The 144,179-nt window shown below is 39.0% G+C and overlaps 6 protein-coding genes across 23 annotated transcripts in view; 1 reads left to right on the top strand and 5 right to left on the bottom strand.

Annotated features, from left to right (window-relative positions):
• LOC121951506 (glutamate decarboxylase 1-like) overlaps nucleotides 1-10,722 on the bottom strand; it is a 27,244-nt gene extending 16,522 nt beyond the window's left edge. Inside the window, exons 1-6 of one of the 2 annotated variants that reach the window (XM_042497852.2) lie at nucleotides 10,450-10,722; nucleotides 9,472-9,588; nucleotides 7,530-7,586; nucleotides 5,154-5,291; nucleotides 4,194-4,436; nucleotides 1,640-1,730 (exon numbers count right to left, since the gene is read on the bottom strand). In XM_042497852.2, the coding sequence (XP_042353786.1) occupies nucleotides 1,640-1,730; nucleotides 4,194-4,436; nucleotides 5,154-5,291; nucleotides 7,530-7,586; nucleotides 9,472-9,547 (605 nt within the window). In that variant the 5' untranslated portion in view covers nucleotides 9,548-9,588; nucleotides 10,450-10,722. The remainder of the gene's footprint in view (nucleotides 1-1,639; nucleotides 1,731-4,193; nucleotides 4,437-5,153; nucleotides 5,292-7,529; nucleotides 7,587-9,471; nucleotides 9,589-10,449) is intronic. The other variant, XM_042497853.2, reaches the window with a different exon arrangement.
• A 1,566-nt stretch (nucleotides 10,723-12,288) lies between these two features.
• Nucleotides 12,289-54,244, bottom strand: LOC121951187 (uncharacterized). 16 transcript variants are annotated; one of them, XM_088085869.1, is made up of 12 exons: nucleotides 19,065-19,186; nucleotides 18,136-18,181; nucleotides 17,963-18,011; nucleotides 17,806-17,842; nucleotides 17,676-17,715; nucleotides 17,529-17,580; nucleotides 16,276-16,312; nucleotides 16,115-16,203; nucleotides 15,917-16,038; nucleotides 15,707-15,764; nucleotides 15,543-15,614; nucleotides 12,289-14,638 (listed from the first exon to the last, which is right to left on the bottom strand). In XM_088085869.1, exons 1-12 carry the CDS (start codon nucleotides 19,070-19,072, stop codon nucleotides 14,412-14,414), a joined length of 837 nt encoding a protein of 278 aa, XP_087941995.1. In that variant the 5' UTR covers nucleotides 19,073-19,186; the 3' UTR covers nucleotides 12,289-14,411. The 16 variants fall into 16 exon arrangements, 12 of the variants coding, with proteins under 12 accessions (XP_087941995.1, XP_087941997.1, XP_087941999.1 ...); XM_088085871.1 differs by having other exon boundaries at nucleotides 17,676-17,712; XM_088085873.1 differs by lacking the exon at nucleotides 19,065-19,186 and adding an exon at nucleotides 46,941-47,078 and having other exon boundaries at nucleotides 16,115-16,312; nucleotides 17,806-17,865.
• LOC121951968 (Golgi reassembly-stacking protein 2-like) lies at nucleotides 42,663-52,616 on the top strand. The gene is given in 11 exon segments (XM_042498466.2): nucleotides 42,663-42,801; nucleotides 44,409-44,489; nucleotides 44,581-44,784; nucleotides 45,735-45,821; nucleotides 45,940-46,070; nucleotides 46,962-47,094; nucleotides 47,528-47,651; nucleotides 49,047-49,154; nucleotides 49,741-49,747; nucleotides 49,749-49,858; nucleotides 50,364-52,616. Coding segments are annotated over 11 exon segments (1,326 nt in total). The 5' UTR covers nucleotides 42,663-42,738; the 3' UTR covers nucleotides 50,642-52,616.
• An 835-nt stretch (nucleotides 54,245-55,079) lies between the features above and the next one.
• LOC121951047 (serine/threonine-protein kinase tousled-like 1-B) lies at nucleotides 55,080-79,608 on the bottom strand. 2 transcript variants are annotated; one of them, XM_088085864.1, is made up of 22 exons: nucleotides 78,967-79,608; nucleotides 75,771-75,892; nucleotides 73,824-73,892; nucleotides 71,282-71,320; nucleotides 71,067-71,142; nucleotides 70,941-70,984; nucleotides 70,763-70,855; nucleotides 69,636-69,716; nucleotides 69,448-69,540; nucleotides 69,235-69,345; nucleotides 66,731-66,867; nucleotides 66,299-66,490; nucleotides 65,951-66,017; nucleotides 65,363-65,460; nucleotides 65,121-65,202; nucleotides 64,930-65,021; nucleotides 63,428-63,517; nucleotides 61,773-61,942; nucleotides 60,827-60,962; nucleotides 58,577-58,688; nucleotides 58,319-58,426; nucleotides 55,080-57,702 (listed from the first exon to the last, which is right to left on the bottom strand). In XM_088085864.1, exons 1-22 carry the CDS (start codon nucleotides 79,091-79,093, stop codon nucleotides 57,553-57,555), a joined length of 2,289 nt encoding a protein of 762 aa, XP_087941990.1. In that variant the 5' UTR covers nucleotides 79,094-79,608; the 3' UTR covers nucleotides 55,080-57,552. The 2 variants fall into 2 exon arrangements, with proteins under 2 accessions (XP_087941990.1, XP_087941991.1); XM_088085865.1 differs by lacking the exon at nucleotides 71,282-71,320 and having other exon boundaries at nucleotides 78,967-79,607.
• Nucleotides 79,609-83,499: 3,891 nt separating this feature from the next.
• Nucleotides 83,500-116,068, bottom strand: LOC121939480 (unconventional myosin-VIIa-like). The gene is made up of 50 exons (XM_088085863.1): nucleotides 115,856-116,068; nucleotides 115,103-115,137; nucleotides 114,295-114,396; nucleotides 114,050-114,202; nucleotides 112,980-113,048; nucleotides 112,730-112,845; nucleotides 111,850-111,977; nucleotides 111,130-111,272; nucleotides 110,704-110,817; nucleotides 110,449-110,602; nucleotides 109,594-109,670; nucleotides 109,341-109,460; nucleotides 108,645-108,787; nucleotides 108,289-108,499; nucleotides 108,023-108,158; nucleotides 107,083-107,249; nucleotides 106,751-106,891; nucleotides 105,456-105,614; nucleotides 105,156-105,248; nucleotides 104,149-104,243; nucleotides 103,832-103,916; nucleotides 103,599-103,700; nucleotides 102,817-102,933; nucleotides 102,510-102,713; nucleotides 102,147-102,410; nucleotides 100,897-101,052; nucleotides 100,717-100,785; nucleotides 100,493-100,617; nucleotides 99,091-99,217; nucleotides 98,262-98,381; nucleotides 97,938-98,111; nucleotides 96,916-97,143; nucleotides 96,637-96,804; nucleotides 96,371-96,488; nucleotides 94,900-95,026; nucleotides 94,646-94,812; nucleotides 94,368-94,549; nucleotides 93,129-93,238; nucleotides 91,744-91,886; nucleotides 90,701-90,854; nucleotides 90,444-90,599; nucleotides 89,419-89,524; nucleotides 88,330-88,443; nucleotides 87,344-87,434; nucleotides 87,160-87,266; nucleotides 86,863-87,048; nucleotides 85,861-85,977; nucleotides 85,685-85,768; nucleotides 84,405-84,524; nucleotides 83,500-83,743 (listed from the first exon to the last, which is right to left on the bottom strand). The coding sequence occupies exons 2-50, from the start codon at nucleotides 115,112-115,114 to the stop codon at nucleotides 83,648-83,650; spliced, it is 6,450 nt and encodes a 2,149-aa protein (XP_087941989.1). The 5' UTR covers nucleotides 115,115-115,137; nucleotides 115,856-116,068; the 3' UTR covers nucleotides 83,500-83,647.
• A 2,992-nt stretch (nucleotides 116,069-119,060) lies between these two features.
• On the bottom strand, nucleotides 119,061-143,902 carry dis3l2 (DIS3 like 3'-5' exoribonuclease 2). Its single transcript, XM_042498235.2, has 22 exons — nucleotides 143,886-143,902; nucleotides 137,721-137,839; nucleotides 134,948-135,705; nucleotides 133,824-133,951; nucleotides 133,629-133,682; nucleotides 132,203-132,304; nucleotides 131,904-132,087; nucleotides 131,182-131,234; nucleotides 130,521-130,750; nucleotides 130,260-130,433; nucleotides 129,189-129,268; nucleotides 128,965-129,077; nucleotides 128,653-128,760; nucleotides 128,306-128,539; nucleotides 127,798-127,877; nucleotides 127,450-127,633; nucleotides 127,090-127,176; nucleotides 126,393-126,540; nucleotides 125,981-126,111; nucleotides 124,949-125,053; nucleotides 124,059-124,163; nucleotides 119,061-123,270 (listed from the first exon to the last, which is right to left on the bottom strand). The coding sequence occupies exons 3-22, from the start codon at nucleotides 135,678-135,680 to the stop codon at nucleotides 123,172-123,174; spliced, it is 3,132 nt and encodes a 1,043-aa protein (XP_042354169.2). The 5' UTR covers nucleotides 135,681-135,705; nucleotides 137,721-137,839; nucleotides 143,886-143,902; the 3' UTR covers nucleotides 119,061-123,171.
• Between the last annotated feature and the right edge of the window lie 277 nt (nucleotides 143,903-144,179).

Below are 144,179 nucleotides of genomic sequence, written 5' to 3'. Positions count from 1 at the left end.
GTGTGTGTGTGTGTGTGAGAGTGATGCGGATGTGGTTCATGCCCTCTATCAGACTGGGCCACCATGTAACTGTGACCTGAGATCAATATGCAATCTAACCACCCCTGCGGCCGGGCAGCCTCCGATGTACAGTACGGCTCGGTGTCGGCCGGCCGTCTGTCGATACACACAGTCTCAACAGGACAAACACTTTATATAACCGCCCTCACAGGCCGCTGTGACCTACGCTTGGGACTAATTGTGGAGTGAGCTGAGGGGAACAAAATAAGCACTGTGACTTTCTATATCTGTAAGGACTGCGGGCTGTTTCCAGTGGCCTACAAACTGGAAGTTGTCCTGTCGCGATATATCGAGGTGTTTCCCCTGTGCAGATAATAAAAGTGTCACGTCGAAGGTCAAAGAGGACAGCTGATGGTGTGTATCAGGTTGTTACTTTAGATAATAGGGTGGTTGAATGAGTTACAAACACCTATTTTCCTACTAAAACGTCACATTGAGTATCTTATAAAAAACTCAGGGTGAAGTTTAGTTTGTGTTATAGAAATAAAAACGGTTTCACCATCCTTGCAGGGAAAATTGGTTCAAGTGACGCTTTTATCATCAATTTATTACAGTGATATTTTATATATGTATGCAAAAATATCTTCCTTAAAAATTTAGTTTAATGGAAAAAGACTGCATCTCTGATTTTGTTTTTTTGGACACATCACTACAATTTATATATGAGAAAAGTTTTCCTTCACTTTTTCTCTTGAAAACTGAGCTTTTGTTTAGGATGCTTCTTTTATTTCTGGCTATTTGGGATAAGAAGGACCTGATAAATATATAAAAATAAGTACTGTCTTTGAACTGTGAGTAATTTTTTGAGAAGAAATTATGCTTATGGGGGACAGAGAGTTTATTTTAATGTTTGAACATTGTTGTGCAAAAACAAAATCACAAGCAATGCAACATTTGTTGAACTGCTTTGTAACGTCACTGTTCAAGTCTGTCAAAAATTTCACGTATTTCAATACCTAAATATAAAATGTGCAAACATATAAACTGGCCGTTTAGGGGCCCCTAGACAGAAAAAATGTTTTATTTTATATCACAATATCCAAAATCTGAGATGATATTTCTATTTTCACATCACGATATCAATATAATATCGATATATTGCCTAACCCTTAAAGAGACACAAAATAAAAAACAGCAAAACCCCAAAGAGACGCAAAACGATCACAAAGAGACACAAAAACATGCATAATAACTACAAATAGACGCAAAAGAACTACAACAAAGAGGCCAAACAAGTCTGTGAGTCGTACTCCTTTGCAGGAGAGGTGGTGGGGCCTTCTGCATATCTGCACCCAGGGGCCCGTTTTCTTATAACCCGCCATCGAGACAAATGCTCAGTTCAGGTGTTTGCTCTAACTGGGTTTTTGCTTTAAGTCTGTTGTTTGTTTTTTTGTTTGTAAATTTGTTTGTATTTTCATGCTGTTTGTTTTTGCTGTTATGTTTTCAGTCTGTTTGTTCTTTCAGGTGAAACTTTTTGGACCAGGACTCGCTTTCTAAAAGAGATTTTGAATCTCAGTGAGAATCTAGCTTGTAAAAAAAATAAATAAATAAATAAATAAATAAAATCGATAAGACTTACATGTTGGTGTTGGCGGTGGAAGTGAGCCACTCGCCGGCCAGACCGATGATGTCCAGACCAGAAGACAGCTGGTTGAAGAATCGTGGGTGACCTGAACAGATAAAAATATACACAATCTTAATAAGAAAATACATTACGGAGGGGTTGTGGGAAGGCTTAATGGTTCACCTTTGAGGGAGATAATCTGAACCATGGGTGCAGAAATGCAAAAGGTTTGGGTAGGTTTAGAATTGATTTGTTTGTTTGCAATTATATTTTTGTTTCTATGAGTTGTTTGTTGTTTCCACCAAGGATCACTTTGGAAATACGCGTTTTTTATTTTAATGCTTTCAGATTTTTATATCATGATACTCCTTTGAGTCGTTGTGCTTTTAAATTCCTAAGAAACATTGAATAAAACACAAATTATCATAAGTACACGCCAGTTATGCTTAGACAGAAACACATCTTTGAGGAGTACAAAATCCTGATATATGATATATAATATGCTTTTTTTTGCAATGCATTTCAATTTTTCTCTATATGCATCATCATAATTTATTTAAAAGTGAAAGGAATAAGACACAAAACCGCTGATATATCTGCCTTGTCCTGAGTAGCTTCATGAATACATATAATAACTACAGTGTTCTGCAGGCTAAATCTGACCGCCTGCAACTGAAAAAATAAAAAAAATAAAGAAACAGTTTAATTCTGTATTCCCCTGGTCAGCCATGAAACCTCGGGGATCTGACAAAGCACTGCTCAGTGTACATAATTACACTGGTAACAAGGTTATATGACAGCCAGTTAGACTCTAAGGTGCCTGCACACACAGTCGCCGTCAATAGGCCCGAAGCCTCAACGCACTCATGAGTATAAGCACCGTGTGGAGGCGGCGCTCACATAATAAATATCTGGTTAACATTACGTCTGAATAAATATATAAAAAGTGGAAAGTGAATCTAATTTTAAACGACAGTGTTGCAAAGAAAAGGGGTGTTTTCTATTTCAGCACCGTGGACAGCTCCTCCAACCTGACTTCATAAAAAAGGGAAAAAAACGGCGGCGTGTCCGGATGAAAAGTGGTGTTGAGTTGTAGACACAGTGGACCCTGCGTGATATATAAAACCCAGGGGACAGTTTGAGCGCTGTCGGTTTTAACAGCTTGAAACAGACCGTGTTAGGATCCCCTCAGGCGACACTTGCTTTAATAGGCTGAGTGGAGGGGGGAAGAAAAGGAGGATGTCAACTGAATTACTGCAGGGACAATAAATAATAGGCGGTACATTATCTGGAAACAGCTTCTTCTCTAATATATATGTGTTTAATTCACCTCTGCATGGTTAAACTGTCAATGAACATTAAAGTATTTTTTAGAATATATCCATATGTCATCATATAGTACTGTTATTTATTATGTGTATTTTTCCTCTTCCTACAGTCTCCAGGTCATTAGCTAGTTTAGTTTAGTTTAAAGCTCCCTCTGAGCGGAATAATCTATGTGGAAATATTCGATCCACGTCACATTTCGACTTGTTCAGCCCTGGGGTTAATGACCTGAAAATGAGCTTAAAAAAGAGAGATGTATTAGAAAATTCTGAAATATCAAGGGAAAACATATTTTTTAAAAAAACCATATTAATATATATTTTAAGAAGCTACAGAAGATATATATATGTGTATATATATATATATATATATATATATATATATATATATATATATATATATATATATATATATATATATATATATATATATATATGTGTATATATATATATATATATTCTTTTCTTTTTTATTTTTTCCATTATCAATTTTATTTTCATATATTTTCATTTTCTGTTTTTTTTCTTCTAATTTCCAGTAGTTTTCTTGTAACTTTTTAATAATTTTGCTAGTTTTTGGGACATTTCTTGGTCAGCTGCTATTTGCTTTCTTTCCATGTTTTATAACATAATCAAACCACTTTGCTCAGCTTTTAAAGGGTTAAAAATGTTCTGTCTTCTTGTGATATGATCAGTTGTGAATGTCCATAATAAAACCACTATTATTTTGTCGGTTAATGTTTTATTATTATCAAATCTACTTCTGAAAGATCCTTTTAAATCTGTTTTATTTTTTTGTTGTTAGCGGCTTTTTATTGCCACGACTGTTTATTTGTTTGTTTGTTTTTGTCATATTTTGTACTGTTATCCTGTTACTTTTATTTTCGGTTATTTGTTATGTCTAATGGTGCTTACACTGTACCATTTTGTTGAAAACGAGATGGTACATCTCAGGGGTTTATTCCCAGCAAAGAATTTCCTAAGAAATGATTGGAAACCATCTGAAACCAACTAACTGTCAGAAAACTACTGTAAATGCCAAGCTCTAATGTTGTATTGTGCTTTATTTTAACTTGGTCTGCAAATATAAATATCCTATTTTGACCTGATATATTCATAGGTTTTTATTTTGCGCCCCCACACAGTGTCCTTCTGCTTCTTAAAATAACACACGCTACTATATGAATTATTCAAATACAGCCATTTTTCTGTCTCAGCTCAACCCTGAAGGTGTCCCGGCCTACCTGTCCGGACGCCATATTTGAGCGTGTCCCTGCAGTCCACCAGGATCTGCTCCAGGGACTCGGGCTGGTCGGACAGCTCCAGGTTGAAGCCCTCCATGCCCTCCAGCAGCTGGTGGGGGTGGTGGAAGTCCAGCACCTTGGTGGAGCGGTCGAAGGTCTTCTTTACGTAGTTGGTGAGGATGTCGACGATCTCCAGCAGAAACTGTATGGTGGGCTCCTCTCCATTTTTGGCCGGCAGCAGGTCTGAGAGACGAGGGGAAAGATATTTAGCCCTGGTGATTAATTTAGATCCCCATTAGTTAAGACAAGAGCGTGTTAATCACCCACCATTTAATGGAGAACTTTAATTAGAGATCTAATTTTTAAGTCTACTCAAAATTCAACTGTATTTACTTATTTTTGCAAAGTAAACACAACATGTTCTGTTGAGTCAGACCAACTTGGTTTGATTAAGTTGGTTTAACTTAAAAAGAACAAGTTAATTCCACTTGACATTTCTGAGTTGACTTGATGAAATGAAGTAAATACACAAAACTGAAGCATAGATCTCAGCCTAAAGTAAACATAAGAATATTTAGTAAAACAAGAATATTTATATTTACTTACTTTTTGCAAGGATATAACTAAATTTTAAGTAAATACTTTGATATTAAGTAAACATAAATCGTGATATTTGCTTACCTTTTTTTCAAGCAATTGGATTTTCTAAGCACATTTTTACAGTGCAGAGACTTTTTATGCATATGCATATGCATATATATATATATATATATATATATATATATAGCTAACAACTAAGAAAACTCAACACTCTTAGCCTATTATGTCAGACCTTTAACAGCTTTATCTCAACCATTCACTTTAATTTGAAGTAATGAGCCGATGACTAATGTGACCATAAAGCTCTAATAAAAGCACAAATGAGCTTATTTTTAATGCTCCAGCAGGTGCAGCTCTCACCTCTGGCGAACAGGTTGGAGAAGTCGGTCTCGGTTTGGCGGAAGCGCGCGTCCCTGTCGCTGTTGTCGCACGAGAGCAAGTTCTTCTGCCCCGCGAGCCTCCCCTTCTCGTCCAGGCTGTTGTTCTTCTGCAGGAACCCTAAGGTGTTACACGGCGGAGGGCAGGAGTTATCACCAAACACCTCCATCCCGCACACAAGATGGAAAAATCACACCAGAAACTGAGAAAAAATACCAAAACTAGAGGAATAATGAATGTCCAAATATTCAGCTGTGCTCGTGATCAGCTTTTGCAAAAGATATATCTGTAAATTCAGCTCCTTGTGTCCTGAATTTTGTCAGGAGAAATGCTTTCCTGGTGGAGGCCAACCCTATATAGGCCACAAATGCTCGCCGACCACAGTGGGTGCACGCCCCACCCTGTGACGTCACAACCACACCCCGGTGAGTCCTGATCAGTTTGCAGCCCGCGGTGATGATGACCCCTATAGCCAATAAATGCACACCCTATAAAGGGGGTTAATGAAGGGATGCACAGACCCCTGAAGCTCCTGCAAGGCCAATAAACTCCATAACTGATCCGTTTTTTGCATGCACGCGCTTTACAGCTGCAGGATAACGTGCACGTGCACCCTGCTATCTGTTAGCCTATAAAATATTCACTGGTACTTTTATTTTGTGCAATGGAAACTCCATAATCTTGCTCATTAAATCCCAAATGACACATTGAAAATCAATATCTGAGACCATCGAGCCACCATATACTCCATAAAGAAATAATCCAATTCAATTTCCATTAAAAAAAAGTCAAAGTCCATTAAAATGTCATTTAGACCAATCAAAATCTAGTGGTCATTTCTCATTCAGAGAATATCAAACTTATTCGATCCAGTGGGCTTAACTGATTTCTGCCATAATAAACAGTCGGATAATATCCTGTTTGGCATTGATTTTCCACTGAATAGCTGCAAGACAAACATATATCCATACATTTTTATCTTCCTGTCGCTAAAAGAAACCTTCAAGTGATGAAGCCTTTTTCTTGCAACATCACGTCTGCTATTTTCCAATCTAATGAAGGCCACCAGTGATGCTAAGAAAAAAAATGTATTCTGTTAGCAAAGAAATATCTGCGAATGTTGCTTTTTAAAAATCTAGGAAACTGTACTTGTGTCTGCAAAAAACTGAATAAAAAAATTTGAAAAATAAATATAGGAAACCAATTGGCTTAAAAAATTTAAGTAGCCTAAATTTAACATTTATTTAAGTTTATTGTTGAGTTCACCAAAAATTTAGTTATATTAACTTGATTTTGTTAAGTCGTTGCAACTTAAAAATAACAACTTGAACCAAATTTAATCTTTTTAAGTTTTAGCAACTTTGGTAAACCAAGTTCGCTGTGCTATATACAGTATCTGTATTTCTCTGGTTGCAAAAAGTCATATTTGTATTTTTTTCAACATTTCTGATTTATAACAGAGCTTCCAGTTCTCTTAACTTCACCAATGGCAAAAACCTCTTTGTCATGATCAAGTTAAGTCACAATAATTTGGTTTACTGAAGTTGCTAATGCTAAAACAGAACAAGTTAATTCCACTTGTCATTTTATAAATTGTAACAACTTGACAAAATTAAGTAAATATAAGTCAATTTTATATACACTCAACAATTAGGTATAAAGTAAACATACATTTAGATTATGGTTACTTTCCTTTTTCAAGGTAATTGGTTGCAAAGATTACTTGTCAGGTTTTTGCACTGCTGCAAGAAAAACATAAAACCATACATGTTTATTTTTTTGTCACTGGCAAAAACCTTCAACGTCACATCTGCTATTTTCCACTTTAAAATAGGCCACCAGTTAGGCTCTTAGAGAAAGAAATGTGTGCTCTGTTTTGCAAAGAAATACCTGAAAGGGGAATAAAAAATGGTCCTCTCTAAGAGAAGCTTTGGGTTTAATGGCATGTATTTCCAGGCTTGTCTAGAGGATTTGTTTTCTCCTGGTGGTAAAATGAAAAAAGACATGGGGGGTGCAGGGCCGGTCGGGGGGGAGATCATCATCAGACCTAAAGGCTAATGTCCACTGACCTTTAGAAGATGGAAACACAGAGTGACAGTCGTGGATGGCCCTGCTATGTAACAGCCTTTATCACTGTCTATTTCAGGCCTCACGCCTAATAAAAAATAATAAAATAAATAAATAACAACAAACCTATGATGAAACGTTTAAATAAATAGAGGCAAAATGCGCATCAAATTTCCAGTGGAATATTATTGGAGGCAAAAGAATCTGGTTCTTCCAAAAAAAGCATTAATGCCAAACATGTGACCAGAAAAAATATGACACGTTTTGTGCGCCGGCAAATAATTAACTTACCACAAATCTTCATCCCCAGTTTCCGTGTGCATCCGTGCATCCACGCATATTCGTAGGCTAAAACAGAATGAACGTTTGAGTTTCTGGGCGTGCAGGCCGCGGAGCAGCGTGGATACATGAGCGGATGATGGATATAAAGCTGGTGGAGCACAGTGAGCACAGTGCAGGGCTCCTGGCCGGGTGTGTGACTCTCGGAGAGTTTTTAGGTATCAAAAAAAGGCAACAAATTATATGTTTTTGGATCAATTTGATGATTGGGTTATAATTTATCCACGTTTTTTATTTACGGCAGCACTCGCTGATCATAAAGGGATGAGTCTGATAACATTTCCGATTTAAGTTCAATCAATAGGCACCGGCAATGGCCCGCACGGCACATCCACGCCGGCTCACACACCCAGCCGAGGGGCGGAGTGGAGTTAACACCCGTGAAATGAGCTCACGGAGGAGGGCAGGGATTAATTGAGTGAAACACAGTATGTGACTGGAGCGAGCTGGAAATGTCCGTGGACGGAGAGTCTATCTATAGATGCAGAAACTTATAGGAGGGAGTGCGTGCCATGCATACACACTCCCGGCGACACGCGCGCGTGGGCATGCGTGAGCAGAGATGGAGCAAGAAGGCAGAGGGAATAAAATGCAAAGCGCGCGGCGGCGGCGGCGGCGGCGGCGGCTAGAGACCTGATGGATAACTTTCAGAACAAAAACAAGTATTTAAATTTACTGAAGCAATTCCACTCTGAGAGAGAGACAACAGCTCTGAGGCCAACACACACACACACATATACGCGCGCACACACACACAGAGGCACGCGCGCACACACGCAGACAGGCGCGCACACAGAGACACTAGAAGCCGCAAGGCGTGAGATGGAGCGTGGAGGAGAGATAATGGCAACATCCAGCAGCAGTATACGAGCAAGTCAGACAAAACAAACATCTTCTTTTTAATGGGCTTTTCTAGGGACAAATTCACCCCTGAAATAAGTCTGAGTTTTTTTCTGTTTTTTTATTTATTTATTTTGGTTTATTGGAACCCAGGGGCCACAAATTAAAGATGCAAAAAAAAATTATTCGATAAGGAGAGAAATTGAATCTGGGAGCTCAGGAGCTTATTTCCTTTTACACGGAGTGATTTCTCCTCCTGCAGATGGCTGCTCAAGTGCACTATTATGGAGTCGATTTCGTGCGCGCCACAACGGCTTAAAATGATTAATTAATCTATAGGTTAATGTATAAATAGGTTCAGCCACTTAAAAAAAAAACTTTAAAAAAAAACAGAAAATTAACAGCAAAATATTTCTACAAGAGCAAATATTCTTTGCGGCCGCCAGGGCCTAAAACATACTGAGGAGCGAGATAAGATTAATTATGATTTAAATAAATAATCATTAAAAATGTTTTTTTGTTAAATTTGTCAAAAACATTTTAAAAAGGGCGATTAAAACATAGAAAATGAGGGTGAGACTACGAGAAAAAGGGGGAATATATTAAAAACAGGAATATTTTTGAACGAAAAAACGCATTTTTGTTGAAAATATTATTAGGAAATGCTCTTGGATCATTATAAACATGAATGCCTTGATGGCGCATTAGGTCGGTCGCTCTGCGCGCACCGCTGATCCGCCAGACAGCGACAGGCAGCTGTGATGGCTCTGTTTTTAACCGGAATGATTAACGACGGAGCTCACACAGCAAATGGCCCGGGCGAGACTCGCTTTTATCAGACAGGGAAGGAGGGGAGAGGCAGACTGAGAGATGTGCGAGTGGAGGTGGGGGGAGCAACTGCCTTCATATTGCTGTAGAAGTGTCTTTGAGCAAGGCACCGAGCTCCTGTCAGCTGTCTCTGTGAGCACAGCTCCAGAGAGGGACAACCTTAAAGAGAATTCATCCCTGCGGGGATCGATTATGTGTTATTAAAAGAGAGAGTGTGAGGACATACTTGAGGACGGAGGTCTTAAATTGGCGGAGTTGGGGTCCTGTTCCCCGCCGGTGGCTCTGGGTTCAGACGTGGCCATCAGTCCTCCGTTATCTGATCTCCAGCTGGGAAATAATTCAACTGCAAACAGAAGTATCAAACGTTAAGGAGAGACCAGGTCCGATTAAACAACACAATATTTATTGTGAATAATCTGGATTTAATCAGAAAATTGTCTGTGCGTCGCCAGGAACGATTTATTCCGGAGGGGAGAGGTTGCTTGAGCGAAGACGCGCGGTTTGGAGAGAATTGCGCACGACGCACAAGCAATACGCACATCAGGATGAATAGCCTTGGCGATAACATAAAGCCTATTCATTTTGGAGATAGCCCTCGATATTTCTTGAATTCAATTGCCCATTAAGCACTCCCCCCTGTTATATCTGACATTCATATTAAAGATAAAATCCGAAAGTTATCATAAAATAAATAGATTTCTTCGCTATTGTGTGTTCTAATGGAACAAAATGATCATTTTTTCTTGTATTGAGCACACCGTTTACAACGATCTGTATCTTTTTCACTGCACTGATATGTCTAAGGAATAAAAGCAATAAGATAAAAACAAAGATGCATTAAAATTTAGATGAATTTACGACACGGAAAATGACAAAATCGCTGATTTATTCAGCAAATATTGATAAGATGCAACCACAAATACCATACATCATTTACCTATTGACTCTGCAATCGACATTTCAATTAAGTTGCGCTTTGAACGAGCGCATCCCATAAAATCATCACTCAATGTCATCGTGGTGCGAGAGACAGACTGAATAATGCACCTGTCACTCATTTACTTCAAACGGCACCACATTTTTTTTGTTTTCATATAATTTTCTTCCAAAATAACTCCGCCGTTAAAATCACCTGTTTGTCTATGAAAAAATATGAACCAAAATATGAAGGGCGCAGCTGAAACGAAAGGAGGAGGCTTCTTACCGGCTCACAGGTTGTCGAGTCCAGACAAACTATAACTAGATGTCACAATTGCCACCCAAAGGCGCGACAAGGAGCAGTCCAGTGATGGCGGAACAGAGCGCACTAATAAAATCCCATCCAGCGGTGCGCATGTGACCCTTTCTCCCTCAAGAATATATATTTTTTTTATTATTCGTTATTTATATCTCAGGGCTCCGGCTGCCCATTGGTTTCTTCACGCAAGCATGAGTCACAGCCTTGCCTCCCTCTGACGACTAATGAAGCTTCCCTGAGTGCTACTGACAGCCACAATCCACTTTAAGGAGCCTAAAAAGCAAAAGGAAAAGCACCGGTGACGTATGCCCACCCCCCTGTGCGTGCGTGTGCGTGCGTGTGTGTGTGTCCAGGTGTGGGTGGGTGTCACAGGATGGAGATGTGAATGTGAAATCTGTTCTGAGTGGGTTACAAAGCAATTGACCTTGGGAAGACAAACACAGTTGGTTTATGGGTTTTTTAGAAACAACAGATTTACATTCAGAATTTAAATGTCTCGGTTTCAGAGGACCTCTGAGGGCTTCCCATAAAAACCCCAAGTGATGGAGATTCATCCACCCGTACAAAAACTGACTGTAATATTCACCTTCGTGAGATGACATACTGAATGCATCATAATTTCTGCACGCCCTTTTTTATGACCTTGACATGGACAATAACACTGAGACATCAGAGTGAATCCAGCCTGCAGGGCGTTGACTTGCAACCCAATTGCCAGAAAAAGGTTGGCATTAACAAAAGATACATCATTATGTGGATGATATATCTAAACTTTGCTTTGAAACATGCTTTTAGTTTTAGGCATGACAAACACTAGGTTATGGGAGAAGATCTCTTTTTGTCTTTAAATATTCAGTTTTGGAAGCACAATCCCTGCTGGAAAAGCAGCAATGGGTTGCTAAAAAACACCCATGCCTGGTGCTAAAAAGACGCAGGAAAAACAGTCTCAAGTCCTTGAAACACTTAACATTTGGGGACTTAAATGCAGCTGAAAAAACAGTGATGAGCTCCTAAACAACATCTGTGTTTTGGGGATGAAATGTTGCTGGAAGAAGAGCCATTATTCCTAAAAAACAACAAAAAACTGCTGGAAACACAGTGAAAGATTCCCAAAAAACACCCAGTTTAGGAAGCTATAAAGCTGTTTAAAAACCGTGATGGGTTTCTGAAGAAAAAAATGTGACATGTTAACCGACTGAAATGTTGCTGGAAGAAGAGCCATGGGTCGCTAAAAAACATCCATATTTTGGGACTGAAAAGCCACTGGAAAATCAGAAACAGGCCCTGAAAAAAACCAAAGTTAGCTGACTGAAAAGCTGCTGGAAACACAGTGAAAGGTTCCCTAAAAACACGCATGTTTAGAGGCTATAAAGTCACTGGAAAAACAGTTAGCTATGGGTTACTTGGTTTTACAAAAAACGCTGGAAAAATAGCAATGGGTCCCTAAAAAACATCCAGGTTAGTGAGCTCACAAACCTTTGTAAACACTGCAAGAGATTCCCAAAAAACACTGACGTTTGGTTGCTAAAAGTCCACGGGCAAAACATCAACAGGTCCCTAAAAAACATCCGTTTGGGGGCTGAAATGTCATTGGAAGAGGAGCCATGGCTTGCTAAAAAACACTCACATTTTGAGACTAAAAAGCCACCAGAAAAACAGCAGCTTTTCACTAAAAACATCAACGTCAGTCTGCTGAAAAGCTGCTGGAAACACAGTGACAGGTTTGCAAAAGAACAACCTAATGTGGCGACTTGAAAGCAGCAGGGAAAACAACAATGGATCAATAAAAACATGCACATTTGGGGGCTAAAATGCTGCTGAAAAAAGTCATGGGTTAAAAAACATGTTTAGGGGCTGAAATGTCGCTGGAAGAAGAGCCGAAGGTCACTAAAAAACACCCATATTTTGAGACAAAAAAGCCGTTGGAAAATCAGCGATGGGTCCCTAAAAACCACCCAAGTTAACTGACAGGCTCCCAAAACACACCCACATTTGGGGGCTAAGAGACAGCAAATGTCTCTGGAAGGAGAGTCATGGGCCCCAAAAACACATCCACATTAAGTGGCTGAAAAAATGGCAGTGTATCCCTTTAAAAACATCAAAGTTAACAGGCTGAAAAGCTGCTGGAAACATCGTGACAGGTTCCCCAAAACACCGTGGTTTGTTGGTTAAAATGCTGCTGGAAACACAGCAATGCTTTGCTAAGTCACGACCGGTTTAGTTTGTTGGTCTCGAAAAGTTGTCCGCGGCTTGGCAGACGTCTCGCCTGGGTGACGCTCCATCGCCCATCCCCTCCACCTCCAGATGACAGTCAGCTCGTACAGAAATATTAATATGATATGTGAGAAACAGGCACATGTGACATATTCTTGGTTTTCAGAAATGTACAGTGCCATCATTTCTCGCGGCGACCGGGCTGTGACTTACTGTCGCCCTAATGGCACCGAATGAGCAGCCACCGTCATTCAGTCTCTGCAAATCACACAGCCTTTATCAGATGGCGCTTGTACCGTCTCTTTTCACTAGTCGTGCGTTGAGACGAGTCATAAAGATAAGCTCTGCCATGTGAACTCCGAATGTACCGGCTGATAGCGCTCCACGTTAGGATGGATTAGCTGTGTGAGAGAGGAGCGGAGTAAAGTGACGATACAGTGTGCACAGAGAGCGGAGCATCACAGAGAAAGGTGCTTTATTGTCAGCTCAAAAAAATGCATCGTCACGGATAAAAAACACTTTACTGGTACTGCTTAACCCTTTGAAACCTGAGCAAACTGGCTAAATTTCCCTCAAAAACATGGGGAAAGGGTGATGAGCTACTTAACAATTAACAGCCCAAAAACAAGCAAGAAATTAGTCAAAAGTTACCAAAAAACCCAAGAAAATGACCTTAAGAAAGAAAAAATTAAATATTTTTTTCTCTAACATTATTTGAAATCTATTTTTTTTTTCATCTAAGTTCTTGGTTGATATCCAACACTTCCTCCCTGCGCATATTCAGATAATTTCTTTGTCGAAATTTATTTAATTATTTTGTCACTTTGCGGGACATTTCTTGTCAAGTTGCTTATTGTGTTTATTCTCATGTTTTTGAAAGAAATAAAGCTAAATTTACCAGGTTTTAGAGGTTTAAATGCTTGTGAAAGGCGTCTGAATGCAGCACAAGAAAACTGATGTCAAAGGGTTAACTATATCTGAAATGTATACTTTATATATATTAATAAAGTGCATGAAAACAGGATGAATGGAAACACACAGAATCCTCAGTGCAAACAGTAGGAGCTAAACACACTTTTTTTCTTTGCATCTTTAAAGGTATTTTCACGATTTCTGAGTATTTAAGTGCCTCTCTTTGCAGGAGGCCAAACTAATGTTTGAATACAGTATTTCCACAGACACGATGCTCTCATATTCTTTGACATCATTCAGATGAATTAACTATTTGTTAATCAGTTACCAAAGTAGTTTCAGACTGATTTTCTGTTAATAAACAGCCCAAATGCCAGAAGAAAATGTCGGTATTTTACGTTTCTGCAGACCATGACTACGTTACGTTGTCAACCAAATCATTGTCATAACATAAACTCATAAAGTGAAACTAAAACATAAAGTTTCAACATTTCTGCTATGTGAAATTAAAAAATTTAACATAGTTTGCAGCAACGTACAAACATACATGGATAAGGGCTCAATTGGGGAAAAAATATTTAGCTGTAATGTTTTTTGTATTTCCAAGTTTGAACGTTTATTTTTCAGGAAAGCATGACCTCATCTTGGTCCACAATGAATATTTTATTAGCAGGTTTTTCGTGCATCTACAAACTGCACAAAAACTGTGCAAAGAAGCTTTGTGAATGAAAACAAACAAGATTTTCCCACAGTAACACGGCGCTGTAAGCAGAGATATCTGGTGAACTTACACTGGCTCTTTTTTAGGGTGCAATGTGAGAAGGAGGACACGGCTTGTGTCTGGTTACTTGCTTTTCGTTTTCATCGTCATCTGATGTTGAGGAGGAGGAGGAGCAAGATGAAGAGGAGGAGTCTGAGCTCTGAGATGACTCCCCGTCACTCCCAGAGTCAGCGTCATCATCGTCATCATCATCATCATCATCATCATCATCTTTGTCTTCCTCCTCGGTGCTCTGCTCCGTCTCTTGCTCTATTGGAAAAAAGGCACAAATTCACGTTGTACTCTGGAAAATTCAGGATTATTGTGTGACTACGTCTGATCCTCCACACAAGCATCCCATCGAGTGTGCTAAAAGAGTATGTGTGAGTTTCTGAAATGTTCTTTTAGATTATCAATGATATATATATCTTTGAATTTATTTTATTCTATTTTAGCATATTTTTAGCTTATTTATTGGGTGACATTATAAGCGTATTGCAGCTCACATTTTTTAACAGGTGAAGAACTCCTACAGATGTAAAAAAAACCCTAAAAACGCAAGTTAACATCCCAGTCACCAGAAAACTTTCCAAATTTTACATTAAAATGTTATTATGTGGCAAATATGTTGAAACTTTATGTGCTAACGTTGCTGCTTAACGCCTGATTATGCTCGGGGATAAAAACCACATGGCAATGGGAAGGAGAACAGCATGTTTTGGCTTGTCTATCCGAGCAGGAAAAGCACAAACAACTCCTTCTTGTGGCACTGATCAAGTAAATCCACTGTGGCGCTGTTTTGACAGGAATCAATTCTCAGTTTAGAAAAACCCACTATTGTAGTACTATCCTACAAGAAAAGCAACGATTCTCTGTAAAAAAAAAAAAACAAAAAACAAAAAAAAACACTTCTTGTGACACCATACCAGCAGGAAATGCAACAGGTTGCTACAAAACTTTCAAATATAACTTACTCATGGTTTGTAGAAACACAGCAAGAATTTCTTCTGGCGACTGGGCCGGACGTTCATCGTGAGAGGAGGCTCTCAGGAAGTGATGCAGTAATTACAGCTCCGATACTGTTCATTCACACTAAAGTATGTCGAACTCTTGTGGACATATTGGCCGTGTAATGCGTCGTGTGTGATTTGCGTCTGTATCGATGGGATCTCACCCTCTAACAGCTTCTTCTGGATCAGCGGGAGAAACTCGGAGGCCTCAGGATTGTCTGGTTCATAGATGAGAACTGGAAAAGAGGAGAGAAGAGGCGACACTGACTTCACCGGTGGCTGATTTATTGACTGACAGACGGACAGTTGATGGCTGCAGGATACACACTCATCTGACACAGCTTGCTGGCCGGCTGAAAGTCTCTGTCCATCACAGCTCTGAGGAACTGAAACCACACATTTTCTGTTTTTTACTTGAGAAAATCCAAGCTGAGTAAAAATATATCTTTAAGTTTGAAATGATTTTTGGCGTCTGAAATAAAACAAAAACTGCTACAGTTTATCCCGCGCTCTCAGCAGAGCATGAAGTGTGAAATACCTCCATTATCAGCTCCACTGGTGCCTTAATGACTTCATCCTCTCCCTCCTCTTCCTCCGTCTGTTCTTCCTCCCCATGTGCAGACACAGTCTCGGCTGGTGGAGGAGAAAGTGTCGCTCCGCCTGGCGACCATTAACACAATCATCACTTTCTTTTCTTGCTGCATTTCTGACTCTGCATTTTGTTACAATAACCTGCCTGTCAGAGCGGAGCCCGGAGTTTTCCTCGAGTTTTTCATTTTCAGCTCTTCATCGAGCGCTGCGGTCAACGGTGTGTGTTCTTTCACGCTGAAATCACATGTAAGACTTTGTGTTGGTGCCGTTACATCAGTCGGATCGCAGACTGAATTCAGAGCAGACCTCTGTTTTGTGTTGATGGTTTCCTTTGGTGAGCGCTCTGCAGGAGAACCACAAACAAACAAAACAATTTGTTTTTGGGCAGTTAACAGTTAATACTCTATGAAGAGATCATTTGAGTCTTTTTAAGTGTGGTTGTGTGAGGTTCTTATCCAGAGTCGGTGTATTTCTTACACTAGATTGGCAAACCCCGAGTTTGGAGAAGCAGCCGGAGCACCGACACTGAAGCTAAACAATGTAGTGCTGTGAAAATGTATTTTAGCCACTTTAAAAAAAAATCCACATCAGTCCGAGAGCCTGTTTAGACCAGGTATAAGCATGCAGCTGTTTTTAGGTGGCTACAACAGGATTTGCAGCCCCCCCGTCCACTGAAACTTTTAAGAGCCTCCGAAAAACGTACTTTTAAAAGAAAGCCCTCTCCTCAAATTACTATTTGATGGTTTTATATTTTAAAGTTATTATGATTGCATTTTATAGTGGTCCTGTTTTAGTTTTTCTACCGGCGAACTTACGCACTTCATATTTCCACTTTTCACCTGTTTTAAATTCAAGACTTTGTTCTTTTATTGGCTGTCAACCAGTTTTATGTGACATTATTTCTTATTATTCATTAGTGTTTTATTCGCCTATACATGCGGTTCTTCTTTTAGTCTTAGTTTTACCTTTAAATTAGGTTAGTCCTCTTCTCTTTGCTTTCATTATGTCCTCACTTGTTCTGTCATGTGCAGCATCACTAAAAACAATTATATTAAAAAAAATTAATAAAAATAATTTGTATTATTTATTATATACTTATTAGAAAATTGCATTCTTAATTTTGCACCCTCACATGTTTTTGTACACATTGTTATTTTATTTTTTGTGTTTTAATGTCGGGGCAGCATGGGTGTCAGACATTTATTTTATTCTGTAAAGCTTTTTATTTGGGAAGCACTTTGTGCTGAAGATTGAAAAGTGCAAAATAAATAAAGCTTGTTATTATTATTATTATTATTAGTAGTAGTAGTAGTATCTTCAGTGTCAGTACTCCTGCTGCTTCTCCAAAGCATGACTCCGACCACCATCTACGGCGGGTACAAACACTGACTGAAATATCCTTTTAATATTAATCATATATGAAGAGAAAAAGCGTAAAACTGCTGGTTAATATAACGTGAATGAAACAGACATTGTTATCTCTAAATTTAAAAACAGATTTCATAATTGTCAAACACAATGTGAAATGTACTGATGAGATGAGTTTTCCCATCACACACCATCTGTATCATGCATTGGAAGCCCGGACTTTCGAGTGTCCTGGCAAGAAACCTTGGAGAAAGACCAAAACAAAAAGATTACAGCCAATAATGCAAAATGTGTTTCTGTCAGTCCAGTCGTGGTTTAGTCTTGTTTAGAGAACCCACCTGTACAGAGCGAGGCGGCGCCCGGGCAGGAACACTCCTGCTGGATGCAAAATGAAGAAATGAAAACACTGGATGAGGATGGTGTGTATGACTTATAAACTTATAATTGCTAATATGGGACTTTTCTCACCGAGCTTTATCGGTGACGGTCTTTTTCTCCACTTTCTCTAGAACATAATCCCAATATAAGCTTGTCATGAAACACAAGGTGAAACTCAGGTCACATCTTATGTCTCATGTCTGTCTTAAAATAAGGAAATAAGTCGGGATGTGAGGTTTTGATTTACCTTTGGGTTTGCGCCTCTCAGCGTCAGCGGAGGGAACTCGTCCTGCCACCTACGTCCAGGTACAGATCAGAATAATGTCATTATTTATACATGAACAGCTGCACTATAATATCATGCAGACAGAAAACTAGTGTTATAATAAAACAGAGTTGACTCTTTTCTTTGGTGTTTACCTGTTTGGAGGTTGAACTGGTGGAAGATTTCCCCAAACACTCTAACCTGAACATCAGATTACAGCAGTTAAATCATGTAAAGCTTGGTTTATGAATTAATCAGCATGGATTATGATATATGATGCAATATTTACCTCTGACAAGTACTGGAGAAGAAGCAGAAAGTGGCATAACATGGAAATACCCATATATAATGGTACAAGTACTAGGAATTAAAATTTAAGTTTAATACTTGAGTAAATATTGGTGACTTATTCCACCACTTTGTACACTAGTTAAGGTTAAAATACTATTTCTTACCACAAATTTTTAGGTCCACCTTTTTGTGTTTTATCATTTTATTTTATTCTATTCTGCTGCTGACGCAACATTCACGGTACTGAGATAAATAACGTCAATGGAGTTTATTTTTAAATTTTTTGTGGGAAATATTACATTCATGAATGTAAACAGACTAAAAAGAAATACAAAATACAAAAAATCAAAATAGAAATAAAACATTACATCCCAAAAAGAAATAGCAAAGCTGAGAAAACACTAGACATTTGTTATTATAAGTTTTACATTTTTATTTGATACTTTGGATAACCTTTATATGTGTATATGTAAATAGTTATATATAGTTTGTCCTGCATGGTTTTTGTTCTCTTTTTTAAAATGTTATGTTTGCAGTGTCCCATTTCCTGTTTGTTACATAGCTGAATTTGGAAATATATTTTAGTAATGTATGGAGAAACCGGAAAAAACGAATTCAAAAAAATGAAAACAAACAAACAAACATACAAACAAAAAACAGGCCTGCTAACTCATGGGAGCTAATTAAGTGCTACTTCAAATTAGCAGGTAGGCTAGCTACCATTGCAAAACAAAGTGTAATATTTTGTGAATAAAGTTGGCGTAGTAAATGTTAGTGGACACCAGCTGCTCACCTGCTCATTGAGGAAGAAAAAAGGGACTGAAACTGGAGGAAATAATCCGTAAAATTCTTAAACTTTCCTGTGGTTAACCTAGCTAACCGGCTAAGTTACAGTCAGTGGAGGACAGACGGCGGTTACGACGCAACAGAATGTAAACAGTCGTTACCATGGTAACAGAGCTACTGAGTCAGTGCTGCCTTCAAGTGCTGCCGGGAAATTATATAAACATGCGGGTCAGAGAAATATTTGGACAAATACTGTGAATTTGTACGTTTGAACATCTGTTTATTCCTGTTATATATATATATATCTTGTTTAGTTTGGTTTCTGCCTTTTTTATTTATTTATTTATCTATTTATTTTATCATCTCATCATTTTTATCATTTGTACACTGAATTTTTACATGAATCTTTCAATATAGTTTTTTTTTTTTACCTTTTACCTGATGTTTTGTATATGTTTAGTTTGTCATTTAAAAATAAATAATTAAAGACCTATTTGGCGACACTTTGTTTGTATAAACCTACTGACAGATTATAGAGTATTTGTAACATTTCAACAGTTTATTAGTTGATAATTAACAACTGCTTTGTTTTTGATTATGGTGTATATGTGACAACTCTGATCATACTCGAAAAATTTAGGGAGTGTTTAAACTTTAAGACAAAATCCTGGACTGGCTTTGGTTTTTCACTCTTGCGGTGCATGTCGGTTAGCTATTGCAAACACATTACTTTTTGTCAACATTTTAAATGAGACAGGCCGTGGGGTGATTTTGAAATTGCAGTATTTTAAGATCAGATTTGATTATTTATTTATTTTTAATTTTTTTTCCTGACAGTGTTTGTCCCACCTACTGTGTCGGAGGACCATCAGACATTTGAAAATCCAATGACAATTTCTGTTTGTACAGTTTCTGGCTATGAGAAATTGTGTAATTTCAGTTAAATAAACAAAATGCTAAAATACAGCCATCAAAAGTTGTATTCTCCTTCCCGAAGCCAAAAAAAAAAGTGCTTAAGAAATTATCTGACATGCCTCTCCCAGTAACAACTCCTCCCCCTCACAAAAACAGATATTATACGTTTTTCTTCTTCTTTCTCCTGAAATGAGCAGAAATATTATAAGGAAAATTTGTATTTTTTTTTAGAGGGAAGAAGGAAGACAGATTTATCTGTCATTTTTTAAAGAAAGTTTAAAAAAATAAATTAAAATGTGATCCTGCTACATCTTTGGAGTTGAAGTATGAGTATTTTTTGTTATCGTGTCGGAAACTACACACTGAAATGAGCAAATAAATCAAATATGGATAAATGAATGAAGAATGATTGAAGGATAAATGAGCGATTGTCTCTCCCTGCTCTCTCTCTTACACATAGCCGAGCTGATTCCATCCAGCCTCCATGTCAGCCATATTTCATCCAATAAGTAGCTGTAACTGCTACATTAGCTGCGCATACATCGAAAGAGCTGCCCTCAGTCTTAAATGTGTGTGTGTGAGAATGTGAGGACGGAGGTATCGTGTGTGTGTGTGTGTGTGTGTGTGTGTGTGTGTGTGTGTGTGTGTGTGTGTGTGTGTGTGTGTGTGTGTGTGGTTAATAGGTTCAGGTCTCCACAGCGCTTGGCTGTATTGTTTCACGGTTGTCTTGTAATCTCAGGACGATATAAACTGTCAGACTGACAGGCCGAAGACTTCTCACAGAGACCAAATGAGCTCATGACTGACAGGCTGCTCACTTTCTGCCAGAGCTGGAAACACTGTTTAAAGAGAGGTCAGGTTAGTCTGCGCCTCCGACTGCCTCTCACACACACACAAACACACTCATCAATTAGGCAGCGCAGTGAAGTTGCTCGGACTGAGCTCTCTCCTGGGATCGCCCTCATGCACAGCGACATGCCATTGAACCGTGTGCATGTGTGTTTAAGCGAGTGTGTGCATGTGCATGCTTCTGTGTGTGTTTTCATGAGTGTAAAAAGTGGACAGGAGGCAATTAGTCTTCTGTTGTCAAAATAATCCAGCAAAGAAATGGACGAGAGCGCATCCAGTTTCTCAGGGAATGTCAATGAATTCTCATTTAATGACCAAAAACATGTTTTGTGAGGTCACAGTGACCTTTGACCACCAAAATCTAATCATTTCAGACTTTGGTCCGAGTGGATGTTTGTGCCAAATTTGAAGAACTTCCCTCTCTGTGTTCTTGAGATGTCATGTTCACAAGAACAACAAAGACGAGGTCACCGTGACCTTTGACCACCAAAATGTAATCAGTTCATTCTTCAGTCCGAGACGACGTTTGTGCCAAAGTCAAAGAAATTTCCTCAAGGAGTTCTTGAGGTACCGTGTTTGTGTGAATAGGACAGACAGACGGATGAAGACGCCTGAAAACATAATGCCTCACAGAGACACAAAAACGGTATTAAAATAACAAGTAAACGCAAACATAACGTGGGGAGAAAGTCTCCGGAGTGCACACGCTTCCAGCTGGAGGTTATTGACCCCAGCAGTCTGCCAGTTTGTTGTCAACATGTTGCACTCATTAAATGCTGCTAATGTAAATCTGTCCTATGGCTCCTGCCAAAATAAACGCCCATTAATTTCTTGCAGTGTCACAGATGCACAATTCATGGAGGCCAGACAAATATGTTCTTATTTCTGCTTTCATGCATGAAAGCAGAAATAACAGAACTAACTTCCTAACTCCGAAACTACGACCTTCAGACATAAATGCACCGTAAAAGTCAGTCTAGGGTTCATTAATATCCGAAAAAAAGTGGGTGTAGGTCCATTGAGTAAATAAGATAATGTTTGCCTTCATCAAAAAAACATTTCCAGATCCGACCAGTCGTGTAAGATCTGATTTTACAGCAAATGAGTCTCCTGATGTCAAATGCTAAACAACAGTAAACTGCTCTGACACTGTCACCTTGTTTTTATGGAGAATCCAACACCACCACCTCCTCCTGCTCCTTCCCAACAACAGACAGAGGGAGAGAGCCACAAAACACAAACACACACACACACACACACACACACACACACACACACACACACACACACACACACACACACACACACACACACACACAGCACCAGCATCCCATCAGGCACACCTGCCATAGACGGTTGATGGGAAAATATATTCTGCACAGACGACATGATAACAGAATCATTTCACACTCCAGTGATCCTCTGCACAGACTCTCTGTGTGTGTGTGTGTGTGTGTGTGTGTGTGTGTGTGTGTGTGTGTGTGTGTGTGTGTGACAGCCGCAGCAGCAGCGGGCTGTATGTACTGTATGTGCCTTGAGAGACTCTGCTTTTCACAAATTTCCATATGATGAGCCCCGAGGCCGTATCAACTGCAAAACAGAGCAGGAACGACTCGTCTCAGTCCTTCAGGACGTCACAATGTGCAGAATGTGAAGCATGTTCTCCTGTGATGGAACGCCACTGAACATACTGTTCCCATCATTAACGGGGACCGGCATTAACAAAACGAAGCAACATCATGCTGTCATAACGACTTCATCTGCAGTGCATGAGTGTGTGTGCGTGTGTGTGTGTGTGTGATGCTCATGTTGCTGTGTCCTCGGGCACACGTGTTTATGAAGCATCTGTGCAGGTCTATCAGTGTGATGTGGTGTATGACGATCCATCCTCACGCCTCACGGCCTCTGGCAGGCTGAAGGCTAATAATAAATGCAAATTACAATCAGAGGAGCAGATCGGAGCCGGAGAGGATAATTGCTCCATTATGGCCGTGTGTGTGTGTGTGCGTGTGTGTGTGTGTGTGTGTGTCTTGTATAACAGAGAGAGAGAGGAGCCAGGTGCTGACGTCACAAACAGACGATATAATGGGACAAGTGAGGTATTGATTTATTTGTTGGACAAAATTCTACTTTTCCAGTTCGAGGGGCCAAGTGAGGCTAATTAAAGTGTGTGATGCAACTGTGAGTCACAAATCAGAAGGAACAAAGACAGATCTAGTTTACAAGCTGCTCCTGAACACCACTGTTGGAGATCAGTGTTTGAAACACAAAACTGCGCAGGCTCCATGTCAGATGAAGCCTGTAATGTGTCTTTTTCAGTGACTTTCCCTCATTTTCCATTTCATTTCATTTATTAGGATCCTCATTAGCTTCATCAACACGCGCGCACACACACGCACGTGCACGCATACACACACATTAACAGCCACCATTTCATAATGTTCAAAATTACAAAAAAATGTCCCAAATGATATTGAGACAATCTGTGATTCCGGATTAATGTGCATCCTCCTCTTTCTGTCCGTGTGTGTCACCACTCCTGAACTGTTGTGGTTTAAAAGTTGATTTGAGTTACTTTATCCATTTCCAACTAAACTCCTAATCTCCAGTGACAAATCCAAAATATTCAACTCAAGTAAAACAATATGTAATAGACACAGCGTTCGTCATCAGAAACCTGCACGTGCATTTTGGCAACAGAAGCGGCGTTGTTCGCCAGCCATCCAGACTGATACAGGTGAGGAAGCAGGCTTTAAACCAGCATGTTACCAGCACAAATGTCTTCTTGTTGTGTGTACGTTGACAGAATCGATGTTCCACCAGCGGACTCAAGTTCTAAAGGATTCCCACAGGATCCCAACTGTGTCAGAACAACCATGTCTGTGGCTGCAAGCTATTAAACGTGTTGACTGGACTGAGGACACAATCAAACATTGCGTCTGCATAACTCTGCGTTTGCATAACAAGTCAAGTCAATATTATTCATAAACCCATTATTACAAACACAGTTTGCCTCAGAGGGCTTTACAACGTACGACATCCCTCTGTCCTTAGACTCTCACATCGTCTAAGGAAAAACTCCCCAAAAAAACCCTGTAACGCCGGCAAACAAATGGTAAAAAATTCAGGAAGAGCGACTGAGGAGGGATCCCTCCTCCAGGACAGACAGACGTGCAAGAGAAAATCGTAAATAACAATTAAATTACAGTAATGACATAAAGGAAAGACAAATAGAGAGAGAGAAAAAGAGGGAGAGCACAGAGAGGGAGAGAGATGCACAGCAGTAATGGTAACAATAACATATAACAGAAGTGATAGACATAAAATTAATAAATGCACTCTATGATAACGTGATGTTACATGCAAATGTCATAGGTGTTGATAAGAGTCCCATGTGTGCAGTAATAATGGAGGCCTGACTCATAATAATGTCAGTGGAAGGTCGCGTCGAGCAGGATCACAGCATCGGCACAATCAAGGCCCACGACACAGGCACAGCCTCAGACAGGACCACAGCAACAGCACAACCAAGACCACGATCCAGGCGAGCTGGACGTACAGACAGCCAAAGGCGGGAACACAGCATCAACACAGCGCAACTAACGCTACATCACAAAGCTGTGAACTATGATCGCTACAACTCACAATAACAGGCTCCTTATCCCGCCATGCAGGTGCAAGTCGATGTAGTTTTCTGTTTTTTTTCATACATTGTAATCTTGTGTCCTTGTCTTTGGGTGGGTAGGATTTCTGATTTCAGGACACAAAAGTCTATGTCAGGGTTTTTGACACTCTGTACGTGACCACAGATAACATAGTCTGGTGACTTGTAGGTTCCTAATTTCCCTCTGGTGTACCTGCTCGGTTTCTCCTCCAAATACGTATCTGGTCACTGAATATACTGAACGTCTTCAACCTCACTAACACAGATCTGGAGGTCGGTCACCATTTATCAAACTCAACTTGTTGAGGTCGCAATCGTGATCAGTTGCATTGTGGGTAAGAGTAAAATGGCTGCAGATGACGAACACGTGGTGCACATATTTTAATGGTGCTTGAGGTGTCTGAAGTCTGAAGAAATGGAAAGAGCGAGAGAGAGAGCGCAATAAATCTTAGAAAACATCAGTATGAAACATGGTTATTAATTATTTGGACTAGTGTATTTACAGTTAGATTTAGGCAAAAGATGCGCGTGGTAAAGAGCAGAAGTAAAAAGATCACATTCAGGCGAGAAGCAAACAACTGACTCCCACATGAAAGTCCGGGGTTTGTTTGTTTTGGGGTTTTTTTTGGATCCATCCACCACCCCTCCTGCCTGCCCCAAAGGGACCTTTGTGCTCCATATTTTACATCTTTTCCAGCAGTGTTTTAACCTGTTGTTGCCCGTCTGACTATCATCATATAATAACATCACAAACGCTTCTCATCAGCTGTTTTCATCTGACAGCTTTTCATTTAGCTACAAAAGATTGCTTTTTGCATCAGGATCTTACTCTGAAATCACTGCAAAAGCAGCAGTATTTGACGACTTCAGAAGGAGAACAAGCTGCACACACACACACACACACACACACACACACACACACACTGAAGTGACACAATACTTTATTTGCTCTATTAAATCACTCAGTTGTTTGCGTCCTCGTAGCATGAGCCAAAGGCTTTAACTGCTAATATTTCTATCATTACCCTTGCTTTACTTTTAATGTGAAATCTATTTGAGGGGATGACTGCAGCCTCTGGGCTCTTTATTATGTGTCTGTGTCATCATCATCATCATCATCATCATCATCATCATCTTTGACTTGGTAAGCACTCCTTCACTTACAGTTTCCATTTCTCTGCCACTCGGCTCTCTGATGGAGCCGCGGCCCATCTGTCTCTCTTTTAGCCCATTCATCATTTCCTCACTCATCAGCTCTGTATTTCTTCATTTTCTTCCCTCGCTCCGTCTCTGTCTCTCCCTCACTCATCACCCATTTCAGGGGGTTTTGCGTCCCCGCCCCTTCCTTCCGCTCCATCCATCTGTCTCCCACTTTTCTCCATATCCTCCTTTTCCACGCTTCATTTTCTTCCTCTGTCATTTCCACTGGCCGTCGATCCATGAAAGAGCCGACACTGGCTGTCTTTACGAGGGGACTGGTCACCAGAATTTTACAAAATATATATATAGAAGAAGTTCTGTTATGTGAACAGATGATGAATTCATCTCTAGGTATGACTGTGCAGAAAAAGTAGGGAAAAAAGATGTCCCAGATGCTCTGTACTGGGAAATTTAGCAGTAGAGCAGCATTAAAAATGATCACAGTTAAAAGCTGTTAACCATTAAAAGACACACACATTTTCACGCCATCGAGGGAGCCTTTGAAAGTGTCTAAATTTGGTTTGAGGATATAAAGATGCAGTGAAAGGGTAGAGATGGACTGATGCGTCATAACCCAGATTTAACAGAGATTCACGAGGCTGGTTTTTACCGTTAAAGGGAAACTTTGCTTATTTTCAACCAGTTTTGTATCAAAACAATATAGATATTATGTGTAAACTTGCCTCAAAAACTCAGAGTTTTGCTGTATTTAGTGTCTCTCAAACTAAAAAATGTACTCCTGCATTTTTGTAGTGCCGTCACCCACACAGAAGATCCACATATCTCTCTGTTAACCCTTTGAAACCTGAGCACCTGGCTTAATTTCTTTCAAAACGTGGAAATAAGGCAACGAGCAGCTTCATCAGAAATAAATAACCTGAAAAACAAGTAAAAATGAAATAATTCTATGTATATATATATATATATATATATATATATATATATATATATATATATATATATATTTATTCATTATTATTTTTATCAACTATATTCATTTTCGTCATGTTTTTCCCTATTTTTTAAAAATAATTTGCAAATCTCTCAAATTCAATTTGTCACTTGTTGCCAAAGCCAAATAACAGCTTATTGAATTATTACATATATTACAGAAATATTTTTTAGACACATATTTTATACATACTGTTTTAGTTATATAGAAACATTTGGTGTAGAGCTTGTTTCTCTTCATTTATGACAATTTTCCATCCTCTTAACACAGAGATCACAGCAACTACAATCCCCCGTCTTAAAGCCTCCTTTGCATTTGTACACAGAACAAACGACAGCAGCATCATTATACTGCATCTCGGTATCCCGAAATCAAAGAGGCGTGACACGTAACGCAACAGCGTTGGCCAAACGGCACTTGTCAAACATTTGGGCAATGTTATTTTATTTCTCAATCTAAACATATATAAATATATTTAGATATAGTGACACAAAATTGAATGTAATATAATAATAATGTTTTCTTTAGTGTATAGTTGTTTCTGTTGTCTTAGAATGAGCCGTTTATATCTACACAGGGGGCGGGTCCTCAGAGATGTGCACCGCCATGTTTCTACAGTAGCCCAGAATGGACAAACCAAACACTTTAGGCTTTAGGGACATTTGCATTTATTTGAGTGTTTGTGCATTTCTCTAGACTTGATCCAGACTCAGTCTCTTCAAAAAAGGCTTTGGAGGAACAAAGTGTTTTGCTAACTCACGTCACTGTGAATAACTGCAGCTCCTCAATAAACCGTCCAGCTGAGAGATGCAGCCACGTGTGCGATGTGTTGGTCTACATCCTGTTTATTGATTAGCTGCCATTTCCTTAAACCAGCCTGTGAAGTATAGAGACACCCTGACACAGCCGGGATCACACACACACACACACACACACACACACACACACACACACACACACACACAGATACAGTCACAGGTTTGAAGCTAAACAACATGTCTGACCCAGTGTTACTGTAAGCGACGACGAGGGCGCTTCAGCCACCAACCTTCGCCCACCCCCGCCCCCTCCCCCGTGTGCCGACCTCTCACTCCACATCTCCTTTCGTTGTGTTTTCCTTTTGCTTGATTCCCTGAGGGGAGGAAAATTCCTCTTATCAGCCGCAACCAGACGCAGCACTGCGTGTGTGTGTGTGTGTGTGTGTGTGTGTGTGTGTGTGTGTGTGTGTGTGTGTGTGTGTGAAGATAATCCCCCGCCGTGCTTTCATTGGCTCAGCACTAACCCTTTTTTTTGAGTAGGTGATGACTTGGGGTTTATTTTAGAAAGAGCAGTATTTCATGTCACATCTGAAAGGTTGTCTTTTAAATGGCACAACAGTAATTACAACGTCAAACATCTGAGAGCGGCATTTCGGAAAAATTCATTATAAATCGTTAACTCTTGGTAACATTGCTTTATATTTGCATCTGCTGACTGCAGACGAGCATCTCTCTCTCCCTCTGTGTGTGTGTGTGTGTGTGTGTGTGCAGTGATTCGTTGAGCTTGTCTAAGAGTGTTAGTGTCACTTCTGCTTATTCTGTTGCTGCCCGCCTGCTCATCGAGAGAATCTGCTTTCCTCATCCATACTTGTGATGCCCTCCATGCCGTGAGTGTATGTTTTGTGTGTGTGTGTGTGTGTGTGTGTTTGTTTCCATCCAGCACAAATCACAACAGTCCACCTGCATGCTAAAATGAACACCCTTCACTTCATCATGGGTTGATTTCACGTGACCAATCATCACTGTTGTCAGCATCCATTGGCTGCAGATGCAGAGCTGCTTTCTGATTCATTCCTCCATTCAGCGGCTCAGCCATGATCACATGATGCCTGTGTGTGTGTGTGTGTGTGTGTGTGTCTGTGTGTGTGTGTGTGCAGCCCTATTGCCAAAATCCAGAAAAACGAAAAACTCTCCCCACTGTAGTTGCCATAGTAACCAGCGATTCGCTGCATCTGGCAAATTATAGGGTTGTATTGAAGGGCGAGAGGGTGTGGGTGTGTGTGTGCACATGAGTGTTAAGTGTGTGTGTGTGTGTGAACTTCTCCTGCATACAAAAGCTGATATTCGGGTGAAAGTGAAAAGCAGAAATGGATAATCAATTACCATTTTTGCAGCCAATCAATGTTAGATAGGATGGCCCTCACACACTCATATATACACAAAGATACACACACACACACACACACACAAACACACGCGTGCGCGCATGCACGCACACACAACCTGGATCATTTATCGCAGTTATTAGACTCTATAAGTCGGAGTGCTCTGAGGTGCTGTCCTCCCAGAGGGCAGCTCCCTGTGCTGATGTGTTACGATGACTTTATGTGACTTTGTTGAGGACGACTGAATAGAGACAGACGAGAAACAGAGAAAGAGATGTTGTCTCCAGTGACCTTCCAATATTCTACAAATTTCCTAAAATGTGAAAAATGCACTAAAGTCATAGAAATGTTCTAAGATTCTGAAAAACACACTAAATTCTTAGAAATGTCCCCAAAACTAAGAAATGTCCTCAGATCTGTCTTGAAATCCTACAGATGTCCTGAAATATTAGAAATATCCTAAAATCCTAGAAATTTTCTGAAGTCCTTGAGATGTCCTGAAATCCTAGAAATGTCTTAAAATCCAAGAACTGCTTTAAAATCAGAGAAATGTCCTGAAATCCTAGAAATGTCCTAACATTTCTAAAAATGTCCTAACTAAAAGCCTATAAATGTCTTATAATCTCAGAGACATGTCCGGGGCTGCTGTGACTGGCCCCTGGCCTCCTGTCATTTTGCTAAACTGGCACCCGAGCAAACCAAGCTGCGTTTCTCTGCCCTAAATCGTACACACTGGACATCCATTTAATCTGATCGATGGAATCGCCTCCAAAATATCTTAAAGCGAAGTGTCGGCTCTTTTGCTCACTTGTGGAGTCTGTCCTGACTGAACTATATTTAAAACACAGTTAAAAAAGACATTGCATCTTAAACACATTTGTCTCTATGCTGCAACACAGTTGCTGGTGACGTTGGTGGCGTACCTGCACGCCTGAGACAGGACGTGTGTGCACGATATGAGCATCACATCAGGCGGTTAAACAGCGGATAAACAGGAGATCAGTCCTGCCAAGCGGCTGCGAGCTCTGCTCTATAAATCACCCGGGTAAATGGTCTGTGTTTAAGGTTTAACCACTCCCTATTAGAGAGTCATGTTTGGCTGTCAGCAGCGAGTTTATTGGGAACATTAAGCTATTTATAAAAACAAGTCGGTTACAGTGTGTTTCCTCTTCACCTGACAGCGTCTATTAGCTCCTCTTCACCCTCAGGATGACGCTGAGCTCAACCAGACTTTGACGTCTTTATTTTTACAATTAACTGAGCGACAAAAGGAGAAATTGGGAGGAGGAGGAAGAAGAAAAGGGAAAACGGAGGAGAGAAATGAGAAGTAAGGGGAGATGGACAGCAGATAGAGGAGAGAAAAACAGAGGAAGGCTAATGATGGATGGATGTGTGTTTGTGTGTCGGTGTGAGCGAGCAGACAGGTACACAGAGAGGGAGAGGTGTGTGAGGGCGCCATTAAAGCCTTGTACTATAAATCTCTGCCAGTGCGTGTGTGTGTGGAGATAACGGAGGGACGTCTCTCTCCATTCTGGCTCTGTCAGATTGATGTATGCATCCTTTTCTTCCTCCCTGTGAAATATTACAGGGAGGCCCCGCGTGTGTGATCTCAGCCAGCATGTGGCCGACGTGTTTGGTAATTCTTCACCCCTTATCGGCGCTCACATGAGGTATTGTGTATGCGAGACGTGTGGCCGCCCGGGAAAAGAGGCGAAATGACCCAGAAACACACTCACACACATACAGGTGAGCAGGAAACAAAATGGAAGAAAGACAGAGACTTAAATCCTAGAAACATCCTAAAATCAGAGAAACATCCTAAAATCTGACAAACATCCTAAAATCAGAGAAACATCCTAAAATCCTAGAAATGTGCTAAAATCCTAGAAATGTCATAAAATCGTAGAAACATCATAAAATCCTAGAAATGTCAAAAAATCCTATAAATGTGCTAAAATCCTAGAAATATCATAAAAACATAGAAACATCCTAGGAACGTCATAAACTGCCAGAAATGTCCTAAAATCCAAGAAATTTCCCCAAATCCTACGAACAACTGAAAATCCTAGAAATGTCCTGAAACCCTAGAAACATAAAAAAAACATCATATTTTTCCTAAAATCCTAGGACCATCTTAAAATCCTATGTCAATAAATCCTAGAAATGTCCAAAAAATCCTATAAATATCATAAAATCCTAGAAACATCTTAACATCCTAGGAATGTCATAAACTGCCAGAAATGTCCGTAAATCCTAGAAATTTCCCAAAATCTTAGGAATAACTGAAAATCCTAGAAATGTCCTGAAATCCTAGAAACAATATAAAATCCTAGAAATTTCCCAAAACCCTAGGACCATCTTAAAATCCTAGAAATGTCATAAAATCCTGGAAATGTCCTAAAATCCTCCCTGTGCAACATCACAGGGAGGCCCTGCGTGTGTGAGCTCAGCCAGCATGAGGCTGGTGTGTATTTTGGTCATTTTTCCCGTGTCAGCGCTCACATGAGGTACTGTGGATGCAACATGTGTGGCCGCCCGGCGAAATGACCCAGAAACACACACACACACACACACACACACACACACACACAGGTGAGAGGCAAACAGAAAATGGAAGAAAGTCGAGGACGAGGGAGGAACAGGCGACAGCTTTGAGGGCCGCGAGCGTGACAGGTGTGATTGATCACGTAACGGCGAGCACATTTCAGCGCTCTGCTCTTCATTTAGCTGACAGCATTTTCTTTATGGCACCTTGTGTTATGGTATCATAATCAAGTCAGAGTCACAGGAGCGCCCGAGGAATAAATCTTTATAATCTCCCCCCAACACGTGACGCACCACGAGGTGAGCTGCCGCCGCTCAGGACGTTTCAAACGGCCGCCTCGGTTGTCACTCAAAATACATCATCATTCAACTGCGTCACGGATGGAGAGATGCAGGGAAAGACACGCAGGAGGAGGGAGAGAGATCAGGTGACACCTCGCCACCTCAGCTGTCAGCTGCAGGAGCTGATGACTGATGGTTTCACATGTGAAGTGTTTCTCTGAACAGCTTTACTCAATATTCGTATGTAAACAACGGATGAAATAACGACGTATGATCCGACAGGGGCTGTGCTCAGTGTGAAGCACCTTTAAACTTTGACACCTGGATCAACATCAGGTTTCCTGTGCTGCAATCAGGCACCTCTCACAAACACTTTAACCTCTGAAACCTGAGAAAAATGGTTTTTGAACGCATTGGGAAAACCAGCAACCAGGCAAGAAAGGTCCCACAAACTGCAAAAAAATTATTATTGAATATTATCAAAAAACTTGGGACAGATGTCCTGAAAACTACGTTTATAAATTTTATTATTATATATTTTTAAAATAAAAATGTTAAAATTGTATTATTATTTTGTATCTATTTATTTATTTACTTTTACTTTTTTGTGCTTATTTTAAGGTAATTTCCTTGTAATTTTTTTTGACAATTTCTTTCATGCCATTTTTTGGGGACATTTCTTGTTAGGTTGCTTGTGACCTTCCTCCTATGTTGTTTTTTTTTTTTGAATAAATCAAGACGTGCTGAAATCTTAGAAACTTCCTGAAATCCCAGAAATGTCTTTAAAATTCTTGAAATGTCCTAAAATCTTAGAAAGGTCCTAAATTCCTAAAAACGACTTATATTTGGAGAAACATCCTAAAATCCTCGAAATGTCCAAAATCCAAGAGATTTTCTAAAGTCATCCTCAAATCTCAGAAATGTCCTGTTATCCTAGAATTGTCCTAAAATCTTGGAATTGTCCTCATATCCTAGTAACATGTATGGTGCTGCAACTGGCCCCTGGTCTCCTGTCATTTTGCAAAAGTGGCCCTCAGTAAAGCAATTCGAGTGTCCCTGGAGTGATAAGATGTCAATCATGCATGTTGTACTGCATGTGTGATTTATGTAGCCAGTAGCAGTACTTTAAATCCGCTGCACATTTATAAAGTGTACTGTACAGCTGTACTTTCTTATGACTATGAGATTCCCCAATTTGACCCCCAAATGTTGACTGCGTGGCTTAGGCCCCGCTTAACGAAGAATTTAACATTTCAGACATTTATTCTGAAAATTTCAGGAAGCTTGGGGGTTGTCCTTGATTTGCCCTTCAGAGTCGATGGTGGGGACTCCGAGCTCGTGCTGCCCGTACATGTTTATGTCTGAATCACACGTGGGCGTCTTACGTATGTCTGACGACCACCAACCCGGCGGCGGCAGCTGACAAAACCCCCTTCCTCTCTGCCTCCCCTCTCACTGCTTGTCAGAGGATGCAAATTCTGGATTTAAACTCTGAGTCTGCTCTGCGGGGGCGTAAAGCTCCGGCCAATCAGAGGCAAAACTCTGCAGCAGGAATTTACATAAATCTACATGCCTAATGTACTGTGCAAATTGAAGGAGTGACACTGTGACTTCACCTTTTCTCAGCAGCGATAATATAATACAACAACTGACCTTAAACCAAAAAATGTAATTGCCCGCTAAATCAGTTCACTCGCTTTCGAGTCGGACTGAGAGGAAAACAAACTGCATTTGTTTGTGTAATTGCCCATGAGCAGAGAGAGAGACGGAGGGAGAAGGAAAAGTAGTGAATAAACAGAGGAGATGGATGAGTCTATTAAAGCAGCGGCTCATCCAGCTATTAGGAAGCAGAGAGCAGGAGTGTGGGAGAGAGGAAACATGTGACGGGTTAATGGCACTAAATACAGACCTAAACGGAGAAAGACGAGTGTTTGAGATTATTATAAATGTACCCAGGGGTGTCGCTAGGGATTATGGGCTTTCTGCACCAGAGATGACTCTGAACTGTCCCCGTATTCCCCGTCATCCTTCAAATATGGCAAACTTTTACATCTGACAGTTACAACATAATTGCCAGAATTAATGTTGCCATTGTATGTTTTTGCAAACCACTGTTGCCTCACAACAAAAGCGTCCAAACGTCTTTGAATGGGGGCCAGATCAGATTATGTGAAAACACACGGGGGCCATCTGCTTCTTGAATCATTTAGGTTATTAAAAAAATCACATACAAATGATACAAACGTAACTGTTTGACCTTTAAGTGAAAAGTATTCAACTTTCCACCATTGCTGAAAGTGGCGGCCCTCAGTCTTGTCTTCTTTCTGTCTGCTACCTCGCAGGAAATGTCTGGTGTTTAGTAACTGTTTTCTTGTTAACTGCATGCGTAGTTCCTACTTGGTGCATGTCTGCACACTGTGTGATAGTCCTGTTATCATGAGGCAAATTAAAATAACTGCAAAATGCTTGATTCTGGAAGACATTTGGTTAAGGAAAGGAAAAGATCCTGCTTTGGCTCAAAATACCCAGTTTTGGGGACACTATGGCAGCTGGAAACGCAGCAAATCCTCTGTAAAACAGTTTTTGTGGTGCTATTTCGGCAGGAAATGCAGCGTGTCTCTGAAAAATCAAATTGCCTTTAGTGGGAATATATGCAGTGAAAAATAAACTGTTTCTCAGAAGAGAGACCCTCTCAAAGGTGAGTCAGAGCTTTACAGTTTGTAATGATACTCAAATACACGAATCCGCCACATGGACACCGAGCAGAGCCGCGCGCGTGAAAAGGGTCAGCAAAGTCCAACACAGGTAAAAACAAAAAAAAACAACAAAAAAAAACAACTTGTTTCAAAAATAAAAATGCAGTTTGAACCTTTGCTTTTTCATCAGGTATAACACACGCGGTACCCCCTGAGCCCGGCGTAGTCGCCAGCGACTAACATGAACACTGGAAACTTTACATAAAACTCTTTATGTGTCTCTCTGCGGCCGGAGGTCGGATCGTCTTACTTTTGTCGGCAGTGTGAAGCTCCCCGCTGCGTCTTTCACGGGGATGTCTCCGATGCATCGCAGTTTTTAGAAGCCTCTCTATCCAGCCCTGGGAATCGGGTGTTTTTCCGGGACGTTGTTCGATAAATCCGTGATGATAGATCCGATATTGGGCGTCTTCCGTCCATATTTTAATCATATTTCGGTGATAAAAGTACATTAGCATCGATGCTAAACGCCATATTGGTTTCCCATAGTTCCTTTGGAGCGGTCAGCGGTTTGTTTTGGTCTTGTTATCCAATCGGAAGACCGACCGACGCTTTGTATCCGCTGACGTATGCTATACGTCATCTGATGCAAACTGCACTGTGATTGGTCAAATCCTACTGTATCTATCGCTCTGTGTTATTGGCAGCGCCTCCTGCATTACAATAAACGCTGTTAGCTCCTATAATAATAATAATAATAATAATAATAATAATAATAATAATAATAATAATAGTAATAATAGCAATAATAATAATAATAATAATAATAATAATAATAATAATAATAATAATAATAATAATAATCACACAAAAATACAATAATAATAATAATAATAATGAGACGAGGGCAGATCAGGAGACTAGGAGTCTAACAAGCAGCAGGGCCTCACATGGATGTTAACCCTGTGTTGACTGCAGGCAGGGCAGGCAGGAGTCAGGCCCCTCTCTGAAGTGTCAGGAGTGTGTTTTGGCCCTCTGCAGCATCACAGGGAGGAGCTGCTTTGCAGAATGGCACAGATAATGGGATACATAAACAAGTGCAAAACAAAAAACGATGGGACTGTTTTTGGAAAAGTGTGTCCATTTTTTGAACTATAATATTTTTATCGTTTATTTTTTTCACTTTCTGATTCCCAACACTTAGAAGAAGGGTTTTCTACAGCAAAAAAGCTAAAATCACCCAAAAGTACATAATACTTTTGGGTGATTTATCACTCAAGATCTGTACAATTCAATTTCCATATTGATTTTTCTTTTGTCTTTATGGTCTCATAACTATCTGTACATTCAAGTGACATCACTGCAGCCTAAATATTCTGATAGCCAAGGTTGTCCTGAAAAAAAAAGATGGATATAACTTCATTTTGCATTGAGAGACTGAGGTTTTAAGTGCATTATTACACAAAAAGTCCAGGCGAACCAAAACTAGGTAAAAACGGCTTAGGGCTCAGGGAGTTAAAGATGGAGAAGCAGCGTTTTGTTATCATGCAGCACAAACCTGGAATAACCTCCCGGATGATGTTAGACAAGCCCCGACTCTAAACACTTTTTAAATCAAAACTAAAAACATTCCAAACAAACTTATCTAAACTTGATGTTAAAATCATTTTAAATTACCCTTTTATCTTTGTACCTTTTGTCTGCACTTCTGCTGTTTTTAATAGGGATTTCTTTTTTTTTTGTAATTTTTTTTACCCTTGTAAATCTTATGTCTTTTCTCTTTTATTGTAAATCTGTACCTTTCGTTATGTTTTTTTATTTTATTGCTCTGTATAGCACTTTGAGTTGTCCTGTGTATGCAATGTGACTTACAAATAAAGCTGCCTTGCCTTGCCTAAAATTAAGGGAGTCACCAATCAAAATATTCAGTTATTATAAGAGCCTTGCTCATATGAATCTCAGCAGAACTTTTAATCTCCACATTTCACATCTAAACTCCACTGACTCACGCTGCCGACCTCCCTGTCCAGCCCCCTCCTCTCTCCTCTTGGCAACTCTGAGGGCCGATCAAGACGCAGTAAGTCAGCTGATCTCACCAGTTATTCGCTGAGGGTTAAGGTCAACATCAAGGACCTTGGCAGCGTTAAGTTTTCATCATTTTGTTTTCAACAGTTTCTCCAATTTGAGCACTTTCAGAGAGATTTTCCATCAGTGAGCGACCTTCGGCTCTTTAGAGGCCTTGATAAGAGAATCCTGCTGACAGGGCAGCGACCCCGAGGATGCTTAGTGGACAACCAGTAAGTTTTAAACCAAGGTGATCACATCTATAAAGACACAGTCGAATACTTCTGCAGACGCTCAGTGAGGGCACTCTCACAGGAGGAGGATTAACCGGAGCGACAGTGAATCGTGAGGATTTGTGATGAGAATTCCTTATATGGTATCAGAGGAAAAACTCAAAGCGTGGATTTACGGGAACAAATGTGACTGTAAAAATATAGGTCTGGAAAAACACTGTTATTTCTGCGTCACTGTGATGTGTGCGTTTCTTATAAGTGACGTGCGCCGCTCACATCCAGCCTGGATGCAGATTGGAGGAGCAGGCAGGTCACAGCTCACATCCAGCCAATCAGAGAGCAGCATGTCGTGTTTATTGTCGCGGCGATGAGTCTGCGCTGTCAGAGCTGGAGGGTGTGAGGAGCACAGGGAGAGGGGGCACGGTAAACAAGTGGGACACACACACACACACACACACACACACACACAAACACACACACACAAACACACACACTAACCATAGTGGACAAGCCTTCGCTTCCCATTAAGTTCAGTGCTGCCCTGAGGACGGGGTAAAAATACTTCACCACAAAGAGAGGGACCACAACAAAACCAGTGTGTGTGTGTGTGTGTGTGTGTGTGTGTGTATGAGTGCCCATCACCTTGCACTCATTATCCTCTGCAAATAATTATTTTAATTGAAGAGACCTAATTACCACGATGTTGACGGTTCCAATTTAATGCAGTGTTTACAAAAAGGCACGCTAATTTCTAGACGAAATTAAAAATGTAAAAAAAAAACAAACAAAAAATAGGTTTGAGGCCTGTAAAGGCACACTGGTTCAGTCATGTAATCTCCTTACAGTACATCAACAATTACCAAGTGCAATTAGGATTTCCGACCGTCTCTGAGTCACTCACTCTTAAGTAGAGTTCAGTGTATTTCCTGGAGAAAGAGGAGACATGTTGGTTTCCTCTATCTGGGACATGAGTGGGCGTTTAAGCCCCTCAGCATGAAAAGGCAGCTTTTGCATGAGCACCCCCCTTGACTTCCATTAGCTTCACACTGTCAATGTATTCCTGTCTCATGAGCTTAAAGGAGCTGTTTAAAATATTTCAGAGCCAGACTATTTATTTTATTTTAATGCCAAAGTTAAAATGAGAAAAAAAGAGTTTGTTTTTACCACTGACAGGATCAGGTTGTTCTTCTAATTCTTTTTTTGTTGTTGTTGTTTTTTTTCATTATTTAGTTATTTTATTTTATTTTATTAGTCAGGTTCACAGTTTTACTACTTCCTATATCATTTTATTATTTTTAACATGTTCATTATTATTTCACTTTGTGCCGGTATCATTTGTTTTATTCACAAGTAGCATTTTATTTATTTATTTGTTGTTGGTTTAATCTTTCTACTTATAGGTTTTAGCCTGCCTCTGGTGTTGCCTCACTTATGGGAGTGTGTCCTCCGTTCCTGGTTTGAGTATGTGTGTGTTTTGGGGGTTTTTGTTGTTTGTTTTTGTTGTTTTGTTATTTTGTTGTTTTCCTACAGGATAAATCCAGTCGACTTCAAATTATGTGTGTCCAATCCTAACGTCTTCATGATTAAAAGTTATCAAAGGTCCATGCAAAACTTTTATGGTTTTCCCGTACAATTTTGATGTCTCGCCATGAAACAGGACATTCTTGTAACTTTGACATGTCCAGCAGCCCACTCCAGCGCAGAAACGTGCCACAGCCCGCTCCAGCGTACGGACATGTCCAAGTGCTCGCTCCAGCGTGGAAATGTCTGGCAGCCCACTCCAGCACGGACATGTCCTACAGCCCGCTCCAGTGAGCAAACATGTCCTACAGCCCGCTCCAGCGCAGGAACATGTCCTACAGCCCACTCCAGCATGCAAACATGTCCAACAGCCCACTCCAGCAAGCAGACATGTCCGACAGCCTGCTCCAGCGAGCAGACATGTCCAACAGTCCGCTCCAGCGAGGATGTGTCCCACAGCCCACTCCTGCACGCGGACATGTCCAACAGCCCGCTCCAGTGCGCAAACATGTCCTACAGCCCGCTCCAGTGCAGCATCACTGGCAGACCGGTTCGGATCCGGACCAAAACTTTGTCCTATCTGACCTGTGGTCAAGTTGTAATAAAATTTAAGAATGAAAACAATAGTTTTTAAGGAGCAGTGCTGAGCAATTAATCGAAAAATAATCGAAATCGACATTCAGAACCTATAACCGACATAATCTTGCCCATGTTGGGTATTTTGGTTATTTAAAGTTGTTATTTGTTGTTATTTATTCTTAAGTTTCTCATTGCCTTCTTCTCATGTTTTTGACAGTAATCAAACTAATTTCTGCAGGTTTCAAAAGGGTTAATTAGTGATTTTAGAGCTGTCTGTAGCTTTTATATTTAGCATAGAGTGATATGAATATTCTTTTCTTACTGTAGAAACAAAGAAAGAGAATAAACATTTTGTAAATGTCAAACTGTTCCTTTAGGCTGGTTCATACACTTCCATTTATGCATGTGTGTGTGGGTGTCAGCTACAGGGGTGTTTTGTACAGAGTTACATAACTGCATGTATTCTAATCCGCATACATCCTCTGTCACACATTGTACTGTCTCGTGGGCACCAGTCATCTTATTTTACTGTCATGTACACACACACATGCTTGCTCACACACACAGACATGTTTTCATCACTTTGGTGGACATTATGTTATTTTACAACCATTTCCTGAAGCCTCACATTGACCGATATCTGCATAATCAACATAGTCTCACCCCCAACTCATCAAATACCAATATTTGGTTAGTGGCCCTACATGTCAAAATCATAAACTGTATAAATAATGGATGCAGCTGCAGTGCTTCTCACACCGGTGCTGAACGGTGCTTCTGTGCATTGGTATTTGACGCAGACAGCCACTGACCACGTATCGGTATTTGATGAGTTGGCAGGGACACTGGGTTGACGTAGGTCTAAGGCCAACCCAATGAGAATGGCCGGACTCAAAATAGAAAAAGTCTTTCCTTTGTGTTTTTAAAATAATCTGCATTCATATGACATTGTGAGAACAATCCTCGTGTACACAGATCCGCAAAAACAACCAAAAACACTGTAGTATGCATGCCAGGCCCATAGCTGGCGGCGTAACTCTGTAATGAGACATCGTAGAGGAACACCATGTGCAAAGTGTTTTGTGACATCGTCTTTCCCACCAGATCTACATATTGCCAGTTTACACAATGACAGAAGGGGTTGCATTTGCAAAAGATTACACTACAGAACCCGATTTCAAAAGTTTGTGTTTTTAGGCCTCCAAAACACCATTGCATGTGAACGAAAGGCCAAAATGCAACAAAAGCTCATTTCATGCAAGACCCATTGTTCCCAAACTGCCCCTAAACATAACTTTACTTAAACCTGGCTTTGCTCTGACTTTAAACAAAGTCGCCACCCTAATTAAAGGGACTTCTTGTCTCTAAACACAGTCCCCACAATGTGACTGTGTAAACAGATTAATGTCCCCACAACATGGGTAAAACACAAGCATACACACACATTTGCTTGTGTACAACACCAGTCAAGTGATGCTGAGTGAAATTAGTACGATGTTCCCGCAGTCACTCATGGCGACCGCAAAACAAGTGCTCCCCCCTCTATTTACATGAAGCTGACACAATAACATCGCAATGCACTTTGAGCCAGACGAGAAAACAATCAGTGCTGCAAACTCGAGTGTGTGGGTGTGTTTTTGCAGGACTGCAATAGCACATCATCAGTAGGATAAAACTAACCATTATCAAAAGGTCTAAACCCAGCTCATGTTTCCAGTTAATGGGTAAACAATCCAACACAGAGAATTCTGCTTCAGCACCCGAAGCCAATTATCTCTGTGCTAACTTTTCTGACATCTCCTGTTTAACACTTTGAAACTTAAGCAAATGGGCTTGATTTCTTTCATAAACATGGGAAGAAGCCAATGAGCAACTGAACAAGAAATGGGCCAAAATTAGCAAGAAATTAGATAAAAATAAGCATGAAGGGAGACAAGAAAATAACCTTAAGAAAGTGTGAATTCTGTTGCATAAATTTAAATACATTTTTGTAAAAAGTATTAATGCATTTTAGGGACAATATCAAATAATCTCCCCATAGCTAATTTTCATTAATATTCTCTGGTTTCATTGGCGTATATGTTTGTAAAAGGCAACTAGATGTAACGCAACAAAACGGATGTCAACCCAGGATCTAAAGCAATAAAACTCGAAAGTTAGAGGGATATATTTTGTGTGTTTGATGCCTTAAAAACAAAAAGACCTGATTTTTGCAGTAATAATACAAGATTTCTCACTTTTTCCTCACTTCAGTAAACATCACAACTGGAACAAATACTCTTAAGACCACCTGGGCCTGTATTTACAGAGTGACTGAGCATGAAGGTCAAACTAATGACAAATAAAGCTGTGTACTCTCACTTCGTTCTCCTAAATAACACAACTGTTTTCTCCTCCCTTATTTCAAACACCTCCAAACACAGATATATCCCTCCTCTTCTATCCCAGGTCTGTTCTCAGCCTCCTTTTGACAAATCACCACATTAAATGTGGCCATTTTTAGGCGCACCACACTTCCCTCTGCTTATTGGTTTCAGATAAAAACGCAATATTTCCATTCATCTATTTCCTTTTGTCGATGCTATTTGTCCGTGCACAGGCCACACACACTCACGCAAAAACGTGCATGATTACACCCACACACACTCCTCTCTCTCTCCTTGGTCGTTAATATTGTACTGATGGCAATACTGCGGTTACTGACCCATAGCCAGCCCATTAATCAAACAATACAACTAGCATATGATCACAATAAATATGCTGTGGATGAATGTGTTGCAGTCAGGAGGAGAGACCCCACGCTTCCCAGAAGATGAGAGCAGAAGGACAAATGTGATAGAAAACAGATAAGATGAAGCCGAGGTATTTACACAAGCAATTTATTCTTCCTGTGAAAATCTGTTTTGATAAGCGGAGCACACTTAGACAGGCGTGTCATCCACACAAAACCACACAGCCCTGTGTTACTGTTTAACATGCATCGTCATTTAAACATATCTTTGTTTCCTAATTAGCTGTACAGATAATGTCCGCTCATTTAGCATTTGATTGATTGTTCTGTATTTGATATATAAGTAGTTGGGTAACCATCACAAGAGGCTGAGCTGCTGGTTAGGGAAGAGGCTCAGGAGGAACATGACAGTGGTGGAGTTCTGATCTCTAGTGGCAAAGGGATGAAACTACAGTAGAATAATAATATAATAATAAAATATATTAAGTGATATATATATATATATATATAATATATATATATATATATATATATATATATATATATAATATTATATTATTTTTTATTTATTCTAGAATTATATTAATTTTTCTCAATGTTTTTCCCTATTTAAAAAAAAATCATAGGAACTTCATAGGAAATTACCTTAAAATAAATAATAAACAACAACAACAAAAAACAAAAACAATATATTTTAAAAAAATAAATTTAGAAAAAAAAACACATAGTGTTTGCTTACTTGTTTATATCCCTCAGTGTTTAATTTTAGTCTTAAATTTTGATTTATCTTTTAATTGTAAATGATTTTGTAATTCATTTAGCCTTTCATATCTTTTCTCTTTACTCTTTTATTGTAAATCTGTATCTTTTTTATGTCTTATATTTTGTTGATAAGTAAAGCATTTGAATTTGTTGTATGTTTTATTTGCTATACAAATTAAGCTGCCTTGCATGGCCTACTACTTCTCTTTTTTACAATTTGTGCTTTATATAATTACTGTTTTTTTCAATAAAGTTGAATTTTTAAAAATAAAATAAAAATAATAACTAAATAAATAAATAAATGATTGTAGCTTTAAATAAAGAAACAAAAAAAACAACCTTTAACAAGAAATAAAACCGACTTTAATTTGTGAACAGCACTTTGAAAAGGCGTTATTTCCTGCCACGTAACGGCGCATGCGCATCACCCTGCTAACGTTTGGCGACGTGTACCCGGCGGTGCCCGGTGACTGGAAGTGTTCGGGTATCTCACCTTTACGGGACAACAAACTGCCGTTAAAACCCAAAAAGCCTTAGAAGAGCGAAGCCATGGGAGGCGCGCAGAGTGTGGAGATCCCGGGAGGAGGCTCCGAGGGCTACCACGTCCTCCGGGTGAGTTTTTAGCTGCTGTAGCCGCCTGTTAGCAGTTAGCTTAGCTCCGGGTCAGAGGCGGTGGATCCCCGGCTCTGTTTATAAACGCGAGGCCGAGGATGAGTGCTGCGGCCTCCGTCTGTAAAACACTAACACCGTGTCAGAAAAACGTCGTGCATGTTTGACTTGTGTCACGTTCGTTTGTCGTTGTGTTTTCCGTTTGTCTCTGTCTGCTAGCTGGTTAAAGATGCTAACCAAAGCTACGTAGCTACAGTGAATGACAGCTGCCAAGCTGGTTCTGTTAGTGCATCCGTTTTCGGACATGTCACCCTGCAGAGTGATTTTTCTCCGTTGTTGTGCAAAAATGTGGATTAATTTGGCTCTAGTAGCAAGCTGGCACCGGATAGATAATGTCAGTCGTCCTACTGCAACCATTCAAACTTGAATAATCAGAAGCTTTAAGCGGTAGTTGCTAGATGCTCAAGCAGGTTGAGATTTACCAGTTGGATTAGGTTACAAATTTTAATATCTGGGATTTGAGTGTGCGGAGATTATTCATGATTATGTGACACCAAAGTATCAGTCACATGTGAAAGATGTTGTCAAATTAGTTGAATGTGCTCTCTACTACTGACATTAGTACCGTCTGATTATATGACACCAGAGCGTCCACTTTTACCCCTTTTCACCCCAAATTATGTCCCCAAAGGTAAACTTTGCTGATATATATATATATAGTAAGATAAAGATTTCCGTCTGTTTATCTCACTTCAGTCATTTAAATTGTAAATTACAAATACAAATTGTATCTTATGGACTGAAAAAGCAATTGATTGTAATATTCTGGTAGGCTACCTAAAGTAACATTTGTTTTTGTAATATTAATTATAAAATAAGAAGATGGATATTTGGCACCCATGTTTAGATAGACTATTGCTATGCTAAAATATTGCATAACTGTACTGTACCACTTTTTTCTCCCTACCCCCAATAAACAAGGTGATGTGTTGAGTTTTTTACTATATAATTTTAGGAATAGTACTAATATATAACACATAACTGTATTTGTAATTATCACAGACCCTGTTATAGTGCCAATAGAGATGAAATTCCTATTCACATCGTAGGATATGGTGTAATACCTGTGGTTTGGATATATGTACACTTATGAACATTTGAAGTTACTTTGTGCATTTGTATGCAGAGAGTAAAAATCCTGAAGGTACGACTGTCGACGCTGACAAAAATACAGACCCTCCTCTTCCTAGTCACTAATACAGAGATGCTGGTCAGTCTCTAGTGACATGGTTGGAAAAAACAGCTGTAGAGTACGGATATTTTCGTCTAATTCTGTGAATTACATGTTTATTGAGACCAACATAGAGTCTGATTTTTGGAACAATGCGAAAGTTAACCGAGAGGGTTGTGTTATTGTTTATTTTTTTAAAAACACAAATACAGTCAGGTATCGTAAACCCTGGTGAAATGTCAAAAAGGTATGAAAAATATCGACTTTGCCCAAATCTAGCACAGAGTATCACGGATACTTTTCATTTACAAGAAGTTCTTTCAAATGCAGACAGTGTGCAGTCCAGCAGCAGCTCATGCTTCTGCTCATTTTTGTGCAGGTTCAGGAGAATTCGCCTGGACACCGCGCAGGACTGGAGCCTTTCTTTGACTTTATCGTCTCCATCAACAACACCAGACTGGTAAGGAAAGCCAGCAACATCTAAGTAGGATCAAATACAAGTCACACCAGACTGCACGTGTCATGGTTGCCCTTCCTCTCCTTTTGTGCAGAACAAGGACAATGACACCTTGAAAGACTTGCTCAAAGCCAGTGTGGAGAAACCAGTTAAGATGCTGGTTTATTCCTCAAAGACCCTGGAGCTGCGAGAGTCCACCGTCACACCCAGCAACCTGTGGGGAGGACAGGGCTTGCTCGGCGTCTCCATTCGTTTCTGCAGCTTTGAAGGAGCCAATGAGAACGTTTGGCATGTGCTGGTAAGTAGCCCTGGATGCTAGTCTGACGGCCAGACTCCAAACTCTATAATCGCTCATGAGAAAAATACCCAATATAGAGGGTAGTTAATATATTGTGTCAGGATATATTTTTCTTAATGAAATAACACCCAAATGTATATTTTAATATGCTTAATTAGACTTTTTTTTAGGTTTATATATTTTTTTGGATCTGCCATCGAGTCATATTATTTTATGTATGTCGGTTCTTTAGCCTGTTTTTTTAAAAAGTTTCACATTATTTTAATGGGGGCTCCATTTAAGTCCTACAGACTCTCTGTCTCTCCCTGCACTGCGTTTCTTTGTCATTTCAAGTTGTAAACAGTGCTATTTGTTGAAGCCTCCATCGAAAAAATTTAGTTAAAAAATTTGAGAGCTATAAAACATTTTTTCAGCTAGTTATGGGTGCTGAAAGAGACAGTGTTACAATTGTCTCCCATACTTATTGACCCACAAAGCAGCGCGGTGGAGCAGAGCTCACCTGCGTCAGCCGGGAATCTGAACGATCCATCTCTGATGAAAGTTGGCGTTTTCTGTTTCTCCTCAGAATATCTTCAGAATCACTTTCTGATAAGGATTAAACTTTCGCGGCCACAAAAGTTTTACTTTTGACAGAGACAACGGTAGTTGCCAAGCAACCAAGATGAAAAAGTATCAATTTAACCGCAGCAAAATCTGTGCGATCGTTATGACAGCCTGTGCCTGAAATAAGTAAAACTGTTTACATTTTCTTTACCTTTTGTGCAATTTATATAAACAACATTTAAATGAAAATACTGGCAATTTAGTTAAAGTCTGGGACTAGCAGCACTGTAATTTTTCATTCAACAGTTCTTTGACATAAATGTGAAAACAGTCAAAATGACCGTCATCAGCGTTAATGTGCTACAGCGGCAGTTTGCAAACTTATTCTCTATTTCTTTCCTTATCAGGAAGTGGAGCCTAATTCCCCAGCAGCTCTCGCCGGCTTGCGGCCGCACACAGACTACATCATCGGAGCCGACACTGTCATGAATGAGGTAGTTTATCAGCACTTAAGGTCCTCGTTACTGTCACTCCTGCACATTCTCCACCTGATAATGATAGTGATTGCATGGTGCCTAATTTTACCCGCCTTCTCTGCCTCCCTATCTGCAGTCAGAGGACCTGTTCTCTCTGATAGAGAGCCACGAGGGGAAGGGACTGAAGCTCTACGTGTACAACACAGACACAGATAACTGCAGAGAAGTGATCATCACACCCAACAGTGCCTGGGGAGGAGAGGGCAGGTAACAGACTTAAACACACCTGTGCCCCTCCTTGTTAGGCCTGCAGCTCAAAAGAAATATATAGAAAGTTTGCATGTGTTTTTTACATGGTGCCAAAATAAACAGCAGGGTTTTCCCAACTATTATAAGACATGGATGCGCCTAGAGCTGCTTTCACAGCGTCATGTGGTAACAGCAAGAGGCAGGTGACTTAATGAACACAGAAGTGCAAACTGTGAGCTACAGAAGCCCAAAGAGAGCGGCGGAGGAGAAAATCTAGATTTGCATTTTTAAAAATTGTACTAAACCTCATATTTGAATTAATTGATAAAATCCATTTATTGCCCAGCCCGAATATAAATACATGTTTATACCGTCATCTGTACCATCATCCTTTAGCAATTTCTTTGTATTTAATTCACAGATACATTCATAAAATATTAGACAGGTTGATCAATTTCATCTAGTTTCACAAAAAAAAACGTGGCCAGTACTCCCTCAGATATCGCAGTGTACAGATGTGGAACGATGAAGTACATGTCATCAAGAGCTCATCATCTTTAAAAAAGATTAAAAGGAAATTATCATTACATTTAATTCATGATGTAGAATTCTTTCTGGATGTGTGTAGATTTCCTTTTTTACTGTGTATTTTGTTTTTTGCACTTCTTGATTTTTATTGGATTCATTTTTACTTTTTCTGGTATTTATTGTCATTTATATTTTGTTGTATTTGTGGGGTTTTCTTTTTTTTTTCTTTGTTTTTGTTTGCTGTTTTCAAGTTGGGGGGGTTTGTGTAAGCCTCTGACACTTTTCTAAAAAAAAGAATCAACTGGGTTTTCATGCAGTTTTAACTAATTTAATGTCATTTAAAAAAACAAAAAAACATACCTTTTTTTTTTCCTTTTCCAGTCTTGGATGTGGGATCGGTTATGGATACCTCCACAGGATTCCCACCAGGCCTTTTGAAGAGGGCAAGAAGATCAGCTTCCCTGGAAACTCTCCCAGTGAGCCCATCAGTCCGCTGAAGGATGGATTCACTGAGGTCAGCACACACAAACATACATATTCCAGTTTTATTTTATGAATCAGCTTCACTTCAGTCCTCAGTTCAGATTCAAAACATGCTAAAAGCAAATATGAACGTAATAACCACAGAAGAAATTACATTGTTTTGCCCACTGTTCTCTCTCACCGTTCACTGTGAACCCCTGAGAGCTTTAGTTTCTCGAGCTTTCTCACATCAGCCAAAACTCATCAGTATTCAGCGTGTTTGTGTGACTTTGAAAAGATTGCAAAGTTTTCTTTTGGATTTTATTCACGCTCCATGAACGCACTTTGCCTCATTGAGTATGCAGCAGCGCGGGCAGACGCACCGAGAGCGGTGTTGCTCATTACAGTTAATTGCACGTTTGGTTTGTTTGACGGCAGCATGTTTTTCTCTACCACCTCCGTGTTTTCCCTTTTAACCCCTTCAGGTCCAGCTCTCAGCAGTGACCCCTCCTTCTACTGCACCTGCTGTCCCCCCCGGCCTCGAGGATTCGCTGTCAGGCCTGTCGATCAGCACAGCCGCGCCCACCATGCCCAGTGAGCTGCAGACAGGTATTTCTGCTCTTCTACACATATCCAACACTACAACACATTAAAGGGAAGATTCACCACCTTTAATGTGATTGTTCAATCAGAGTTTATAATAAAAGCGCTCATTTGAAACCATAAATTCCTCAGTGTGTGTTATATTGATTGATGATTGATGATTTGTATGTGAGCTTCAAAATAAAGTGTAATGGGGCAGTTCGGTACGCATTTTTTTGCGTTTCCATCGTGCAAAGTTTTGGATGGTACTTTTATCACTTTTGGAGCCGTTCCCATGTGTTATCATCCCTTTGTTGGGGTACTTAGCACATAAAAGGTGGCGCTATAAACGCTGCAGTGTGTTGATTTATCAGTAGAGAATAAACATTTGTGTGCTCAGGGCTGAGCTGTGGCTGATTTAACCAAGTTTCTCATACATTAAACTATAACTAGAAAATGAAATGATGTTTGCAGCCTCTAGCTGCAGCTGTAGACTGTGAAAAAAATCATTTCAGTTTTTGATATAAATTTCTTTTCAGTTTCATTCATTGGGTCGACTGCTGGCAACTTTAACCCTTTGAAACCTGGCAAATTTGGCTTGAATTATTTCAAAAGATATGGAAAAAAGAAGCCATTTAGGAAATGACCCAGAAATAAGAAAGAAATTAGTAAAAAAAAAAAAAAAAAAAGTACAAGAAAATTACATGAAAATAAGCAAAACTAAAAAAAAAAGGAAAATAAAACAAAAAAAGGAATAAAAGTAATTCTTTAAAAATATATTATATTTATTTTGAAATATTTATAAATCTACATATTTCTTGCATTTATGAAATAAAAAAAAAAAAAAATTGAAATAAATCAAACCAATTTGCTAAGAGACCAAAGGTTTAACCACTTGAAACAGGCACCTGAATGCAGCACAAGAAAAGTGTAAAAGTGTTTCAGTTTCTGTTGTCATGTGAGGGCAATTTGAGCAGAGTTTGCTTTTGGCAGCTCAGGTCCGGAGGGGCCCTGCTGGTCATAACCTCTCACACGCTGCATTTCTTCAGCCGTTTCAGCCGTTTCTCTGGCTCAGATAAATACAGCAGAATATCCTGGTGTATCTCGTAACATCCTCCGCACTCATATTTTAGGATGCTGATGGAGACGTTTGCAATACAAAGTAAAAAAAAGCAAGAAAGTTAAATTTTTTGGGCGGCATTTAGAGCTCAGGTAGTCGCCTGAAGGAGAAATCTAACCTGTAGTTTTTTCTGCTTTCAACTACATACCTGATTTTAAATGTCTGCGCTGGATGCAGAAGAACAGATTTTGCAGCTGCAAAATCAATACAGCACACACTGAGGAAGTTAATGTTAATGAAATGACGGTGGTATTTGTGATTTGGGAAAATTGTTTTTTCACAATCATTGTTTGTTATTGCAGGTTTGCCCACGGTCCCTCTGCTCCCCTCCTCCACCAGCCCCGCCCTCAGCCCCCTCACTCCGCTCAATCCTGCCACCACCGGCTTCAACCCCGCCACCACGCTACCAGGTGGGTGATTTCTCAAACGTGCTCATCCATCACTCCCGTCATCCGTCTGCTGAGTCATTGAGATCTTAACAGCAAACATTTGGGAAAAACTGTGGGTGGGTGAGGACTGGCAGCTCTTCCTCTGCAGATTTCTGTGGAAGTGCGCTCACACCCTTTCAGAAGAAAAGAGGGTATATCTGCCGAAGCTGCATTAGCCAGTATCAAGTCTTAGCTTGTGTACACAGCACACACACTTTGTTTTCTTAAGGAAAAGCTGTGACTGTCAGTAAACAAAAGTTCGCTGAAATTCAAGCAGCTTCAGCTCCTTAACCCTTCCAAACCTGAGCAACTTGGCACAAAAAAAGGCAATGAGCGGCAAAAGAAGAAATTATGCAAAAATTTGCAAGAAATTGCAAACTTGAAACTGCCAGCTGTCTGACGTCATTTTCCGTCATTGTTTATTGCTGACTGACATAAAAAGCCGTTTAAAGTCTTTAGTGTCATAAAGTCATAAAGTGTGTGTGTGTGTGTGTGTGTGTGTGTGTGTGTGTGTGTGTGTGTGTGTGTGTGTGTGTGTGTGTGTGTGTGTGTGTGTGTGTGTGTGCAGGTCTGATGCCTCCCAGGTGGCTTACCTCCGCTCCCTAACTTGCCCAACCTCAACCTGCCACTCCCGGATCTCAGCGCCGTGTCACTAGCAGGCACCTTACCACCAGTCGGATCTACAGGTAAAAAACACAGCAAACACATCAGCTCCAAAATTAATCACAGAAAAAAGATTCTCACTGTTTAAGTTTTAAAAATCTGAAAATAACCGCGTCAGCCTTTTTTTTACAACAGAAGTTTTTTTTGTGTGTTTCAAACTCCACTCCATTTTACTATTTTCCACCTGATGGTGTCTTTTTTTCTTTTTTTTAACTATGTTTGGCATTTGTAGAAATTACGTGATGTTTCCACCAGGTGCACGGTCACAGTCAGTGTTGATCGCTGAGATAACCCCTCTTCATAGCTGTAGTTTATTGAAAATAATTCATTTTTTGTGCTTTTTTTCCATCTAAAAACATCGTGGCATCATGACAAAAACCTGTCGTTTAAAGGGATAAAATTTATTTAAAAATATAATAAATAAATAAAATAATATAAAATAAAATAATATTAATGTATAATATTTTGTTTTATTTTTAATTTTTTTCATTTCTTTCTTTTCTTTCTTTTTCCCTCCGTCTCCAACAGTCCCGCCTCTCGCCACATTCCCTAAGATCAGCGTCCCCGGTCTGACCCCCTTCGCCCCGCTCCCCACCATGCTGCCCTCCCAGCTGCCTCCTCTCCTCCCTCAGGGAGTCCTCCCCCTCCTGCCCACCTCCGCCGCCGCTCCTCAAGCCTCGGTCACGGTCACGGCGGCGCCTGCGACCGAGCCCGCCGCTCCCGCCGAGCCCCCGGCCCCCACAGAAGCGGCCCCCACGAACGCCACGGAATCACCGGCCCCCACGGAAACAACACCAACGTCGTAACGTGGGAAAATCCCGCCTGCCGTCAAAACCAAAACACACACCCGGTTTCTCTCTTTACTTCCCGTCTGTCTTTCTCTGTGTTTTTCTATTTATTTGGCGTCGAGGGACGGGCAGACACCAGGTCACACGCGCAGGTCGGCCGTGCTCCAGGGGACGGCGAGGAGGCTCGTGTGGAGCGATGAAGGATGAAAGGATATGAAGAACGGAGGACTCAGCGACGCGTCTGTCCCAGCCGCTGCGAGGACGACGAGTGCTGCTCTTCAGTTCGTAGTTTGCTTCGACTTCTGCTGTTACAACGAAACAGAGAAACTCTCTTAGGACTTCCCCCTTTCTGATCTGTCACACTTTTTTTTATAGAAACAGCACGTTTAAAATGGGGCTGGACGATAAATCGAATTTACCGAAATACATCATGAATTCTGTATAAACTGAGAATAACTGGAAGTCCAGACGGCCAATCAGCTCTCAGTCCAGTTGTCACAAACTGAAACCCGGATCGACGACTGATTCTCGTTACGTTCGGACGACTTTTACAAACGTTTAAAGCTTAAAAATCTGAACAAATTGGTTTGATTTCTCATAAAAACACGGCAAAAAGGAAATGAGCAACTTGGCAAGAGATGTTTCAAAAGATTAAGGAAAACGGACAAGAAAATGAACTGAAAATTAATTTAAAAAATAAAATAAAAAATAGAGAGTAAGAAAAGGAGAAAAATATATGTAATAATAATTAATAATAATAAAATACTAATTAAATTGAACTATATAAATAATTATTAAATAAGGATAAGCTGACAAGAAAATGAACCAAAAAGGAGAGTTAGACAGAGAAATATATAGAAAATTAATTGATAGTATATTGTTATAATAATTCGAATATTTATGAAAAGATTATTAAATTAGAAAAAGTTAGAGAAAATGAAGAGAAAATTAATTTTAAAAAAGTCAGACAAATATTTAGAAAATTAATTGGTAATGTAATTAAATGATTATGAAATAATTATTAAAGTAGGAAAAGCTAAAGAGAAAATAGAGAAATAAAGAGTTCGAGAGAAAACTATAAGAAAATAATTATTTATATAATGTAAATTACATTAGCATTTCTAGCACCTTTCAAGGCTTTTTTTGTCATTTTTATTTTCTCTTTTGTGTGCTAATTGTCAGGTAATTTTCTTGTAACTTTTGACTGGCTTATTTTGGGTCATTTCTTGGTAAGTTGCTCACTGCCTTCCATGTCTTTGAGGGGTTAAGCCAGTTTGTTCGCATTTCAAAGGGTTAAACTGATGAAACTGTAAAAACTCAAAGATATCAGAAGTGGGCGTACAGGAGAAACATCATGCACTGCTGTGATAAACGACGTAAATATGAGCTATCATCCAGCCCTGACATGTAACCTTTTATTATTAGTTATTAGACTTAACGACCAATAGATTCATTTGATTGACTTGTATTGATTCTGTTAAATTTGCTGTATGAGTGTCTCCACCCCGAAATGAATGAATCTGCATTATTTTGCACCTCCTTTGTGTTTTGAAATCATTAGTTAGTCCCTTTTGTATGTCTCCACGTATATCCAGAACTCTACGGTGTCCGTCTCGACCACACGGGGACGGTGACGGTTTGAGGGCCACGCCAGAGGGGACAGAGGTTTACAGTTACTACTGTGTGTGTGTGTGTGTGTGTGTGTGTGTGTGTGTGTGTGTGTGTGTGTGTGTGTGTGTGTGTGTGTGTGTGTGTGTGTGTGTGTGTGTGTGTGTGTGTGTGTGTGTGTGTGTGTGTGTGTGTTGTCAGGTGATCGGTAGGTGAAATGTGGGTGCAGGGTGTTAGTTACAGAGCGTCTCCTCCTGGCGCGGCCGAAGCGGAGGGTGGGCAGAGTTACAGTGATGCAGTGCGACCACAGAGCGTCACTGTAACGCAGCTTTTTGACATCATCTACACTGTGCGCAGTGCGAGCAATAAAGCCAAATTAATTTTACATGCTGCCTCTGTGTCTTTTAGTGTTTGTTGCTCTTTCTTTTTACAATCTCAGTCACCCTTAAACAAATAAAGATATGATAAAAAAAAAAAAATTCATGTGAGGAGTACAAACATTTGAATAATGTGAAAAAGGTCAATATTTTCCATCAGTTATTTAAGAAAGTGACAATTTAATATATAATACCCAATACATGAACTAAAATGTTTCACAAATTTTTCTATTATTTTTTTATAATTATGAGACTACAGCGAAAAAAAAGTAAAAAATGTTAAAAATAATAATAATAATTCAAAATATTAAAAATGTGACACAAAACTGACCTTCCATGCCTCGCCACATTGATGCAGTAAAAGCACCCAAACCAAGTACTGAGTATACAAATTAACATACTCAAAACTTTTTGAATGATTTTCAGAAATACTCTGATATTTTGAGATACTGGATTTCCATAATCATCAAAATAAAACCAAAAAAAGGCTTGAAATATTTCAGTTTACATATAATGAATATACAATATATGAAAGTTTGCCTTTTTGAATTTAATTACTAAGAATAATTAACTCTTTCATGATATTTAGATTTTTTTAGATGCACTTGTTTTCACCCGTAATTTTTTTTTTGGTAATTTTTTTCCCCCATTTGCTCCCCCCGTTTGTTCTTAAACTAATTTTCAATCAATTTTCTCGAACACAAGCGTTTCAACCTTTGAACCTTTGAGCAAATTGGTTTGAATTATTTCAAAAATATGAGAAAAAAAATAGCAATTTGGCAAGAAATATCCTGCAGATAGCAAGAAGTTATATTTAGAAAATAATAAATAAAACAAAAAACAGGGAAAAATGCCCAGAACAATATGTATAATAATCAAAATACAATTTTGAAAATTATATTAGAGGAAAGTAATAATATTTAAGCAATTTTTCAGGTAATTTCCTTTTTAAAATTTTGTTTTTTTTTCATAAGTTTTTTTGTTTGTTATTAAACCAATTTTCGGACAATTTTCTATAACTTTTTACAAATTTGAGATTCTTGTGTTACGTTCAGACACCTTTCACAAGCGTTTTAACCTTTAAATTCTGACGAAATTGGTTTTAATTCTAGGGAATGGCAAGAAATGTCTTGCAAATTAAAAGAAATGATTAGATTTAGAAAGTTATTTAAAAAAACATAGGGGAAAAATGTCCAAAACTGAAGAATTATTATAATATAATTTTTAAAATTATTTCAGAGAAATTATTTAACTCATTTTTCTGGTAATTTCCTTTTTTAAATCTTTTTTCCACCCTTTTTTAAAATTGTTTTTATCACTGTCTGTCTATTTATCACTGTCTGGGATACTATCACTGCCATCACTGCTGCGGTGCATAAAAGTGCACAAAATTGAGCTTATTTATCAAAACGCTTTGGATAAAAACATGGAAGAGTTCAATAAAGAATAACCAACATCTTTTTCTGTATTTAAAATATTTTCACCTCTTTACCTTCACAGTGAGACGGTGATTTCCATCCGGGAGCTGAAGCTTTCCACGGCTGTTTGTGACGGCGGTTGACTGAGGAGGCTCGTCAGCTGGATGAGTTTCAGCTGCGCTCTGCAGTTTCTCTCTCTTCCCTCAAAACACCCAAACATGACTTCATCACTGACCTTTGAACCCTGCACCAACGCCACACCAACAGAGGTGTTATTTCTTCTTCACATGTGAAAAAGGCAATGAGCAATTTAGTAAGAAATGTTTCGCAAATTACAAAAAATATGTAGATGTTGTTTAGATGGTTTTTTTTTTTCAGGAGATTTTCTTGCACAAATTTAAAATATTAGGAAAAGCTGACAAGAAAATAATTGAAACTAGGTTTAAAAAGAAAGACAAAGAGAAAAAAAAGAAAATAATTAGTGCAAAATAATTATCATATATTTAAAGTTTCTTACATTTACATTTTAACCAGCTAATTTTCGTTTTTTTTTGTAATTTTTGATTCATTTCTTCTTAAGTTGCTCATTGCTTGCTCCCATAATTTCAAAATCCAATTTTCTCAGGTTTAAAAAGGATTAAGACTTAAAGGATCCACGGGAACCCTGCACGTCTGTTTGGGGCTCAAACATAAAAAATAAAAATTAAAAAAAAAATAAATAAAATAAAATAAAAAAAAAAAAAAAAAAAATAAAATAAAATAAAATAAAATAAAATAAAATAAAATAAAATAAAATAAAATAAAATAAAATAAATAAGCAGGCAAAAGTGCAGAGAACTTCCTGTTAACTGCTCCCACTTGTCTTTTATCTGCCAGTCATATTTGAGGGTTGAAAATTTCCATTTTTTGTCCTTTCTTTTGATATCCAAGATATTTTTTATTTATTATTTTTATTATTATTATTGTCTTTTTCTCTATTAATTAATGTAGAGCACTTTGGTCAACTGATGTTTCTAAATGTGCTTTATAAATAAATCTAGTTGGACGACAGCGTACAGGTTAAGTGTTTTATTTACAGGACGACAACATTTGGATATATCCACTTGATTTCTAGCTGCAGTAAATCATGCTGCAACACAGCCGGCCTGGAGCGTCTACTGGCATGAGCAGGTGTGACCGTCCTCACCACACAGCAAACTGGGACTCTGCTCCATAAACGTCTGTTGGACTTTTACATGAAAGTAAACAAAAAAAAACCCATGAGGACACTGATGTTGGTGGCGGAAGATTGCGTTGCGACACCCTCCCCCTCCCCGAAAAGCACAGCGGGTGTCCGTGTCAGGGCGCTCCTCTTCACACAGTTCAAGTGCGCACGTGAGAGGCGCGAACCATTCACACAAACTAAAAGCAACATTTATAGCAGCAAACTGAGAGACAGCTTTGGGGAAATAAACGGAGCAAAAGTGAGACACTGGGAAGCAGGGATAAGCCTCGTTATTATGGATTCGCTAGTGAAATGTACACTGAGTCTTTTGCGGGACAGTAACAGCGGATCCAGTCCCCCACCCCCCCTCGGCTCAGTCCGGCTCTCTTCAGGCAGGTGGACGAGGACATCGGAGACATCGTGGTACTGTAAAACTCTGCTGTTTGAAACGTCTCGACTCTAATCTGAACTACAAAAATGGATTAAGATTCACAGCTCGTGTAAACCCGGCGGCGGCAGATCTGAATCGCTTTGCAACAGAAGGAAAATGTGAACCCGGAAAAGTTCACCCCCTCCCCGCTGGAGTACTTCATGCCAAAGGTGTGACGCCAGATCGCCACGATCCGGATCGGAAGTGCAAATCAACCCCAGAAATTTAATCTGGAACTTTTCTTTTTTTTTTTTTAAGGTTATAACATCGCTTGTAAAGTGGCGCCCTGTCGCGTGCAGAGGGACAACGAGGGGCCACGTCCACCAAAGTGTTTGTTTTTCCTCACATCAGCTGTTTTTTCATTGCTTCTCAATGGGAACGCCGCGCTACAGTCGCCACGCTACAGATCAGGGGTGTAACGATCCATCAATATATTGATCCATATCGTTTCAATGAACAACGATCCCGTATCATTGATGCAAAGCGTAAACGTCGATCCATATCACCCTCTTTCCGATGTGCCTTTGAAAGTATTGATCATAGTCACACAGCGTCAGGCGGATGACGGCGAAAAGCCAAGAGGAAGATGATGAGGACGACGTTATTACCCGCGAAAAAAATCATCAGTGAAACCGCCAATCAAGATCCGGAGCACGCGGCGCTGCCGGGCATCTCACTACGCTAACTTCCACCTGCAACATGTGCAGCTCAGTCTGAGGAGATGTTTATGCAAACCGAAATTTATCCTTTCTGAGGCTCAGCGACTTCTTTTAAATCTTTGATAATTTTTTTACGTGAGGTCTCTTTTTAATTTATCTTTAAATTTTTTTAATTCTGTCTCCATCCTGCTTATTATTATTATTATTATGAAAAATAAAAAACCCGCGCTGGTCACTGACACTTCGGCCCATCGGTCGCAGTGACGGAGGGACGGATGCGGACAAATCTGTTCACACACTGTGGACATGAAGTGTCCTCTGATAAAACGCACACAGACGGGCCGGTCCGTCCTCCGTCCCTGCGTCCTGCAGCCGTCTCCTTTTCCAAAACAAGAACTCTCCCTTGTACCAAAATATTTGCTTTGATACAGAAAATCTGCCAGACGCAACAAAAGCTCTCCACTGAAAACAAGCTGCACCTCCACAGAGCTCTCAAACGCTCCCAGCGGGGCGTTTTCTGAGACGCACAAAAAAAACACTTTGGTGGACGCGGCCCCTGAGGGTCGACTCAGTGAGAGGTACCCATCACTTTGGTGGACGCGGCCCCTGAGGGTCGACTCAGTGAGAGGTACCCATCACTTTGGTGGACGCGGCCCCTGAGGGTCGACTCAGTGAGAGGTACCCATCACTTTGTGCCTCATGAAAACAGATCGCAGGGTCGACTCGAGCTCATATTTTGACGTACGGACACTCACACCTTCTCTGCAACGCACGCGTCTTTCCTCTGATCCCGCCGGTCACCGCCATCCCCAAAAATCAGCGACAGGAGCGACGACAGCAGCCGCCTCGCGCCTCCTGTGAGGTGTGTCATGGTGGCGAGCGAAGAGAGGCGGGCAGGGGCATCGAGGAGCTCCTACAGCTGTTGAAACGTCTCCTACAGGGTTATTTAATAAAGTCCAAAACAATCCACTCGTTTTCTTTCTCGCTCCAAACACACTGAGCCTCCTTTTCCTTCCAGTTATGTTTTTCCCGTTTTCGCTCACACGGCTGAGTTCAGGGGAACATCTCTGTACAACAAAAGGGAGCATCCCTTTTTTCCATCTCATGGTTTCCATTTAATCCCACGCTTCATCCTTTTGGGAACAGCTCAGGTACAAATAAAAAAAACAACATCCATTTTCCTCCGAGTCCAACAATCCTGCCTCGTGATTGGTCGGAGCGTCTGTCTGTCAGTCAGTAGGTGGGAAGAGACGAGGCGGAGGGCTGCAGAGAGCCGGAGGAGTTTGACCGTCTCATGTGAGGGAGGAGGTACGAGTCCGAGCACAGCTGGTGGACGTCGAACCGGTCCTCCTTTCGGTAAGCCAGACAGCGCCGGATAAACGCCTGCAGAGGAGGACGCAGGAGGTGAGCCGCAGCGCGCGTGTGCGTGCGTGCGTGTGTGTGTGTGTGTGTGCAGACAACACAATGTCAGGGCAGTCTTGAGTTTCAAATAATTTCTACAAAAAACAAATCATTTATTTTTAACTCTTACAACCAGATCAAATTAGCTTGATTTATTTAAATAAACATGGAAAGAGGCCAAAAAAATATTTTTGTGTAAAATAATTCTAATTACATAAATTAAATACTTAAAATAGTTTTCATTTTTCACTTTTTTTGGGATAATTTTTTAAAGTGATTCTCTTTTTTCTCTCTTATTTCATTTTTCAGATCATTTTCTCGTCACCTTCTGCGAGCAGCTTGTTGCCTTTATTCCCATGTTTTTGTTTTTGAAAGAAATCAAACCAATTTGAGATACACACACACACACACACACACACACACACACACACATATACACAATACTTTAAAAATATACATCTGTAACCATGTCTGTGCTGCTTTATCTTCTCCATGCTTGTTTTTGTTTTATATCTTTCTTTTGACATTACAGTTTAAGTGTGTGTGTGTGTGTGTGTGTGTGTGTGTGTGTGTGTGTGTGTGTGTGTGTGTGTGTTACCTTGGCCTCTGTGCTGGCCTGTGGTTTGGCGGGGAACTGGACCTCTGTGGCTTTGAGGATGGTGTTTTCCTGGAGAATATCCTGCTGTGATTGGTTGTGACCAAACGGCTGGGAAACGAAAACACATTAAATCATTAAATCCGTGCGTTCTACATTCATTCAACTATTCGTTATAACCAACCGTGGTTATACCGCAACAATAAAATCATTTTTCCCTCCACAAGGAGGGATGCAGCGGCTGGTGTTCAGGGTTGTCACCTTGCGTCCGTAGAGGCACTGGAAGAAGATCACTCCCACAGACCAGACGTCCACCTTGTTGGAGATTTTGGGCGGCTCCTTTCCCACCACAAAACACTCCGGAGGAAGATACCTGAGCACACACAGAGAGATCGACGTCAAAAAATCGAACAGAGTTTCTACATATTTTTAGGAATCAGACTCGTGCTCATTTAATACCTCACACGTGTCAGGTATTTAAAACATGACAAATTTGCTGCCCGCAGAGCAATAAATGAGATTCCTCAATTTGTAAAGTGGAAAAATGGTCAAAATGAAAATGTGCAGGAATGAAACACAGACGTGCTGAACCGCTCAGGTTGACCATAAATAGGTTTTAACAGATGTTAATGTGTCCGTCTGTGAGGGGTGACGCAGTTACGGTCCGGTTCACGCAGAGCACCCTGTACGCACACTGATGCGTTAAACACGCGAGCGGCACGCGGAGGTTAAAACAAGTCAAACTCCGGCAACCAAAGATGTAACTCAGAGCTGGAGCACCTGCAGGTTTCCGCTCGGCTGCGACGGCTCAGAGCGAGCGTCGCGTATACGACAGTGTGTTGGCGTTAAGGTGGTCGATATATCGAACATACTCGAGGTATCGCTGCTTGTTCCATGTGGGATATATAAAACGACGTTATGGCGTACATCGAGTATAAGAGTCACTTTGTTTTTATAATCCACCTGCATTTCGGTTCTCTCGCTCTCTTCTGAAGCTCTCTGCCTCTCACACACACAAACACGCAACCACGGAGTACTACTGCGATTTGCAAATACTGTTAATATTTAAACTGGAGAGCTGTTAATTTGTTTCCAGCTCGCAGAGAATAAATCATCAGGTTTCCCGGCGCTGCGTCTACAGTCGAACTTGACGAGTGGTCGTGGCGTTAGTGAGAGCGGGTGAGGTGTGTGTTTGTGTTCGCAGAGCTCCAGTCGCGAATATTTAGTCACATTGTGCCACCCTGGAGCAGCAGGGTGCAAATATTAGTAGTACATGAACTGGAGAGCTGTTAGTTTGTTGCTGCTGACAGTGAACGAATCCTCGCCGTTAACGGCGCCGTGATTTCTGTTTTACTGTCTGCTAACGCTAACGTCAGCTGCTTCAACAACAAAAACATCAGCACTTCAAAATGATCCGATTGATTTATTTTTCAGGTTATTTTTGGGGCTTTTTGCCTTTATTTGACGGCACAGCTCACGCGTGAAAGAGAGAGGACGACATGCGGTGAAGGGCGGACGCTGGAACTGAACCAGCGGCCGTCGCAGCGAGGACGTGGCCTCTGTACATGGGGCGCCCGCTGCACCAACTGAGCCACTGAGCAGCCCGCATTTTGATTTGTTTAATTTTCAAATTTCATCACAAAAGTACGATGAAATGTTATCTAACAGTGGTGTATTCAGCGTCATTATGTGACAGCGGCTACTTTATTTAACATCTATTGTCACTGCACGTTTGTTGCTTTTAGGAATTTTGGATTTCAGTAACATTAGTTCAAAGGACGTTTAAAAATAGCGAGATACATATCGTGTATTGTGACATAGACTTTAAATATGGGAGTATTATTTAAAGCCATACGGCCCGGCCCTAGTTGGCGTTTTTCCACAGTTATAAGTGATGTGAATGTAAAAATACATCCAAAATGCAAACACACATTCAAAAGCTTCCCTCAGATGTGCCGATCACCGGGACGACAAACGTTTGGGTGCTTTGAATGTTTAACTATAGCCAAGGAGGCAAGACTCCTGTTCACTTTCATCATTATATATTTGAGTGTTTTGTATTTTATAGAACTCAGTTTTAAAGTCTGCTGTGCTGCGTTTTGGAAAAGTATTCGTTTATTGATGCTACGGTGAAATACAGAAGTTTTTTTGAAATGTTCCTTATTTTTGACATGAAAATAGTTAAAGATAAAATATTTCCTTTAAACTTGCACATCTGTTTACTCCCCTGCACTGAACAGGCGACAAACCATCACTTTTGTGTACTATTTAAACCCAAATGTCGTGTGTGTGTGTGTGTGTGTGTGTGTGTGTGTGTCAAGTCAAGTCAACTTTATTTATAAAGCCCATTATCACAAATCACAGTTCGCCTCAGAGGACTTTACAGTGCAGGACACCCTCTCTGTCTTTGGACCCTCTCGGTATATAAGAGAAAAACTCCCTGACGAAGAGGGACTGAGGAGGGTCCGCTCTTTTAGGGAGGAAAGACGTTTAACAGCTGCGGTGTCTCACCAGTAGGTGCCTGCTCCCTGTGAGGTGAGGTCCATCCCGTCCACGCCGTAGTTATCATCATCCATAATCTTCGACAGGCCGAAGTCTGTGATTTTGATTTCTCCACACGCGGTCCCATCCACCAGCAGGATGTTACCTGTTCACACACAAGACCGTCAGACTCAGCGTGAGAGCGACTGACACGTTCACACACAAGGAAGGACTGATTCAAACTGCAGCACCAAACTGTTAGCAGCTGCACTGCAGAGTAACCGAGGCGGTGTTTCTGTTTTCATCACTCCAGGTATCTCCACAGAAAGCTCCAGTGTGCAGGATGCAGCAGGATATAACGGCAGAAATGGATATAATATAATAAGTATGTTTTCTTTTGTGTAAAATCACCTGAAAATAAGAATCTTTGTGTTTTCGTTAATGTAGGATGGGCCGTTCATACAGAGGGAGCAGGTCATGCTGCAGCGCCGTGTTTCTATAAAAGCCCACAATGCACACACCAAACACTGGCTTCATCTTCACGTTTTCGTGTCAGAAGCCCCTCAACGACGAGCGGTGTCGCAGAAACACGGATTTGTAACATGAAACCGCTTTATTCAGTGTTTTTGCTGGTTTAAATCTCCACATGTGCTTGTTTTGGGAGGAGGAGACCTCTGTGGAAATTCAGTGAAAACATCTGGATCTCAAGTTATCAGAAAAAAAGTGAACACATATCAGCAGGTTCTGGACAAGCACGCCTTCTCTGACGACCAAACTGTCAGAAATGTGCTAGTTTGTAACGTGAAACTGCTTTATTCGGTGTTCGGCTCCTCATAAAAACCTCAATACTGAACGAACTCTGTCAGTAGAAGTTTCACCTGAACGCGATCTGAACTTCTGCCACGAAATCCCCCTAAATTTCACACGCTGAAGCTTCAATTCAAACTGTGATTCACGCTTTGAACATGCGACCCACCAGGTTTGAGGTCGTAGTGGATGATGGGGGGTTTGATTTCGTTGAGGTAGCGCAGGGCGCTGACGATCTGCATGACGATGGAGCGGGCCTCCTTCTCCGACATCAGCTTGTTCTGCTTCAGGTAGAAGTCGAGGTCGTTGCCTTCGCAGAACTCCAGAACTGTACAGAACCTGAGGACACACACACACACACACACACACACACACACACACACACACACACACACACACACACAGAGTTACAGACTTTGACTTTTACCCTTTTGTTATTTTCAGATCATTTCCATATTTGACTCCATTTCTGTTCATGTATTTAAGTCGTTTGAACAGGCAGGCCTTTAAAGCCAAACAGCCAAACCTTAATAAACACACACTTTAGGCATTTGCCATTAAGCAAACTGATACTACGTGCTAATTTACTCGCTCTTTAGACATTCCCGCCACCAGCTAGCTGCGTACTGCATGCCCACTGCCATTAGACCAGCCCAACACATACGGGTACTTCACAAAACGTCAAGGCCGCACCCCGTTTTGGGTGTTGGTGAAGTTAAAAAAGATGTCCTTGCAGTTTGACGTGTGTGTAGATTATAATTTTCACAAGTTTGGCAGCTTCTAAAAGTAGCACTTGATAAAAACGATGAATTCTTTGAATGTTTCGGCGCCCGGCCTTCCTCAGGAAGTTCATAAACTTGTGATGAAACAAACAAACGCTGTAAGCAAATGTCACTTTGAATTATTGTGTGTTTCAGTTTATTTCATCACAGGTCTGTCTGCAACTTCCTGAAGAAGGCGGGACGCCAAAACATGTCGAAGAATTGATATTTTTTAATCATGTTCTACTTTTAAAACCTGCCAATGCAAGAAAAGCATTTTAACTTCTCTCCTAAAGACGAGTGCGTTGGTCCCTTTCTGTTTCTTCTTTATGTGTTCATGCCCTTCACCAAAGAGCGCCGTCTCCTTCGTACTAATCCTCGTTTTTTTGATTTTTCGTCACCGTTATTTATTTGTTAATTCCACAATAGAAAGATCAAGATCATCGGTTTCTTTAAAGAGCAGGACAGGCTGAAGGCTGAGGAGGAGAAATGTCCCCTCCCCCTCCTCTGTGTGGAGGTCAGAGGTCAGACTCAGGACTTTCTGCTGCTAAATGAGCCTGACTTAAGTTTCCTGTGGTCAAATACGAGCTGGGCCTAAACACAGAGACGTTTCTCCTGTTTATCTGGACACATATACATCATTTGAAATTGCCTCCAGTTTCTTCAAAGTCTTTTTTGTGTTCGGGTGACTTCAGTTCACAGGCACAATCTGCAATTAAACCTTAAATCTTCCATTGTCCGGGCACGTTGACACTGAAACATGCATTTTTCTTTGAATTGCTTTTATTATTTACTTTTTCTAATCCGTTAACATCCTGATATTTGCTCTTCTGTGTGCACCCACTGACGCACGGCCTCGTGGCTGATTACAAACATTATCGGAGTATTTACCGGGTCGGGGCTGTAAGACGGTTTGGATGTTACTGATGTGCATCATGTTGTTTTAAAGCACCAGTGAAAAATGCTCTTTAACTCTGCTGGGTGATAAACAACCTCAGGATGTGTCAACGCAGCAGGACTGCAGCTGGCAGAGGTCAGAGGTCAGAGGTCAGAGGTGACTCACGTGTCAGTGTCCAGGGAGAAATAGTCATACAGTTTGACTATTCTGGGATGGTCCAGTTGCTTGTGTATCCGGTACTCCCTGCATGCATGCCTGAAAGGAAATAAATGTCATCACAGCGTGTGTGCTGCTGGAGAATCATTTTGTCTTTCTGCATCTTAAAGCTGGAATTGACAGTTTCCTGGAAAAAGTGAACATTATGACCTGATGAAGGATCAAAAATTTACTTTGAATAAACCTCTGCAGCAGCAGTAAAAGTGCAGACTTTTGTCTTTAATGTATACTGTTTTTTTGATAGCTTTGCACCAATGTGTCGTGTGTAAAATTGCTTTCTTTCACCTAATTTTCTGGGAAAGGCAAAAAAAAGAAGCCAGAATTTGAATATATGGCATCTTCAAGCAGCTCTCTCCTCAGCACCTCCGAGCAGAAATGTAAGCGACTCGTAAAAGTGCTTCATAAAGTAACAAATAATCCCAATCGTGAATGATCCAGGTGCCGTTATGGCAATTTTTCCAGAATCACCATCCTCTTTTCTTTGCAAACGTGTGAGTATATAAAGTCCTAAAAAAACGATATACTGTAACTTTAGGCTCCACATAAACGACGTGAAACTGCTGCAGCCGTGCGCCTTTGCTCTGGATAACAAATGGATAAACTATTACCAACATTTCTCACCATCTCTGTTACACTTTGCTAATTTTGACGTTTTACTCTGTTTTGACAGACTCGCTTTGAGAGGGCTTTCACGTCAAGGACCCGAGCCCAGATCCCAGTCCACCTGACGCCAAAGTCCAGCTGATTTGATTGTAGGGTATACTGCGATCCACAGATGAACACGGCAAGTGATCTGTGTCTGAGTGTGTTTGAAAAGATGGTCTTGATTCAGTTCATGTGTAGTAACAGTACAGTACGCATCAGGTGTGAACACCAACTGTAACAAAACACTGAAGTGGACTGTTTCCTAACGCGCCAACAATGAGTTTTTCAACAGTTATCAAACTGTCTCAGTTTAATGCTGATGAGCAGAAGCTCTCCTCCGGCCCGAAGCAGAGCTTCACCTATGTCACGTAGATGATGTGAACAATGTGAATACGCCCAAAGACTCGCTTTTTCAAAACCTTTTTTGGTTGCTTTTCAGTGTAAACAGTTGTTGCCAATACTGGAATAGCAACTGTTCTGCAGGACTGAAGCCTGAAACAGGCTTTCGCCGTCTGAACACATGCTCACGTGCATCTGCATCTATAAAACCGTCAACAGGAACGCCCTCTCTGAAATGAACCATAATTGGCCAAAATCTCACGTCACTGGCTTGATTTTCTAAAAGCCTGAAAACAGAGCCAAGAGGAGGTGCACATGTTTTCTCTCAGTCCGCTTAAATTTCCAGAAGCTCAAAGTTTATTATGGGATTTTTGCCTAATGACTCACAAAATAACTGTGTACTCCAGCTTTAAGGTGTGCATGTGTGTGTGTGTGTTCGTGTGTGTGCGTGTGTGTGTGAGACCTACTTGTGGTAGTTCTCCTTTTTCTCCTCTCTCCAGTTCTTGTTGAGCTGGTGGATTTTAACAGCTGCGTAGCGCTGCTCAAACAGGTCAAAAGCCTGTGTGTGTGACAAGAAAACACACACACATTTGTCTCCAAACACATTTTGCAGAGAGAGGAAACGAGAAAAACACGAGTCCAGCCACAGAGACGTTACCTTGTAGACTTCACTGAAGCCGCCTCTGCCCAGCAGGTGCAGCAGCAGGTACCTCTCATTCAGCGTGGGATGGTCTTTAAACCTGTGAGGAGGCACATTTCGTTAAAGCTTTTTGCTTGGACCTGACTTTTTATCATCCTTTTTGCACTTTGCAGACATTAGTTACTCAGAGGTTTTGTGCTGATAATTTACAATAATTAAGCAGGTGTTTAGTCCCAGTCTTGCATGCAGAGCGGACTTACGCTGAGCTGTCCTCGTTGTTTATCCTCTTCAGCTCTCGGATATGGAGGTTACGCACCCGCTCCAACCGCTCCAGCTCTGCCTGGATCTCAGCTTCCTCCTGCAGACATACACCCAATAAGTTTTTTTCCTGTTTGAAGATGCATGCTCTCAAACCTGACATTTAAAATCAAAGTATTTAGGACTCCAGCAGCCATTTAAAAACTGCATGCATATGCGTGAGACTCACTTACACCCTTCATGGCTGTCTGAGAGCCAACCGGCTGCTGGTGCAGATCCATGTAGGAATATGGATTTGTTTTGTATGCTTTTTTATTTTATTTTTATGTTTGTTTTACTTATGTATTTCTATTTCTATTTTCTATTTTTAGTTTTAGTTATTTTTAGTGATTTATTGACCATAAGAGAGATTTTTTTAAGTGAAACATTTTTAAAAAATAAAAACTGAATGCATAACCCTCTATGAATTGTTTTCATTACATTTTCAGTGTTTCAAAGTATAATTTGACCATTTCACTAATTAAAAATGCCTTATGGTCACAACATCTTGTTATTGATTCATTATTTATTTATTTATTTTTTTTACTGACCTTCTTCAGATGTCCAAGGCGAAGCTTGAAGATCTCTTCCTGCTCGTGGTACTCAGCGAGGGTCAGTCTGAAAAAAAATATAGACAAGTCAAAATCTCTGGACATGTTAACGTACAAATCATTTCTAAAAGTCTCCGTTTGCGCACATCCAGACTAAAAACGCGAAGCTGGAATTTTCAAACTAAAACAGGGTCAGCAACTTTTTGTGACAGTTCCTGGCGTCCGAATATTGCAAAACAGTTTTTACGCTCTACACAGAGTCCTCCATTAAAACCAAAATAAATGGGACGATAATTCGTCTCTTTTCTTCCTTGACGTTACTTTTCGCATTGATTTCTGTGTACTCACAGCTGGGGCAGAGAGGGCTTGAGGAAGGGGTCGGAGTCGTTGCCGTTGACCACCTTCGTTTTGCGCTGCTTGGGTTCAGAGGTGGAGGCCACTGAGAGGGAGGGAGACGCAGGGTTTGGAGGCTTCCTCTTGGCCAGCAGCTTCCTCTGTCGCTCGATGTCCTCCCTCTGCTGGTTGATGCCCTCCTGTTGCCTGCAGAAACACGAGGACAAAGAGGTGTAAGGGACGGGTCATATGGGAAATTGCAGCAGACAGTAAACAGCCTTTCATATGTTTAGCTCCGGGCTGTGCGGTGAAGCACGCACAGAACATCCAGTCAGGAGACACTTTATTATTCGCGTCCTTTCAATGCAGTTTTCAATGCAAAAATCTTAAAGAAATACGTTGAAGTCGTTCGGATGGAAAACGCTGCATGTGTTCGCCGTCTCTCACTTGATCAGATTCTGGAATGCGTATCCGTCCGTCCACTGCTCCGTGTAGGACGCGCCGTGTCTGACAGTGGTGAAGTGACCGAGACGGAGACGGTCCTGCATGCTCTTCTCACGACACGACTGCTTCTCCTGAGTGCTCTGTTGACAAAAACACCGAGACAGATATTAGAAATAATGAGCCGAGCTGCTGAACAAATGTCAAAAGCAACAGAAGTCACCTACAACCTCTCTCCACCCGAACTAAATGTGAGGTCGGTACATATTCAGGAATATTTCCTCATAACTGAGTCAAATTTTGCTATTGTGTGATGTTTCTACCATAAACCTCGCAAACACTGTGCAACTCCAGCCCCAAATGGTGCAGACAAAAGGAAAAAAGAAGGCTGGTGAAGAGATTCAAAGATCCACCGACCCACAGACTGAATCTTCCCTCAGGTCTGTCGACCGAAGCAGAGCTAAAACACGACAAAATATCGGACTATTTCTGATGCATGTGCAAAGAGGCGCTTTTTACAAGCAATGTGTTTTAAATTTTCGACAGGTTGCGAACATGTCAGGTATAAAAACATGATAAAATGATATAAGGTGCATCTGAAATCCGACTTTGCACTTCATACCTAAAAAATGTCACATGACTGGACAAAACGGACAGTGTGTATTTCAAGTATCTGAGCTGAAATTGTGTGAACGAGTATCAGAAACACATTGTAGTGTAACTAATAGCAACCTGTTGTCTACGTTTGTACGTTTTGATCCAATACTCTTGTCTACAGAACAAATTTTTTAGATTTTCCGGCATACTTATTTTCTATCCCTATTTTTATTTTATGTATTTTCATTTTTTCCCCACCTATTTATTTGCTTATTCCATTTTTTTGTATTTCTTTAAGTTTTTATTTCTTTTCTTTATTTATCTGCTTATTTATTTATTTTTCCTTTCTACACGATTGAAAGGTCTTCATGTATTCTGTTTTTCTGTTTAAATAAACCAATAAAAAGAAAACTTTGGTACCAAGTTGATGACAAAATTCTGAAGTGCGTCTGTGTTTTTCTCCGTTACAGTAGGTGCTGCAGATGCAGACGCTGCATATCCGCCTTTACGTGTTCTAGTCTGTTGTTGATGCCAAAAGAAGAACGAAGAAAATAACGACAGCAGCTGCAGCAACATTTTTGTGTGGACTCATTAAAAACAGAAGTTTCTTTCTTGAGGTCTTTTGTTAAGTCTTTGCAACTGTGCATCCATTCTGCACATTTTAATTCTGGTCGCTAAGAGTTGAAAAATGTTAATGATAATTTGGGGGTAAAACGCCGCGCCTGTCACCGTCTCTAAAGGGAACGGTGGATTACAGCCCTGAAAACTGTCAAAATACTTTTGGGTACTCGGGAGGAATGATTTGTATAAGGTTATTTTATTTATTTATTTATTTATTTTTATTTAATTTATTTCCTTTTTTAATAGACTTGATCATAATTTCGTTTTCTGAGCCTGCTTAAACTTGTGTTTCTTGGTGTTTCTGTATTTTAAGTGCTGCATCACCGTCGACTGTGATTGGAACAGAGTGCTTCATATATACGCTTAGACACCACGATATCCTCACTTCTGTTGGCTATAATATCTGTTGTACGTTATGTATTTTGGATTTAGGTGAGAAATTTAGTTTGCATGGCCAGTGTGTGTTTCCTGTGCTGTTTCACTGTTTGATTTGTCTGTATGTGTGTTGAAAGTTAAAAAGTACAATAAAAATATTAGTAAAAAAAAAACAAAAATGCCAACACAAGCCCAGAAGGAGGACACTTTCATTTCAGACGCATTAAAAAATAAAAATAAATAAAAAAGAATTTGGTCTCAAGAATTGTGGAATTTTACCGGCGCTTAATTTCTGGTATCATGACATGCCTACACACTCAATACGTGCACGTTCGACACACGCTGGTGTAAATAAAGAGCTGTGTGCATCTTTTTGGACGCACTGAGCCGTAATCACAACTTCTTCTTAAAAGCCTCCTCGCCAGCTGGTCACCCGTGCCGACCCTCTGCTAAACCGGTGCCTGAAATACCCGACAACAAACGTGATAAACCTCTTGATTTTTTCTTCATGTCTGTCGGAGTATTTCTACAGACACGTTCAGACGTTAAGACTTAATTTGAGGCATCGCTGACATCACGGAGCGACCTCCGTTGCTGTGCTGCATCGTCTGTTATGAATACTGTCGTCTGCTGCTTTGCATTGTTGAATATTTACGCCTTCGTAGCGTCCAGTATTTGCACAGTGTAATATTTTACCAGAATTAAAATGCAATTCACGTATTTGTATCATAGCAAGTAATCTCACATACTGGTGTTTTAGCACGCTGAATAGCACGGTGTCCTGGAATTTCAGACACAAACAGTGGGCTGTGTCTCTGTCAGTTTGTTTTCTTTCAGCCCACAAAGGATCAAAAACGTCTTAATGCGGCTATTTTTCCTTCATCAAACATACAGTTAATACGCACGCAGACAGATACCTTCTCTATGAGCAGTTTCTTGCTCATGGTGATGCACTTATTGAGCCTCTCTTTGTATTTCTCCAGGAGTTTTTGCTGTTCGTCGATCTGACGCCGCAGGTCACAGTTTGCCTGAAAAGAAATACAACATTAAGTTTGACAAGTTTGGACACGACGGCCTGTTGAACATTTAACGGTCTGTCCTCTTCCGCGGGCTGTGGACGCCGAACTCACCCTGAGCAGGTCGTCTATCCGCCCCTCTTTTTTCTCCAGGTCCAGACTCTTGTTGCTCTCCAGAGCAGCAAGTTTCAAACCTGTTAGCTCCGTCTAGAGATTCACACAGAGCGGTACCACTCAGAGGTCTATTTATAGCCATAAAATCAAGCGTTGTGGTGTGAGTGTTTTTACGTGTTTCATATTACCTGCACACACTTGCTGGAGGACGCTTTAGGATTGTGTTCCCCAAAACACAGACTCGTAGGAGAGGAGCTGTTCTGCCGGATCTACACACAAACACGTATTTTTAAACCTTGTATAAAAAGGAATAGACTCACATCGAGGGATGGGGATTGTTAATTTTTTATTGATCTTAATACCACTATTGATACTTTTTCATGATTTGGTCAAAAGTACTTTTAATGATGTATAATAAGATGATCACAGCTCATTCAGGACTTTAAACAGGTTGTAATTTAATCTCTACTGTCCATTTTATATTGCTGGGAAAACAAATTTCTCATCAAAACAACTGTATTATTCAAATTTCTTGCCAAAAACTATATTTTCTTTTTTTTTTGATGCTACATTTGAACACATCATGATGATATTTTATTTACCGTCATTTTACTGAGCCGACCTTGAACGCATCACAATGAAACCTTATGCAACCTTGTTTGTTTAGCTAAATAGCCCTCATCCTGCCGATTCCAACTCAGATTTCAACACTGGATTACTCTTTTAATCTGACGGGACCTTCTCCAAAGTTTGTGGATGATGATGATGAAGATGAAGACTGTGCCAGCTGCACCGCAGCAGCTGACGTTTCCCGAAGACAGTCGAAGGTTCTGCATTTAGGTTTAATTTCATGCTCAACGTTTATGCGTTTGGCCATTGATCTTGTCTTTCCCCCTTTTGCAAGATTTTATTTTGTAATATAAACTGCATTTTGCTTCCTCCTCATCTTTTTCTTTGCTAAAATGTTGCCAAACTTTAGACCTGTTTGCATGTTCGGCCATCCTCACAAGAAACCGACCACGTTAGCGTGGTTTAACACTTGTTGTCTGGCGATTCACTTGTATTCAAAAACTTTACTGGACGATCGATATTTGCGGACCAGTGATTGGATTTAAATGACGTGACTCAACTCGAGATGTAATGCTACATTACGGGACCCCCGCGACTCGACAACAGTATCGAAAAGCTCAAATGTTCTTAATTTTCAGGTTTTGAAAAAAACAAAACAGAACCAGGTTTCGATCCCCATCCTCGTGTGCGAGTAACTCATTAATAATCTTTCTGTGTTGCATTTTGCTGTATGTTAGATACTCACGATCGAGCCCGGCGCAGAGTGCGAGTTCTGCGGAGAGCGGCGAGCTGATGGGAGGCCTCGGACCGGACTGGAGCCATTTCCGCCCTGCTGGAACTTTGCAGAAAAAAGCGGGAAACTTAAAAATATGGTTCAAAATGAATAAGGATGGAAGCATTTTGGAAGCTGCTGAAATACTCACATCAAAGTAGTCGCTGATCTTGGGCCCACGCGTGGAGGTCTTCCCTGCATAGAAATTTAACAGGTGAGCCATCAGTAACGCACCGACGCCTACATTATTCTGATTTCTTGCCTGTGTCAGTCATACCTTGACTACTCTCTGAATAGGTGTCTGCTTTCCTTTTCCTCCCTCTGGACGATTCCGAGTGCTTCTTCTCCGGGGTCTGTGAGTCGACGTGAAATAAGAGAGAAGAGGAAAAAAAGAAAAGAAAGAGGCGTGAATCCCTGGTGTTTTTGCCGAACAAAGCTGGATGGAGTGGTGGTGTTGAGCAGGAAAGAGCAGCAGGAACAAAGAGTACATACTGAGTAGGCAGGGGAGCTCCCTCTTTTCAAATCAGAGTTCTAGGAAGAGAAGAGAAGGAGAGGTGGAGGTAGTGGGAGAGACAGAAAGACGAGTGGGCAGAGCAAGGATGCACCAACAACATGTGACTGTGTCTAACCGGGTTTCTGTTTGGATGTGTGGAATAAACCTGCAGCTGCAGCCCGTGTTGCAGTTTTTTTAATGCACATGCGACGAAGACCTTACTGCCCACCAATATTTGTTTTTTGTTTTTATTAGAAACCCATTTAGTTCATTTTCACGTATCAGAGCTCACATTCATCAGCTATTACGGCTGGGGTCATTCATAGTCGTAACCAGCGTCTTAAATTACGGATATCGTTTGATTTCTATGAAATCTGTTGATTTGCTGCTAACTTTATTGCGCGGATTCTTCTCGAGAATCAGATGCCACAAAAAAAAACTTGCCTACAAAGTGGGAACGACGTCTCAAAGGAGCAACTGCTGCACACTGACATTTGGAGGGCGCTTTGTCAAGGCAGCAGCAACACAGCACCATCCCAAATATTGAGATTCAACACGCATATATTGTGTTTTGGGGTTTTTTTGTTAGTATTAGTCAGTACTAGTGCACTGCCACCAGCGTAACACCATGCATCATGTTGTGTTGTTATCCACCGTTACGTATTTTCTGTTTATTTTAACGGAGGCTGACTTACGCTGACATTAAAGGCTGCTTTTACCGTCAATCATTTCTTTGTCCCAAACTGATACAAAAATACACTGAAGATAATTATCTTATCTGCATATTACTCAACATAACCATTTTAAGTTTATTTTCCCATGATGCATGCGACAGAAAGGGCCTATCATTATTATTATTATTATTATTATTATTATTATTATTATTATCATCACTATCATCATCTGCTTTAAATGTTCGATTTATTCATGTTTCTTTGTCTTGCTTTTACTGTTTGTGAATTTATTTATTCTTTGTGGTTTTACTGACTTTTAACTGACGTCACTTCTGTTTCTGTTAAGCGTCTTTGAGTATTGTGAAAAGCCTTCTATAAATAAAATGTAATAGTATTATTATCATAATCATTATATCATCATCTTTATTATTATTTCACAACAGTGATGTGGAAACAATTCATTTATCATTGTTTTTAGGAGAAGATTTTGAATTTGATATTTGTTTCTGTGTAAATGAATTGCAAAACAAATCAAGTAATAAAAAAATCCTTGAAATAATAAATTAGTCGTTACATTTATGGACTAATCAAATAGTTAGTAATAATAAGTAAAATACTAAGCATACAACGGATACTTGGTTTGCTCGTGCTACCACGATGAGCACGACACGAACGTTGGAGACCAACAGGACGACAGAGGAGGAGACGGTCATCCTCAGGCGGAGAGCGAACCCTGTGAGAGGGCGATGAAGAGGAGGAGGGAGCCGCCATCGAGCCTGAGGCCCAAAAGATTTCTTTTTGTGCAAATTTATTAAAAAGGAAAGCAAGCGCCGCCACAGACGCACCAACTGTTGCTGCTCTGTTTTGCTCAAAGTAAATATGAATAGGTCAAAGTGAGCGTTGTTTCTAAAATGTGGGTAAGTGAAATTAAAAAAATAAAAACATTTTAAAAAATAGCAGTCATGCATAACTCCTAAAATATAATTATTTAATAAAAAGTTCAGTAAAAATATAAATCTCAGTTCATGTTTTTAAGACAGCAAGCCAACGATTGTCTTTAATGAGGAAGCTGAAGAGCTTTGGTGGCAAACAGAGGCTTTTCTTTCAGTGCTTTACAGTTTAATACAGTTTCATTTAAACTGCTTCGTGTAGCAATTTGAGTGAAGTACAAAAACAAGCTTTCCACAATTGTCAGTGTTGCAGGAAGGTTGTTGTTTTTGTCTGTAATTTAATGTTTTGGAGAAGCCAAAGACAAATCTCATTTAAGGTGGATAATTAAGTTCATCTAATCGAATATAATCATAAACTGAACTTTATACTCAATATTCAATCTAAATATCCTTAAAAAAACCCGACTCGCCCCAAAACAGGATCGTCTGACCCAAATTTCATCACCTGTCAATCAATCACTCACCGGCGTCAAGACACAAAAATAAAGTTATGGTTGAGGCGTAAAAACACGAAGAGAATCGTCAAAATACCGTCAGAACGTATGTGATGTACGTTTTAACGGGATTTACGTCCACGAGTTACAAACTCCGAATTTGAAAGTGTTTTTCAGTTATAATGTTGTTTAATAAATCAGACACTGATGACGCAGCGCTGGGTTGTTTTTTTTCTTTTTTCTACCCAAAATATTTTGCGCCGGTCAGGGGGTACTAACATTTCAAACTTTACAGAAAAAAGTTTGAGAACCACTGCTGTGAATATTTCCTTTAAAAACGTCTGCTGCTCTCGGTGACATCGGCGTTGTTTATTAAGCGCCGCAGCATTGCGACAGTGTAATAAAGTAATATTTAATTCCAGCTTTTCGTGTGTCGAAATAAATATTCATCCATGCCCAAAAATGTCTGTGTGAGTGTTTCACCTCTGACTCCTTGTCGCTGGACGAGCCCAGGCTGCCGTAGCTGTGGTTAGAGGACTCATTGGCCAGACCCTGCACACAGAGACGGTTCAACGAGTGAGTCAACACATGCAATATGAAAACAGTCTCTCACAGGTGTGTGTGTGTGTGTGTGTGTGTGTGTGTGCTGCGATATTAATGTTCAGCATGAAATGTAAACAACGGTGAAACAAAGCCAGGGGGCCGGCCTCCGGTCTGACACGTCTGATAGGAATCCAGATCTTCGGTTGTTGGGTGTGTCACTTGGCTCTTTTCCACCACATGCACATTTGCAGGAACGCCACGTCCTTTTTAGGAAAAACAGGAACTTTTACCTGCTTTTCCACCATGAGAATCTGGGTGTGGTTTTTAATTTCCTGCTCCCAAAGTAGTCCCTGTTGCTCAGTACTTCGTGATGACTGAGTCAGAGGCCTCGAGTCTGCTGCAACTTGTGCGAAGCTCTCATAAGTAAACACTTACAGATGTCTCGTTATTGACGTCTAGACAGCGTGGAGGTCTTGAAAAAAGATTTAAGCTTTTGAATCCTTCATCAGTCAGGAATCAGGACTGCAAAAAAATCTGAAGTGCAGGATTTTCCTTAAAAAACAATGTAACAGAGCTCAGGATGGACAGATACACGCCAGAATGTAAATGCTGAAGTGTACGTATGTGTATGTGGAAGTAAGTGAGCATGTGAATATGGAGGTTTTTTTTACTTTTTCTTTTAACAAAAACAATGAGGATAAAGGAAATGACAGTAGAGGAAAAAGAAATGCAATTATCCTGTAAAGTGTACTGTGTCTGCATCATACAGGCATTATTATTGACTATTATTGTAAATATTGGAAAAAAAATATTTTATGGGCTTGTTTAACCTAAATTTTCGGGTGAATAGAGTTCTCGACCACGCCTGATCCGACTCGCCGGGCTGTAATTTCTCATCGTTGCCACCAGTCTTGAATCAGGTCGGGTTCTCGTCCAACTGTTTATTGTGACATAAAACGTGAAATTTCTTTTTGTCTAGTGAAATGTTAGATTGTCAAACGTTAAAAAAAAGTCATGGAAGACAATGAATATATGATATTATCATGAAATTAGTTTAATTTACAACCAAAGTGGGAAATACTTTGAATTTCTGGCTGATTTTTTTGGTTTTGTGTTTTTTTTTAACTCTGCATGTGAGATTTAAGCGCTTGGATTCCCATCATGATGAGGTTGAAAAGAGGGATTTATTCAACTATTTAACAAAAAAAAATAGATGTTAAAACGTCTAAAAAAATAGATGTTAACAATGCAACATCAGAAAAAAAAAATCTGACTTCTCATGTCTGAGCATTATTAAGACTTTTGAGGGATTCATTTAAGTCAATTTACCACCAATTAAGGCCTTATTCTCAGATTAATACATTTAAGGCCTTTTAAGATTTTAAGGATCTGTGGTAACACTGTGAAATTTGAAGAGCGAGAGGAGAAGTGTTGCGAGGAAAAACATCAGCTCTTGACTTGTAATAAATGCTGCAACATTAAAAAATATATATATTTCTTTTACAGAAGATCAGGCTTTGACCCAAATCTTCTGACGTGTTTCAGGCTCGTGGACAGAAACTGTGTGAGTTCATGAAGAGTCAGGCCTGATTTTTTGGGCCTGATCAGAGCTCAGAGCAGCATCCAAGAGACAAAAAGCAAAAAAATATAAATACAACAAAGCAAAACACCAACAGAATAAGACTCTGGGCTTTGATTTACGTTCACGTCCGATGGCGAGCGTGTTTGCATACGGTACCCAACAACCGTGCACAGAAAACCTTTAACTTTCAGCTCATGAGGCTCTTTAGTTCAGACTGTGTGTGTGTGTGTGTGTGTGTGTGTGTGTGTGTGCGTGCGTGCGTGCGTGCGTGCGTGCGTGTGTGGCGGCCTCCTGTGCTGCGTTACCTTGGCGCCTCCACTGGTGCTCCCAGTGCTGCCTCCCGTGTTGCCGCTGACAGCTCCTGTGAACCTGGCCTCCAGCAGCTCCTGTCTCCGGGGGTCCAGGCTGTGCAGCTCCTCCATGGGGCCTGACACAAGGGAGAGTCAGGTTAGACGCGGTTGTTATAACGAGCAAACAGAGGGCAGGTTTTCCATTACAGATCAGCACAAACTTTAACTGATATTTCCAAAAATGTCGATAAACACATTGAGAGGTGACTGCGTTTCCACTGAGTGATTTTTACGCGACTTCTCTCACGATATTCTCGGCAGTGGATGTTCAAAACATCAGCAGGCTTATTTTCAGGGTGTCTGCATGTATCAGAAACCTAAATGTGGGGCTTTTTATGACCTTTTTAAGATCATTTTTAACTATATTAAGATAAGAAGGTAAGAAGTGTATACATGGTCCATTAGTAGGTTTTATGTAGAATTAAGGTTACTGAGAGTTAGTTTAATCTTCATTTTGCAAACAGTAAGTTCAAGCATGAAATAAAAGACAGTTTTAGGTTCAGCGGTTCATTTAACAACAGAAATGTGGACCTTCATGCTGATATTTTTCTTTTTAAAGATGGATTTGGAATTGGATTGAATTGGATGAAATGTTTGTGGCAATTAAGACATCAGATATTAAAATTAAAATTATTCAATGACCTGATTATTCAAGGATCTCCAAAAACCCTGATTTCTATTGCAGCTACCGCATCAGCTGTAGTTACGTCCAATCGAAGGCGGCGAGCCCCTTTTACGTGGGAGCGGCCACGTATGAGGGATTTCTGGGAGGTGATGGTCCACGATTTCACAGAGAAACTTCCAGATGATCTGCTGAGCTTTTAAAAAGTTTTGCGATGCAGTAACAGCTCTTGTCGAGCCTCGCTGCATCATGTTCGGGAATGCCATGTGACTCTTTGTTGTACAACATGTTGCCTTTAAAAGCGGAGAAAAAAAGTGTTTCCACTGCAGTTTTGCAAAATATGGCTTTTTCGAATCGCCTGAAATACCACCTCATGCTGCAGTAAAAATGTTTTTCTTTGCGCCAAATGGGAGTTTTTTCAATAATAATGTTTATATTCACAATTTGCGCAATTTGAGGGTTAACGGAAACCCGCCGAGTGATGACGAGTCGAGAAAGCAGAGCAATCGAGCTCTGGCATTTTTCTGCAAACCACATTACTGGAAAGGAATGAAAATGGGCACTAAGAGAAGAAGAGTATCTGGGGGAGGATTAGAGAAAATTAGAGTGATTAGAGGATAAAAATAAAAATGAATTTGATTCAGCTGGGTGCTGTTGAGGTAGCTCTTTAACAGACTTTCATGCTTCGATGGAAGAAGCTGCAGATGAGTGACGCTGCATTTCTAACTTAAGCAGGAAGGTCGTTGTAGCGCCGGGTAGTCAGGAGGGAGACGAGCGGGCGGAGTGAGTCTCCCAGTTTGTCAGCACAAAAATCTTCAAGCGGCCCCTCTATTATCTCATACGTTAGACCGTCACAATGGCCTCATTGCACTGTGCTAAACTAGTCTGTGATATTTAGGGATCCCAATACCTCAGAAGCCTCAGAGCACAACGCCAGCTGAGATTAGGACACTGGAAGTTTTATTCCAAAGACACATCTGTGTGTGAGCGAACAGGCAAAAAGGAGCAGATCAGGTGAATAATTCAAAGACTACATGCCGGGTTCATACAGCTTAACCCTTTTTCTTGTGCTGCTTTCAGACGCCTCTCACAAGCATTAAAAGCTGTGAACTTTGAGTGAATTGGTGCGATTTCTTTCAATTTTTGTTGAAGCTAGGGAAAATATCAAAGGAGAAAAGGAGAAAAGCAAGGGAAAAAACTATATTTATAATTATCATTATCTTTATTTTTTAATTTTTTTTGTTTTTTTAATTTTGTTGTACTTTTTTTTTTTTGCTTATTTTAGGTAATTTCTCTTTTGCAAACTGCCTTTCCTAATGTTGGTTTGATAGTAATATGCACTTTCTTTTAATTTAATTCATTTTATAGGCGATTATTAACCTAAAACGCAAACTCAGATAATCCGCAAAATGCCAAATATCTGCTCTGATAAACCTGCCCGGCTGATAATCTGCTGACCCCTAATTTACAAAGTCTAAGTGGTGAATCTCGCTGCTGTAAATCTGAACCACAATATTCATTAAAATAAGAAAGATTCTCACAAAAGCAGTAGACTATATGCCGCCTGCCTGGGCCTTGTGCTTTAACAAGTCTCCAGAGAGAAACACACACACACACACACACACACACACACACACACACACACACACACACACACACACACAGGTCCTGTGCTCCCTGCTGCTGCAAGTGTTTGTTTCCTTATTGGACATTTCCTGGCTGTCATCTTTACATAGCTCCTGGCACAGGGGCGAGCCCTAAAAGGCATAATGGACATTATGAAGCTCCTGAGCAGCCGGTGAAAACACACAGAGCACAAAACAGCAGGCCTGTGAGAGGTTACCTGAGGACAGGCGAGACTCATTTACCTTCATTAATCTACACAGCCAGAGCTTCACATTACAGCTTTGTTTTGCATCTTAGCGCATAAAACAAATCTCTGGCTCAAAATGAAACACCATAACAACCTCGGTGCAGCAACTACAGCGCAGACTTATATATATATATATTAGCATATTATGTCCTATAACTGACAGATTATAACTTATCACCCTTTTGTCACATCCTGCAATGTCGGAGTAAACAATGTGATGAAAACTGGCCAAAAAGGTTAAAAAAACAACAACCCAGGGCCTGTTGTTAAGTTTTCAGCCATGCATTGTGATGTTAATAGATGCATGCACATCATTTCATATCCACGCAGCTGCTGTTGATAAGGAGCTACTGTCACAAACTGCAACAAAAACAACAGTTTTCGCATCAACAGCCGGGAATCGTGTAAGCTGACAAACCAAAACAAGCTAGCTTCCTTTGTGCAAACATGATAGCTCGCTGCTGCTCAGACTGGCCATCAACTCGACTGACAGCTGACGTTTTGGCTTCAAATTCACGGCATCAGTGAACTTGACATCCATTTTTTTACTTCAACAAACGCCAGCTCGACGCGGCCAAAAACGATCCGCTCCCCCCGCAAAGGACACACTTTAAAGGGGAACAAGAGTCGGTCGTGCTCTCGGCGAGCTAATGTACCTTCCTTGGTCTTTGCGGTCGCCGTTATGTGTTGTTGAGAAATCGTTGGGGACGAGGAGAGCTGCGACCAAGATGGCGTCGCCTCCAAACTTCCACCACCACTTCCACTGTTACTTTGGACACTCATGAAGCCACTTTACCGCCGAGAGGAGCCAGCGCGCACACCGCCGTTCGCGGAAATCCCAAACTTGCGTCCATCGTTTGACACCTGCCGAAACCAAACAGGCCCGTAAACGTGAGTCCGAGCGGGTCGGTGTCGCTACACGCCTCGCATGTTGAGCCCGGCGAGGGTCCTGCGGAGGAGCGGCTTCTTCTTCAGAGCCTCGCTGAAACGGATCCAGTGTAACCTTTGCATGATGACCGCACCGCGCGCCTGTCAGCATCCAGTTCACGAGCGGAGCTTTGATTCTGGTAGGCGAGGCTATCGCGAGGCTGGCGCGCACCTAGCAGCGCGAGAGAGAGAGAGAGAAGGGGGGGGAGGAGGAGGAGGAGGAGGAGGTGGGGGCCATGACACCGACACAGACACTGATCCTGGATCATTTTACCCTCCTCCAAACCGGCCGGAGCTTCACGGGGAGGCGCGTGTCAGCGTCGACCTGAGAACAGCCTCCTCCCGTGTGGGTGAAAACAACAAACACCCCGAAAAAAATGGCGAAAGTTCCTGTGTGCTCGAGGAGGAAACAGGAACACAACACACACATGCGCGCGCACACTGACACTGACACTGACACACACACACACACACACACACACACACACACACATATATATGTGTGTGTGCGTATATATATACGCACACACACACACACACACACATATACATGTATACACATATTCTATACATATACGTGTATGGATATACATAAATAAAAATATATGCATACATATATATGTACACAGACACACACATATATATACACACACACACATACACAAATATACATACATACATACATATTCTATACATATAGAATATGTACATACACACACATATATGTGTACATGCACACAAGTATTCATATATATATGAATACTTGTATATATAATGTCTATCTATCGCTATAGGCATGCGTACATATGTATGTGTGTGTGCATGTCTATTGATATATTATATACTGTATGTCAATAGTACATATATAATATATATATTATACATGTACATACACACACAAGTATGCATATATATACTGTAAATGTCTATCTATTTCTATAGTTATGCATACATATGTATGTGTGTGTATTTATATATATATATATAGAGAGAGAGTGTGTGTATGTGTATATGTATATATATATATATATATATATATATACACACACACACATATATAGTCATGCATACATATGTATGTGTGTGTATTTATATATATATATATAGAGAGAGTGTGTATATGTATATGTATATATATATACACACACACACACACACACACACACACACACACACATATATATATTTATATATACACATAATGGCATGTAATAGCATGCGACGCGCTGATAGGTGTGTGTGTGTGTGTGTGTGTGTGTGTGTGTGCCTGGGTGGTGTGTGTAGGGCTGGTCTTGATATGTTGTTTTTCAGTCTTGAAATTCAAGTTGCAGGGAGGGGGAGGGAGGAGAGGGGGAGGGGGTGCAGGTGGGAGGATAGTGATGTGGTCTGGGCTATAAGGTCTTTTGTTCCAAATTTGGTGCAGTGCATCAAAATGCCTTTGCCTTCTTGTAGGGCAGCATACACAAAAGACACACACACACACACACACACACACAAACTCTTCAGCATTTAACTGCGTGGCCTACATCTAACAGCCCTCTAATTTATTTTGAGTGTAATACATTCCTGCTTTTGCGTGGAAATAAATCTACTGTAACCCAGAGTGTGGGACGGGAGTCAGCAAATGTGCTCCTTTCCCGGTCCGGAAAAAAAGTCTACCCTCATATTTGGGGAAAGTAAACTCAAAGGTAATTTTACTGGTTGAGACGATTTAAAATGACAGCGGGTTCACTGTAAAAGCGTCTCGTGTCTGTCATCCTCCGCTCCACTTGCAGTCAGATTGCATCAGGAAATAGACTGAGGCACAAACGATAATACTGCACCTCATATGCACCTGCCCGTGGTAACCTGATTTTTTGGTCACATGGTTTCCATGGTAACAGAGCAATAGTCTTGACAGGCAATGAGGAGGGTTGTATAAGCAGTCTACTAACTACATCACTCTACTACGCTCTACACACACACACACACGCACGCACACACACACGCACACACACGCACGCACACGCGCGCGCACAGAGCCTGTGATGTCATTACAGGTATGAAACCGGAGTGGTGTTGTGAGGAAAAGGGTGACTGATATTTCGGCAGCGGTCGGGACGCACCAGGAGCGTCAAATGTCTGATGGAAAACTGGGAGCGTTGGCTGACATTTTGGAAAGAGTCTCCGGCTTGTGTTTCAGACACGCACGCGGGCCCACAACAATAATGAGCCCTTTAAAGTTTGAATAAAGTAAAGAGGAAAAGAAGTGACACTTTTACTCAACATATGATTTATAAATGTCTAAAGACAGCTTCTTTTTATAATAATAAAAACATAAAATCAGAGTTCAGTTGATGTAGTGAAACACTTGGAACTATTAACTTTTACGGCCCGTTTTATTTTACACACACGCGCTCGGCTCTGCGCTTTTAAAATCAAGCTTTAAAAAATATTATACATTAATATGATTTTCTGCTTTCATTGAGTTTATTTTTTGACCAGCATCAGTCCTAATAATAAATATCAAATATTTATTGATTTTCAGACTTTTAACCCTTTACATACCAGTTTTTGTGTTATGTGTTTAGATGAGAAAAACACACACACAAATATTATTTTGAATATACTATGTGCAAAGTAGATTTTTCTTTTCAATTATCAGCGACACTGATTGTGACAGTGCACCTACTAGAAATAGCATGAATTTTCTCTATATGCCAAATGGCAAAATGGTAAAAATGGCAAATTTCAAGATAAAAGCCCAAATTGACACCCAGAAATAATACAATGTTTTCATGCTTTGATGGCTGTGGGATCAAAAACTGCAGTTTGAATGGGTTTCAATGGCACATTTTTTCATTTAACAGTGTGAATGTAACTATTTTGTTTCCACAGTGTATTTTAGACTTATTGTAGCAGCTGAGCTGGAAATTCCAAGATTAAACAAAATTATAAAATCTTGCCAAAATGTATGACAAATGCATGAACACAGCCAAAATTATATATATAAAAAAGAATTAAAATGCACCAAACAGTCCCTAAGGGTTAAATAATCTCTGAAAATAAATCCCCAAAAAATAAAAAACTTGCAAAATGTAGCACCTTTTTATAGATTTTTTACAGTTACACTGCATTTTAAGGAGGACATCTGTATGTCCAAACACTGTAATTATGGTGACAAATAAATTAGATGATACAAAGGCTAATTAAGTGACATCAGTTATGGTGCTGGAATAAAATTAAAAAACTGACTCCTCTCCAGCTGACGTTGAGAAAAGATGGTAAAATGCGACCGATTTAGTGACCAAACCTTTAAAAAAGGCCTCAAGAACAGCTGAGCGCTAAAACACTGCAATGTGCATCAGGAAATAACCTAAATATAATGTTTTTTTCAAAGAATTATGTGTAACTATTAATTTATACTGTTTTAATGCGTCTTTACAGCAAACACTTTGAGCTGTCACAGCAAGCAAAGCACAGCTGCAGCTAATCACATTAATTACATCTCCTCTGCACTCAGTTGTCCCACCGAGCCAGGAGAGCGTGCCCACAGCCGGTACGTGGCACAGCTGAATGGAATGCAGCCATAATTGAAGTTATCAATACACCTGTGTGTGTTTCCTGCTGCAGTATCACGTCAAACGTCTGCTGTGAAAATGACTTCTGCTGCACCTGACTCACCACTTACCTGCACGTCCACCGTTAAAATACACGTTAACGTTCATATTATCAGTAGTTAATGAGACCGATAACCTATTTATTTGCAACCGATATGCATTCACATTTCAATTTAAAATCTTTTATGTAAATATTTGTAATTTGGAGTATGAGGAACTCTGATGCAAAACTGTTTAAATGCCTTTAAAAAATATTTAATCAAAACTGAGACTTTCAGCATCAGTTCCCAGCAACTTTTTTTCTCATGAAGTCAAGTTAAAATTTAAATAAAAATGAATGAATAAAAATAGCTCCCTGAGGTTTTACAAAGTAAAAGTTCCTTGCATGCTGACACTTTCTTTGCACTTTTTAAATTAATACATTTTATCAGCCATCATTAAAATAAAATACCGCAAAATGCCAAATACCGGACATAAAAGCTTTCTTTAAACTTTTATGTCTTTTGTTTTTGTCGCAGTTTTCATGCTGTTTTACGGTGTTTGAAGTGTCTGAGAAAACAAAAGGAGATCTGCAGAAAAGCTACAACACCTCTGTTCTACAAATTCAACAGTTCTCAAAAAAATGGCACATTAGGGAAAAAAAAGACAAAAAAAAAGACAATATGACACTCTTAAATTTTAATGTCACTATTTAGTCGAAGCAATCTGTATTGGAGACAATTATGTTTAAGTTAAAAGTACACAAATGCATCAAAGCCTAGAGATAAATCACGTGTACATAAAATCACAGCAGCTCGGTCGGCGTTAGGCTTCAGGAAAACATGGAGTTCCTCGGTTTGTTAAAGGCCTCCCTCTGCCTCTCGTACATGAGGACGTACGATCTAAGAAGGTCCTCCATTGTGTCGGCCTGAAAACGGAGTAAATGGAAGTGTTTGTCAGAAAAATAATTCACTTCAAAATCACTTCTATAACTTATTTGTAGAAAAAAGGTATGCTGGCTTGTTATGCAAGGATTACTTTCTGTCTGCGTTACTGTTCACCTGCCTGGGGACTGCAGATAAATATGAACAAAAAAAAAAAAAAGTACAAGAAAATTACCCAAAAATTTGTAAAAAAAAACCCCAAAAAACAAACAATTACAATAATTTTGTAAAACAATTTTTCTATATATAATTATAATATTCATGAATAAATTAAAAAAAAAATTAAGTTCACTGGATATATTTCCCTAAAATTTTTTTTAAAAATAGTTCTTTGGTTCTTGTGGTTTAAGTAAAATCAACTGAATGATTGAATCGTGGAGAATCTTACCAAGCGTACATTGTGAGTAACATTTCCATATTGACAAATGTTTACAAATATATACATATTTATATATGTAAGCATATAACTAACTCCAGCAGGTAGCCAACAACCCTGTTTTATACATCCAAAGAAATTGTATAAAAATAAAGTGCACAGGACGAGGCTTTTATTTGAAGTTTTAGGGTGTGTTGATTTGAAGTGGTTCTTGTCAAATAAACTTGTTATTAAATAAAATAAATTAAATTTAAGGGACAGACGCTCACCTGGGGGGTCTCACAGATAAAGCTGTAGCCTTTCAGCAGAGTGCTGATGGTCATCTCGAAGTAGCCGCCCTCGCTGTGGTAATCTGTGATGCGGCTGAACGGGTGCATGATCAGCCGCTCCTGAAGGGTTTGATCAAGATACATTAAAGGGGCAGTTCAACCCAAAATCAACAATACACAATCCTCCTTTTACCTGTAGCGCTGTTTTGGTGTGAGCTGCCGAGTGTTCGAGATATTGATGGTAGAGACGAGATAATGGAACTACACGGCACTCGGCTTATGCACCAAAATAAATAAATCAATATACATTTTAAAAACTCAATGCAATGTCTCTTTCCAGAAATCAAGATAACCCTCAGACTTTTTGTGAGCAGTTTCATGCATGAACTATTTTCTTCTGGCCGCTCTACACACACCGGCCGAATCACTGTGGATTATTAAGAGTTACCGGGTCATGATCTCTGGGAGGAAACATCGCTTTTTGCTTTTTCAAATGTATTTTTTGCACTAGTTCTACGGCCGATATCTCCAACACATCTCGCACCAAAACAATCCAGATTAACCCTTTTAATCCTGGAGCGACGCCAGTTTTCTTGCTGTGCTTTTCAAATGCGTTTGCACCTTTAAAGCCTAAACAATTTGGTTTGATTTCTCTAAATAAGATGGCTAAAAAGCCAACAAGCAACTCAGTAAGAAACATCCCACAAACTGAAATGTAATTAGGAAAAGGTGACAAGAAAGTTATTTGAGAAATATGGAATTAATGTGGAGAAGTTAATTATTAGAGGTTAATCATAATTTAAAAAATAGGGAAAGGTGTCCATAAAACAATATTTATAATAATAATCATCATCATTATTATTATTATTATGACTATGATTATTATTATTAATAACTAATTCATCTCTCTATTTTTATATATATATATATATATATATATATATATATATATATATATATATAATTTTTTTGTTTGTTTTGGGCTAAATTTCTGGTCATTTTCTTGTCACTCGTAACTTGTAACTTGAGCGTAAATTGTGCATTTTTCATTTTAAACTGTCACTTTAAAAATATAATGGCTTGTTGCTGATAAAAAGAACCCTTTGTCCCAAAAAAACAGCAAATGAATATAAACGGAGATTAAAAGTGTCAGACTACATTTGTGTAACGGTGAAATAAAATGCTACCACACAGCATGACAAGACTGGACGTATATTGACACAAATAAGAAGGAGGACATTAAGGATATTAGGATATTAACAACACAGTTTAAGACCTACCTTTGTTTTTGGGTCTATGAAGCTGACACCTTGCTTGCTGATGGTGATCAAAAGTGCACTCGGGTAGCTGGATTCACACGTTTGCTGCAAAGTCAAATAAAAATCACAGTGTGTTAAAACAGTTTCTTCAAACTGCCGTCTGCCAACTCTGCCGTCACTTCGTCCCGATGACTCACTTTAACTTCAAAGAAGGCACAGCCGAAGGTTTGCCAACTGGAAATGGCTTTCAGGAAGGCGATTTTGGCCTCCTGCACCGTGATGCCACTCTGCTTGTTGTAGGCGGAGATGATGTGCTGCAAGTAGAGCAAAAAGCAGAGAGAGGAAAAGTGAGCAGAAATCTCCTTTTACACCTGACACAGTCATGCAAAAGCTATTTTAAAAGCTATTGCTCATTATGTCTCAATAAGTTTTGTTTGACAAATTTGTTACACAGATCTAGTGCCAAATTTAACCATTTTTGGTCACTTGAGTATTGATAAAAAATAGTCAAAAATCCCTCCGAAACACTACTTTACAACACCAAGACCTTAAGGAACACAAAAAAAAAATCCATGCTGTGATTTGGCATCAAAGACTTTTGAAATGTCATGTTAAGATTTGTGAACATAATTTATTAAAAATAACAAATAAAATTATTATTAACTATTAATTGATGACTATTATTAAAGGCTGTTACATGTCGAAGACACTACCAACTGAAATAAAATTAATACAAGATATTAAGATTTTTAACTTAATTGCTAAACGTTGGCCGAAGCAAAATCAAGTGTATAATAATAATAAGTGTATAGTAGTGTATAATAGTGTATAATAATAATAATAATAATACCTGTATGTTGTATTTATAAGTAACCTTGATATAAATATTTACCTTTCTTTCTTCTTTTTACTGTAGCTGTGTATGTAAATTTTCATTGTCTCCATCAAATAAAAACTTTATAAATGAATAAACAGGGGAGAGTGGTGGGTACCCGTAGAGCTAATTGTAAAAAGCATGACACGGTTGGTACCATCGCATTCCTCAGGTCTAGTTTCATATGATACCAGTATCTTCAGTCTAGCCTTTAAAACCTGATCCACTACAGCCTCTGAAAGACAGGCACGTTGGCCGAGGACATGAAGGAGGCTAAATGAGGAATTATCACGTCGTAAACGTCTCTGTACTTGTCTTCCTTTACCTTCTTCCACTCTTCTGGAGACATGGTTTTGATCTGGTCCGCAGGAACCAGCCTGCTCAGCATCTTGGGGATCATGACGAACTGCGTCCGGTCCGAATCGACTTCTGCTCTGAACAGCAGCCCCCCAAGGTTGGTCATATCCTCTTTGGTGCAACTGTGGTATCCGCGCAGGTACCTCGGCAGCTCCTGCGTGGAGGCAAAAAAAAAACCAAGTCTCATATCCAAACAATTCTGTGTGTTAAAAAAAAGAAAAGAGTAAAAGGCAGCAGGGTGAGGAGTGTGTTTTTGGCTGAATACCTGCGGGAAATGGAAGGTGAGGTCTGCAACCAGGTCTTTCCCCGGGGTCACGTTGAACCAGAGCTTCCTCTTAAACATCACCAGGTATTGCGCGTTGGCCTGGTTGCCTGGGAAACAAAACATCACTTATGAATCTGGAAAATCACTGACTATGAAACTTGAAGGCGTCAGTGTGGAGTATTACCTTCTTTCACTTTTTTTCCTTTCTTGGGAGTCTCTGAGGTCTGCCTCAAACTGTCAAAGAAGTATTTCTCCTCCTCCAAACTTGACATGACCTAAGAATTAGAAACAGGAGTACGTCAGTATGTTAAAGGAATACTTCGCTCCGACATGACCAAATTTATATTCCAATTACTACCAACGTGTTAATGTTTAGTTGATAAAGAAAAATGTGTTTTTCTTGCATGCCTCCATGGTCAATGAAGTATCTCCACCCCCCACAGAAAATCAGAAAGGTTTTGATGAATTGAACACACAATGGCACATTTTACACGCTTTTCATTCTTAATTTGTTAAATAATGTTGGCTGCATTCATGCATATAGCATAAACTTTGGTAATGATATATTTCAGTTTAATCTGTGAATTTGCAGCTCAGCTTCTACAATAAGTCTAAAATACACTGTGGAAACTAAATAGTTACATTCAGGCTGTTCAGGTCAAAAATGCTCCACTGAAACCCATTCAAACTGACATTTCTGATCCCACAGCCGTCAAAGCAGAAAAACATGACTTGCATTATTTCTGGGTGTCATTCTGGGCTTTTGACTCTGAATTTGTCATTTTGACTATTTTCCAGGATTTTAGGATGTTTTAAGGGATTTTCTGACTATGGAGATAATACAAGCTATTTCCACTGGGTGACCTGTCACAGTCAATGTAGCTGCTGATCACTGACAGATCCCAGACAGTTAAAATTTTAAAAAATCTACTTTGCATGTAGTATATAAAAAAATAATTCATATTTTGTGTTTTCTTTTTCATCAAAACTTATTGTGGCATCATGACAAAAACCTGGCATTTAAAGGGAAAAAAATCTGAAAATTAATTAATATTTAATATTCATGACAAGAACTGATGATGATTAAAAAAATAAACTCAACGTAAGTAGAAAATCATATATATTTAATAACATTTTTATGATTTCTGTCACATTATTACCCAGCCCCACCTTGTCTGCTGTTTTCAGGAACAGGCCAAATCCGTCGGCTGAGATCAGCGTGAGATGAGAGGCGATACTGCAGCACAGGTCTTTGATTGTGGTCGTCGACGTCACCTCATATATCTGCAGAGAGAACAGCAAGAACAGAAACTTTCAGCTGATATCTAAATGGACTGTGTAAGTATATCTAAATGTATATGAAAGCCTAATATTGAAAGAATACACGCTTTTTTTGGCTTATATGACTGCTTGAAGGATGGATGCTGATAATAACAGAATAACCCGAAACTGACAGAAATAAAGAAAACAATTTAGGAAAATGACGATCCAAACAATTGTCATGTAACATCATGTATTTTGCATAATGTTCAACATATTTTGGGATTTTTATAAAAACATTTTAAACAATGCCCAAAACAATTTGTACTTTTAAGCATTTTTCCAAAATGTTCTGTCAATTTCAAAACATTTTATCTTAATTAACCTTGTTTCATCTTGCTTGTGTTCAGTAGGACTGTTTGGTTTTCTGTTGTTGTATTGCTGATTAAATTTGAATTAATTTCAAATTTCTTAAATAATTTTCAGGTCATTGCTTTGTCACCTTTTCCTAATTTCTTTCAATTTGTGGCGCATTTTTATTATTAATATTATTATTATTATTATTATATTATCACTATACTACTACTACTACTACTACTACTAATAATAATAATAATAATTTTATTATTATTATTATCCTCTAAACATAGATGCATTTACTTTTACCACAGTATCCTGGGAGTGCTGCTTTTGTTGCAGACAGTAAATTGGCCTAAATCGTCTCTGAGCTCATTGTTGAGTCACGATTTGTTGGCAAAAAAATGTCAAGAAATATTGTCATTTTATGTTTAGTTCAATTTTTATTTGGTCGTCCTCTTTTCTAGGCCAGGAGGCTCAAAGCAGCTGCTTATATCACTTAATGAGTCGGGCCGGATCTGCTCCAAACTTCCCTCCATTAGTAAATAAAAAGGAAGTAATGTTATTAAAGAGTTAAAACATTTCTGAGAGTCTGCACACTAATGGACACCTCATCTGAGAGCTTAGAGGACAGCGTCTTACGTGACTCGTGTCATTTGGGAAGTGGACTTTATGGAAGATCTTGGTGCTGTTCTGCTGGATGGCGTCCACTTCGACGGGATGAGGAGGAAGCTTCCTGGGATCCTTACTGAGGGAACAAAGCATACGGATCAATTTATTACACACACACACACACACACACACACACACACACACACACAAAGAGATACACTGACAGCACATTTGAAATTTACCATACAGCAATACCATATCTGAGTCCTTTTCTATTTTCAGTAAAAACAGGGTTTTGTGTTTGTTGTGGAAAGCTTTGCACAGATGATTTTCCCCAAAATATTCACAACTGGGATTAATTTTAGGGAAAAACCCTTAACCCTCCTGCATTAACTCACATTTCATTAAATCTCCAGCTCTATGTTTTTTGGGTTTGTTACTGGATAATGCCATAATGAAAGAACGGTCTGGCTACAGCAACAGGATGTAGAATAAAACTGAGACATTCAAAATCATCTGCTGTTTTATGGATTTAGATGGGACTGATGACAAAAATGATTATTTTGAACGTGCTACATACAGAATAATGGGGAGGAAAGACAACTCGAAAACATAATGTTTCCAGCCTCGGCTATCGGCAGCATGGAGGCGTAAAAATGCAACATGCATCTTGGCAAACAATTTGGAAAAAGCTGACTAATGAATTGACAAAGAGACAGAAAAGAAAGAGAAAAAACACTCTTTTTTTTTTAAACAGAGAAAATGTCTATAAAATTAACTAATTTCAATTATTAATTTTGGATAATTTTAAAAACATATTGCCATATAAAATCAAGCATTTCAACACTTCAGTGTGCCTTGGACTGTTTTTAAAGATTTTAATTTTATATTTTTTTAATGAAGACGATATTCCACCCAATGAACCCTTCACAAGGTGGAATATTTTGTCAATATTTACATGTTCTCCATTCTTGACATAACTCACAGTAACAAACCCTTCATACAGGACGTCATCTCGTTACATGTAATCTATTACTCCTCATTTCCAGGCTGACCTGCGCATCCCCTGCAGCCTCTCCAGGCAGCCGGCAGCCAGCGGGTCTCTGGGCCGCGACTCCAGGAAACGCACTGTGTGTCTCATCAAATCCCGACTGGGCGGAAACAAGCCTGAGCACAGCCACATGAGCTGCCACCCACGCTCCATACTCATGCTGCAGGAGCGAGAGAAGAGGGACCAAATCACGCAGGATTGGTTATGTTGGCTCTGAGTTACGTGAGAACGATTTAACAGAAGTTCACAGTGAGGGAGCACCTGTTGGTGTTGTTGGTCATCTGTCTCATAATCTGGCAGTAGATCTCGTCCTGCAGAGCCTCATGCTGGGTGGCTGGACCAAAGATCTGGTCTGTCAGATCTATGTGGCTGCGAGCGTGTTTCATGGGGTAGTCGCCCATGTACTTCAGGATAGGTAGCAGCCAAAGTTAAAGATTCACACACACAGTGATGAAACTGAACTGAGCTCCGAAACACATGCAGTCTGTTTTTATGTGGTCTACAGAGAGGAGCTGGTTTCTCTAAAAAAAAGGTACAGATTACAGATTGTTTGGAATCATTAATATTGAGGTTAAAAATAACATTTTTAGTTTAAGCCTTTTTCTCACCATTCAGCTACAGCAGTCCTTAAATCAGAGAAACACCTTAAAATAATGGAAATAGTCTAAAATCCCTGATACATCATAATATCCTAAAAATATCCTAAAATCCTAAAAACGTCCTAAAATCCTACAAAGGGGTTTAAATCCCTTAAAACATCCTAAAATCCTGTAAACAACCTAAAATCCTGTAAACACCCTAAAATCCTTTAAACATCCTAAAATCCTACAAACATCCTAAAATCCTGTAAATGTCTTAAAATTTCATCAATATCGTTTTGATAATGATCACACTGAAACTGCACAGCTTTGATGTTAGACGCCTTTGCATCCTTCATCGGCAGGGCGCATGTCTACTAACGGTCTACTAATCCATCTTAAGTCATTTTTAATTATTTAATAGGCCTACCTGTGAATTTTGCGGATATGCAGCACCTAAATTTGCCCATGTAAACAGAAACTCAATAGCTGCACCTAAATTTTACAGTGAAAAAGATATTTAATTCCTAAATTACTGTTAATAGAACACTATGTGATATAAAAGGCACTATTATACTGTTTATTACACTGCAAAACGGCCAGATCTCACCACAGCGTTTCAGGATTGGCCTCCATCTTTAACCGTGGCGGGAACATAAAACCCATGAAACCTAACAGATGGCGTCTGCGTGCACGCAGCAGGGACGCCTGAGTTTTTTAGGATATCGGTGAAGGCGTTGCAGGCCAGGTTGCTGAGGTCGGAGTTGCGAGTGAGGCTCTTCATCAGCGGCTGTTTGAGAAGCTCTCTGGAGCTGGCCCACAGCTTCTCCCTGACGACCCCTTTACGACCGACATCTTTACCTGCGGGCCTGCGAGGAAACGCAGGGAGAGCGCGTCAGTCCTGTTTGCTTCTGCTGTGTTTTTTGACCACTGCTGTTTTAACCCTTTGAAGCCCGGAGCCACAACATTTTTTCTCGTGCTGCCAACAGACGCCTTTCACAGTCATTCAAACCTTTGAACTCGAAGCAAACTGTTGCAATTTCTTTTAAAAACATTGGCGGAAAATGCAATGGGCAACCTAGTGTTCAAAAACTGAGAGAAAAAAGCTAAGAAAAAACACATTTTAATCATCATAATTACATCGTTAAAATCATGTTACAGAATTACTATAATTTTAAGTTGTTTTTTTACCCCTTTTTTTCTTTGGTTTCCTTTTTTCCCCTTTAGGTTGTTTTTTTAATACTAATTTTCAGCTTATTTTCTTGTAGTTTCAGATAATTTTCTTGGGTCATGTCGTCTTTTGTTGCTTTCTATGTTTTTCAATGAAATTAAGAAATTAATTTTCTCTGTTTCCAAAAGGTTAAACACACCACAAACCAAATCTAGAGGCACACTTATTGTTAGAGGAAAAGTCAGTGCTTAAAAGACTATATTTTTCCTACCTGTTTTTTCTTTTTTTTTTTCTTTTATTTTTTCCTGTTAGTATTTTTTTTAAAAACCAATTTCCAGGTTATTTTATTTTTATTTTTTGGGTCATATTTTTTGTAGCATCCCATGCTTTTGAAATAAATTAAGCCAATTTCTTCAGGTTTCCAAAGGTTTAACGCGCCACAAACCAAATCTAGAGGCACACTTACTGTCGGATGAATAGTCAATGTTTAAAAAACTATATTTTAATCATAATTACGTAGTTAAAATCATGTTACAGAATTATTATAATTTTTAAGCACTTTTTTCTACCCATTTTTTAAACCTTTTCTTGTAAATTTCTGGGTCATATCTTCTTTTGTTGCTTCACATGTTTTTGAAAGAAATTAAGCCAATTTGCTCAGGTTTGAAAAGGTCCTTTTTTTAAACTTAATTTTTCTTTTTTCCCCCATTTGTCCTTAAAAACACTAATTTTCAGGTAATTTTGTAGTTTATTTTTGTGACAAATCTTCTTTTGTTGCTCATTGCCTTGTTCCCATGTTTTTGACAGAAATTAAGCCACTTTGCTCTGGTTTCAAAGGGTTAAACACAACACCAACCAAATCTAGAGACACACTTATTGTTAGATAAATAGTCAACGCTTCAAAAAAAAGCCAAATTATAAAGTGAATCGTATGATATACCTGAAGAACTCAAGCGCAAACTCCTTCAAAGAGACGGGAGCGACCGTCTTCTCCCTCTGAGTGACGTTTTGCGTTGTCGAGGGTTTCTTCTGTCCTGGACTCAGCAGTTCCTGTCGGGTCAGAAGCAGTTCATTAGTTACACCAGCAGAGGGGCTCATGTGAACCATCACACCCCAGAGTGCACTGCTGCACAGCAGACCCAAAAACTCACCATGCAACACCCTCCTGTCAGAACATGTGCAGCGACACTGATTCAAGTCAATAACTGCTGATGTCTGCTGCTCTAAATTTAGTTTTCTGACATAACTGTAATTCTACTTATAGGCCTCATTTATGCACAGCTCACATATGGTACTGATTTAACCCTTTGACCACTCAGTACGCATCACTCTGCGTTCACCTGCGACACCTTTCACAAGATTTTAAGCCTTTAAACACAAAAAACAGCAAAATGGTTTCATTTGTTTCTACAACATTAGGATGAAAGACGACGGGCAACTTGGCAAGAAATGTCCCAAAAACTGCAAGAAATTTTTAGATTTAGAAAATCATTTTAAAAAGCTATATTTAGAGTTAATATAATTATATAATTGACATTATTAATTGATTAATTAATTTTGTTTAGGGTTGCCAGACTATAACTGGGCTGAAATGTTAATAATTGTGTTACAGAATTTAAGAAAAGGCAATGAATAAATAAATAAAATAAAATAAAATAAAATAAAATAAAATAATGAAAAAACAAGGAAATGACCCAGAAAAAAAGTGCTTAAAATTATGATACTTTTATACTAATGCCGATGAGTCATTATTGCTTTAAGGCTTTTTTTTCACTTCCTTGTTTATTCATTTTCCTTTTTTGGTGCTAATTTTCAAGTAATTTTATTGTTAGTTTTTTACTTTTTATGATATTTTTAATTTTTTTCCAAATGTTTGCTGTGTTTTTAATCTTTCTTTTTCTTATTCATTTTATTTCTTTCTTTTTTTTTTTTTTTTACTAATTTTCAGGGAATTTCCTTTTTTTTTTTTTTTTTTTTTAGCAATTTCTTGCTAGTTTTTTAGTCATTTCTTCTCATGTTGCTCATCACTTTGTTCCCCTTTTTTTCTTTTTTAACAAATCAAGCTAATTTGCTCGTGTTTCAAAGGATGAAACATACTTTTAGTATAGAGTTTATGACAGTCTCATTATTCTGACATACATTCATTTTACAATAAAACGACACATAAAGGTGACTCTACCAGTATTTCGTCAGAGGGCCTCTCTAGAGTGGGCAGAAACTGCACGAAGTCCTTATCGACCACACCGTTGGCGCTGGTGCGCTGGTTGTTTGCTTTGATCCAGTTCCCGTCCGGAGCATTTTCCTCGTCTTTCTCCACCAGCAGCAGGTCTCCTCGTTTACAAACCAGGATCAAGGGGTCTTCTGCAGGAGGAGCGAGAGAGAGGAAGAGTGTTTTTCGTGCATGTATGAGATAAGATATTTTCCTGTGTGCATGGACTCGCATGCTGAGACTCTGACCTGGTTTGTTGAGATCCTGCTGAGCCAGCGCGTACACTGAGCGCTCTCTCAGACCCTCCAGGTTTACCTCTACGAGAGCCGCCATGTCCGCAGCTTCCGCAGACTTCAGGACAAACTCTCCTCTGACGGTGACCAAACTCACCGTCTGAGTACTGACATGACTGTCACTGGACACGCCGCAGACACAAGTTTCATTTGTTATTAAACTGAAACAAAAGTCACAATATTAGCAGAAAGAAAAGAAAGATTCCTACCTGCTGATGCGAACTTCCTTTACCTCGACGTAAGGAAGCTCGAGGAGTCTCAGGTCTCTGCCGTCCATGAAGAAGATGCCGCTCCAGTTTACAGCCACAACAAACCTGCTTTTGGGTAAAGGAGGTCCTGTGGACGAATATGGGAATGCAAATGTCTCAGGCAGGATTGTAAGAGGTCTGCCGCTTCTCAAACTACTTTTGTAAAAGTACTAAAATTTAAACCCTTTAAATGCCATTTTAAAGACTTGCTTTTATGAGATGTCTTTTTATTTCCTCTTTTTATTTATTTTTATATATTTTACCTTAATAATTAATTTTTTTATCTATTTTATTTCCTTTTATTCGTGTTTTTATTGCATCTATTTTTTCTGCTGTTTGTTTTCAGTCTAATTCTTTGTATTATCTCCATTTTGCACTGTTTGTCTAGTTTGTCTAGTTTTTTCTCGCTTGTGTTCAATGAGACTGTTTGGTTTTCTGATGTATCGCCGTCTATATTTCCCATTTCTGCTTTGCTTTGTTTGTCAAAGCACTTTATAAACTGTTTTTAAAGGTGCATTTTATTTCCCCTTTTACATTGTTAAAAGAAAGTCCAAAATATTCAAGGCCATGAGGACAAAAAACAGAATTAAATCAAGACATTTCTGGATGTTAACTAAAACTTTCATTGCATGTTAACCCTTCGTGCCCGCTGTAATATTACACAAACTCGTATCGCTCTGTGTATTAAATGCGCTTTTCAAAATAAGGCTTTAAAAATACTATACATTAATATGCTTTTCTTTTTTCATTGAGTTTATTTTTTTGACCAACATCAGTCTTAATCATACAAATGAAATATTCATTAGTTTTCATTTTAATCCTTTAAATGCCAGTTTTTTGTCACAATGCCACTATATTTTTGGAGGGAAAAATAAATAAATAAATAAATAATTTTAAAGATATTACATGCAAAGTACATTCTTATTCTTATTCTTATTCTTATTCTTATTCTTATTCTTATTCTTATTCTTATCACAGGCTGGGATATGTCAGTGATTAGCAGCAACATTGATTGTGAAAGGTCACCTAGTGGAAAAGCATGTATTTCCTCCGTATGCCAAATATGGTTAAAAAATAATGTCATCAGGTGGAAAATAATAATAATGACAAATTCCAAGTCAAAAGCCCAGAATGACACCCAGAAATAATACAATGCATGTTTTTATGGCTGTGTGATCAAAAATAGCACTTTGAATGGGTTTCAATGGAGCATTTTTTGTCAGTCTGAAAGTAACAATTTTGTTTCCACAGTGTATTTTAGACTTATTGTAGCAGCTGAGCTGGAAATTCACAGATTAAACAAAAATGCAAAATCTGCCAAACGCATGAACAAAACCAAAATGATCAAAAACAACGAATTAAAAGTGCCTTAAATGTGCCAAACAGTCCCTAAAGGTTAATGCAGTGTGTAAAACATGCAGTGTTGACCTACCTGCCATCATCGTAACTTCATAAAACTTGGAGAAGTGCAGGGGCCATTCGTATTGGGCGTTTTTCACCAGTTCAGCCTTTACGCTGTCTGTTGTCTGCTTCCCGTTGATATAAGGACCCTGTAGGATCAGGATGTAAAAGGCGACTCATTTTTTATTGTGTGATGACTAAATATAAAACTAAAAGGAAATAAAACTCCAGTTGTGTTCATAAAACGCAGACAGTGGCTCCTTTTTTTAAACTCCAGTTTGACTGTGTGAGTTGTACCTGTAAATGTGCTGCGCTGATGAGTTGGATCCACTTGGTCATGGATTTGTTCTCGATGAGCGGGGTGGCGATGCACTCCTCCACCGCCTTCTGGATGTTGTCTTTGTTGTATGTAGAACCAAACTTGATGTAATAGTGCTTTGCTGCCAGCTGGACGTATCCGTCCTCCTGAAAGACACATTTTTATTAGATTCAGTTTACACAAATTGGCTTGTTTTGTTTTGGATGTTGAAATAAATGAACATGCTGCAAAAGGAAAAGTGTTGAGCAAAGCTTCACCTTGTCGCTGGTGTACTCTCCGGACTTGATTCCCTTGACGACCTGCCTGTAGATCAGATCGGTGCTGATGTGGTCGACCGAGCAGTCGTGCCACGGCGTGAACAGTTCCTTGCGGATGGATAGCCTCCAGGGGGCGTCCTTCTCCTCCCCGCCCTGCCTCCTCATCTCCTGCTCGCACTGAGAGACCGCATCCAGCACGTGCTGCCCACAGCTGCCCAGAGACCACATCTGGAGACCAAAAACCAGTGAGGTCTGACCGAGTTTTGTTCCTGTGCAGTCTTTTTGTACTGGGATTTAGACCAGTTAAACATTTGAAAACTGAATTCATGGAGGACGAAAAACAACCTAAGTATCTCTTAATAGATAAATAGGTAAATAAATAAGGAAATATATACCTGAATGTGTAAAAAATCCAAATAAAGAAATATGAATAAAAAATAAATGAATAAAAATAAATGCAAAAATCAAAAAATATATAAATAAGTAAATAAATTACCACGACAATAAAGAAATAAATAGATAAACAAACACTGCAATAAATAAATGAATATATACAGGAAAAAAAACAATAAATACAGAAATAAATAAATAAAAGAACAAGGTCATACTGAAATAAATACAGAATGAAAGAAATGCTGAAAAAAATAAATAATTAATGACTAAATAAATGCTGCAATACATACATACATAAATAAACGCATATATAAGTAAAATAAATAGAGGAATAAATGAATGAATAAATTAGGAAATAAATACAAAAAATAAATATACAAATACATACATAAATAAATACAAGTTCATAAATACACAGTACATAATGAAAAATATCTAATCTAATTTATTTCTACATTTTATACAACTACATTTATTTATTTATTTGAGCATCTGTATGTTATTAAGACAAGAGGCATTTATTTATTTCTGTATTTATTTATTGATTCCTGTATTTATTTGGACACTATTTTTATATCTGGGCTATTTTTCATCCTAGATGGAGGATAGAAATGATGAGTAAAGCTCACCTTGTCAAAGAGGCTGATGTAGAGCGAGAATCCGTACGTGTCTCGCAGGTCAATCTGGTCGGCCACAGCCTGACAGACCTCGGCGGAGGTGGACGCCGAGTCCAGCTGCAGACTGACAGTGCGGCCGTCCAGCAGAGTCACACACACATCGATGGGCTCCTTGGACTTGACAGCCTGTCAGAGGAGAGAAGGAGGAAGAAGATGAGACCAGAATGAAACGATGATTGATTGACGGGAGGTGTGCCGAGAAAAGAAAATCCTTTGTTTCCAACAATAAACCTGGAAATACTCTCAAGAGACAACAAAGAAAAATGTGATTTTTACCTCTTGCTCTATCCAACAGGGCAGCTCCTGTCTTTCTCCGTTGGCTATTATACGACGCAGGCGCTCAGAGCAGTAATCTCCGTAACCATCCGGCCCTCTGCGGACAAAACTCTCCAAATACTGTGAAGCAGAGGAGATCAGAGCAGATTAAACAAAATACACAGCCAAATGAATAATAATAATAATAATAATAATAATAATAATAATAATAATAATAATAATAATAATAATAATAACAAAACTTGTAAAAAAAAAAATTTAAAAATCAACAACAAGGAAATGAAAAAGTGCTTATTTATAATAATTCTGTAAAATAACTTTGAATATATAATTATAGTTATCAGAAATATTTCTTTTGGACAGTTTTCCCCAGCTTTTATAAAAAATAATTGTCTAAATCTACTGTTTTCTTGCAATTTACAGGACATTTATTTTAAAAGAACCACGAGAACCGACTGCATTAACTGAAATGCTGACATGTTGATTTCAGTGCAACACTGGGTGAGTAATTGGGGGTGAAGTGGGTCTTATAACGTACGGAAATTGCAGGTTGTGGAAGACGATGAGGATTTCAGCTTTTGCTTTTGGCAGTGTCTATCCAGTGTTTTTGATCTAATCTTATTTTACTGCATTGATCATATTAGCACGGGGGGGTCGATGTGACCTGCGTTTATCAAACTTTAACATTTGTTTGTGATAAAAGCGAAATAAATGAAAGTGACAGCTAAAGTCTAAAAAAGTTAAGAGAACAGGGCCTGTTTCTTTAAAACAATGCCTCATAAATAACCTGCAGGCTGCCGTATCACTGAACCGCCTGCTGCAGACTGACCTTCATGAAGAGGTCCTCGGGGGGGAAGATGCCCAGACAGATGGACAGAAGAGTCCAGCCGCGCATTCGGCTCCTCTTGTTCTTATTGTTCACCAGCTGCTTACAGATCTGGCAGTAAATCTCATCCCTGCACAGAAATGTGACGGAAACAGTGATAAACAAGATAAGATAGGTCAAGTTAAGATGAGATAAGATAAGATATGACGAGACTTTACGAGTCCCACACAGAGGAAATTCACATGCGACAGCAGCTAAGAGTCAGAGACATTGAAAAAAAAAACCAAAAACAGTTATTTAGTGCTAAAGAATGATAAAAACATCACAACAAATATAAATTAGATCAAATAAAGATCAAATAATATATGTATATTTATACTATAAACTCATACAGATACTGTATGTCCATGATTGATAGTTGTACAGGATAACTGCAATACACACATGGTGTGTAGTATATTTAAGGTAAAGACATAGAAATATTGTCTAAAAATAGTATTGCATGATAAATGGTAAAATACTGCACAGTAGCAAATGTTATTTATACTGTCGAACAGGCATGTATAAATATAGAAAATATGAATCACACAGACAGACAGACGGACAGATTGATAGAAAGTCTATGAATAAATGCTATACTGTCTTACAGGCATGTTACACAGAGGACAGTGGACACCAACGGAGACACCGGCGGAGAATGAGAGCAGAGTGGACACCGGGGGAGACATCAGCAGAGAATGAGAGCGGAGCAGACATCGGCGGACAATGAGAACGGAGCGGACACCCGTGGAGACACCGGTGGAGAATGAGAGAGAAGTGGATACCAGTGGAGACACCGGCAGAGCAAGACAGCACAGTGGACACCGGCAGAGACACCGGCAGAGACACCGGCAGAGCAAGACAGCACAGTGGACACCGGTGGAAAATGACACCAGCGGAAAATGAGAGTGGACCGAACACCGGCAGGACACCGGCGGAGCAAGACAGCAGAGTGGACACTGGTGGAGAGCGGATGATCTAAAGAAGTCGCTAAATGTTTCTCGTGTTGTGTTTTATTAAAACATTGCCACTGAGAGACTCTCCTCCCGTCACCCTGGGACCTTAGATCGTCTTGTTAGTTTGTTTTTGGACGTGGGAATGTTGTTTTATTGCATAACATCTGTAACAGTGTCCCCTACACTACAGCCAAAACACAGATTGACGTAAAATCACGTCAATGGCAAGAAATAGATAAAAAAAGAAAAAGATACTTATAGCGCATCCCTATTATATAAGTAGCCTAAATATATAAAATGCATGATGGTAGTGATGATGGAGGCAGAGACAGCATGATGTTGGATGTCTTGATTAAAAGTCTGATGTGACTGATACAGTATAAGTTTATTTTCATGTGAACTCTTCTCACCTCATGTCTCGTCTCGACAGAGCGTATCCGATGATAACGTGTAGTTTTTCCTGGGATGTAAGTGGCCGATCCAGTGAGGGACCCTCTCCGATCAAAATGTCCTCATCCTCTGTAAGGTTCTCTGGCTGGTAAAGACGACAAGAAAAAAACAAAAACAATTCATCACATGTAAATGAAACCAACACAGAGACAGTGACTGAGTGATGAATAGTAATATCACTGACCTCCTCAGGAATGACAGACGCTTTTCTGTTTCCTCCTCTGAGCTTTTTCTTGTTCCTCCTCAATATTTTCTATGCAGAAAACACATAAAAATTTGAGTTTAGATGAATTTCTGATGTCTGAGAGTCAAGCTGATCTTCTGTTATTGCACATCGGAGGAAAAGAAGCTGTTAAAATGTTACCTGGTCCAGTCCCACCAGGTGGCTCAGCCTCCTGGCCTGCCGATGAGGCACATGACGTGAGATGGTGCTGGATGCTTGAGACATCGTGTCCACTGATTTTGGTTCTGGCATGTCCCCCATGTAACGCAGAATAATCCACCATACAGTTCGACTAGCCTGGAGAAAAAATGAAAGTTTAAACTGAGTGAGATTTATTTTTTTTCTTTCTAAATTGTCTTCAACCATCCTTTTTCTGGTGAATAATGTGAAGTAAGATTTAAATCTAAAAAGAAAGCCTTAATTTGCTCTCAGCTTTGACAACAGTATGTTGAAATGGAATTTAAAAGTTTTTTTATCAACTACTACAACAACTGCCAAGACAATGCTGCTATGATGGTATTATTACAAGAATGAAATACAAAACTTCTATAGTCAATATTTTGTGCATTCGAAAACAAAATCCATTTTGTCTTTGCACAGTTTAGGGCCAGTTTTAAATAATAGAGGCAGTTCTGAAGGAGGTTAAATTATAACTGATTTAGGGTGGCAGTATGAAAGGAATCTGCACGGGAATAAAGAACAGTGTCGTCTGCATAAAGGCTGACACACAGTTACACCATGAAGAGGTCATATTAGTTATATAAATCCTGTCTGGCATATTTAATGCAGTTTACATTCTTAATTTTGTTGATAATTTTGACTTATTTATTTTTAACCAACATTTTCCGAATTTTAACCTTTTAAAAGCCAGGTTTTTGTCATGATGCAACTGCGGTTTTTCAATTAAAAAAAACACAAAAAACTGGAATTATGTTCAATATACTACATGTTAAGTAGATTCTTTTTAAATTATCACAGCCTTGGATATGTCAATGATTAGCAGCAACAAATCTGGGACAGTGCACCAAGTGGAAATAGTGGAAATGTATTTTCTCCATATACCAAATATGGTAAAAATGACATAATCAGGTGGAAAATAGTCAAAATGACACCCAGAAATAACAGTAACAGAATGAATGTAACAACTTAGTTTCCATAGTGTATTTTATACTTATTGTAGAAGCTGAGGTGGAAATTTCAAGATAAACAAAAATACTCAATATTGCAAAAAAAAGTATGCCATATGCATGAACACAGCTAAAATGGCCAAAAAATGAAGAATAAAAAGCACGTAAAATGTCCCAAACAATTAAGGGTTAATGACTTAAGCACTCACAGAAAACTTGAAAACTTGAATATCTTTGCCGGCGACAGTAAGAAAGCCCTCTTACCTCTCGGTCGCCCTCGTCGTCGTGCGGCAGAAGAGACTGCTTGATTCTCTGGTTGTGGTGCGTGTGGCTGAAGTTGCTCTGGAAATGAAGGATGCTGAATTTGAAGAAAGAAAACTCATTGCTGCCGTCGTCAAAGTCGTCGTCCTCCTCCTCTTCCTCCAGCGACGGGGTCGGGGTCGTTGAGGTGGAGGCCGGAGCGAGGCTTTCTAACTCTGAGGTCTCAACAGAGGACTCCTTCACGGGCTCTGGCAAGCTCTTCCTCTTCTAAACACCCAAAATAAAATTAAAATTAAAGGTTCAGTTTGTAAATTCATTATGGAAACATTTATAAATGTCACATACACAAGTGAAATATCAGCCAACCTCAAATTCATCTGATTTTGGTTCTTCCTGAACCACAGTTTCCACAGGAGGTACGAGGTCATACGTGTTTTCCTCTGAATCCTCTTCAACGGCTGGCTCGGGCTCCTCATCAGCCGGCTGCGTCAGAGCGATTTCTTTCAGTCGCTCCTGAAGCTCCGAAGCAATCTGCTCCCGCTTCTCGTTCTCCTGGCGTATAAAGAAGGCCTGGAGGCGGGAGGTTAGGTGGAGAGAGGATGCAGAACGAGGGGGTTAAAAGGTGTCCGAATGCAACACACCTATCTGTTCACAGCAGACTTTAAACTCTTACATCTTCCCTCATCTTTTGAGCTTTTCTCCTGGCCAGCACTCCTCTTCTGTGAGCCTGCACCAGTATGACTGCCTCTCTCTTCTGCTTCCAGGCCTTCCTGTCCCGGTAGCCTCGGACCTACAGTTTATCACAAATCACTGATAATATTATTAAATTACAGAAATACACTTATTAACACACAGAAGTTCATAATGTTTTTGTGTCGCAAATGAGCCCAACAAGGACAATTTTTTTAAGTAAGTGTGACTTTGATAATATTCTGATGTGTATGGTGAATTTGTGTTTGTGTGCTAAAATGTCCTTGTGATCACTGAGACAACGAAGTATATAATATTCTAGGTTCTTCTTCTTTGTACTAATAAGAAGAATAGGAGTGCATTTAAAAATACAGAATAGGAGTGCATATAAAAATATACATGTTTCTTAATTTTTTAAAATAATGCAAGACAATATCTGATTTTAAATAGTAATCTTCTGGTGTATTAACACCACGCTGCATTAAGACGTTCAATGCTCAGTATTTATTGTTTGAGCTGTTTTTTGTTATTGTTGTACAAATCCATGTTTCACACTACATTATGACTAAATATTGCCATTTTTGGTGTTTTAACGCATTGTCCTCTATGTTTTTTGTATCTTCATCAAGACAATGATTAATAAATAAATCTATAAATGAGAGTAAAACAGCGTTGCATGTATAAACATATACTTCAGTTTTTAATTTGGGACATTAAGAAATGAAGCTCTGCTGTGAGCTAACTGACAGTTTGCGCAGCACTTGCCTGGCTCTGTATGGTGACTGCTGCTGCTTGCTGCCTTTTGAACTTTAACTGCAGCTTCCGACCGCGGATCTTCGATGTCAGCCGTTCGAAGCCCTGCTGGATCTGGTTGCAGCAAGAAGTGGAAACAAAGAACAAGTTCACTGGACTTGAGTTAAGTAACAGCAGACATCAAAGAGAGTGTGTGATCTCAGCTGCCAGCTCTGAGCTATAAAAAAGGTCATGAAGCATCAGACCTTTCTTTGTATTCGCCTCTCTCTGTTAGCTCTCCAGTGTTTCTGCAGCACCACAGCTGCCCTCCTCTTCCTCAGGAAAGACTTTCTGCAAAAGAAGAAGCAAACTACTCAATCAACCTCTTACACACACATTTTACTTATTTCTTTTTCTTCAACACACTATTAGATCTGACAGCATGTATCAAAACATAACACTATCTGTAGCTTCTGCATAGTAAAAGCTGTTGAGATAAACAAAGATAATGTATTTTATACATGATTTCATACAATTCTGAGCTCATAAATCTCTCTATGATTTCCTTTTTTAGAAACTGCACCTGTCTTTGTGTCCCAGCATGACTCTCTGGATCACCACCGCCACCCTGCTGAGCTCTTCCTCCCTCAGTCGCTCCAGGACGGCGTCATGAGCATCCTGAAATAAAGCAAACAAACTTTTACTGTCTGATTTGTGCAGAAAATCCTTGATATCAGATGCCACAATGTTCAGACATTTAGTTATACAAATCTTCAAAAAGCAGCGTACAGTAACAACTGAGCACAAGTCACCTCCGAGAGAAAGTAATGTTAACAGTAAATACTACTTGACAGTACTAATACTGCCTCACAGGAGCCCGTTACTGCAGTTTACTGTTAACAGGGTTTTTATGGACAAAATTTCAAAACTTTTCCATGACTTTTCAAGGACACCAAATTTTTTCTCCTTGCCCCATTATTTTTCAGAAATATCAGATTCAAACTATTCAAAAATGATTTGAGCAATTATGTGTTCAAGGACTGTCAGAAATTTTAAAAATCCAACAATAATTTCTGTTTTTACAGTTTTTGGTTGTGATAGTAGTGCATGTGATACATTTAGGTAATAATATTTAAGTGATAAATAAGTTTTCTATAAAAATTTCACAATTTTTTTTCAAGAAAACAAATCACCAAAAAATCTTAAAGAAAAAAAAACCTCAAAAAATCATAGTTTTCTACATATATTTTTTGCTATTTTTAAAGACTTTTTCAATAAAATTGCCAAAAATTTACAGAGAAAAAAAAGGCAATTTTTTTTTTAAGAAAACATACCTTCCAAACACACTGTCCTGTGGATTTGTAGGGCATCTTTTCTTTTATTTCCATGATTCTTTCAAAACGTTCATTGATTTTTAATTATTCCATTACTTTTCCAGGGCTGGAAAATGTGAATAAAAATGTGCAATTCTGTGACTTTTCCAGGTTGTCCATGACTGGGAGCCCTGTGTTAATCTGCAGTGTTCTGCTGTTTTTAAACAGGTCAGAGAAGTTGAGGTACAACAAAGTTAAAACGAAAAGTTTTCTTCACCCTGAGGAAGATCTTGGTCCTGCCGATTTTCCACTCGTCCGCTCCGTTAATCACCGTCTTGCAGATGGCTTCACAGCAGGCAGCAGCCGTCTCCTGCAGAGACAATAAAGATGCAAAGAGGCGCTAATGATGGACCAAATTTCTTCCAGAGGAGAGACAGTAAAAAATAATCCATTTTTTGTGGCCATTATAAAGACATAGCATTATCTCAAGTGGAATTCAGCAGTAACATTTTTAAATTCCAAAAAATGACACTGCATTGTAACATATGAGCACCAACAGGAGAACATCAGGACTAACAGTTTTGGGATTGCAGACGGTCGTCTTCAGGAGCACTCTGTAGCGCTTCAGGAATTCCTCAAAGGTGTGGCGGATTGGGTATCCCAGCTTCCGGATGCGGATGGTGTCCATCATGCCGGAGTATCTGAGCTGACGCATGCACAGCTCTCTGTCAAACGCCTGAAGGAAGCACAGGAAGCGGTTATGAATATTCTGTTTATGTGTTCTTTAAAATACTTAAAGTCCACTGTGTTGTTCGCATTATTATTTATTTATTATATTTTTTTGTCAGTTGATGTTGAGATATTTCACCCCAAACCGGAGAACTTTGACCTGATAGTGGCACAAATATAAAACTCAGTATTCATCCTCTGGTGACCATGATTCTCTATAAGATTTCATGTAGTTTCTGAAATATTCCAGTTTAAACCAAAGTAGTCAAATGACAGAGCTGTATTACTATCACTGAAGTCATGCTGCTGACATGGCTTCGGAAAATAGTGAAGGTAAACTTTATTAGTTTATTAACCCTTTGAAACCTGAGCAAATGGTCTGATTTCTTGCAAAAACATGAGGAGAAGGCAAACGGGCAAATTGACAAGACAAAGCCCAAAATTAACAAGACATTTGTAAAAAGTTACAATAAAATAACCTGAAAATCTGCACATAAAAAAGAGTAAGAAATAAACAAAGGAATGACCTTCCCCCCAAAAATAACTGTAACATATATAATTATAACAATTATGACTATAGTTTTCTGGACATTTTCCCTTTTTTTTGCAATTTGTGGGACATTTCTTGTCAAGTTGGTTTCTGCCTATTTCACATGTTTTGGAAGGAAATCAAACCAATTTGATTTCAAACATTTTAACAGCTTGTAAAAGGCATCTGAATGTCAATTAAAGTTTCAAAGAGTTAAATTAAAACTGTGTTAGCAGCAGGTTATATTTTCCAGGAAATTAGCTCGATTGCTTTATGGCACAAACCAGGAAGAGGTCTCTGTTTATCCAGTGTGAGGGCAGACGATAGCGGGGCTGAAAGGCGGATGGAAAAAATTCATTTTATCCTCTTCGGTTTAGCCAAAGGGGAAATAAATGAATGCAGACGGGGGAGGTGAAGTCACACCGACACCTTCATTATTTCAGAAAACAACAGAAACATCTTTGTTTCTGCAAACTGCTGCAACTTTTCTCGACCCCTCGTCTCATTTGTTTATCGAAAACAGAAGCTTAATGATGTTTAAAAAATGCCACACGTAGCAGCAACCACTGTGCGTTAGCGCGGTCATCCGTGCCGCAGCAGCTGCTGTCTTTTACCTCAGACTGTTTTTCATTGTTGGGTTTGAAGCAGCGGATGAAGAAAGGCTGGCAGGCGGACAGAGCCTTCATGAGGGAGTCCAGAGACTGACGGAACTGACCGCTCAGCGTCGCCACTTGTTTACGGTTGTCGGTCTGACTCTGCAGAGAGTAACACGACACAGAGAAGATTAAAATCATGATGACAAACCAGCAATCCTGAAGTAACCGTCACACCCATTTCACTATCAGTGCATGTCCGTCATATTCCAGGGAAGACCACGAATAAACACCAGGTGAATTATTAATGCAGCAGCATAAAAGTAAATGCTCGTGAGGTTAAACTGTCGTACCCGTAGAGAGCTCTTCGGAGTCATGATGACCTTCTTGTTGTTTCCGATCTTCACGCCATTGACTGAAAGCTCGGCCTCAAATATCTGACGAAGCAGCTTACTGGTGGTCGTTTCGACCATCTTGATTATGTCAAAACTGACGGCATCTCTGTTCTTTTCCAGGAACCCTTCACGAAAAAAAAAAAAATGAATGAGCGCCTCAAAGCAGGCATTAAAGGGTTAGTTCTGTATTTTTCCACCTTGAATATTATCCCTGTTTTCCCATGTTTTTCTATTTAAGTGACTAATGGGCAATCAAAATCGGACCAGTATTGAGTAAATAAAAATAAAAATTAAAAAATGAGCCTGTCAGTGGCAAAAACAAGCACTTTCTGCACACGAAAAATTGTGCACAAAAACCCCAAGTGGTTATATTTCAGCTTATTTCATTACTGGAACAATGTCACAAACTGTTGTCTCCATTAGTCACTTAACCCTTTGAAACCTGAGAAAATGGTCTCGATTTCTTCCACAAACATGGTAAGAAGGCAACGAGCAACGAAAAAAGATAAGACGAAAAGATTGGCAAGAAATTTGTAAAATGTATAAATATACTCATCTGAAACCCAAATAAGATTTAGAAAAAGTGGTTAAAATATATAATGATTTTGGAACATACTTTTAAAATGTCATTACAAATAATTTTAAGTTTTTTTGACATTTTTCATATATATATATATATATATATATTTTAATCTTCCAATTTCTTACAATTTTTTGGCACGTTTCTTGCCAAGTTGCTCATTGTCCTCTTGCCGGTGCTTTTGAAATAAATTGCACCAATATGCTCAATGTTCAAAGGTTTAAACACAAAAACATGGGAAATATGGTCCAGGTTAAAAAATACAAAAATGATCCTTTAAGTCTTTAACTGGACTTTTTGTGTGATTTGCTCTCGTACCTTTGGAGTCGTAATAAACCACGCCTGCAAAGTGGCGAATCCCAAAGTCGGTGTCGTGTTTGCTTTTGGAGGCGATGTAGTTCTGGTTTTGATGATGCAGCGAGTTCATCTTGTCCAGCATTGTGAAGTCGGAGCCCTGAGACACACCCAACAATGCTCTCAATTAAAAACGAGTGAACAGATTTTACTTAAGTGACAGATTATTACAGTAAGACCTTATAATGTTTATGATTTGAATAAAAAGCATCCCTGTATAGAGCGTGCACCTTTGGAAAATGGCTCTCTTCATCGATCAGAGACAGCAGGTTGCAGGGTTTCACAGCCAGGACGTCCAGGATGTCCTGATTGTCACTGAACTTGATGTTATTCCACACGATGTCCTCTTTCAGGTACTCCTTCTGCTCCAGCTTGAAGATGTGGGCCACGAAGAACTGCTGCAGCTTTTCATTGGCAAAATTAATGCACAGCTGCTCGAAGCTGTAAAAGGACAGAATGACATTAAAGGGATAGTTCTGATTTTTTGAAATGAGGTTATACGAGGTGCTTAAGGCAGGAGAATCAGCCGAGCAGCTGTGGACAAGGCGGCGACAAAATGTACAAACACCTAAAGAAACGTGCCGACCTGTTCGTGTCGAAGTTCTCAAAGCCAAAGATATCGAGCAGACCGATGGACAGGAAGGCAGATTTGGGGCTTCTGGCCAACCTCTTGTGGATGACGCTGTTGATCTTCCCAACGATCCATATGAACAGTTTATTGTAGATTGCCTGAAAGATCACATTTGATATCAAGCATTAAAGTGTATTCACGAGTTTATGGCTTTTTAAAATCACCCTCTCACTACAGCTGCTCTCCTTGCATTGTACTCTTTTAACCCTTTGAACCCCGAGCAAAGTGACTTGATTTCTTTGAAACACATACAAAAAAAAATTGCAAAATCTAACAAGAAAATGACCTCAAGAAAGTGTCAAGAAAGTTTGACTTTTTTTCTGTAACAGAATTTGAAATATATAATTATTTCTGGACATTTTCCCCTCGTTTTTGATCATATGTAATAACCCCCCTCCCAGTTCATTTTAAGATCACTTTATTTTCAGTCTGTTTTCAGTTTGCGGGACATATCATATATCATTATGAAATCAAATTGTGCAAACATGTACACAATGTGTAATCTCGTTCTCTCTGCAATCAAAGGTTGAGATTGTTGAACTGGCACACTTCCTTATAAATACCCACGCAGCGTTTATAGGGTGCGGTTCCTTTTATCCGGAGTCCAATACAGAAATGCGTGACATTGTGATTTAGCCACTGAGCCATTACCTTGACAAAGGCGTCTCTGCAGTCGGACGCCTGTTCGGAGCTGAGGGGTTTGGTCACCCTCTCTCTGTTGGTCATAAAGGAGCGATGAGTCAAACTGGTCGCCAGGGACGACTTGTGGACCTGAAGAAACACAGACACACTTCATCATTTAATGCTGAAGAATGATGATCAGTTTATGGAGGTTAAAGTTGACTCAGTCTCCTTTTTTATGACAAAATGTGAAACAGAATCAGGTTTTGTGTCGAGCGCTCACCTCCAGTAACGATGCTGCCATGCTGAAGTGCTCTGACTTGCTGACATCGCTGGTTTCCAGGTTATTCTCTGTGTTGGCTGAAAGAAAAAAAAGATCAAATTTAACAAAAATAGCATCTCAACGTTTCACAAAGGCGGGCGAGGTCACATCTAGAGGTATAACGTAAATAAATCTTGCATTCACGTCATGTGATATATCTAAGACTTTCGAAATAAAGTCATAATATTATGAGAAAAAAAGACCCAACATTTTGAGGAGAAAAGTTTTAATATAATGAGAATAAACTCGTAACGTTATGAGAATAAAGTTGTAGTTTTATGAGAAAAAAATTGTAATTTTACGTTTAATTTGACAGTGTTGTGCCGTGCCACACACAGTCAACAGGTAATGTCATGTCGCCAAATTTCCTGTTTTATAGTTTTCTGGCAATATGTTTATTCTGTAAAATAATATCCACATTCTCATAAAATTAAGATTTTTTTTCTCATAAAATGATGACTTTATTCTCTTAATATTAAGAGTTTGTTCTCATAATATTAATTCTTCTTTTCTCATATATTAAGACTTTTTTTCTGGAAATTCTGACTTTATTCTCATATTATTTTGACTTTATTTTTAAAATCTAACATTGTTTCTCTTTAACATGGCCCGAATCGTCCGTCAGCAGGATAAAATTACGAATTTATTCTCGGAATATTGAGAGTTAAGACTCATAATATTTCTACTTCTTTTCCCATATAATAAGACTTTTTTCTCATAATATTATTACAACTTTATTCTCGAAGTCTTCCTTTTTTTTTCTTTAACATAGCCCTAATCCTCCGTCAGATTATTGAGATGAATTTGTTGACTCACCCTGGAAGCAGACGTTTCCCAGGTGTAAAATCGCTGCCAGCAGCTTGAGGATTTCTTGACACTGGCTTCCTGAGAAGGTCAGGATTTTCATGGCAGACTGAATTCGCTGGTAGTCTTTAGCGTCGTCTCTGCCGTCACATGTGATACAGCCGCCCTGCAGCACACGAGAGGGAGCGTTGAGATTATTTACTGAATTTAGACTATGTGTTGTTTGGTTCAGGAGGTAAACTGAGCTGCAGGTGGCTGTTGTTATACCTTGGTAAGAAACTTGTATTCCTTGGCATCTTTGAGGCTCAAAGTTTTCTTCTCCTCTGCTGTGATTCCTGCCAGCATGCAGTAAAACACGTGATAGTTTCTCTCCTCCAGGGCCTGAAACGGTGGGGGAAAACATTAACTATTATTGTCACAAAAAGATAAACTGAAAGTGTTTGCAAGGTGTAACTTTTCACTCAGGTGGGTGTAAGACAAATGAGCTCATAACACATCACATGGCTCCCTGTGTTTTTACTCCTCAGGCCAGCGAGCCACTGATGACACAACACACAGTTATCTACCGTCTCTGCAGGGCACCGAGAGCTCGCTGCCCACGATAACGACACGTTTATGTAAGCAGCTTTTATAGGTCTATAGCATGAATCTGCCCCCTGGACAGATAAGAAGAAGAGGACAGAGCTAACGCACCTGATGGCAGACACGGGACTTTTCCAGGAGATACTGCTCCACGCGAGCGCCTTGGATCACTCCGTCATCACTGAAGAAGATCTCCAAATATTTCCCGAAGCGGCTGGAGTTGTCGTTGCGGATTGTTTTTGCATTTCCAAACGCTGTGTGGGACAGAACAGAGATGTTTCAGCACTTATTGTCTTTATTATTATTATTATTATTATAAGACCATGACTGCTGTAACTGCCCTCTTTTAACCCTTTGAAACCTGAGCAAACTGACTTTGTTTCTTTGAAAAAAAATAGGAAGAGGGCAACAAGCAACTTAACAAGAAACAGCCCAAAAATTAGTGAGAAATTTGTGAAATCTTATAAGAAAATTATTTTAAACCCCACCCCCCATCAAGAAAGTAAAAAAACAACAACAAAGACTTCAAAAAAGGGCCAAGAAAATCTGACTTTTTTCAGAACAGAATTTTAAATATTTAAGAGAATTAGTTTTCTGGATGTTTTTCCCTTATTTTTGATCATATGTAATAATCCCCCCCTTTCTTGACAATGCAATTTAAAAAAAATAAAATAAACTTTTTTCTGTAAATAATAATAATAAAAAAAGTAGATATTTGATTTTGGGTGTGTGCGTGTATACATGTATGTTTAATTAATGAGAGTACAGGTTTAAATAATAAGGAAGCTGTTAATTAAACTTGGAGATCGTACAGTTGTGCAGATGTAGTACCTTCCAGGATCGGGTTTGACTCCAGGATCTGCTTTTCGATGTGCTGTTCAGAGAGTTCTCCACTGACTGCTGCCAAATACTGCAGGATCAGCTTGGTGCTCTCCGTCTTCCCCGCTCCTGACTCCCCACTGAGGACGAGACAGGAAATGAGTCAGTGATCACAAAGTGAACATTTTTTCACGTGTCTTTATTGGGCTGTCAGTTCACAACACGCAGCCATCCGAAAGTACCTGTCACCCAATTTTACATCATTATGAGAACACCACACACGGCACACAGCCTCAGCAACAAACCCCCAAATTAGTTTGATTTCTTTTAAGAGGATAAACAAAAAAGGAAATTAGCAACATGGCAAGAAATTCCCCATAAACTGTGAGAAAATTTACCTAAAAATCAGTTTTAAAAAGGACTGTTAAATATAACTTTGAAAAAATGGATTAATGTTAGGAAAGCTTTATTTATAATAATTTTATTTTTATATTTAAAAATGTTACAGAAAAAAATTAAAAAACAAATAAATACATTTATTTTTTTCCAGGTCATTTTCTTATCTGTTTTTGACTTTTGGGTGACAGCAATGCAAGTGGTATTCTGTGATATTTTTTTTTAAGCTGGTTATTTTTTTGAGATCTAACAATGCAATGTTAGAAAAAAGATTTATAAAACTGTACCTTTTATGTCCGAGACTTATGAGACATTTTAAGACCAATTAAGACTTTATTCTTACACTGATTAATTCAATGACATTTAAGACTTTTTAAGGCTCTGCAGGGACCCTGTCATTAGGGGTTAAAGACGACTGTATGACTGATGCTAAGAGGTGAAGCTGAAAAACAACACATTTTACGCCGCTTGTTAGCAGCTGAGTGGTGACTCTGACCTGATGATGCAGCACTGGCTCCTGTTGTGGCGTTTCATGTTACTGTAGCAGGATTCAGCGATGGCAAAGATGTGCGGCGGGAGTTCGCCCAGCTTCCGACCCTGGTACAACTTCACCTGAAGGACAACAGGACACACACACGTGAAACAGCGCCGTCATCTGTGATCAAGAGATTCACATTTAAATGATAAAGCTGGAAATGATCTGCAAATGTTTGTAAATCTGTGATGAATGTTAACACCAGTCTCACCTGGTCCTTTGAATATAAAGGGAAATCCTGGTACGGGTTCACTGCCACCAGCACGGAGCCGGTGAAGGTCTGCAACCAGAAATGTATTTATTTTATTTCAAAGGGACCATGTAAAGTTTAAAACATGAATGCATCGTACCAAATTATATCCTAAAGCTAATTCGCACCTGCAGTTCCTCAGCAGGTCAGAAAAAATACAAAACACAGTGACATGATAATATTAACCTTTTGAAACTGGATCAAATTGGTTTGATTTTTTTTTTCAACAAAAACAAGAAATTATTAAAAATTAGCAAAAAAAAAAAAAGGAAAAACGTCAAATAAAATAAATAAATAAACAAGGAAATTACTCGAAAAAATCGCTATAAAGTTTTCTGAAAGTTTTTCCTATTTAAAAAAAAACCCTGAGACAATTGTTCTTTTTCAAAAATAAAGGGAGACGTAAATAAACAATTACACTATAAATAAACTTTGCAAAATAAAAAAGAAAGAAAATTACCTCAAAATTAGCACAAAAAGGGTAAAATAAAAAATAAACAAGGAAATTATTTGAAAAAAGTGCTATTATTAAAAACAGAGTTTTCTGAAATTTTCCTTATTTAAAAAAACCCAAATTTTAATCATTTTATCTCTCGCCTTTCAAAAAAAAAAAAACACACATAATTTTCAGGTAATTTTCTTGTAATTTGTGGGACATCTTTTAATAAGTTGCTCATTGCCTTTTTCCCAAGTTTTTAATCTAATCTTCTTCTTAATCTTTTGCTAGTTTCCAAAGAGACAAATCACGTATTTAAAAAACATTCTCCTATCTTCATGTCTTTCTTCTCTTTTAAAAATAAATCTTGCAAAATTCAAGAGTAGATCATTATATATTTTTTATTTTCTTTTTATCATTTTAATCGTTTTTATTGATTCCCTTTGTACCACTGAGAGGAAATGCACTTAAATGTCTTTGCACAGCTGCTCAATGACAATAAAGGTATTCTTTTCTTATCTATTCCTACATTGATTTCTGTTTCTATTCTACTTTAGGTTGTTCCCCTTCAGAGACCACAGCTTGTGTGTCTTACATAGATGACGCCTCGTTTGTGTCGCAGCAGCAGGTTCCTGAGGAGGCCGGCCTCCGTCATGTCTCCCAGTTTGATCATGTCGTCCACACCCTCCACTGATGTCGGGTGCATGATCCTGAGCGAGGCCTCCTGCTCCGGGGACAGACTCTTCTCCTGGTGGGAAAAAATACAATTACACTTTTGAGGTGGATCCAAATGTTCACGTTAACATTTTGCTGCATATCGAGCCAGAAACGTGCGTTTACCTTCCCCTCATCGTCCACCAGCAGCCGCTGACCAGACGGTGTTACTTTGACCTTCGCTCCGATGGGGACCCCGATGTCCGAGTCCACCCAGACCCACTCGCCCTGAAAATACAGAGTACAATACATCAGAGCTGAGCAGTATATCAATATTATATCAATATCAGGATATTAGACAAAATATTTAGTTATTTATTTTGGTTTTATGGCTTCATTACAGTACCGTTATAGCTGTATTTTTTGTTGACCTATACCACTACCACTGAGTCATTATATCCACATTACTGATTATTTGTCAAAAATCTCATTGTGTATATATATATGAAAATTTAAAAGACAGAGGGACAGTTTGACAGCTTATGACACCTTTAACCATAAAAGATTGAATAATTCAAAAGAGTTTCGAAAAGACTCTGCTAATAAAAAACTTTTTGGGTTATGCTTTTGCTTGTTTATTCTACAAATGGAGAGACGACCGACTTTTTTCGGCGTCTCATGACATTCACACATTCCTGCTCTCTGTAGCCAGCCCTTCAATATTATTGCAATATCGATATCGAGGTATTTGATCAAAAATATTGTGATATTTAATTTTCTCCATATCTTACAGCCCTACAGTAAACACGTTAATAAATCCACTAATATAGCTTTGCTTTTTATTGTCCTTCAGAGTACAGAATTTATGATGGGACTACCTTTATTGGTTTACAGTATTTCTTTAAATGAATTACTGGAAACTGAGACAGTGCTTTCAGGAACAGCTGAATGATATCATGCTTTCTACAAAAAAACTGAATTTCTTCAGTCTTACCTTTCTCAGCATCACCGATTTGGCGTTCCTACTCCCTAAACACAGAAATGCATAAGATGAGCTTAAAAATTCAAAAGAAAAGCAAAAGTTAATCCATAAAAATCATCATAACCTGTTTTATCTGCATTATAAACACCTTAAACTGAAGATCGTCTCTTAGCTGTCTTAACCCTTTGAAACCAGGAGACACATCACATCTGCGTTCAGATGCCTTTCACAATTATTAATTTATTTGGCAAGAAATGTCCCGTAAACTGCGGAAAAAAAAAAGAAAAACCCCAGTAGATTTAGAAACTAATTTTTGTAAAATCTAGGGGAAAAATGTCACAAAATATTATTTCTGACAACCATAATTATATATTTAAAGTTATTTTACAGAATTATTATAAATAAGCACTTTTTCAGGTAATTTCCTTGTTTTAAAAAAAATATTATCCAATTTTTGTTGTATTTATTATTATTATTATTATTATTATTATTATTATTATTATTATTATTATTATTATCATTGGCCAATTTCCAGCTAATTTTCTTGTACCTTTTTTTACCCCATTTTCCTGTCAATGTTTGGGTCATTTCCTCCTACGATGCTTGTTGCCCTCTTATCATATTTTCTTTTAATAAATCAAGCCTATTTTTCCAGGTTTAAAAGGGTTAATATTATTCCCTAGAAAGCACACTGTTGTGCTGAATGTCACTGGTTAAGGCATAAGCAGGTAACAGAACAAAAAATAAGCATTAAATGTGACTTACACAAAACAAAGCTCTACCCAAAAGTCCTTTCACCAGTGGTCTTCATTAATCAGTGGTCTTCATTAATCAGTGGTCTTCATTAAGTCCCCGTCTTCTGGCCTGTGGAAGTGTTGTTTGTCTCGACGCCTCTTGTCTCTTGAATCTGTCTTAATATGAAGAAGGAGGAAACACGGCTCTCCTTCGACTCAGATTGATTTTATGGGACTTTGACTTTGAACCGGCTCTGACCGAAAGGAAGAGGAAGAGAAACCGATCACTTACGCAGAGTCTTGTCATCACCTGGACCACCTTTTCTGGACAGAGGAGATCTGCAACACAATCATCTGAGGCAGTCTCATATGAACATGTTAAAATACAGCTGTGATACTTTTGATAATAATTACGTAATTCACATTTAGATATGAAGTAAGTGTTTATATAAACGGCCTTGACTGGGATTTAGCGTCTCACAGTGAGCGCTGTAATGAATTCATGTGCAGCCTTTGGACCCTGGCTGCGTACATGAGAGGAGGCATCTCTAAGACTGTCACGGCAATAAAGATATGAGATTAAATTAACTATCTCTCACACTGAAGGAGGAGCAGCTTTAATTATCTGCGTGCTGGTTATCATAAGTCATATTCAAGGTTTTTTTTTTTTCAGGTCTTCCTCTGAGTGTAATGAATTTCTATAAAGTGCAGATTTCCCCGGCAGTTATCTGCTGTAACAGGCTAGAAGCTGGACTTCAAACCTTCGGGGAAACCTCCCTCTAACGTGCAAATATGAGTTATCTGCACCACTGTAAAATTAAAGTCATGAGGCTGTGTGGGTTTAGAGTGAAAACGGCTCACTTGGCCGGGATGGGAGTCACGGAGGGTTATTCGCTGGCGTCAGTGTGTTCAGCTCTGATAAGGAAAGAGGAAAATAAAAACTCATCAATAACACTTCACTGCTGTTGCACGTGCTGCTGTTCCAAAGGTATGTCAGTTGAACGCTGCGTGCAGTGACTGAATAAGGAGAAGGTAATATACGTGATACATGACTTTATGACGCAGAGATTAGCGTCCCGTCTCCACTCATCAGCCTGATCTTTGAATACTTTCTTAAAGGCATCACAGAAACAGTTATGGCGTCTTAACATGATAACAACGGGTGTTTTGGTTTTTTTTTACCCCTTGAAACCTGGATCAACATCAGATTGTTCAGAAAACTATATTTTTAATTATCATAACCAAAGATTCAAAATTATGTTACAGAAAAAAGTGTAAACATCAACATATATATATTTTTTAGGATTTTTGGGGTCAATTTCTTGCTTTTTATATTTTTTATTTTTTTTATCACTTTATCATTATTTTAATGAACTACTTATTTATTTATCTATCTATTTATCGATCTACTTATGTATTAATTTATTATGTTAATTTTTGGGCCTTCCCTTTTTTAAGTTGCTTATTACTTTATACCCTTTTTTTTCAAAAGAAATCAAACCAATATGCTCAGTTTTTTTTATTGGTTAAAGAGTAACTCACAACTACTTTCATTATCTATCAATCTGCCCAATATTTTCTCATACTGATCCAAAATCCAAAACTTTTCATTTAACCCTTTGAAACCTAAGGATATTGGCTTGATTTCTTTTCAAAGCATGGGAAGAATGAGCAATGAAAGAAGAAACGTTCCAAAATCTTTAAAGAAATTAGTAAAAAAGCACAAGAAAATAAAAAAATAAAAAAGGGGAAAATAAAATTAAAAAAAATAAGGAAATAAGCTGAAAGATATGCTTAAAAACTACAATAATTCATTTTAAATATGTAATTTTGATAATTTTTTTCCCCCCGGCCAATTTTTTCCTAACTTTTAAAAGATGATTTTCTAAATCTACTAATTTCTTGCAGTTTGTGAAACATTTCTACCATGATGCTCACTGTTTTTTCCCATGTTTTGGAGAAAAATAAAGCCAGTTTACTCAGTGTTCAAATGTTTAAATACTCGTAAAAGCCGTCTGAAAGCAGCACAAGAAAAGTGATGATGCTGCAGGTTACAAAGGGTTAACGATCATCAGGGTTCCTGCTATTGATCATGGCAGCTTTAAGGATGTGGCACCCTGAAAATTCATTTGGTCATAAAACCTTTTCTGGAAAAAAGTGTTTGAACAAACATTGACGTACCAGATTTAATATCGTTGGTTGTGGGACGGTCTTTAACTGTGACACACGTTTCTTCCTTTATATCTTCTATATTCTCACACAGTGAGTTTATGGTGGATTAATAACAAACACTCCCTGGTAATAAAGAGCACAGAGACTATCTGTGTTTTTTTGCAATATAAAGTAAACAGACGAGGGCAGCGCCTCATCGTATCTAATTAGGTTCAACAGTGCATCAGTGGCAGCACGTATTACTCACTAATTTGTGTTTCCTCCTCATATTCGGTCACTCTGCCGTCTCAATAAAAATGTTAGGTTTAACCCTTCGGGACTATGTTGTGCATATGGCATACATTTTGACAATATTGTGTACTTTTCTTTAATCTCGAAATTTCCAGCTCAGCTCCTACAATAAGTCTAAAATGCACTTTGTAAATAAATTGCTACATTCATACTGTTAAATGCAAAAAAAAAAAGCTCCATTGAAACCCAAACTGCAATTTTTGATCCCACAGCTGTTTAAGCATAAAAACATGCATTGTATTATTTTTGGGTGTCACTCTGGGCTTTTGCCTTGGAATTTGTCATTTTTCATGTTTTGTCCACCTGATGATGAAAAGCAAAAATCTACTTTGCATGTAGTATACTGAAAATAATTATATTTTTTGTGTTTTATTGGTTAAAAAAAAGCTAACTCAGTTTAGGTAGTCAAACATATGAATCTATACTACTTTTAGAGTGTGATTTTGAAAGCTCATTTTGTGTGCACAGCAGTATTAGTGTGAAAAAAAATTACTTAGCATGTTGAAAATAATTATTTTTTGTATTTTTTTTTCCATCTAAAACAAAGTGGCATCACGTCAAAAACCTGGCATTTAAAGGGTTAAAATCATGAAAATTAATGAATATTTGATATTTATGATTAGGACTGATGTTAGTTTTAAAAAAATACTCAATGAAAGTGGCAAATAATATAAATGTTTGATATTTTTTAAAGCTTGATTCTAAGAAGTACATTTTGTGTGTAATATTAAAGCGGGCCCTTGAGGGTTAAAAAAGTCTCAACATAAAAAAGGTTTGAGTCATTCATGTATGTATTTATTTCCCTATAGAGACAAATATCTATTGCTCTGTGTGATGGTTTAGCAGAGTACAAATGCACATTAAATACTGACCAGACCAGAAGTTACATGTCACAAAAACTTTGCAGAAGACAGAAATTGTTCCTTTGACTAAACTGCATTCTCAGGATCTCCAATGTGTGCAAATTATTGATTTCAGTCCTAATCACGGAAACACTTCCTACTAAATCAGCACAGATGTTTTACACTAGCATTTAACTTGCTGGTTTAAAATACATTTAAAGCTCCTGTCACAAACTGTCAGTCCCTGTAAAACAAAATAACTTAAAAACATAAGTTAATGTATTAGAAAAAATATGACGTAACACTAAAAACAGTCTGTCAAATAAAAGGGAGTTGAAATCCAAAAAATGTGCAGGCGTAGCAGCTAATTTGTATGATACCAAATAGCACTGAGAAGCAAATAGAGGCACACTGACGCGGGCTTAGTCCACACGTACACGGGTATTTTTAAAAAACTGTTTTTCCTCGTTTGTTCTAAAAGAAAAACCCCGCCCACACAGCGTTGTTTTAGGCGCGTTTAGACGAGAACGCCTCTACTCAAAATGGAAAAGTATGTAGTATGCATGCCAGGCCAGACGCCTGTGGTGTAATATTGTAATTACACACCACGTGCATGCACGAAGTGCGGCTTTAATGTCACCGTTCTCACAGGATCCGCACATCGCCAGTTTACACAGCAACAGAAGGGGGTGGCGTTTTTGACACTCTTTTCAAGTTTTCACGTTTTCAAGCCGCCAAACTGCCGTGTGAACGAAAGGCTTAACCGAAATGAAAGTGTAACATTTCGTGCAAGAACTGTTGCTGTGTGTACGGCCTCTCAGAAAATCTCCGTCCAAACGAAAACAGACTTAAATGCGCAGCGTGAAGGATGTAGTGACATCTAGCAGTGAGGATTACAGATTACAACAAGCTAAAACTTCTCTCAACTCCTGGTTAGAATTCCTTCGGTGTTCGGGAGGATTTTTAACTAGGAGCCGAATTATCTGCAGAGGTCTCGTCCTCTCCAAAACAAACAGACTAAGTGATTTAAACCGGTAAAAACACAGAATAAAATAATAAATCTGAGTTTCTCTGATGCTGTTCGGCCTTTTGCGGAAAAGCTGCTAACTCTGGTGGCGGACGCAAAAATGCAAAAACGTTAATGTTGAGCCGGTGTTTGATTTGTCCACTCTAGGCTACTGTAGAAACATGCTGGACTCCTAAAATGAGGACCCGCTCCCTATGTAGATCAAAGACTGTGTATAAAGACGGACTTTAAAAACCCTCAGTTTTCTGTCGACATTACAACACTGAAAACTGAGTTTCTTGACATCTTCACCCTGGGAGGAGCATTACAAAAGGTATGTTTTAGTGACCTAAAACACAGTTTGTGTATGGATGGAAGGCCATGCGTAGAAAAAAAACTATAATAAAAAAATAAAAATAAATACGGGGCACTTAAATGCTCACCATGTGCCTCAGCCACAGCAGCCACGGGTTCATTTCCAGCCCACAGCCTTTGCTGCATGTCATCCCCTCTCCTAACCTTTCACGATGCAGCTTTCCTATCAAATAAAAGGCCAAAAAGCCAAAAAAAATCTTAAAAAAGAAAAAAAATACCTATATACATGTGGACTAAGCCTCAGTTTAAATCAAAAAACAAAAAAAGGCCTACAACCATATTAAAATGTGCAGCTTCACTAAAATTCTGTTTCATCTCCACTTGATTAAATTAAGGCTGAAATTCACAGTGGATATTAAAGAGGTCCATTGAGTTTTTTTGTGCTGCACAAATAAAGTCTGAGCATACAAAAAAAAAACAGTTGGAAGCACTCAAAAGAGCCAACAGAAAATTAATTAAGATCTCAAGGCCACCAACCTCTTTCAGCAGCAATTCACATTCAAGTCAGTCCTATGTTTTGTGTTAAAAACAGTCAGACGAGAAATTATTAAGCTTTGGCCCGTCTTGCACAGATAATACAAAAAACAATGTGCCTCAGTTTAGACTAGAACAATATGTTAGATCCATGAGACTCTGCTTTAAGAGCAAAAGTCTCATGAAAAGTCCTATGAGCTGTACTTCATTACCCAGAAGAATCTAAAACTCTTCCTTTATAAAACACTATAAATACATACGGCAATGTAAAAACTCCATGGTGACATTTGGTGACTGTTATTATGTTTTTAAGCAACTATTAACCCTTGAAACCTGGGAAATAGGTTAAATTTCTTTCAGTGGGGAGAAGGCAATGACCAACTTAATGAGATATGGCCAAAAAATTAGTTGGAAATTTTAAAAAAATGTTACGAGAAAAATTCCTGAAAACAAGCAAAAATAGAAAATTAAAAACCGAAAGGAAATGACTCCAAAAAAGTGCAGAAAATTTTGAAATTTATAATTTATAATTTAAAATTATTTTTAAAAAATCAACAAATTCTAAATATCAATTTACGGGCTTTTTTTTTTGATACACCCTTTAAAAAAATATTGTCACTTTACTATTTTTATTTGCAGGGCATTTTTTACCAAGTTAAATCATTGCCTTTTTCCCCAGCATGTTTTTTTTTAAATAAGGGGTTAATAAACCTGCTTTATGAATCAGATATAGTAAAAGTTTTTATCTTACTATTACTGCTACATTTTTACTGTTTCATCCATGTAGCTTCACTCAAACAATAACAGCTTCTATTTAAACCACCTTAGCCTGCTGCGTAAACTTCAGTAGTGTGGTATTCTCTATTGCTTTGCAAACACAAATAAAACTCTCTCGTCAAACAAAAGCAGGAGACCAGCAATTAAAACTAAACTGAAAATCAGTTTTCATGCATCAGACTGTGTACAACAGTTATATCACATCAAAACCGTCCTCATAAAGGCCAATAAATCAACAGCAAATTAAAAGTCATTGCTGCCTTAGTTCTGTCACCATCAGATCAGGTCACAATTCAATTTAAAATTCACTCATTTACTTGTGTTTAAGTGTTTTTAACCACTTACTATAAATCATACACATCACCCAATGTGAGTAAGAGCCCCTACACATGCTGCATTTTTTGCGCCCTCAAATAATTTTTTTTTAAATAATGTAGACACATTGAAAGTGCGGTTAAAGCGTGAGTGAAGCTGTCACCTCTGCACTCCGCTCTCTCTGACGTCGGCACGAAGTAAGCACTAAAGTCACAGCCAGTAACTTGTGTTTTAAAAGTGTTTCAGAAGTGTTTGAGCGTGTGTCCCAGCCCTGAGAGTCATAAAACAGTGACTACTTTGATCATTAGTCTCAAGTATAGTTCTCCGGTCTTAATCGTATCCAACAACCAAAATCTTTTCAGTCCCTTAAGCGAAATCTCATCACATCAGGGTCTGTGAGTGTGTATCAATTTTAAAGGTTTTCTACTTTCAAGATGGCCATTATTTACGCCACGGAGGTCGTGTTTTCTTTTCGGTTTTTGTCAGCAGGATTGTCGATAAAATACTGGCCATTAAAACTGATTTTATTAAAACTGGTGTAAAGCACGAGCCAAAAAAAGACCCATTAATATTTGGAGTGAATCCAACTTACAGGGTAGATACACTAATGATTTTTTACTTTTGTGGACACTGCCAGATAAGATATTTGGTGTTGACAGAAGTCTTCTCCCGCTGAGTGGCCCTCTAGTTTCTATTAATTACTGAAGAACTTGCCCTTTGTGCCTTAGATCTTGATGTTTCAGGTCTATCTGGACTTCAATATATCACAGAAACAAATAAAAACCAAAGGAAAGCTGGCTGCAAAGGCCCTTTAAATGCAAATTAAGAAATATTTATCACAATAATATAATTTAGAGAATAAGCAGCAGTCATGTATGTGTGTGTGGATAATTTGTAGTAAGTGGGCTCACATGAAAAACACTGGCATGGGTCTTTAATTTAAGAGCAAAAAGAGTTTTTTGAATTAAATTGAAATCTGACTCTGACCTGATGAGTGATTCCTTTGCTTTACCACAGTAATACTGCTTCTAAACTACCGATTAACAAAAGAAAATGTGCAATGTCGGCGTGCTTTACAGTACATCTACGTGTTTATTATTCGTTATCCTCAGGCCTCTTGAGCACCGCACTGTATTTCAAGGGTGCACCGTCCGCTTTGAGCTGCACCTCCACTAACGTGAAGATCGAAATTACCTGTAAGTGAAAAAAAAGAATATTATTGCAACTATTTCTTCTTCTTCTTCTTATTATTATTATTATTATATTGACGTCGGTCAACTTACAAAGCCAAAGACACTTTCTGACCATCTTACCAAGAGTAGCTGCTCCAACAATTCAGGGAACAAGCTAGTAATCTTGTTTTTCTGTTTTTTAATCTTTGTACTGTTAGTTACTCTGAGAATTTATATTTTAAATCAATAATCTGTGAAACAGGGCTGCATACATTGTTGTGCCCCTGTGTCTCGTAACTATCACATTAGTTGTTTTGAAGTTCTTATACGTTTGTCTGAAGAGAGTTTCTTTATATGTGTAAGTTTCAAAAACAGGTGCTCTTTGGATTTAAGGATAAAAATTATAACAAAAAAAGGACGGAGAGGTTAGACTTGGTTTTTTGTCAATAAGACAGAAAAATTCCAGGGTGCACGGTTTTACAAAAGTTAGAAAACACTTTAATAAATCGGCTTAATGTCTTTGCACTTCCTTGTGATGAAGACTGTGTTAAAATGTGAAGGCGTCACGCCCATTTATTAAAAAACGTTTTAAGTTTAAGTTTTTAAGTTTTTTTGGTTTTGACTTATTGCCAAAAATTCAAAACATTTTTTTAGGGTTCTCTCAAAGTTAGGGTCACACAGAAAAGATTTATAAGCCAATAAAACCCTGAAATTAAATCCTATATTTTTATTTATATTGAATAATATGTCTGTTTTCCTACTGACAGGCTTCACCGTGACAGAAGCATTTTCAGTGTCTGCGGCTCTCACCTGCTCTACTGGGGCTTTCTCTGGGTCTTCTGATGTCCAGACGAGAGTCAGCTCTGATTTCTTCCCCACTTTACGATGGTGGAACGAGTCCAGGCCCACGACAGACTGGAGGCGGACACAAAAATGGTTTCAAACTGTTTCAGAAGAAACTGTCACTTGACCTTCTGTCAAACCACCGTCAATCTAGAAACATTTTCTCTCCTGAATGAGCTTTACGTTGGTAACAAACACTGCGAAATAAATTACAAAGTAACTGACAGTCAAAACAGTATCTGTCATTATGTAAACGGCAAAATGAAACTGCAAAGAAATTAGGACCAAATTGTTTCTGAGAATACAAAAGGCGACATCTAAAATCACTACATGAAATAATTATACCACAAAATATATATTTATATTCAGCTGAAAGTGAAATTGCTCTCTTTATATTGAGTTTATACACAAATTCACAAACACAGAGACCGCATCCACACTAATACATTTTCGTCTCAAAAATACATAACTTTGGCGACCTTTAGCATCTACACTAGTCCGGCATTTTTAGAAACCCTAAGACCTTGAAAAACCTGATAACGCTGCTGACGCTGTTTTAGTTTAAAAACTCTGGGACTTCTATAAAAGGGGGTCTTCATTGTGGCCCTGTATCTCTGTGTAAAAGCCACTAATTGAAGAGTAGAAAATCTGCTTCCTGCTCACACCGGTACGTGCATGCCCAGTGCACATAAACGGTCATGTGATATGAGTTTTCATGCACGTAAGTATCGACAGAGATTCTTTCTGAAATGGTACAAAAAAGGTTTGCATATACTGCAATTCACTGGAAAATAAAAAGTATTAGTGTGGATGTGGTCTGAAACTGTACCCTGTGAAATGAGTGTTTTGGGGCTGACCTTGCAGTAGATGCGTTTCTGCACTCCGTATTTGAGAACCAGCACATCAAAGGACTGATCCAGCACGCCCATCACCATGGCCTCAGAGTCCAGAGGGCCACACTCCTGTGGAGCGCAGAACAATAAAACAAACATCAGTACAATGTCAGTGTGGTTCAGACCGGAAATCAAGAGTTTAAACTCTGGCTTATTTGACATTTTAGGCATCCAGATGAACTGCTGAGCATTTTTCTTTTGAGGATGATATTACGTAAGCTTTAACTCAAGATTCATCCAGGGTCAGAGCCAAAAATATTACTCTAACTACAGAATGATATGAAATGTGAAACAAAATTGTTCTGGAACTTAAATGACAAATGTCTCATATTGTGAAAATGCGTATAGATGGAGTTTGGTGTTAGTTAAAACTTCGGGGTGTAAAGTGAAGATAACAGAAGGTATGTAGAACCACATTTCATAAAGAATTAATTTATGTTGTGGTTGAGTGAGAATTTAATGCAAAAGCTGTAATTTTTAGAACATGATAGCCACCGAAACAAAGACGACAAAAATTAACTTAAAGCTTGAAAAGCAAACAAATATTTTGAGGGGAAATTCTCATTTCAAAACTTACAGCGTTCGTACAACCAGGGAAAATTTCTGTGTATCAGTCTGTGGGATGAAGCTCTGGAACAGTTTTAATGTGGAGCTAAAACAATGTCCATGAACCGTTTTAAAATAATGTATAAAAACATAATTTTCATGAGGTACAGGGATAAAGAGGGGTTTGACAATCACCAGGTGTTAACAGGGTTACTGTTTATTTATCTGGTTACTTTATATTTTTGCTAGTTTATCTTCCTCTTTTTTCTATAAATAATCATGAAAAATTGTAGATATCTGATTTGGGGTTGTTTTGTCTGTCTGCTTGTTTGTATAATCATTTCTCTATTTTATTTTTTCATGTTTGAAATATATTATATCAAATTTTAAATAATAATGTTTTTCCGTCTGTCCCACTTGTTGACAGCATGTTGCGATGTGTTCACCCACCTTTACAAAGACTCCGAAGAAGAGCTCGGAGCTGAGCTCCTGGACTCTCTTGGACACGGTCTTCTTCTCATTACAGTGTGATGCCTGTTTTTCCACTTCTTGTGTTGACAGCCTCAAATGGGGCCCACATTCTGCAAGTAAAATGGACAAACACACACATTATAAGTATGAGCAGAAAAAAAATAAACTGACACGCGCACAGTCAGAGCAGACAGAAGCAGAGAGATCAGAAACAATGGAAAAGACAGCAGCTCAAACAATGCATCAGCTCAGTGTGAGATCTGAGGCTGCTTTGTGTCCTGCACAACACCCGCAGCACTGTGTGGGACAAACAGGACAGTCCGTTATTTGTTTTAATGTGTGCGTTTGTTTTTGTGTGTCCTAAAGAGATTTTAACAGAGGAGGTACGCACTCAGAGAAGAAGCCAGCAGCCGGTGGACGATGATGTCAGCGTAGCGTCTGATGGGTGAAGTGAAGTGAGTGTAGAGAGGAACATTGAGGGCGTAGTGCTTAAAGACATGCTCCTCCTTCAGTACGCCTGTACAGAAGTACAACGCCATCTGGGAAACACCAATAATTCACATTAAATACAGAAATATGCACAAATATTTCTGGAAAGGTTAAAATGGTACATATTCAGTTTTAGTCTCACGTTCGCCGCAGTGCTATTCTTATTATCATTGGCTGTTCGTGTTGTCTGTCAAAACATGGCTGGAATGCGACACTGTATCAACTACGTCTCTTATTTCAATCGAAGAAAAGTTATAACGTGATTGATATCGTTATTGTTTTATCTGCAAGCCCTAATTGACTATAAAGTCTGATTCTGTTCTACAGCCTGCTCCTCCAAACCGGAGGCATGCTAGCAGACATATATCGTACCGAATGCACTGACTGTGGTCAATTTGGTGCCTCATTCAACCCCACTTAGAAAAATCCTAACCATGCCTTTAAAGTAACTTATTACTGAGCTACATGTTTTACTTTCAATGACCGTGGGCGTCATGTTTTGAAGAAACTCATTCTTTGAAAGGCAAATTCATTCCACAAAAAATGATCAAATGAATAAAATGGACAGTGTCGGTCAGCAGCGGCCGCTGAGCTCTAACCTGCATGGGTCTGGAGCACATGTGGGTGAGGACTTCTTTTCTGGCAGTGGTGTACTCATCATCGCCCAGAGTGGTGTTGAGACTCTTCTGCATGTTAAAAAAGCAGAAAAGAGATTTTAATCATTAATAAAAAGGGCTCTTCTTTGACATCATGTTCAAATTACTCAAAAGCTTCTTTAATTACTTCATATCCCCTGTGATATCACTGAGAGGGAAACATACTCATACAACAATGGACAAAAAAATGGGACGCTTGAATTTGATCACACTCAGAAAATATTCATAAAACCAACATAATTTGTACTTTTTCTGAAATCTTAAGTACTTCACATCCATGTTTGTTGCGTTATGAGTACTGACATGCAGCGCTCCTGCAGAGGAGAGATCTATGTCGATTCCCAACTGGTCACAAAGCTCCTGCAGCTCATCCACCATCTTGGCCTTCGGTGGAGGATGGCGTCTGAGCAGGGCCAGCTCAGGAAATTTGCGGTAGATGTGGTTGGCTGTGGCGATGTTGGCTAGCAACATGAACTCCTCCACCAACCTGGAGAACAAGGTTATTAATGTTCGTGAAAAAGCGAGACGGCAGAACAAAGTGAACAGAAATATATTTTAAGAAAAGACTGTGCATGTGTCATGTCCTGTTAATGTTAATGCTGGAAGACAAAAAGAAGGGACACAGACACATCTGAGGGGTTTATCACTCACTTGTTGCTGTCTCTGTACTGGTAAATGTAGCAGCCCTGAGGCATCATGGACTCTTTGTCCAGAGTGAAAGACAATTTCAGCTGAAACAAAAAACAAAAGGCACGTACAGAAAATAAGGTTAGAAATCGAACAAATTCAATAACCTGGGTGTTGTTTCCATCTGTTTCTGTAACAAAACTATTTCTGGACTCAATAATGTTAGCCAGCTAAAATCATCTTTTTTTTGCCGTTATTTGATCGGACAGGGGTGGCTTGGGGGAAGGAAGAGGGGAAGACATGCAGCAAAGGACCGTGGGTCGTATTGAAACCTGTGACTGCTGTGGCAACAGCGTAGCCTTTGTACATGGGGCGCCTGATCAACCAGGTGAGCTAGACGGCGAACTCAACAAAATATATAACATAGATCTCTTTGTTTTTAGACATTTTATTAGTACACATTATTGCTTTAACTATGAAAAGAAACTGTACCACAGAGACTGGAGTCGACCCCAAGTCAACGAGGACTCACCTGGTCCAGTCTGAGGGCTCCTCCCGAGAAGCGTTGAGCTCGGAGGTTCTTGGCGATGGAGTGCAGGTTGAGCACAGCCTGATGGATCTCATCGATGGGGTGCTCAGGGTCGCAGGGCGGAAGCTCCTCAGCGGTAAACATCTTTTCAGGGGCCTCGATCATGCTCTGAGCGTGGTCGTAACTCAGCTTTATGCAGGATCTGATGACTGAGCGGCCGAACCACTCACTCAGGATCTAAAGGAGGTGTGACAGTAAAGTGGAACCAGTCAGATAAATCACAAAACATATAAACAACCCGAGCTTTGACTGCTGATAAAAAGTCGTCCATGAATTTTAAATGTTCATACCTTCCCTTCTGGTGTTATTTTCCAAATGACAGAGAAAGTGAGTCTGTCGGTGAGAGGATTCAGACTGCAGAGCTCCTCACACAGCAGCCTCGGCAGCATGGGGATCACCTGGGCAGTGACAAACAAAACATAGAGCGCTTAAAAAATAAAGTATATGTTTGTTGAGCTACAACAGAGAAATCACTAGTCAGAAATAAACTTTAAAAAAGCTGTATAATGCGACAAAATTGGGTCAGATCATCTAGCAGTTTCAAGCATGACACAATGCAAAGTAGCGTATTTTAATATTTTTAAGAGTCAAGGAGCGCTCACCTTTTGAACCATGTACACACTAGTCGCTCTTTGACTGGCGACGGCATCCAGAGTGTTGTCCTGCTCCACAAAGTAACTCACATCGGCGATGTGGACTCCCACCTCAAAGTTACCTGTTAAAAAGACAATCTATAACACAACCTCTTATCCCTAAGTACAAACACCATCTATATCTCTAATCAGTGTTAATGATTTTCATTATCATCACGGTGAAGGTAGTTTACCATCTGGGAGTTGTTTACAGGACAGAGCGTCGTCCAGGTCTCTGGCTGTTGCAGGGTCGATGGTGAAGATACACTCCTTCCTACACATGAGACAACAGTGCTTCATGAATCACATAGATACACATCTGAAACTTAAGCCTTTGGTCCAATCCCATCTGTTATTTCTGACCCGGCATTTTGTTTTCGAACGCCAAAAAAAGCATTTAAAAACAAAGAATAGGGTGAGAAATAGCAGAGTTACACGGGGTGGTGGTTAAAATCTTCCCCAACGAAATGGAACAATTACTCGAGACCCTGATACATCATCAGTTGTTGTTGATGGCATTCATGTAAACAGATGCAACAATGACAACAATTGCATTATCACAATGACTTTTGCCATGTATCTGATCCTGACAGAAAGGCATGGATGCTCCCTATTAGCTCACAACATGAGTTTCATGCTATCAATCAATCAAGTGATCTTTTGTTTTTATAAGTGTTGCTACTTTGCTGTTGGACTTAAGTTCAAATTTAAGCGTGACATATTATCAAACAGGGGAACTCAAAATGGAAATATGTTGAAATGCGTCATGCACAAATCAGCAAAATAATGCAACATAAGCTTGCTAGTTAGTAAGTTAGGTACTGAGACATCAGCATCCTGATAGTAATTCTTTTTCTTTGTGCTTGTTATAAGGGGAAAAGGACCATAATAAATCAGCAAAACAACATTAACTTTGTTTGAAAAACAGCAACATTGAACAAAGAGAATACAATGTTTATTTCATCTTGTGAAGGGCTCCTTACATGGGTGAAGTGAATTCTCCATCAAAAAATGATCGATAAAAATAGAAAAAGAACTGCTCTCCTCTCTAACCTGAGATTGTATTGCACTGAGAGCTTTGAAGTAATGTTATGGTGCTTATTGTATATATGAGTGCTTTGGGGGTCCATAGAGCTCATGTTTTTCTCTTGTGCACAGCTGGATCTTTAGCATGTTGCCACTCAAAAAACATAACACACATAAAACACATCCAAACAGAAAGGGATATAGAGCCATATAAGCATGTGTGGGCTCCACAGTCCTACCTCAGGTCCCTCCTCTTCTTCATCTCCTCAGGCGGGATGGTCCAGGGCAGGTTTTTGGGTAAGCAGTCTAACACGTCCTCTGAGAACTCGGAGAAATCGACGTCATACTCGGTCAGGATGCCCTCCGTCTCCGGCTCGATTTCTCCAGCCTGGCCCAGCGTCTTTGCGAGTTTACTGAAGGAAAAATTATGATAGATATTTAAGTTGGTTGTTAAACTGTTGAAATGGTTCCCTGCATCAAGCTTTGAACATATCACTCACCCTTCTGCAAAGTTGCTGTCGGCGGCCCAGTTGGTAATCCGACATATGAACAAGGTGTTGGCGTAGTCGCCCGGGCGGGAACGAAAGTCTTGGGGACAGTCAGCGAGGAAGACGTTGATCCGTGGCACCCGGTGGTCGACAGGGGAGAACATGGCAAAAGGTTTATCTGGTAGGAACTTTAGGAAGCCCGTCACGGCTCTGGAGTGTTTCTTTTCAACAATGTACACCACCTGACAGACAGTAATGAGGGAAGCACAGTGATGACTTTTAATTCAAGTTTTTTCATTCAAACATCCTGAGCACAAGAGAACGAAGAAAAAGTGTAAGACCAAGAGGAACTTTGTGATCTTAGGAAATCATTCAAAACAAAATACTCCTTGTAGTTTCTTCTCATTGTAAAAGCCTTTCACTGACAAGAAATGTGCAGATTTATGAAGTAGACAGATCATTTGTTAAGTTGTTGCGGCTACTTGGCACACTTTCCTCAGGCCTTCAGCTGGATGGATATTAAACTTCGAGCAAATACAATTAAGTCACACAGAACCTATTTATCATGCTCCTGCTGTTTCTTCAGTTATTTTTTATCTGGAACATTTTTATAAATAAAAGCAAGAGAGAAGAAAGCAAGAAAAACAGCACAACTGATAGGCGAAATGCTCACTTTCGCAGTCTTCTGGAGTATTTCGTCGTTGGCCCGTGGCGTTGAGGGGTCCTCTGTTTCCATCACATGAAAAGGAAAACTTATATTAGCTGAACAATAACTTGTTTTTGTTTCTGTGCATCGGTACTCGCTTCAGATCAAATACTGTTTAAAGCCTCCTGTAGACTTTGCAATCTAATAAATTTAGCGCAGATACACTCTGCAACATGGATCTTAATAAACTTGGGTTTGACATCAAGTCACTATTGAGCAAACTCTGGCTCATTTTACCAGCCCACGATGGCAGCACCTGCAGGCGGGGTCATCCCTTGTTATATACACTAATTGCTTCAGACACACAAATAAAAATTCAACTAGAATAAAAAATAATATTCAACTAGAAGTATGAGTCACTTCTTAACTTGATATGTTTTATCTCACCAACAGTCCGAAAATCCAAATCTAGACAGTCTTTTGTTTTTATCTGTGACAAAGAAAATCATCAAATTGTAACATTTAAGAAACATGACACCAGCAAATGTTTGACTTTTTTTGCTAAAAACAAAACAACAAAACAATTACTTGATTAGCTAAATAGTTGCCTATTAATTTTCTGTTGATCGACAATTTGAATCAGTCCTTACAGCTCCATTACCAAAATAAAATACCTACTGAATAGTTCCAATTTGATACCACAGTTGCTATGTTAATTATAATCGGCAACATCTCCATCACATCTGTACCTGTGTCAGTGATGTTGGTGCTCTGCACTTTTCGGATGAGTTCCTCCTGGTCGCTGCACTGGTCCTCCACAACAACATCAGGCCTTGGCGTTCGTGCCGTCTTTTTCTGCGCCGTTCGCACCGTGTTTTCCTTCTGGGTCTCTGACTCGCTGGCGCCCTCACAGTCAGTATCTGACCTCACAACCTTAACAAACACATACACCCGTCATCATGATTTTTTAAAAGCTGATGCCACAGTTTAAAACATGGGGCTTACGAACTAAAACTACAGTGTGCATGGAAAGGTGAGCATTGTGTACCTTCCACTGCTCCCGGGGGAGGATTTGCACCACAACAATGTCTGCATTGAGTGCTCTGTTGCGAGCTACGATCCCATCAAGAAATATATCCCGTGTGTCATCCTGCGAAAATGAAAAAGAAAGAAAGCTTACTCCTGCCTGTCTTTTACTTTTTTAACCTTTAAAAACACGTTAATGCAATGACTGATACGATTAAATCTCAGGCTGAGGTTTATTTATCAGTGATGCACGATAATGATTATTTCAAACGATACCGATAAACTGATAATTTCCAGTTTCTCGTGACTGATAAGATACAGATAACCGATAATTTCTTTTTGTTTGGTTTTTTTTTATTACCTGAGGGTAAGAAAGGCTGAGATGTGGTGAGTACAGGTGTATAATTTGCAAAACTACATTTCAGACAAAAGGCTGGAAAATCGTCATATTTTTCAAGAGCAAAACCAATGTCATTTTTACTTTTGTTTTTTTTCCCCTTATCTTCTTATGTCAACTTGAATTGTACAAAAAATAATGCCGAAAATAATATTGTGTTTGAGTTATAGAGAAACTATAGAGAGGAACATTCCCCAAAATGTCAGGAAGCAGCAGCTACAGAACAGTCCCTAAGTAACAGCTCTGCTGTGATCTCTGCAGATTTACATGCTGTTCTGCTTGTTGTTGGAAGGAATCAAACATCAGATATCAGTTTATTCATTCAGCATAACCGAACTGGACACTCACTACACCTGAACTCAAACCGCGTCCAGCGTGTCCTCTCATTATGTCCTCTCATGTCCCTCACACACACACGGAGCAGAAGGAGGGAGAGGGGAGACGACGGCCGCTTACACCGGTTACTGTAAGCAGCTAGCACGCTAATAAATGACAGTATCAGGGCCGGATTGGGACAGTTTTGTGCCCTAGAAAAAAGATTGAGATCACCTGTTGGACAATGAGAGCGGAGCGGACATTCAGAGACACTGGCGGAGACAGAGACCGGGCCGGACACCGGCGGAGACACCAGCGGGGGAATGAGTTTATGATTATTTCTCCTTTTATTTGTTCATTCATTATTTTCAAGGCAGAACACAAAGAAAGGGTGCTAACAGGCACAGCTAATTATTATCGGGTATTTTTTTTATTTATTTAATTTTTTTAGCACGACCAGCGGCGCCCATCCAGCGTGTCGCTCTAGGTGACCTCGTATATCTCCTACGCCAAGGGCCACCCTCGACAGTATATTTCCTCCTTGTTCACTGATCTAAATAAGTTGCTAAATGTTTCTCTTGTTGTGTTTTATCGGTCCGATAATTAGTGTGCATCCTTAATTTTTATCATGCAGCATCCTGTACACACAAGTTCAGCTATAAGAACCCATCAAATCAATGAATCAAGTTGTTGAGGCAGCTAAATATGTGTCAAATGCATCCTGGGTTGAACTTACAGGAGAGGGGACAAAAGCCTCATGGTATTTCTTTGGGTTGATTCGTAAGGGTCCCTGCGGAGAAAGCATGTAGAATTTAGAAATGAAACCACCGGTTTCTTGTGAGATTTAATAGTTTGATCACTTTGAGTAATGTCATCCATTTTCACTTTAGATTTTATTACAGCTTCAGGAACTTTGACTCCGGGTTTGTACCTGAATGAGTTCTCCTCTTTTAACGCCCTGCGAAACCTCCTCAAATGTCATGTAGGATTCAAACACTAGTTTCTTTGATCCCCTGCCTCCTTTGTTCTTCTTGTCAGCAGGTGAATTGGCACTTGAAGCTGAAAAAGATTTAAGTCATTGATTTAATCCACCACAAACCATCTAATATATAAAACTGCATTATTTGAAATGTTCAGAAATTGTTGCTTTTGCTTCAATCTTTGCCCGTAGACATGTTATTACATTGGAAAAGGCCTAATCCTCCTTTGGTTGTCTGATTTAATATCCTTTTTATCATTAGAAAAGATGAAATATTCCCTGAGAGGATCATCTGCGACATTTCCTATGTAAATACTCTTAGCTCTCTGGACCTCCTCTGATCCTGTAATCTAATTTCTTGGTGTGAGTCTTTTCTATAGTGTTTTTATCCCAGTTTTTTAATCTTTGTTTTATTAATTTTTTAACTATTATCATTTATTTAGGTGGAGGAGATATTTTGGGTGGGGTTTTGATATAAGGTGGCACTTTGTTTTCTGTTCTATTACACCACAAAGAGGGCTGGGACGGTTAAAAAACAAAAACACTGAACATATTTGTAATTTGTACTGGTTCCTAATAAAGAAATAAAAAAAAAACTGCATTATTATTATTAGGGTAGGGGAAAAACTGATACATCATAATATTGCGATATTTTATGTGGTAATATTGCATTGATACATAGACCCCAAGGATCAATTTTTTAATTATAAAACTTAATAATGAAAATACAGATTAAATCGCATGCTTTTTCAGTTCACAAGATTCCTCTTTCTGCAAAAAAAAAAAACTTACTGAAGTGAGAAACTTTATCTGAATAGATAGAACTGATGTTGATTATTTTTATCTTTAAGGGCATAATTTACAATAAAAAAAGGCAATAAATCACAATATATTCTAATATATATTATCACAATATTCAGCATATTGCTAAATGTTTAAAATCGGATAATATTTTATCGTGACTAAAGTATAAGTAAAGTGATAATATTGTATTGTGGGGCTTCTGGTGATTCCCTGGTTATTATAATAATAACGTGTATAAACCTGCTGAGAATTAAAGAAAACCTTGAGTTTACCTCTGGGCTGCTGCAGTTTTTTGTCTTTATCATGAGGGGACTTTGGCCTTGACATCTGAGTGTCAAACCGTTCTCTGCCTTTCTCCTCCTCTGGCTGCTTTGGCATGTTTTTTTTCTTTGACTTCTTCATCTTGTCTTGCTCCTGTCCAACTGTGCCTGCTTTCTTCGGGGACTGGGGACGTCCAACAAATGAGTCAGTCTCTTTTAAGTCCTTGTTTTTCTTCTGCTGCTTCTGGTGTTTCTTTGAATCATCGGGTTTGAAAGAGCTGAGCTCCTCGCCGGACTCGACGTCCCCATCGTGGCTGGTGGCCGTGTCCCTCCTCTGTCCCCATCGCTGTCTGTCAGACACACCCTGCTTCCTCTCGCAGTCCTGCTGGGCGCTGCGGTTGCTTAGTTTCTCCATGTACAAAGACAGAGAACTCTCCTCTCCTCTGCTTTTCATGGAGGAGGGGGAGAAGTCACTCGAATCAGAGAAATCATATGGCACCTGGTCCCTTTTTCGCTGTGGTATGTTCTGCCTGTCACTTTGGGCTTTGAAAAGTGTGCTTGGCCCATTTCCTTCCCTTTGAAAAGCTGTGTCCTTTGCATATTGCTCCAGATACTGACTGAACTTGCTGCTGCAGTGCTGGCTGAGGAGCCTGGCATAGGCGTCTTTCTGAGGAGGAGTGCTCGACTGATTCTGGCTGCGCTTTGGCTCTCGACCCAGATTCTTCGTTTGCCGAGGAGAATCCATGTGGCAATCCTTAAAGATAGCGTCTCTGAAAAGGCAAAAAGTATTTGCTGTAAGAGCTACAATTAACAGACAAGTCATTAAACGCAACTTTCAGGAATGGTGGCTTAAATTAGGTGCCATTATTTGCAATTCAGTGCATTCAAAATAGACAAAAAACAGGAAATGGTTGTCTAAAAATCTTGAGATTTTAAAAATACAGAAAATGGGACACAGTGTTTTCTCGTGTAGTCATCATTTTAATGTAACTTTAGGTAATACTGGTTAATTTCCAGTAGGGATCAACAGAATATCAGCCTGTTGGATTACTGGATCTGATATTTGGCATTTTGCAGATTATCTGTATCTGTGTTATATTTCAATGATCGCTGATAGAGTTATTTAATGAAAAAAGTGTGCATATTACACTGAACTTTTTGTAAATTACAGTTAATCAAAGAAATTGATTGTTAATTTATGTATGGAAGTGGGAATGGTGTTTGTATTTTTTAAGTTGTGGCAAACTACAGAGAGTGAATGGAGGGTATAGAAATGAGACTAACTTAAGTTTAAACAATGCAAGGTACATTTACAGATACATTTTCACATCTTGAGTTTCATGGGTGGCAATTGTGTTAACATTTTATTTTTTTATGACCTATATCTCCAAATGTACAAAAGAAACAGTTTATATGTGCATACTTGGTTCCATATTAACACTCGTCACATTACACATTTTGCTTTACTGGTTTGATTTTTAATCTTGAACAAGCTAAATACCAATACCGCTTATTTTAGTCACAATTACACATGCAAATATAACTAAAAATGATCAAATATTACATAAAGATACACTGCAATGATGATTACATGAGAAAACAACCTCTATATAAAGGTTTTTCACTGATTTTTGATTTTTTTTTTTGATTTTCAGTTTTAATAGTATTCTCATTTCTATACTCTCCATTCAATCTCTGTGTAATTTCCTACAACATTAAAGATACAAACCCCATTCATACTTCCAGGCCTTCATACTAATAAAAGTGGTGGGGTCTAGTACTGCCTTATCTAAGTTTCATTTTTAAGAAAATTTAAGTTACTCCTCAGCAGCTGACTTTTTCCCCCCACATCTTTACTTGACTAAAATATATACTAAATATGTGAGGCAAACAAAAACATACATGTGGGCACAGATAATTGGCATTTTACACAGAACATAATTAATAATAATAATAAAAAAAATAATAATAATAATAATATTGACACATAAATCAATAAAACATATTAAAGAAAAAAAACTAACAGTGACAGAAAGAAAAGCAAGCAAACCAAAATAAATCAAATTCATATCACATCTAAGGTTTTACTGGATAATTTTTGTAATAGTTTAAAATCTGTTACTTATTTTTGTAATTTGTTTGAACAAAAAAGTTGAAATTATTTAAGACAAAATAGAAAGGGGGATGTGAACCTTCATTTTTTTGTTTATGGGTAAAATAAAAAATCCCCATTAAAATAAAAAAAAAAAAATCAAAGTAACAACATAATTCAAATATTTGTTACTTTTGTCCTTGTAAGATCAGACTTAATCGTTAAAGGTAAAATCATGATTGATGTTATAGTAATTAAAAACATGAGAACTTAAATTAAACCCAAAATTCCTCCTCAGCAGCTGATGTGTTGCTCCTCTTACATCATGTGGTTAGTTTAGTCATCATTACACAAGTAAACATGAATAAAATTAACAAATTTTACCTAAAGTCGTTGCAATGGTGATTACACGAGAAAACAACCTTTAAATGATCTATTTTCATTCGGTTTTAACATCGCGAAAAACTCAGACCGCTTTTTAAAACAAAACCGAGCTGAAACCAGTTAACTCACGTTAGCTAACAGTTATTAGCAGAGGCTAACTAGCATCAGCTATGCTAACTATTTACAACGACAGGCGTCGGTTTGACGTTAAATGTCGACCTGTATGTGACACAGACCGCGAGCTTGACCACCATAGACGAGTCGTAAGTGGACGGAAAGATTGTCAAAGTTAACATTTTTACACATTACCTTATTATCTGCGTGAAAGTTATGTAAGTTTGCTGCCGGTCAGTTCAGAGCGAGATGCTAACTGCTACATCCACTTCCTGTGACGTCATGAACGGTTACAGTCAGGCTGCGTTTGAGTGCTGTCGGAAAATAACAGACGCACAAAAAATAAATAAAAAAAGATTTTAAAAAAATTATAAAAAAAAAAAAAACGACGGAAAAAGATAAAGTTAACATTCAAATTTTAACTTAATTCAAATTACATTTCTGACATATTTTTACGTTAAATGAACAAATCCAACAACAAACAAATAAAAAAAAATTACATTACATATATACATAGTATACGTGTTTGTGTAAATAAAGATAGAGACAAAGAAGATAAAAATATATAAATAAATACATATGCATACAAAAACAATGGAAAAAGATTTTTCAGCATTTATAAAACAAAAAGTTAAATTAACAAAACTGATAACAAATACTGCTTATCTGGGTAACAAAGACTATTTATTTAAATATATTATGTATATATATGTATTGCGTATATATATATACACACATGCATACATACATACATATATACACACACACACACATATACATATATACTGTATATATATATGTGTGTGCAAATATAGATTAAACAGAGACAGAGACAAAGATGAAAAAATAAAAATAAATAAATAAAAAATAGAAAACTTCAATTAATAGGCCTGGCTACTATTTGCTTATATCACTGACCTCATCATATTTGGGACAGGCGTCGATATGGGACGAGCTTTTAATCCTTTCACAAAAAAACTGTTGCTCAGCAAAGATGAGAATACAATTAAAGTATTCATTAAGCCCTTTGAAACCCGGCCAAGTTGGCTTTTGTGTTAAAAACATGGAGAAGAAGGTTATGAGCAACAAAAGAAGAAATGACCCAGAAATCTGCCCCCCAAAACGCTAAATAAATAAACAACAAAGTACAGACCAAAAAATATACAAAGCGAGAAATTACCTGGAAAAAAAATCTTTAAAGTCATAATAATTTTGTAAACTAATTTAAGATATGTAATTAAGAGAATTATGAATATAGTTTACTGGATATAATTGCATTTTTACTCCTGGATGGGCCTGACTGGAAACTAAAGAGGGACACAAGCCTCCTCTAGAGGGTAGCAAAGACTGAGGCCCATCCAGCCCCATGAGGCCCATCCTGTCTGATCACACCGATCTGAGGAAGGTAACATTCAGACAGACAGACAGACAGACAGACAGACAGACAGACATGTGTCTGTGATTTCTGCATGTGAGTGTGTGACGGCACGTGTTATCTTCCAGGATGAATATAGTCCTCAGCTATCACCTATATTCGCAGGATATTTTCTTTTCTCTCTCCTGACAGGATGATTTCACACCTGTCTGTTCATCCTGGATTTGCTTGCATAGTACAAGACAAGTCATGAAGCCTACTTCAAAAAAAAAAACACACACACACACACACACACACACACACACACACACACACACACACACACACACACACACACACACAATAATTCTCCAGGGATGGTTTATATGGGGATGATTTTGGCTAGGTGTGCAGTCAGATGGGCCTTTCAGACATCTGAGGATATAACTTAGGTGAGGTTGTCATGTTTCACCATGAAACAGGCCCACAATTTCCTGCAAAACGCACACGAGCACTGATGCATACAGATACAAGCCTTCACGCGTGGTTGTCATTAACCCTTTGAAAGCTGAGTAAATGTGCTCGATTTCTTCGAAAAAGATGGAAGGAGACAAGAAATGACCCAAACATGAGCAAGAACTTCTTAAAAAGACATAGAGTGGCAATTGTAGAGATTGGCATTTTTGTTTTTTTGTTTTCTGCAAGAAGGAGCTCAACTGCTGTGAGGGACTCGTTTTAACATAGTATAAAGAGTATAAAAAAGGAATTAATAAAAAGTTACAAAAAAAATACCTGATAATATGCACTCAGAAAAAAAGAAACAAACCAAAAAAAAAAATCCCCCAATAAACAAGAAAATGACCTCAAGAAAAAAAAATTATATTTAAAATAATGATAGAGAAAAAAATTAAGAAAATTATAAATGCAGTTTTCTGGACTTTTTTAAAAACTTAAAAAAATAATAATCCCCCAGTTATTTTTCAGATCATTTCCTTGTCTCCTATTATCGTTTTTAAGTTTATGGAACATTTATTGCCAAGTTCCTAATTATGTTTTTTTCCTGTGTTTTTGAAAGAAATCAAACCAATTTTCTTAGATTTCAGAAATTTAAATGTTTGTGAAAGACATCTGAACACAGCATAAGACAACTAATGTTGATCCAGGTGTGAAAGGGTTAAACAGTTAAAGAGCTTTGCTGCTTTGTCACTGTCATATATCACTGAAGTTCATAACAGTTAGATTTTTTGTTTTGTGTATTTCCAGTCTCATTTAATTTATGATGCAATTTCTAGATATTTATGTGTTGATATTATTTATATATATTTATGTATAATTATTTTGTACAATGTCATTTGTCTCTCATTGCGACTGATGTTATCAGCAATCCTGTATTGTTTATGTTGATGTTATTTGTTTTATGCCTGATTTAGTTTGTACATTGTATATATAAACATATGCATACATATAATAAATAAATAAATGGAAAAAACTTCAACAAAACCAGTCAGACTGTCCGTGCAAACATCTGGTGCCTGATAATAACTCACCTGTGCAGCAGTTTGCGACAAACATAAAACGCGGTGAGGCTCTAATTGGATTAATTGCATGACTTAATTAAGGCTGCTGTTGCTCTATTAGACACAGACTGTATCAGGTTTTAACAGTACTTCCAGCTGAGAGATGTCAGTATAACAGCTGTTGTAAACAGAACTGAACTAATACTGGACTAGTACTGGACCAAGGCACTGGTACTGATGCCAGGTATGACTGGACATTATTACCAAGAGCAACACTCGACATTTTTCATCGCTAAATCTGCGGGAGACCAATAAAAGGAGCAGTCTGTAGGATTTAGTGGCATCTGGTGGTGATGTTTGCAGGTTGCAACCACCCAAAGTCCCACTTTAGATTCCTTCATTGTTCAGGAGATTTTTACTGTGAGACGAGTTATCTGCAGATGTATCTCCAAACCAAATGGACCAGTTGATTTAAACAGATAATTTTAACCCTTGAAACCTGAGCAGATGGATATTCTCTCTTTCATAAACATGGCAAGAAATCAGCAAGAATGAGCAAGAAATCAGTAAAAAAAAAGTTACAGGATAATTACCTGAAATTAAACCAAAAAAGGAAAGCAAAAACAAAAAGAAAATGACCAAGAAAAATTATGAAAATTAAAAGTACACAGAAATTTCATTTTCTGGACATTTTCCTCTCGTCGTTCGATAATTTTCTATTAATCCTTCCCCCTTTGTAAATGGGGATTTAACAAGAAATGGCTCAAAAATTAGCAAGAAATCAGTAAAAGTTTATATATATATATTTGAAAAATAACAATTTTCTATCAATACTCCCCCCTTTTTAAAAATGAAATTGCAGGTAATTTTCTTATCACTATTTTTTGGGCATTTCTTTCCAAGTGGGTCATCACTTTTCCCCCCATGTTTTTTTTAAATAAATCAAACCAATTTTCAAATCATGTTAAGAAAGGGTTAAACAGCTTGTTAAAGGCATCTGAACATAGCACAAGAAAACTGACACCAATCCAGGTTTCAAAAAGTTCAAAGGAAATCTTTTTTTCCTTTCTTTCATGATTATTTTAGTCTGGCATTTGTCTTTTTTTGACAATAGTGAAGTCTCACTTTGTACCACTTTCTTTCTTAATTAAAGGGGAAATTACTCCATCAAACTTGGAGAAAACCAAGTCAATAACCATAAACTCTGACGTTCTTACGGCACTTCCTGAAGCTGCACGACAACCGAAATATAAAATTATTTCCCACTTAAGGAGCTTTGATGTTGTTGACAGCCTCTACATTAGCACAGATGGAGAGCTGTGGTTGAAACCGAAGCTTTTAACATCAGAAGATGCTGTTATGACAGTAAACTTTCTCGGTGAAAGAGCACATAAACAACATGAATCATAAATATTCAAATCCCGTCAAGACAGATGGCTCCATAAAAGCTGTGGAAAGTTTGAAAAGGACATTTCACCCCAAATTGAAAACACCTCTTACCTGCAGTGCAATTTCTCAGTCTAGATTGTTTTAGTGTGAGATGTCAAGTGTTGGAGATATCTGCTATAAAAAATGTCTGCCTTTTCTCCAATATGATGGAAGTCGAGGGCAATCGTCACATTTTTCGCCGTGGTCACTGGTGGTATTGCAGCAAATAAATTGCCCTGCAGCCCAAAAAGCATTTCCTCATAGACCAAGAGACTTCAAGGTGTCCACTAAAACTGTGGACACCTTGAACTGCAAATAAGGTCCATTATTAGTCTTTCCATCATAATTTCTTATGCCATGGTGGTTTTATAAAACTTTGCAATACGGTTGGCGGATGTAGTTTTGTAGGAAGAAAATAGTTCTTACGTGAATCTGCTCACAAGTAGTTCTGTGGATTATCTTGAGTAAACGGGTCATGATTTCTGTAAAGAGACATTACTGTTGACGGGCAGTTGTGGTGTTTTTTGTGTCTCTTTGTTGTTTTGCATCGTCTTGTGGTTTTGCACTTTTGAGGTATTTCTTTTGTCTTTTTAGTCATTTTGTGTCCCCTTGTGATTGTTTTATGTCATTTTGTAGTCATTTTGAGTCTTTTTGCAGTTCTTTTGCCTCTCTTTGTGGTCGTTTTGCTTCTCCTTGTGGTTGTTTTATGTAATTTTTAGGTCATTTTGAGTCTCTCTGCAGTTCTTTTGCATCTCTTTGTGGTCATTTGCACCTACCAGTAGGCATGTTCAGTAAACCATGTTCCTTCCACATGGTAATATGGTTAATGGGTAAAGTTTGGAAGACAGAAAATAGTTCCTACACAAAACTGCTCACAAGGGCTGTTGGTTATCTTCAGCAGTTTCATGAAGGATTATTTTCCTTTTCACTGAACAAAACCTGCCAACTGTATCACCACACAGGAGGAAGCATACATCTATGGACAATACAAGAAAATAGTTCCTACATAAAACTGTTCATGACAAGATCTGTGGACTATCCTGAGGCACGGAGTCATGATTTCTGGAAAGAGACATTGCTGTTGACTTTTCTAAATTTGGTTTTGGATGCTTTGAGCACCACAAGCCAAATGCCAACTAGTTATTGAAGAGAAGGCAGACATCTCTACAGCTGATATCTCCAACACTCTGCAACCCACACCAAAACTATCTACACTGATAAATAGCATTATGGGTAAGAGGAAAACTATGAACTTCTGATTTTGGGGGTGAACTGTCCCTTTAAGCCCCTGAAACTCAAGATTCAGGGCATTAAACAATGCCTTCATTATCATTACAAAAAAACAGCCCTAAAAGCACAACATTGTCACTTTCCTGTTGGTTATCTCAATAACTTCACTTGTTTCAGTTCAAACGCAGCTCCCTGCATGGGTGCGGCAGCAGGGCAGATTCCTGCATGTGCAACAACAACAAAAAAACACTGAATCAGAGGAGAGAAACCCTTTTGCTCATGAGCCTTTTTTCTTCTTTTGCTCTTTTCTGAGGAAGTTTAAAGGAACCTCTGGGAGAACAGAGAGCGTGGGTGACAGAACGGCTGGTACAGCAGCCTCTGTACCACTGTTGCGGTTGTACGGACTCAAGTTGTAAAGCATGCAGATGAAGCAGCAAATGCCTATCAAATATTCATCGGGCCAGGGGAGGCAGTGCAGCTTGTAAAAGACGATGAAATAGATGGGGCAGGCAGTTGCTTCAATTTCCCTCTGATGCTCTCGCACTGCTTGTCTCTTTTCCTTTGCCTAATTCACCATCTCCAGCACACACACACACACACACACACACCTTTTTTTTAAGATGGGGCCCTGAGGCTGCTTAGTCATTTCAGCCAATGTACAAAATGAATGAAAGAGATTTATGTGATTTAGAGGTACTTTCTTGTCAGTATTATGTGTTCTGCTCATGAATATCTCTCCCCATCATGTCCAAATATAAAGCTGATTTGGCTCAGATTGATCAGTGTGTGAATATGTGGTTGTAAATGCTGCAGGGCTGCAGACAGACTTACATCCTCATCAGCGGCTGCAGCATGGGGAGATCTCTGCGGTCGTCACCTTCCACTGCCATGGCAACGGCCTGCGAGTCACCCCGGGCGGGCCCGCACACCACAACGTCCATTTACAGTCCAGGACTGACTCCTGATGTTCCCTGGAGAATGTCAGAGCAGACCGAGACGGACACGTGCACATAAACACTCAAGCACGACAACAAAACAATGCTTGCGCGTTTGTTTTTTAATGATCAACAACAGATGGAGTCATGAAGTATCTACACAGAGTGGGATGCTCAACCTCCACCAGTG

The sequence above is a fragment of the Plectropomus leopardus genome, chromosome 12, assembly GCF_026936395.1.
Source record: "Plectropomus leopardus strain MGB_pleo_1.0 chromosome 12, ASM2693639v1, whole genome shotgun sequence".
Lineage (NCBI taxonomy): Eukaryota > Metazoa > Chordata > Actinopteri > Perciformes > Serranidae > Plectropomus > Plectropomus leopardus.
Note: the sequence above shows the minus strand (reverse complement) of the source record. Positions and strands in the feature narration are given on the sequence as shown.

Coding starts and splice junctions, on each gene's coding strand:
- LOC121939480 (XM_088085863.1), bottom strand. Junction 96,805..96,915: donor GAGAGTACACCAGCGACAAG/GTGAAGCTTTGC, acceptor TGTGTCTTTCAG/GAGGACGGATACGTCCAGCT. Junction 93,239..94,367: donor GGCCCTCTGACGAAATACTG/GTAGAGTCACCT, acceptor CTGACCCGACAG/GAACTGCTGAGTCCAGGACA.
- LOC121951187 (XM_088085866.1), bottom strand. Junction 17,716..17,805: donor ACCGTCACCGATAAAGCTCG/GTGAGAAAAGTC, acceptor TTTTGCATCCAG/CAGGAGTGTTCCTGCCCGGG. Junction 15,615..15,706: donor CAGCAAGCTGTGTCAGATGA/GTGTGTATCCTG, acceptor CCTCTTTTCCAG/TTCTCATCTATGAACCAGAC.
- dis3l2 (XM_042498235.2), bottom strand. CDS start 135,680: ATGGATTCTCCTCGGCAAACGAAGAATCTGGGTCGAGAGCCAAAGCGC. Junction 130,751..131,181: donor TACTCCAGAAGACTGCGAAA/GTGAGCATTTCG, acceptor ACTGTCTGTCAG/GTGGTGTACATTGTTGAAAA. Junction 123,271..124,058: donor AGAAAGCCCCAGTAGAGCAG/GTGAGAGCCGCA, acceptor TTTCACTTACAG/GTAATTTCGATCTTCACGTT.
- LOC121951047 (XM_088085864.1), bottom strand. CDS start 79,093: ATGAGTGTCCAAAGTAACAGTGGAAGTGGTGGTGGAAGTTTGGAGGCG. Junction 66,491..66,730: donor GCATTCCAGAATCTGATCAA/GTGAGAGACGGC, acceptor GTGTTTCTGCAG/GCAACAGGAGGGCATCAACC. Junction 65,203..65,362: donor AACAACGAGGACAGCTCAGC/GTAAGTCCGCTC, acceptor GCCTCCTCACAG/GTTTAAAGACCATCCCACGC.